At 41.3% G+C, this 144,179-nt stretch overlaps 1 protein-coding gene across 2 annotated transcripts; it reads right to left on the bottom strand.

Annotated features, from left to right (window-relative positions):
- Window positions 1-35,680: 35,680 nt before the first annotated feature.
- Window positions 35,681-112,434, bottom strand: ETV1 (ETS variant 1). 2 transcript variants are annotated; one of them, XM_024209042.2, is made up of 13 exons: window positions 112,322-112,434; window positions 111,752-111,886; window positions 110,863-110,950; window positions 108,683-108,730; window positions 98,910-98,963; window positions 75,267-75,396; window positions 73,482-73,670; window positions 68,555-68,802; window positions 53,191-53,259; window positions 52,438-52,506; window positions 47,996-48,165; window positions 45,132-45,233; window positions 35,681-38,456 (listed from the first exon to the last, which is right to left on the bottom strand). In XM_024209042.2, exons 2-13 carry the CDS (start codon window positions 111,794-111,796, stop codon window positions 38,235-38,237), a joined length of 1,434 nt encoding a protein of 477 aa, XP_024064810.1. In that variant the 5' UTR covers window positions 111,797-111,886; window positions 112,322-112,434; the 3' UTR covers window positions 35,681-38,234. The 2 variants fall into 2 exon arrangements, with proteins under 2 accessions (XP_024064810.1, XP_029766834.1); XM_029910974.1 differs by lacking the exons at window positions 53,191-53,259; window positions 112,322-112,434 and having other exon boundaries at window positions 111,752-111,824.
- Window positions 112,435-144,179: the final 31,745 nt, after the last annotated feature.

Genomic DNA, 144,179 nt, shown 5'->3' with positions numbered 1-144,179 from the left:
AATAGGGGGAACACCCTGACTAACTCAAATTTCAAAATGATGTTTTTTCAGCACATATTGGTCATGGCACCTTGTTCAGTTCTGGCCATATATCTGTTCAGAGCTCTGGGAAGGACTTATGAATCAGTATGTACTCTTTTACCAATCTATATTTAAAACCTAAGGATATTAAAGGACACTGATAGTTTACAGGTTGATTCACAGCTTCTGAACTGTGTTCCTGGAAACAACAGATTTTACAAAACTACCACGTAAGCCTGGACTGCTCAATCACTAACCTCAACTTTCAAGTAGAAATTCATTTACTTTCTCCAGTTCTGACCAGGAATATATTTATTACCACTGCAAAGCAATTTGCACATATCAGCTTTAAAGTGAGTACAGAGAGGACTGGACTTGCCAGAAAGCAGTTGGGCAATTGTCACCGGCAGGGATAGTTATTCAATCCAAGGGTGGGTTTTTTTGTATCCCTATTGTGGTGTATAAAGATGAAGCTTAAGTGGTAATAGGACCCTGATTTCCTTTAAACTAAGCTGTGTATGCAAAGGATAAGATGATTATAAAACAATAGACTATCATGTTGCCTACTTGACCCAGGTATATATCAGGTGCATCCTCTAACTGTGGTACCAGGGGATTGACTTTGTATTCGTTTACACAATTATTTCTGAAGGGACTGCTGTGTAGAGTGGCTAAAGTGGGAGCCTGTTAGGTTGATGCTGGATTGACAGTGAGAGTTCTTGAAGAATGGAGTTGGGACTAAAGAATTTTTGGCTATGGAGCTATCTCTGTTTCCTTCTTCCTGAAGTGTGTTACAGTGTGTGTGCTATAGAGTAAGGCCTTCAGGAAGTGCAGGGATGCCACACTTCCTGTGCATTCTTCATGTAGTCTTTGGTTTCCTCGGATACTTCCTGCTGGGGCAGATGCAAAGCATCCCGCGACAGGGCACCATAGGTTGCAGCTACACAAAGTATTAGTAGGTTTATTACCTCACTTCTGTACCTAGTTCCAGTTCCTAATAAAAGGTTTAACTTGACACCGCTCTGCTTGTCAATAAAACATTAGCGTGTGTGTAGAGTGCTGCACCAAAAAAACCTATACAATGATACTGAAGAATAAAGATAGCAAACATGGACACTGCATATTCCACAGAGTTTTGCAAGCAACTGTAATCTCTTTTGCCATTGGGTGATCAGGGGAGACTGACCCCACATTGTTTTGCACTAGGAGAAGAGCACTATGGAAGAGACCTCCATCTCTTTTCTCACGTTATTGGCAGACACTTGGTTTACCTGACCATCCCATCAGCCCTATTGCCACCCTCCTACCCACACCCTATCTCATCCAGGATCCCTTTGACCCTAGCACCACTCTTCATCTTCCTCTCCCCATGATAGCTGGTAGTCTGTTTATCCCCTCTAGGCCTTTGCATTATCTGACTCCTCTGTGCCCTACCGCTGACCTGCTCCTGACTTGGACATAGCTGGCTCCAAAGATTTATTATCCATCCTCTGCCCTCTCTTCAGACCCTGCACCTCAGGTCCATTTTTCTCCTCCAACTATTTGCCATTCTCCCCATCTTGCAGTGCAGAACCAGTTTCCTTCTCTAGGACCTTAGCACCTGTCCTGTGTTGCTCCCTGATCCCCTGCCCTGATCCAGACCCTCACACCTGCTACGTACCACTACCCACATCCACAGCCCAGAATGACTCACCTACTCAGGGTCCCAACCTTTATGCCGCTATACTCCCCACCCTTGTAATAGACCCAGTCAGCTCTTCCCAGGTATTAGCACTTGCCCGTACAATTCCACACTCAACCCCACGGCTCAAGCCAAGCCATATCTCAGGGCTGGTCTAAGTATGTCTCAGCTGGTATCAGCCCCAAATGGTAGTTACACCAGCTGGATGTTTCCAGAGCAAAGAGGCACTCCAGTTGTATCTCTGAAAATTCCTCTACAATGAGGGCTATACCAGCTCTGTATCAATCAAGGAGTTTCTCATGTGGTTGGAATATTCAGCTACCTAGTTAGGGCAGCTTTATGTCCTCTTTGCACTGTTGGAGCAGTGCAAAGGCAGGATCTGGCCCAATTTCTTGTACTCATGTTACTGTTGATGCAACAGCTATTGTTTTAAAGCTTCCTTTTTCATATATGCTAGCCTTGGAAAAGGGATGTCCAGTGGGGTGCAACCGTAATGCCAAATTCTAGGATCACGGACATCCACATAGGTCACAGCCCACAGGTTTTCTAGGACTAGGTCCATGTGAGAAGCATTCTAAGGTGAGGCATGGAGCATTGGGAGAATGGGCTGTGCATTTTGGTTTGAATTCTTGTTTACCTTCCTGCCTTGTTTCTCATGCAGATTACTTTCCCCCTGTCAGGAAGAAACTGCACTAATTGAAGATGGAGGAGGGAGGACACATGCCAGCAACAAACAGGCCAGTGCAGAGGGAGCCATTGGAGTAAAGCTAATGTAGCCACACTTGTGTGGATCCAGAACTCATAAACTTCACATAGGGAGTGTATGGTTGTGAGGTTGGGAGTGTGGTGGGTGAATTTTATCCATAGAGAATTCATTCCTGGGTATGTAATGACAGCAGTCAACCACATGTCTAAAGCATGGCTTCACACAATGCTCTACAAGCTAAGAGTATAAATATCCTGATCCTTTTTAGGAGTAAGGGCTTTTCAGAATCTACAGCCAGAAGCTAAGATTTATGTTCCACTTTTCTCTCCTTTTGTTATATCAATGCTCTTTGCAAGGTTGCGGTATTCAAGAATAAAATTGTTCCAGGAGAAGCTTCTGCTTCCATGAACTCCAAGACATGACACTACTGTGAGCAAGACTTGTATTCAGACTTCAGTCACTTTGAGCTACAGAGAACAGCTACTGTAACCAAAGTTTATCAGACAACTTTTTCTTGGGGATTTTCCCCCCAATTTCTTTCATCCTTTCCTTGCAAAGATTTGAAATGAAAATACCTACCATCTCTTATTCTGAAAGCCCCTGTCCTCTTGAGATTGCAGTTTAAATCTTGACTTTGCTAGTTATGTTGTCACTGTATTCTCAGAATTGAGTGGAGACTTGCCAATTTTGTTTCTTGGGGAGTAATGAAGGAAAGCAGCTGAACATCAAAAACAGAGCTCATGATGAGATGGCCATTTTAGTTTACCAGCAGGGGCCCTGAACTTGTTAATCATTACCACTCTCAAATCTACTGCATGTGCTTCAGAAGGCTGTTGGGAATATAGCTAAAAAGGCATAATAAAAATGATGATGTTGTTGGGGTTTTATTTTTTTCAAAAGGTCAGTGTATTTCTTTGATAAATGGTATTGGCCTACTAAAAGCACTATGTGCAGCTATGCTGGAATCCAAACTTTTCTCACAGCAAAATATAGTTTTTTGAGCCTACTACAAGTTTAGAAACTCATTGAAAACACTTGGCCCTTTAACCAACCAGGAAGAGTTCAAGTTATGTGCTTGGGATTTGGCTGCATGACTGCCAACACTGTTAATGAGAGCTGGTCTTGCCTCTGAAAATATAGGCCTACCTTTGTATTGAAGTAATTTCCTCCACCATTGGTTTGAATGCTTCGTGCAAATTTCTGTCCTCAGTTAAGTACATAAAAACAATGGCTATTTGGCTTTGGATCAATTTTTTTAATGAGCCCATGTCTGCAGACAAAGTTCAAAGATAAACCAGCAGAACTGGGACTAGTACTTTGGTCTTTTTTTGCTCCTAACACACACGTCTTTACTACTAGAAATCGCTATATTCTCTAAGTGAACCACTAGAGGAGGACATCACACACACACACACACACACACATACAGCATGGTAGGACTCTGAGAAATAATTTTGCTGACAAAACAGAAGTGACAAATATGGGGACTGCCAGATGACAGCACAGCAGCAGTCTGTAAGATCCAATGTTCCGGCTCTGTTCCTCAGGTATGGCTGAGCATCAGCATTTCCACCCCATGGGAAATTCTGATGTTTCCACTTGTTTTCATTTAAATTCAGGATGAAAATTTGAAATATTTTTTCACAGTTCAAAATACTCTGAAAAATTTAATTCAGAAATGTCAAAAGGAAACATTTTGACATTTCTGAAATCAAAATATTTCACTTCCATTTGTTGAGCTGACCCAAAATGTTCAATTTCAAGTCAGTTCAGCATTAAACTGCATATGGTGCTGTATTGCATCATGGGAATTGTAGTTCAGGAGGCTTTTGTCCCATTTTCCATTGTTGGCTAGGGTCCCTGGCTGAACTACATCTTCCATGATGTACCACACAGCTTAGCCAGGGAGAGTCTGCATTCCAAAAAAGGAAATGGGATCCCAGCCCACAGAAGAGAATTGGGACATGAGATGCCCAAACTACAATTCCCATGAGGCAATGCATTTCAATAGAGAAATGCAGTTTAATGTTGAACTGACTTGAAATTGAACCTTTTGGGTCAGCTAGGCAAAATAAAATATTCTGATTTGGGATGAACTGACTGGAAATGAAATATTTAATTTTGGTTTTCCTGCCAAAAATTTTGATTCTGCCAAAACTGCATTTGCCTTCAGAAAATTATTCGAGTGGAAAATTCCCATCCAACTCTAGTTGATGTGCACTAAGGGCTTGAACCTACCTGGTGCTGAGCTGGCTCCAGTCCAACAAGCACCTGAGCTTATGTTTAACTTTAAGCATACGAGGAGTCCTATTGACTTCAAATGAGTTGATCCATCATGGAATTAATTAAAAAAAAGGGGCTGGGTTTTGAGTTTGACAAGTATCTGCACAATAGCTCAAACTTTGTGGAAAATTTCATTGATATGTGTCCATTTTTTACCAGAGGAAGTAGTCAGGAAGATGATTTTGGAAATAGTGTTGGGAATGGATATAGAGGCGGGTTGGGGTTTCAAGATGGCATTTGCAAAGGCCAGAAAGAAGAAGGTTGCAATAGTCAAAAGCTATCATGACGTGGGCCTGGAAAAGAGTTATAGTGTATAATTGGAGAAGAAAGGCTAGATCTTAGCAATGTGGTACAGGAAGTCGCAGCAAGATTTAGCCAGGGCCTGGATATGTGGGTCTAGAGAGAGGGCACAGTTAAAGATGATGCCCAGGGCCTGAGTGTCCCGATCTTTATTTGTATTTTATCATTTAGGAGCCCCAGTCATGGACCAGGAGCCTATTGTACTAGGTGCTGTACAAACATAGCCCCAAAAGACTCTTCCTGCTCCAAAGAACTTGCCATCTAGTAGTGGGGTCCACAGTGAAAGAAGGGGGAATCCTACCATGTAATGTTGCTCAGCAAATTTTTTAGGTGGGAGAACAGTGATACTAAACTTGTCAAATGGGGAATCTGCATTCTGCCACTTTCTTAGCTAAAACGTGAAAATACAAGTCGAACAGGGTGTGAGCCTGGCAGCAGAGGGACCAAAATGTCCAGAGGAGGATGGTGCCTTGTACCTACTGATGAAAGATGAGATTCTTGGTCTCTGGTCTTTTTAAAGTATGTTATTTATGATTTTCTTTCATGTCAGTCCTCTTATCTCATCAGGTTTCACATGAATTATTCACAGAAGCTCTGGCTATACGATCTGATTGCTTTTCTGGAATGTATGTTGAATATAGTTGCTCTGCACTTCTCTTAGTAAAGCCTTTATTATTGAAACTCACTGGTTAGAGGGATACAGCCCTCTGCCCCTCTTTTACACAATGCCACTATGTCGGTGCCAGAGAGAGCCTTCACTTTCTAATGAAACTGCTTTTTTTTTTTATCCAGACTTCTGCATCCCTGACTGATATTATCTCTTGAAATGTGCTTCATTAAAGGGTATTTCTTGCAGGATGCTAGCTGCTTTCCTGGCATTAGGCGTAGATGTTGAGGCTAAATTATGCACTAACACTATTGCTAGCATCTTTAATGCCATCCTCATAACCCTGACCTCCAGGTTGAATTGAAAAGCATGTTGTAGATTATTCTTGTTCTGGCCTTTTTGAATACATGGTCCTTTGTCGCTGTTGATTGTATCGTGTTAGATAACTGAGCTGATAGCTGTTATTCAGAAATTTCACAACTTTGCATGCAGTGGCTTGCTGTCTTCCTTTCAGGACAATTGACATCATGAGATGTTATATATCCAAGAATTTAAAAATGAATATGATTTTAAGATCTTCTTTCTAAAGGTGAAACACAAAGACTATGTGGAAGGGCCTAGTCTACTGACTGACCAATGAGCACCCTACACTGCCAAAGTAACATGTTAGAAAGACAAGGTGGGTGAGGTAATATCTTTTATTGGACCAACTTCTGTTGGTGAGGGAGACAAGCTTTCAAGCTACACAGAGCTCTTCATCAGGTCTGGGAAAGATACTCAAAGTGTCCCAGCTGAATACAAGATCAAACAAATAGTTTAGCATAAATAGTTAGCACATATTCCAAGGGACCATTCAAGGTGAAGTGGCCCATTAACACCCCTGTACCTATAGGACAAAAAGGGGGGGTAGTGGGTTACAAGATTGTTGTAAATGCCATAAATCCAGTGGTGTCTTTATTAACACCATGATTTTGTGTCAAGCAAAGTTATGAATTTAAGCTCCCAGGCTCGTCTTTTGAAAGTGTTGTGCAGGTTTCCTTTGAGGCTGGGAACTGACAGGTCAGTTATAGAGCGATCACTTTGTGAAAAGCGTTCACTCACAGGTGATGTGGTGTTTTTATCATTTTCCTGTGTGAGTTCTTTTGAGAGTGTTGTGATTAACTGGTTTTACCCACAACGTTTTTTATTGGGGCATTTCTTTCCTGAACCCCCTCTTCTGGCTCTCAAACAACCCCCCCTCACACACACCTCTCCAAGCTCATCATCAGAAGGAAGCTCCCCACAGACCAGGACACACCAATTCAAAGCAGCACCAGACCCTGCCAGAACACCAAATGCAAAACCTGCAGACATATCTCCACTACAATGATCAACACCCCCCCCACAGCACACCTCTCAAGATCCATGGGTCCTAACACATGCTTATCATAATTGTGGTGTGTCTCATCCAGTGCACTAAATGTCCCAATAAAAATGATGTGGATGAAACCAGACAATCACTGTGCTCTGCAATGAACTCACACAGGAAAATGACAAAAGACAAAAACACCACATCACCTGTAGCATCTTCATTAAGCGCTACAGTGGCGCAGCTGCATCAGCTCCACTGTTTGTGGAGACAAGCCCTTTGACAGGAGCAATACTACACACAAGCTTAGGCCAGGTAGTGGAGATGAATGACATAGCCAAATGAAATTGCAGAGGGAATTCAGGTAGGCAGAATATAATCCACCATTGGAATTTGAACGGCTGATCAAATGATTAGCCATCAACCAAGTGCTGTCTATTGGGTTTAGGTCGGTAGAATTGCATTGCATGGATTTTCCACACCCCTGAGTGACGTAGTTATACCAACATAAACCTGTAGTGTAGATCAAGCCACAGAGGCCTGGTCTACACTAGGACTTTAATTCGGATTTAGCTGCGTTAATCCGAATTAACCCTTCACCCGTCCACACTACAGAGCCAGTTAATTCGAATTAAAGGGCACTTAAAATCGATTTCTGTACTCCACCTCGACGAGCGGAGTAGCGCCTAAATCGATTTTGTTAATTCGAATTAGGGTTAGTGTGGCCGCACACCACCGAATTACTGTGTTTAAGTTAATGGGGTAGTGTGGCCGCACACCACCGAATTAATGTGGTTAAAAACCGAATTAAGGTGCTTAGTGTGGCCGCGCACAATCGAATTTATACAACCTGTTTCCCAAATTCGAATTATCTAAATTCGGATTACTCCTGTAGTGTAGACATACCCAGAGAGTACCCTCTCGGAGACTTTGGGTGGGGGAGGGCAGCTGTGTGTGTTGGATTTATTTTCTTAAATAAAAGAAAAAATATTATGTACCGAAAGAACATTTTGCTCTTTGAGAAAAGGTAACAATTTACTGTGAAAGCCGCAAGTAGCATATCACTTGTAATTAATTGCATAAGCCTTTAACTTTATGAGCAGTGCTTGGAATACGGTATGTTGCAAGGCTGTTTCCAAGACCTCCAGACATCACTACCTATGTAGCATAATTTAAAATGAATTATTACAGATTATAACAAAACTGTTTAGCATACTGACACATTTGGGTTTTGAATGCTCACCCTGACGAAGTATAGCATTATGAAGAAGTAGATAATGCCCATCAAAAATGCCACCTGCAACTTTCTTTAGTTTAAATGATTTAATATAACTTTCTTTTGTTTATAATTCCAGTTAGAAATCATGAACATCTACAACCCCAAGCATCAATGCTCTTCAATATCTAATTTCACAGTTTTCTTAACACATATCTCATGTTATTTATTATAGTCAGTGTCATCCCAACACCTTTGTCTATTCCTGCTACATTTTAAATGATTTAGCTGGCAAACCATCAATCATAAATCATGAAACATATTTTAACTTCAAGAAAGATCAGTTTAGAAAGAAAACAAGTCCTGTATGGTCTAATTGGATACATTACTCACATCTATAAGTGATAAATGCCTGTTCTGAGAGAGAATTTTCCCCCCAGATTCTTAGTGTATAATATGGACAGAATTAAAAATCTCCAGTTCCCTTGTAACCTGGAGCTACCAAGATATTGATAAATCCAATGCCTTTAATGGGAGAAAGGATCTTCAGAACTGAGTCTCAAAGTTCAGAAGTATATTCAGTGTTTCACCAATAAAATAAAAATATTTTTGTCCCACTACATTTTCGTCACTAAGTAAACTGAGAAAGAACTTGTGAACATTTTGCCAGAAATCTGTAATATTAGTGGCTAAATAATATAATTATTATTTATAATTATTATCTATAGTGGATCAATATAATTTTCTTCTCTCTTGGTGTAAAAGGGCAAGAATGAGTTTTGTGGGGGTGGGCGGTTATGCTTATTTAGCATAAATCCCCTCCAGAAAGTTTTCATATCCAGAATATTTCTTCAGTTGGATCTGGACTAAATTTATTTCTCATACTTGACAAATTCAATTGAATACTGTTATTTAAATATGAACCCATAGGTGCATTGATCATGTGGTTTTTTTCTGCATGTTATTAAATAACAACAACAACATTACATTAATAATAAAGTCACAGCAGAAACTTGTTTTAAAAAGGCAACCAATTAAATCACACACAAAAGAAGGAACCAGAAAGTCTGCATTTAGCAAAGATGTAAATCATTTCTTTAATGTCATTTTAATTCAAAAGAAAATAGATAATTTCACATATTCCATGAGGTCAATTGCACTAACCACATTAACCAGGTGATGTTCATTTCACTTTACAGGTAATTTATTGTAGCTGCAACACTGACTCTGAGATGGTTCACACAAATAATTTACCTTAAGTAAACACCATTTGCCACTAATGATAGGGCAAAACAAACGTAAGGAGCATTTATGAAGAGTAACGTCTCTCTCTTTCAGTTCCCATTTGCAAACCGATCTCTGTTGTTTGCAGATGAATTAACCATGGCTTGAAAAATCATTAAAGCCATCTGCTTTGATGAGAAAAAGAACTGCTGTGATCATTTTATTGTACTCACAGAGGCTAGGGACCATTTTACAATATTTTTAGCATCATTTACCCTAAATTTGACATGCTGTATAAAAAATGAGCAGTATTATCAGTTCTCATTGTGCCTATTTAGAAATACATTTACAGAGAAACCAGCTTATACAGGTAACTTGAGGTAATTGTTTTGTTGGTCTCTAACGGATGGATGACCCTGTTTTTCAACCATTAAAATCTGTAGTTTATGGTTTTCAAGGAAAGCTTAATCTCCCACTGAAATATGGTCTAATAAACATAAAAATATCATCAGTGTTTCACTTTCAAATTAGTTTCTATGGTCCACTTAAATAAAAACTCAGTCTTTTTTCAGAAAGTCCTATGGTAAATAAAATGTAATAAACCATTTGGTTAATACTATTATTTGTTACTTTTAAAAGGCTACATACTGGACTCCTTTGACCAGAGAAGTCTCACTTCAGAAGCTGTAAGTCTTAATAACTTTCTGGATCATACATGTTCCCTTTGGCCCATGGTTTTCTCTTGCTTTTAAATCTCATTTGATCTTTGTTGTTTTCTGTAATTTTTACTCAAATATACAATTGAGCCTTTTACCGATATTTCAGGTACTGACCTTATCTTGAATGGCTCAAATGCACAATTGCACCATAGATATAATACAGCATTTCTCCCCCATAAATAATATATCATTATATCAAGTACTGAGCTTCATCTTAAAACTCCTCCACATACTGTACATAAAAGCAGTTACAGGATCTTGTCCATGCTTCTGTAAAGTGGGACAGAGATTTAAAATATAGCTACTGTGTTGCTGGTAATATACAAAAATTGATCAAAAGCATTGCTTAGCAATTATCTTTCATTTAATGTGTGCCACAGGCACGCATTGCAGGCACAATGAGTTGTAAAATTGCTCTAACTGGGCCATTGAGGATCCCCCTTGTCATAGGGAATCCCCCATTATTTGCTGTATATGTATATGGGACATCTCATGGATAAACCAGAGTGAGGAAGGGGAATAGCAATTGTAATAGCCTTTAGGACTGTAAACTGCTAGTACAAATCAGAGCAGCCCTGGGCCTACTGTCTCTTGTGTAGAGGGCACCATTCCAGGCATAGGGGGAGCATGAAGATGATATATAACCAACATTTCCATCCCTTGGGTTCTTTCTAGAGTGTGGCTCAGCTAGACTCCAAGTCTGGGTTCTGTTTATTGTCATGACTTTGTCATGGCAGGAGCCACCTATTGGTAACGGTATCAAGATGGCTAGTCTTGCCATTGAATAGAGTCACTATTAAATGAAGAGCAACAACCATCACAGTAGTGCACTGTTTCAACTGGAAGCTTTGGAAGAGCTGTTTAGTCACAAAGTATTTCCTTGGGAAGATCAATTAGAAGACTTTAGAGGACAATACCGAATTTACAACAAAACCAGATAATCCTTTGATTGGTTTAACACATAGCTTGTAGTTTCTATTTTAAAATATGGGAAAGGAAACTAAATAGTCAACAACAAAAAAGTTGATCTTTAGCAAGAGCACATTATTTAATAAAAAAATCTTGTCCCTCCCCCATTAAAAAATTCAGGCCTGAGAAATCCCATATTTTACACTACTCTGAAGTTTAATAATTCCATGTTGCAGATAACCACTCCCAACACAGACACATGTAGAAAGTGTCCATTTGCCATAAAGGAATATCTCCTTCATTTTGTGGGAGGGGAACGTGAGGCCCAGAGAGATTAATGACTAGCCCCCCTCAAGTCACAAAATAGGAGATCAAATCCACATACCTGACTTTCAGTCCTGTGGGTTATTCATTGGACCATGTTGTTATTTTTCCAAAAATCTCTTAAATTCTTATGGGAAATATTTTATAATACTTTTAACATTTATTTTCTCCTTATAAACATAAAACAAAAGATACCCATGCACATCAACACACATGCAGGTGAAAATATATCTTTCAGAGCTCACCTCCAGTCTCCGATATAAAAACACATACTGCACTTCAGAACCATGAGAGTTAAATTGACAAGGAACCCAATAAATCATCCATACCCACTTATGTTTCTGCAATAAGAACTGATCCCTCAATCTCATTCGCTCTAATCCTTTCTCAGATGTTTAACCTATAATTGGCATCATTCTGTCTTCCAGTCAGGAGAAAAACATCTGCTGACGCACTCACACACAATGTTTCTTGCAAGGTTTTATAACCTTTTAGCCATATCTTTATGTTTACAGAGGACAAGAAAGAGATCACTAGGGACATCTTTGGTTCTGTAACAGATCACATGAAATGGCTGATGACTACGTAACAGAGGATTTGACATTTATCCAAAAAATGCTTGTAAATAGCTGTTGAATTCTAGGCAGCACCAATTGTATTACCACAATGATTTCGCCACAATATTTATTACATACTCTGTACTAGTTCTAAGCACTAGATACCATCCTCTGTACAATAATAGTCTCACTTGATCACTCACCACAATTTTAAAAAGGCCAGATGTTAAAGGATTGCCTTTTACATTGATGTATTTTGTGCACTGATTCTCTTCTTACATGCATGTACTTTACGCTTGTCTAGCACAGCCATCTGTGACTAAAATAGTCTTCGCTGAATATCCTTTGACTGAGGAATAGTCTCACAAGAGAAATGATGGAAACACCATTCTTGGGACACTTAGAACAATACTTTGCAAAGCAGTAGAAATTGTACTGAAGGGAACACCCCGGCAGTGGGAGATGGTTGAATGACCATCTCTGGTTTTCCATCTCTGATTATATATGTTTCTAGGACCATGCTTCCACCCAGGCTGGCTTACGTAAAAAAATGTGTTTGTTCCCCAAAGATCTTAACCCAGCGGTGAAACTCTATCAACTATAATAATTAGGTGAACTACTTTGGACCTAATTGCCCCTATCCCACAGCAAGCACTGAGAGGGAGATAGTCTCACTCTTCTCTAACCTCTCAGCCTGTCTGCACTATTGTCCCATAGAGGAGGTGGTCCATGCAAAACCTGGGTCTCAAAATCTTTGCAGAAATCAGGAGATCTACAAAAAGCCAGGGCTGTGTATACGTAAGTCCTGTACGTCTGCACTACCCTGAAACATTATTCCAGGGGCAGTGGCTTGTGGGGGAGATGAGTGGTCCATGCAAAAGTTAGTCTGTTTCTCTCAATATTAACTGTGCTTCAGAACCCCTTAGGAATTTATAAGGGGAAAATGTGCCTACCACCACCACCCCCATTTGCTCCTCAACCAGTCTCTTCCTCATGAACAGATCCCACCATCCTAAGGAAGACCTCCTTCTGGGAATGGGGAAACTATGCTGCAGAGGCAACATTCCCATCATCTTGAGTCCCAGGCGAGGATCCATAGGGTTTTGTCCCATTGGTCCAGGAGGCTTTTGGCCTTTATTATGATTTAATTTTTCTTCATTAACTAAGCAGTTAATATGGCTGCTTCCTCATTCATCCATCCAGCATAATATGCAGATTCTCTCTCAAAGTTTATGTTCAAAGCCAAATTTTCTGGTCAGTAAAGAGTTTAAGACGTACTGCCAACACTTGCTGAGTCACAAAGTGATTTTAGTCGCTGCTTCTTATTTTTGTCCTTGTCATTTCCCTGAGCATTCTGTCCAGAAGCAATGGCCTTTCGCTATCCTTGCATACTCGATCTGAGAAAACGTTGCTGATGCTTTTGATAGCGACTGGAGGTTGATTTGTCTTGAAATATTTATTTAATCTTTGTTTCAGTTACAATAATTGTATTCTGTTTACTTCTTTTTCCTCATCCTGATTCCTTCCTAGGTACCTCTCAGCAACATGCAACCACATGAATGCAAGTTGGGCTGACTTTTGGGAAGGATATGTCTTAAATTTCCAAGAAGTGATGTAGCTTTTTCCATCTCCTACTCAATTACTTCAGTCATTGTTTTCATGAGAGGGATTTATGACTATTGTGAATGGAGAGCAAATGTTTATGCTACTGCTGTCATGGGCTTTGGTACCCATGAACATTTAGTGGGGCTAGCATAAAAGAGAGCAATATAACTTTTATGAGTTCATGCAATTGTGTGAGAAACGACAATGAGTAGAGCTCTGTGAACAGTAGGGGAAAAAACTGTCCATAAATATTTAATCCTAGTGGAAAGTGAGCTCTGTGAACAGCAGGGAAATACTGTCCGTAAATATTAATTCCTCTTGGAAAGTGAATGTTCCTTCAGTTATATTTGTGAACCTTTCCTATTCACTTTTCACAAACATTTGCGCAATCAAGCTTTACTGGTGTAAATACTTGTGAAAAGTTTCAAAGCCTGACCATTCTGTCATCACCAAAAGCTCATTTTGAATTGTAGATTCAGTTTTAAAATGAGCAGTTTGCAATTCCCGGCATGGTGGTGGTTGAGTTAATTTTATTACAGTAGCACCACTAAGATTAGGGCACTCCTGTGCTAAGTACTGTATGACTGCAATGTAACAGGCAGTCCCTCCGTCAGAAGTTTTACAGTTTGAACAGAACAGGGCAGTTCCAGCTCTTATGAAAGTCAATGGAAAGATTTCCATTGATTTCCGTGGCACTTGGATTGGGTACTATACATTGGAATTACAATGGCCACTGCTAAACTGCAGCCACATCTTGAGTGAAACAACGGTTCTGTTAGCAACACTAAGACAACGAGACAGATATTGAACAATATTAATCCAACTGAATTCCCAGTGGGAATTTAGGAGGGAAGAATGAAATTTCCTGTGCTGGAATCTGTCAGAGGTACTGGAGTTTACACTTCTATGTTTATGAACTGTACCATGGACTAGTTAATGGCTACAAGTGGTCCGAACCTTGGTTTCATGTGTCATCTGACATATGGAAGCTGCAGCATTACAGCCCCCTCTGCGCTTTGGTGCTGACTCTGAGACAAGAGCACCTCCTATTGAATCACCAAACACCACTTAATGCAGCACCTGCAGTGTGTGAGATCCGATGAGCTCCAAGATTGAGTCTCTATTAAGACTGATAGATTCTACGTCTATTACTGCCTTCATGATGATCAATGAGGCTTGGGATTAGGAACAAAGGAATATCCCATTCTTGACCCTTATGGAAAAGAACTTCAGAGAGGTTTGAGAACCATCCTATGGAATTCAATACAGAATTATATTCCTATTATAGAATTGTAAATGGTTTAAAAAGCCTAGTGCCAGGATTTCTTTCTTTATTACATTCTAACATTTGTATATTATATTAAGATCTCTAGAACCCTAATGGTTTATCCTGGTTAAATTCTATAAGGCTTTTGAATAAAGAAAAATGTTATCAAATTTGTCTTTGAGAAACATTTGAGATTATTACAGTAGTTTGCATGTGGCCAAATAAATAATGCATGAAAATGCAGAATGTGGTTAGTGCTTTTTCTACCTAAATTTCAAAAGGTAACTCTCTAGTCGGTAACCTCCCTGATTTCCCTTCCCCCTGCCACCCACCCCCAGCTAAATGGTAGAGGTGTGAAATTTCTGAACTAAAAACTATAACTAATTCTAGTCAAGTAATTACATTATTTTATTACAATTAAGAAAATACATAATTTCAAGTTCTCAAGTGACTATGGGTTAAATATTTTGTGCATCTTGGTTTGAACTAAATGTTACACTTAAATACACCTCTACAGTTGAGCTGATTTAATCAGCAGGTGGCTTCACTGGGGTTGCGTGACTAAAGGAGAGCAGAATTTGACCTTGCAACTTACAGAAACCACCTTCTGAGTAACTGTATTGGATGAGTTTATGAATGGATGTTTATTGAAGACTGAGGGCCTGATCATGTAAAGTTTTGTATCAGACATGTCTTGCTTGTGGGGCTTTGCAACATGACAGCAACCACAAAGACTATTAAAATCCCTTTGTATCACACACACTCACATACACACAAATCAAACCTCCTGCACAAAGAGGTGCCCTCAAGAACAATCAATACACGCTTATACAGCAGCATGTATGATGCGTGAGCTACTTTAAACCTTGTTCTGTAAAATTCACAAAGTGCTGTTGCCTTTCATTTTTGCTGGATTGTGCCAAATGAAGATGTATTTTTGAACAAATTGCCAGCGCAAACAATGCCATCAGTTACCCCTGTGCAAATTTTACGTTCAGTGAGGTTATATAGGAGAGAATTTGACTCATATACTACCAGACATTGTTGAAGAAGGTGGATTTTGTTTAGTGTGTTGAGACTTTTGTGGTAGTTTTATTATAGATCTCCGGATATTCTTGTGTTTTATTTTGATTCTAGTACCCAATCCAGAGAAAGCCTGGTGTACTGCAATGATCAGCACAATGAATTCTAGTAGGAGCTTTCACCTGTCTCTGTATTATTAATTACCAGCATTAACTCTAGCTACCTTTGACTAGTAAATGCAAACTTTTCCCAATATTAGGGATGTTTGGATCAGGCTCACCTTCTATCTTAGGTTTTCTATAGTGCCCATCACCATACTTTCAATACACATGTATTGTGCAAGAAGTTCTGCAATAATTTTCTGTTGGGTCATCAATAAATCAGCAATTGTCCCCAGTTCACTGACACTCTAGGAATTTGAAAAGTGGACCAGTCCAGCTTCTAGTTTCATCCAGATACTCTTCTTCTGCTTTATGAAAGTTCTTTCTTCTGTTTAGTGTCCCTTGAAAACAGTCCACATGAAATCTATAAGGATACAAAGCACTGCATTAACCTAAGTGGGCATCTGTGGCAGTCACTAGTAATAAGAAAAAGAGACTAAGCCAAATGCTCCACTAGACCAAAAGGGCATAATATACCTGTGCATACATTTAATACAAAAAGCCATTTGATAGGATGTTTTAGTGAAAAATTAAACAGTGTTCTCTCATTCTTGTGCTACCTTTCTTTATGCAACAGACATCAAACACTGTGACTGAAACAAAATCCAACACATTCTCATCCAAACAAGCACAGGCAAATCAAAATCCCTTTCATGGAAATTAAGCTTCCAACCAAATAGGCAGCTGCATGACACTGTAAGTGAGTGCATTAGCCTATCAACCTGAGGCGTGGAGGTTTAATTCCTGGCATTACGTAGAAAGGCAAACAAATGTTGAGGTCTTCTCCAAGTCCATATTTGTGCACACAAACAAAACACACCCTACATTTGATCATTAATGTTCAAGGGAGGGCCAGGTCGGGAACAGCAGGCTTGATGCAAGTAAGGACTGAAGTGCGTTGACAGAGCTCTGTGGGGCAGTTTGCACAATGCCTACAGCCATGCCTGTCTCACATCAATGTTCGTTAGTCCCTGATTTTGGTGAACACTAAATTCATTCACTCGTTGATTTAAAATAAGTTAAAATCAAAGGACCAGTTTGACTCCTCCTCCTTCACAAATGAAGAGCATAGAGAGCCAGCAGATCCTGTTCTAGGAGTCACTGAAGGTGTGGATCCCACCTTTTGCGGTATCATTCTGCCCTTCCTTTCCCTCTACAGAAGATCTACGTTGGGCTTTAAATGGGGGTTATGCGCCACTGGCATTGGTGCTGGAATTAGGGGGGCTGCCGCACCCCCCTGGCTTCCACTATATACAGGGTTTACAGTTTGATTCAATGGCTCTCAGCACCCCCACTAAACAAATTGTTCCAGCTCCCCTGTCTCCCACATGAATTCCACAGGACTTCGCTAAATAAGTTTACGTTGATCGTGACAGCATTAACTTGACCACGCCTCTCTGGGACCACAATTTAGGAGTAAATTTTGAGGACATGACCAACAGCCTCAGGGGACAACCTGTCAACACAGCCCTTGCAGAAAACATGCTGGCAGATCACCATAGAGGGGTTAGGATCCAGTGACAGGCCCTAGCTCTCTTCATGAATGATCTGTACTTCAACAGACCCCTGAGATACGCATGGGTCTTGCTTGAAGAATGCACTGGAGACTTTCTGAGGAGAAGTTAGGAAGGATGGCCTACTGAATAATGCACTAAACTGGGACTCGAAACCTGGATTCAACTCTTGGCTCAACCACAGACTTCCTGAGTGATCAGGATTAAGTTATTTAAACTTTGCAGTGCCTTAGTTCCCTTGCTATAAAATAGGAGAAATTATTTCCAATCCCATGGGTGTTGGGAGGAAAAAATTGTGAGGTGCACACATACTACAGTAATCAGGGTCATATATTCTGGGATAGGTAGAGAACCTCATAGAGTTTCTTCGCTTGAATGAGAGTAGCTTTCACAGTACTTTTGCATTTACTATTGCAAATCTAAGATTCCTGCTACTGTTCACAGCTATTATAGTTAGCCTACACTTACTAATTCCTCTTTTCCCATAACTCTTAGGAAAATATCATTTTCTTTGCTTTTAAAGACACACAGATAGTTGAAAAAAATGTCCCATTACTCTTCAAAATCTTGGAGCAAATAAGTGGATTGTCTCACTGAGGTAACAGGAAACTTTTAAATTATCTTCACTTTAAATGTGTTTCTCTATCCTTTTCTAATTTCCACTACCATTTTTTAACCTTTGGACAAAGGATGAAGGAAAACGTTGGATATTAGTGTGAATACATTATACATTTTACTTGTGCAGTAGTTGATCTATTCTGTTCCTGGAAAATTGATTTTTATTAGCTTATTTTTAAGTTTACCTTGATCCAGTTCCAGATCTTACATACCTACCTCACCACCAGATTAGCTTCTGATAATCTTTCTGACACTGAGATTTTATTCTTTAACTGCTCCTGAAATATGAATTATGAACAGGATTGATTTCATTTCGTCTTTTTGTCTGACCTTAATAAATGTCTTATTTTGAACAGATGAAGTTGTACCTTACCACCCCGTGAAATTACATGACTGAAATTATTAGTTACATACATTAACAGAAGCACTTTTATGTATGTGTGGCAATGTATAATATATAATGCACGTGTTTATATAAATTTGTTATTACATCCGGCAGTGTGTATCACACAGTTCTGTGATTTATCACATGGACATCACCTCCCTATAGGTAGTGTGTGTGTCTGTGTGCGTATATATGTGTGTGTGTGTGTGTGTATACACACACACTACCTATAAGAAGGTGATGTCCATGTGATAAATCATAGAGCTATGTGATAAAAACATTTATCATACATCTTTGACCTTCTCTCTCCCGCTCCACTGGAACATCTCACATTCCAAAACACTGGACAGTGACAACCTGCACAGACAACCAAGTCACTGCTCTGCAGATCTCCTGAATAAGGAGCTGAGCCAAGAACGCTGCTGACGAAGTCTGTGCCCTTGTGGAATGGGCAGTCAGGATAGCTGGTGGGGGAATACCTGCCTGTTCGTAACGTGTGCAAATGCACAATGTGATCCAGGAGGAGATCCTCTGAGTTGAGCTGGGAAGGCATTTAATCCCATGCTGCACCATGTACGTGCATGCGGCCATATAACCTAAAAGTCTGAGGCAGAAACAGGCTGTCGTAAAGGGGTGGTTCCTGACATGCGCTATTAGCGATGCCATTGTCTGAAATTGGCCCTCTGGGAAGAAGACCCTGGCCTGTGTGGAGTCAAGCACCACTCCAATTAATTCTATTCTTTGCACTAGAGTGAAAATAAACTTCTGATCGTTTAATAACAGGCCCAGAGCTTGGAAGGTAGACTGTATGAGGTGAATTTTGGATTCTACCTGAGCCATGGACTGGTCTTTGACCAACCAGTCATTCAGATACAGATAGACGTGCATATCCCGTCTTCTCAGGAAGGCTGCCACTACCACCAGGTACTTTGTAAAGATCTGCGGGGCCACCAACAGGCTGAACAGGAGAACCACGAACTGGTAGCGGGCTCTGTTCACGACAAACCTGAGAAACTTCCTGTAGCCTTGGAAAATTGAGATATGGAAATAAGCATCTTTTAAGTCCAGGGCAGCATACCAGTCCACAGGATCCAGGAAGGGGATGGAAGACAGGGAGACCATGCAGAACTTTAGGCTCCTGAAGTAGCCGTTGAGAGAGCACAGGTCTAGAATAGGTTGGAGATCACCCTTGGCTTTTGGGATTAGGAAATAGCAGGAGTAAAACCCTTTCCCTCTTAGGTCCTGTGGAACCTTTTCCATGGCCCCCACTCACACGAGGGTTTGCACTTCCTGGACTAGAAGTTGCTTATGCGAAAGGTCCTTGAAGAGGGCATAGAAATGAACTGGAGCATGTAACCCGTCTGCACCATATTCAGCACCCAGCAGTCTATGGTGATGAGAGACCACATCGAGCTGAAATGGGACAGGCAGTCTGAAAATAAAGGGGACACCGGATCCGGTAATGCGGGAACTGGTATAATGTTCTCGGGTGTACCATCAAAAGGAGTGTTTCGGGCCCCCTGAGTGCCTGGGAGGGCCTGACGAGAACACTGAGGTGGGCAGGGATGGCTGCCTATGCCTAAAACCCCTGTTGCATTTCTTATGCAGGTGTTGGTGGGACAGCAGGGCCAAAAAATGGCCAGGCTGCTGAGACCTATAATGCTTCCTCAAAATTGACAGAGTATAAGGCCCAGGGACTCAGAGGTGCTCACTTTCTAATGTCACCCCTGACTCCGCCTCAGGCCTCATCCCCATTCCACCCCTTCCCCCAAGGCTCCACCCCCCCACCCTGCCTCTTCCTGCCCTGTTCCGCCCTCACCCCCGAGCGTGCCCCATTCTCGCTCCTCCCCCTCCCTCCCAGCACCTCCTGCATGCCGTGGTACAGCTGATCACTGGCACGTGGGAGGCTCTGGGGGGAGGGGGAGGAGCTGATCAGGGGGGATGCCAGTGGGTGCTGAGCACCCACCATTTTTTTCCATCAGTGCCTATACAGGGACTTCAGGGTAGCTCTGGAGTCCTTCAGCCCATGGAGCTTTGTGTCCATCTGCTCCAAAAAGGATGATGTCCCTTCAAAGGAGAGGTCCTGAAGAGATTGCTGAACCTCAGTTGGGAGACCAGAGGACTGTAGCCACAAACTCCTACTCATGGATACCACTGAAACCAGTGCTTCACATCCTTCCTAGTGAAATAGTGTTTCCTAATATCCAACCTAGACCTCCCCCATTGCAACTTGAGACCATTGCTCCTTGTTCTGTCATCTGCCACCACTGAGAACAGCCGAGCTCCATTTCTTTGGAACCCCCCTTCTGGTAGTTGAAGGCTGCTATCAAATCCCACCTCACTCTTCTCTTCTGCAGACTAAACAAGCCCAGTTCCCTCAGCCTTTCCTCATAAGTCATGTGCCCCAACCCCCTGATCATTTTCATTGCCCTCCGCTGGACTCTCTCCAATTTGTCCACATCCTTTCTGTAGTGGTGGGCCCAAAACTGGATGCAATACTTCAGATGTGGCCTCCTCACTGCTGAATAGAGGGGAATAATCACTTCCTTTGATCTGCTGTCCAGTATGCCGTTAGCCTTCTTTGGAACAAGGGCACACTGTTGATTCATATCCAGCTTCTTGTACACTGTACACTGTAATCCCCAGGTCCTTTTCTGCAGAACTGCCGCTTAGCCAGTCGGTCCCCAGCTTGTAGCGGTGCATGGGATTCTTCCGTTTTAAGTGTAGGACTCTGCACTTGTCCTTGATGAACCTCATCAGATTTCTTTTGGCCCAATCTTCCAATTTTTTTAGGTCACTCTGGACCCTATACCTATGCTCCAGCCTATCTACCTCTCCCCCCAGCTTAGTGTCTTCCGCAAACTTGCTGAGGGTGCAATCCATCCCATCATCCAGATCATTGAACAAAAAGGGGGGTGTTGAAGGGGATGGGGAAAGCATGGGGGCCCTGGGCTGGGGGTGGGGTGAGGAGGAGTCACATGGAGGGTCATGTGGGGTGGTCATGTGCCCCCCCTTGTGTCCCTCCCATGCATGCAGTACCGGCAAGAAATGATTTTTACTTGCACCACTGGTTCTGATATTCAGGGCTGCGGGTTTTTCTTTGCAGTGTAGATATACCCTGAATATCCTGGAGGTCAGGGCCATCTCCCTGTTCTGTGGAGCTCCCAAGTACAGATACTGATGGACAACACCACCACAATGCATCATATAAACAAATGAGGCCAAACTGGGTCATTCCCCTCTCTGCCAGGAAGGCATCAGGCTGCAGAACCTTCCAGATGTGAATAGCAACCTCGCACACTTCTTAAGCAGCCATGCAATAACCAGCCACAGGTGGTCACTACTAAAAGCCATCGCTGAACCAAAATTTTGCCTCTATTTACCACAGAGGATGGCACCAACTGCCTGAATTACTGCCCCAGAGGCGGCATGAGCCAAGTCCTTATCAGAAGCCTTACTTGCTGCCAGGCTTTCTATATGCCTCTCCCCTCATTCCTAGAGTAATAGCCACGGTCTGATGGGATGGGGTGGGGGCACACAGATCCTGATAGTTCTCTATTAGTTGAAATATTTCTGGCTGACAGACCTCTTATAATAATAAATAAAGATATACCTATCTCTTATTATACCCACCACCCATGCCTGAGCATGACGGTGTGCTACTACCCCCAGACCCGCAGATGCTGTACCCAATGATTTGGTTGTTGGCTGGTTGAGCACTACTGACAGTCACTCTTCTCAATTGGTTAAAGAAAGTCTCATACAAAGCAGGAAGCCATCTACTGGGAAGCCCAACTTTTTCAAATGGCAATAGTTCTCCTTATGGGAGTCCAGCATAAGCTGGACCCAGGAGAAGCCCCAATACCAACGTTCCTTATGAAGCCTGCTGGACTAGCAGCCAGTTCAAAATCCACCTTACAGAAATACTGGTGTGTCATGCTCCAAAACAGTCATACTTAGTCGTCTCACAGCTGATGAAGTTAAGATGCAAGCTCCAAGCACTGCAGGATGGACCTCTGTACACGTCATTTCAGAGGGACCAGTCAAGACTGAGTCCACATCCATAGGCATGCGCAGCCCATTTCATTAGGGTGTGAACCCAGGGAGCCCCGCCCTAGCCCCACCCTAGCCCCGCAACCCATCCACTTCCTCCTACTTCCCACCCCCTGACTTCCCCCCTCAGAACCCCAACCCCCTCTGCTCCTTGTCCCTGATTACCCGCTCCTGGGACTCCTGCCCCTAACTGCCCCTCAGGACTCCACCCCCTACCTAAGTCTCCCTGCTCCTTGTCCCCTGACTGCCCCCCTAGGACCCTACCCCCTACCTGTCCCCTGATTGCCCCAACCCTTATCCACACCCCCGCCCCCAGACAGACCCCCCGGGACTCCCACGCCTATCCAACTGCTCCCCAACCCCTGACAGGACCCCCAGAACTCCCGACCCATACAACCCCCCCACTCCCTGCCTCCCCCAACCCCTCTCCACACCCCTGCCTCCTGACAGCCCCACCCCCAGAACTCCTGACTCATTCAACCCCCCCCAGCTCCTTGTCCCCTGACCACCCCCTCCAGAGACACCCCCCCCACTAACTTCCCCCCCGGGACCCTCCTTGCTCCCTGTCCCCTGACTGCCCTGACCCCTAGCCACCCCCCACCCCTGAAAGACCCCGGGACTCCCATGCCTCATCCAATCCCCGCTGCTCCCTGACTGCCCCCTCCAGAGACCCCAGCCCCTAACCACCACCCCCGGGATCCCACCCCCTATCCAACCCACCCTGCTTCCTGTCCCCTTACTGCCCCCACCCCTTATCCAACCCCCCTGGCCCCAGACCCCTTACTATGAGATGAGGCTCCTAGCCTCCCCGTGGAGCCAAATACTGCCCCGCAGGAGTGCGCAGCCCCAGCCCCCAGGGTGCTGTGCACGTGCCACAGCATGACTCATGGAGAGGGGGGAGCGTGGCTGACTCCCCGCGGAGCCTCGGCCCCCAGAGCGCTGCGCACGGCGGCATGGCTCCAGGGGAGGGGGGTAGCATGTCTGCCTCACCGCGGAGCCAAACGCTGCCCCGCGGGAGCGCACAGCCCTGGCCCCCAGAGCGCTGTGCGCGGTGGCATGGCTCCAGGGGAGGGGGGAAGGCGCCGGCGGCTTGCTGCGTTCAGCCGGGTGCTCCGGCCTGGGAGCGCAGACCCCGTGGCTTGCCGCACCGGGGAGTGGAGCCATTTGCCCACCCCTGCATTAGGGTGTGCCTGGGCACACCCGGCACACGCCTATGTCCACATCTTAAGGTAAAAGACAGTTACCTTTTCTGTAACTGGTGTTCTTTGAGATGTGTTGCTCATGTCTATTCAACAATAGGTGTGTGTGCTTGCCACGTGCACCGGTGTTGAAAGTTTTTCCCCTAGCAGTACCAGTAGGGGAGCGCACCAGTGACCCCTGGAGTGCCACCTCCATGGCGCAGTATAAGGGGCGCTGCATGCTTCCCCCAACCTCAGTTCCTTCTTGCCAGACAACTCCCACAGAGGGGAAGGAGTGTGGGATGTGGAACAGACATGAGCAGCACATCTCGAAGAACACCAGTTACGGAAAAGGTAACTGTCTTTTCTTCTTTGAGTGATTGCTCAGTGTATTCCACAATAGGTGATTCTAAGCTCTATCTGTTGGTGGTGGGTAGGAGTTCACAAATTCTCAGGACAGAGCACAGCCCTGCCGAACCCAGCGTCCTCCCCTGTTTGGGAGATGATCGCATAATGCGAGGAGAAAATGTGAACTGAAGACCACATGGCAGCCCTACAAATGTCCTGGATGGGGACATGGGCCAAAAAGGCAGCCGATGAGGCCTGCGTCCGAGTTGAGTGCGCCTTCACAATTGACGGCGGGAGGATTCCCACCAGATCATAACAGGTACGGATGCATGATGTGATCCAGTTGGAGAGCCGCTGAGTGGAGATCGGCCAGCCCTTCATGAGTTCAGCCGAGGCAATGAACAGCTGCGAGGACTTTCTCAACGGTTTAGTCCACTCCAGGTAAAAGGCCAGAGCCCGTCTCACATCCAGCGTGTGGCGGCGGCACTCCTCACCGGACGCATGGAGCTTGGGGCAGAGGACCGGCAAGAAAATGTCCTGATCCATGTGGTAGGCAGAGATCACCTTCGGGAGGAACGAAGGATGTGGGCAGAGCTGGACCTTATCCTTATTGAAAACCATGTACGGGGGCTCAGAGGTCAGGGCCCTGAACCTGTCCAACAGGAGGGAGGCTTTGGCAGACGTGGCGTCCAAGACCGCCCCAATAAACTCTATGCGTTGTACCGGGACTAAGGTGGACTTGGTGTCGTTTACCAACAGGCCCAAAGTGGCGCACGTGGACAGAAGGAGCGCCACGTGATCCCACACCTGCAACCAGGAGCTGCCCTTGATCAGCCACTCCTCCAGATAGGAGAAGATCTGGACCCCATGGTGCCTGAGGGAGGCTACCACCACCGACATACACTTTGTAAATACCCTGGGGGCAGTGTACAGGCCAAACGGGAGGGCCACGAATTGGTAGTGTTCCTGCCCAACCGTGAAACAGAGGACGTGTCTGTGCCCCTCGAATATATGGATGTGGAAGTACGCGTCCTGCAGATCAAGGGTGGCGTACCAGTCCCCGGGATCCAGGGAGGGGATGATGGAGGCCAGGGAGACCATGCAGAACTTGAGCTTCACCATGTACTGGTTCAGGCCTCGCAGGTCCAGGATGGGCCTGAGCCCCCTCTTTGGTCTTCAGGATAAGGAAATAGCGGGAGCAGTACCCATTGCGTCTGAACTCCACTGGCACCACTTCCACCACTCCTAGGCCAAGGAGCCGCCCCACCTCCTGCTCGAGCAGGGCCTCGTGAGAGGGGTCCCCCAGAAGGGACGAGGGCGGAGGGTGATTGGGTGGGGTGGAGGTAAACTGGAGGGTGTAACCCCAGGAGATGATGTTGAGGACCCATCAGTCCGAGGTCAGCTGCGACCATTCTGGGAGGAAAGCACACAACCGGTTGGAAAAGGGAAGCTTTATTGTGGGTGGATCCCTGATGAGAACTGGTAGGGCACCCTCGGGCGTCCCATCAAAACCGCCGTTTCCCTGACTGCTTGCCCTTGGAGGACCCAGGCTGGGGGACAGGCCGAGACTGCCTCTGCAGGCGCTTCTTATAGTCCCGTGACTTTTTATAAGGGGGCTCATATTTAGAATGGGTGGCCTGGGCGGAAGCTTGCTGCGGCTTCAACTTAGGTCTAGCTGGAGCCAGAACACAGAGACCCAGAGTCTGAAGCATCGTGCGGGAGTCTTTTAGGCCATGCAATTTATATCCATCTGTTCCGGAAACAGAGCTTTGCTGTCAAATGGGAGGTCCTGCAAGGAGGTCTGCGCCTCACTGGACAGCCCAGAGAGTAGGAGCCACGACACCCTTCTCATGGACACCGCGGCGGCCATCAACCGTGTGGCCATGTCCACCGCATCCGCCGCTGCCTGCAGAGTTGCCCTGGCAGCCGCTGTACCCTCCTCCACCAGCGCTTTGAACTCCTTCCTGTCACGCTCCTGTAGGGAGTCCTCAAACTTGGGGAAAGAGCCCAACAGAGTGAACTCATACCAGCCCAGGAGAGCCTGATGGTTCGCCACCCATAACTGGAAGCTTGAGGACAAATAAATTTTCCTTCCAAATGATTCCAGCCTCCTTGAATCTTTATTTTTTTGGAGTAGGGGCTGGTTGGCCCTCCCGCTCCCTGTGGTTGACTGACTTGACCACCAGGGAGTTAGGAGCAGGGTGGGTGTATAAGTATTCATGCCCCTTGGCGGGCACAAAACACTTGCGTTCCACTCTCTTAGAGATGTGGGCCAATGAGGACGGGTTTTGCCACAGGGCATTTGAAATTTTCACCACCCCTTCGTGGAGAGGCAAGGCCACCGTGCCCAGTACCGAGGCAGACAGGACGTTAAACAGGGAGTCCGAGGGCTCCTCCACCTCCTCTGCCTGAAGGTTAAGGCTTGATGCCACCCTTTTCAATAGCTCTTGGTGGGCTTTAGAGTCCTCCTGCGGGACGGAGAGAGGAGGGGCCGTAATCGCCTCCTCAGGGGAGGGCGAGGAGACGGGCGCAGTACTTTGCGTGTCCACCGGCACCGGAGGATCCACCACTTGGTCAGTCTCTGGGCACGGCGCTGAGGATGTATGTCCCACCGACTCCTTCCTTGGAGGCCAGGAAAGGGAGGCTGACAGTCGTTCTGAGGCCCCGGCCACCGAGCGAGCCCCAACTGGGGGCTGTGTCAGGGGCCATGGTGCCCACTGGTACCATTGTGCTGGCCACGGGGCCTGGTGCCACTGCACCTGCACCTGCTGTGGCACCAGCAGAGCAGGCTGTTTGGCCTGGCTGGCCTGACCCATCGATGGACGGCTATGAAGGGAGGCCGGGCTGATGTACGACCTGCCACTGTCCTTGGACTGGGAGGAGCGGCAGCGCTGGGAGAGATGCCGATCTCGAGACCCCGACCCCGACGTGGAGGACTGGCACCATTGGTAACAGCTGCTCGGCAATCGGCTCTAGCGAGCAGATCTGCGACAGCAAATCACCGGCCATCGACACTGGGGGCTGCAGGAGCAGTGCTGGGGTGGGGTCCTGGAGCGAGATGACGAATGGGAATGGCATCGACAGTTGGGTCGTGACCAGCTACGATAGCCCCTCCGAGACAAGGACCTACGGTGTCATCTGCCTCAGTCCTGTTGGTGTTCACTCCTCGAGGTGGAGTGGTGCCTGGAGTCTCTGTCAGATGGAACCCAGGCAGCCACGACGGCGACCCACGTGGACTACGCACGGAACGGTTGCTGTGCAGCAAACGGCGTCGGGAATGTTCCCTTGACCAAGACCGGTGCGACTGCAGAGATCCCAACGGCGGCTTGCCTCTGGACCGCGGGGCCAACATTGGCAGTGCTCCTGGTACCGGCGTGGACATAATGTCCCGGGCTGCCTGCAGGGCCTCCAGTGTGGAGGGCATCCAGAGAAGCCTGCTCTGAATGGGCCGGGCTACTCCGCTCGACTTGAGTAGGAGGCCTAGAGGCCGATGGGGATTGAGGAGTGCCCAACATGGGTGAGCCTCTGCCCCAGTTTTACTCCGGTGCCACGGCGGAGAAGGCCTCTTCTTAGCCTTCTTGTCGTGCTCCATGGACGGGGAGTAGTGCCGACTAGTAGATGGTGCTGCGGGGTCGCCGCGCACCAACACCATGATGCCTGGTACCGACTCGGAGCGGCGCACTGGAGTCGGGGTCAGCGCTGACTCCATCAGGATAGCCCGGCGCCTAACATCTCTCTCTCTCAGTCCGAGGCTTAAACGATTTGTAACTCTTGCAGCGATTGCTGAGATGGGTTTCCCCAAAACAGCGTAAACAGTCCATGTGCTGATCACTCACTGGCATAGGTCGCCTATAAGTGTCACACGACTTAAAACCCGGGAAGTAGGGCATGCCCCTGCCCGGGGGCACTAGCTAAACTAAACTAATCAAACTAACTAACTATAGGTACCATATACTGAATGAACAAGAGTTCTGAGGACGAGCTACAGCAAAACTGGAACAGAGCAGTTCCGAAGCACCTTCACTGTCGGCAAGAAGGAACTGATGGTGTGGGGTGTGTGCAGCTCCCCTTATACTGTATCATGGAGGTGCCACTCCAGAGGTCGCTGGGGCGCTCCCCTATGCGTACTGCTAAGGGAAAAACTTCTGACACGGGTGCACATGGCGAACACGCACATCTATTGTGGAATACACATGAGAGATCACTCGAAGAATAAATTAACCTGTCAGGTTTCTTTCTGAAACCTCACCCAACACTGGGAGAAAGCGACATAGGCCGGATGTTTCAACAGCTTTGATCTATTAGCCTAAAAGACTTGGTCTTTTTAAAGTAGTTCCCTGCCTCTTTGTGGGAATCTCATCACAGAGAAGCTCTTAAATGGCTTATGTAATCTACTTCCATCTGCTAGTTGATGTGAAGTTTCTCTCCCCAGATAGCAAGGCATGCTCCATGTGGGTGCAGGCAGCATCTTCAGCCTGTTTTAGAAACGTTCCAGTATGTGAGGTCCATATGGCAGCAATGCGGAACGCGCATGAGGCTCAAGTGGGATCCACACCGACTATTGCATCTTGAAGAACCACGGTTCTAATGTAGCATAAGTAACTGTTCTTTCTTAAGCACGGGTCCCATATGAGGAGAGATTAAAGAGGCTAGGACTTTTCACCTTGGAAAAGAAGAGTAAGGGGGGGATATGATAGAGGTATATAAAATCATGAGTGGTGTGCAGAAAGTGAATAAGGAAAAGTGATTTACTTGTTCCCATAATATAAGAACTAGGGACTACCAAATGAAATTAATGGGCAGCAGGTTTAAAACCAATAAAAGGAAGTTCTTCTTCACACAGCACACAGTCAACCTGTGGAACTCCTTGCCTGAGAAGGTTGTGAAGGCTAGGACTATAACAGGGTTTAAAAGAGAACTAGATAAATTCATGGAGGTTAAGTCCATTAATGGCTATTAGCCAGGATGGGTAAGGAATGGTGTCCCTAGCCTCTGTTTGTCAGAGTGTGGAGATGGATGACAGGAGAGAGAGCACTTGATCATTAGGTTCACTCCCTCTGGGGCACCTGGCATTGGCCACTGTCGGTTGACAGGATACTGGGCTAGATGGACCTTTGGTCTGACCCAGTATCGCCGTTCTTATGTACCAATATTCTACTGCTGCCTGTGAATGTGTGTCATGCTCCCCTCCAGTGGCTGGCCAGCAAAGGGACTAGCACTCACTCCTGTAGCTAAAATAGTAAGAGCCTTAGCTAGGGATCTGAATCTGAAAGTGTTCAAACCCTGCTGCTGAGCTTCATGAGGGGACTGCTATAGCTGAGTGTGATTCACTGAGTGATAGGGTGTGAATCACCAAAATTCACATTTCAGCCATTTGGCTTGTATAACCCACTGGTCAGCATGCGTTAGACATCCCTCTCTGTACCCCATCCACAGAGCATGTGTCAGCTTTCAGCGCAAGCTGTTATTGCGCATGACTTTTAGCTCTGGATGTCATTGGTTCAATCCTTGATGTTAGCCAAGATTTTTGAAGGCTGAGAGCTATGCTGCCTCCTGCCAGGGAGGGCAGAGGAACAGAAAGTCCAGTAGGCAGGCACACACACTCTTACATTCCAAAGCAAAATCTTAAGAGTGAGCTGAAGAGTATTAGGCCAGAACTTCCCAAATCCATGAACGTGTGCCAGTCAGATCTCCTGATCTGTAGAGATAATTGATGTAAAAGAGTTTGCCTTAGAGCACAAGTTTGAAGCTGGGATATGTGTTGTATTGTATACTATATGAACGTGGAACGCCATGCGAAAGTTTTTCCCCATAACTTTTTATTTTTCTGCTTCTGCATTTTTGGATGGATGGGATATGTCCTGTTGCAACTGTAGCTGCCAGTAAATTTGTGTGTGTTGTTATAAGGTGTTAGTTCAGGATTGCTGTGTTACTCTCAGTGGCTCTTGATTTTTGTGCAAAAGTCATGCATTTCCCCCATACACAAATGCGTCAGTTTCATTTCCCCTTAAAAATAAATTAAAAAAACCCAATGTCAGCAGTTTAGCAATCACGCGCAAGCTTACAATAGACCTTTGTAAGGACAGTGTTTGATATAAGGGGGATTTAGTAACGAAACAGATTCTAGTTTAAAGTTTGCAGGTCTTTACTGTGGAAACGTCCACTGTTAAAAAAACAAACAAAAACCTAAAGCTGAAATCCCGCCCCGCTCCCCCCTCCAACTTGTGCTACCTGATCCTTTTTTTGCCTGCACTTTACTCATGTATTCTCTTCTTCAGTCTTTCATAGTCCCAGCCCCCCCCCCCCCCCCCCCCAACTATAATCAGAGGGTCAGGAGAAGATCCTATGGTCCAAGAAACCATCTTCCCCATCATTTATGTTAACTGCCTGACCTAAAGCAATAATGGGCCAATGCCGAAGTAGTGGGTTTGTGACTGTGTCACTTACTGAAGGCTGAATTATAATCTTAGGGCTTGTCTACACAAACACTTAGTGTGTGGCAAGCCTGCCGCCAACTGTCTGTGTGGACCTTGCTGCCATGCACTAAAAGTTCCATAAGGAGATTTGATCTACCCCGCTTTGAAATGGAAGTAGGGAACTTTTAGTACACGGCAGAAGGGCCCGCATGGACACAGTGCACAATAAACTAATTGTGGCGGGGGGGCGCTTTATAACCCAGCTTGCTGCATACTACATGTTTGTGTAGCCAAGCCCTTAGAAGCCACCCTTTTAAAGGATTTGTGTAGCTGAAAAACAGCCTATCCTGTTGCTGTTGTTGCTTGCAGTAAGTTTCCCTTATCCTGGAGCAGCTTACTTCCTCCTGTGTATATAGGTAGCTACTCTGGCCCATGAGTGCAAAGTGGAGGGGGCAGGACTCCTCCCACTCTCTAACTCCTCCCTGCCCACCAGCTCCCAGTGGGCAGCCTGGGGTGAGCAGCCCTGCACTCCCCGCTGCAGCCAGCGTGGGGATCTGTGCAGGAGATGGGGGTGGGGGGGAGATTAGTCCCTGTGCAACTAAGCCCGCTACTCTAGCCTGGCATGGTGGAGGGAGGGTGACAATCTAGCCCTGAGTAAGTAAGTTTGTCTGAGTAAGCACCGTACAAAAATAGTGTGAACAGGACTTAGTCCACAGGTAGCAAATGAGATTTTTAATGCCATTCTTTGCTGTAATGCAGCATCTGGTCCTATGGCTTCATTTCAGCTCTTGGAGTTGTTCTGCACTACCTCTGGCGTTTGGACCCCAACGCTGACTGCTATACTCAGCTATCTGTAACCCTCCCACTGACTGCAATAGAGGTTTGTTTGAGCAAGGACTTCATGCCTGAGCCCATTAAGTCTGTTATTGTTACTGGCAATTTATTCCATACCCCAGCACCCCCCTCCCCCCCCAAGAGAAAGCAACAAACTTTTTATTTTAGCATCAGCTTAAAACGTTTGGGCTAGATCCTTAATACTCTATGCACGGAGAGAAAGGAATGCTGCTGGGCCATTGGTTAGGGAGCTGGGGGTGCGTGTGGGTTCAAGTGTCTGCTCTACCCCAGACTGCCTGTAGGATTCTTGGGCAACTCACTTAGGGCTAGATCTACAAAGGGACTCAGGCAGCTTTGTACATATTCATCTGCGAACCCTTAGGTGCCTACAGGGTTGGGTTGCAGCTGAGTGGGGGTTATGAGGATGTCAGTTACACCCAAAGTGTCAGTTAGGCTGTGGGACTTAGGTGCCTATCTGAGCACCCTAACCACTGGGTCACTGTCCATCATGGAGTGGAGGTCTCTCTGGGTATGCCTACACAGCAGGAGAAAAAGACCTGCAGCAGAAAGTCTCAGAACCCAGGTCAATTGACTCAGGCTCGTGCTGCAAGGCTAAAAATAGCAGTGTGGCTGTTCCGGCGCAGGCTGGAGACCTCCCCACCCCTCACCCCCCATACCAGGTTTCAAAGCCCAGGCTGAATACACTGACCAGAACTGCATATCATAGGCCGAAAATAGGGCCAGAACCTCAGCCAGTGGCTCTGTTGACTTCAGTAGTACTAAGCTGATTTACAGCAGCTCAGAATCTGGCCCATTGTCTTTGCTGATTTTTTTTATACTGTGTGACAATAATTTCTCTGCATTTACATCCTGTAAGTCGAGAGTTTGCAATATGCCTAATTTGCTCTTTTAACAGCTACCAACCACTGTGCAGGGAGGTAACTACATTATCGACAGTCACTCCAAAGTCAGTTCTGATCTTCCTGGCCTCGGGGATAAAGTTACTGGGCCAGACTCATCATCCCTAGTGTAACTCCGTATATCACAAGAAGTTTGGCCCACTAACCACCAAGCACATTGCTTCAAATTATCTCCTGGGGATGGGAAAGGGGGGGCTCTTATCTTGGTTTACTGCTTCAGCACTTATCTGAGTCCTTTACCTCCTTATCTAAAACACCACCATCTTCCAGACACCCCTAATGTGTGTCATGGTTTTACTGCTACTGTCACTGTCCCGTTCTGCATTTTGCTGCCTTTTGTGATTCTCTCTCATTCCCGGAGCCCTGTGGTCATTGGTGCCAGAAGTCCATTGCAGGTTCCAGGAGCCTATTGCTTGCCAGCCCTTCCACTGCTTCTCCACTTAGGAAGGAACAATCAGTTGCACACATACAAATGGGAAATGACTGCCTAGGAAGGAGTACTGTGGAAAGGGATCTGGGGATCATAGTGGGCCACAAGCTAAATATGAGTCAACAGTGTAACACTGTTGCAAAAAAAGTGAACATCATTTTGGGATGTATTAGCAGGAGTGTTGTAAGCAAGACACAAGAAATAATTCTTCCGCTCTACTGTGCACTGATTAGGCCTCAACTAGAGTATTGTGTCCTGTTCTGGGAGCCACATTTCAGGAAAGATGTGGACAAATTGGAGAAAGTCCAGAGAAGAGCAACAAAAATGATTAAAGATCTCGAAAACATGACCTATGAGGGAAGACTAAAAAAATTGGGTTTGTTTAGTCTGGAAAAGAGAAGACTGAGGCTAGGTCTACACTACAGCGGACTTCCGACCTAAGATACACAACTTCAGCTACGTGAATACCGTAGCTGAAGTTGCGTATTTTAGGTCGGCTTACCTGGCGGTGAGGACGCGGGAAAGTCGACCGCTGCCGCGCTGCCGCCGACTCCGCTACCGCCTCTTGTCGAGGTGGATTTCCGGAGTCGACGGTAGAGCCATCAGGGATCGATTTTACCGCGTCCTCACGAGACGCGGTAAGTCGATCCCCAATAAACCGATTGCTACCCGCCGGATCGGCGGGTAGTGAAGACGTAGCCTGAGAGGGGACATGATAATACATGAAAGGTTGTTACATGGAAGAGGGAGAAAAATTGTCTTTCTTAACCTCTGAGGATAGGACAAGAAGCAATGGGCTTAAATTGGACATTAGGAAAAACTTCCTAGCTGTCAGGGTTGTGGAATCTCCATCACTGGCAATTTTTAAGAGCAGGTTAGACAAACACCTGTCAGGAATGGTCTAGATAATATAGTCCTGCCAGTCCTATGATTCTATCCATGTTCCCCCTCATCCCCTGGCTGCACCATCCTTGACTAATTAGTTAGATCAGGAAAGCACATGTACACATCTATTCTCCCATCTATATTTTCTTCTATTTTCCAGCACCTTCCACTCTGGATTTCCAGCTGGTAAAGGCCAAATTATAGCTGACCCCCAGCTCGAGAAGGCAGGGAAACAACAGTTTCCCCTTTTGTCCCACCACCCCAGGACAGGGCTGAGATCAGGCCCTCTGTTTTTCTATGTGCAGGGATTGCTCTCTCCTAGATCTCCTGGGTCACAATTCACCCCCACGGGAGCAGGCGCGAGCGATGGCCCCCACCTCACCTCCCCACCAGCCTTTGGTCTTGGTTACAGTGGAGCGAATGTTGCAATTTCTGAAGTGGGTGTGCTCCCTCCGGCCTAGAGGGGAGCTTTGGGAGAGCAGTGACTCCTGGTGGTCTCACTGCGGTGGTGTGGCAATTTACGTACATGCTACTCTCAGTGGAAGGCTGTGGTTGAAAGTCACAGTGCAGTTCTTTGCAGTATGTTCAACACACTACTGAGGTGCCAACTGCTTGGAGTGCCATAAATGCCACAGCACTGGCACCGGACCACACTACTCAGTGAGAAATCATGGGAGAATGAAGAACTACCTTAACAAGACTTGAACAAATGGAGCATCATCAGTCAGAAAAATTAATGACAGAAATCCCTCAACTCTCTGCTTCTAGCATTCTTTCCCCAAGTAAAACACTTTCAGTGGCATAGCATATACTGCAGATTGCATAGAAAGCATATTCATTAGGTCCAGAGGGGAGGACTTTGAAATGTCTGTAGCCCCAGGTGTCATGCTGTTCTGCCACCTTCTCCTCAGTGTAAGGCAAGTCTGACAGTGGTCTCAACTGGCAAAGGGCACCGCCTATGGAACTAGCAAGGAAAGCAAAGAAGCAGCGACTGAGAAGCACCAGGAGAAGCAAATGCAAGCCCAGATGCTCTCAAGTACCATCACTAGATCTCTCAGTTAGCTTCCTCCTAGAACTATGGCCGGCTCCTTTCCTCTGCTATCAATGGTGTTGACTGCATCTTTCTGATTCCCACCAACAGGGCTGAGTAACAGAAGATAATACTGCCTGTAACAGCATTAGTATAAAGTGGGTTCTCACAGTAAGAGATGAGCTAGTGTTTTTTGAGGGTAGACGTACAGCATTGGTCTGAGGTGGACACCTGCCCCTTGCAACCTATGTATGTCCTCTTGGGCAACTCCGCTGTGGTCATCTGAACGCAGAGGATGGCTCAATGGGAGCATACCTTGGAGGCTTATTACAGGAATTTCCCGTAACAAGTTGTTACAAAATTCTTCTTTCCACAGCAAGGAATGGGGCATCCCATTTACTAGGGAAGTGAAATGGCCCCAGCTCATGCAGTAAGACAGGAAAATAACAATTCTTTTTAGCTACCCAACTCAAAGGCACTGGCAAGGACTGGTGGGTATGTGCAGCATTTTGAAGATAAAAACAATAAATTATATTTGGCGCATCTAATGCCGTACATTTTTAAGGTGCTGCAGTAATGAATCCTCATCACCCCCTTTCAGATAAGCACATTTGGAAACGTGCATTGTACTCCCTGAAAGTGTTGTCGGACAAGGAAGCAATGGTTGCACTTATATGAAGAACCTGGCCTAACATCCTTCATGAGAAGCAAGAGTCCACACATAGAGCCATTAACTAATTAAAGACTTGCCTGTCTCTTCCCTATAGTAGTTTATCTTTTGCACATGCCACCGAGGTGTTGTCCGCTATTACAAAAAACAAACAAGCAAAAAAGATGCACTTTACTCGCTGCAACTGTTCTTTAAGGATGGACTTGACCCCAGTGCAGTCAGGCATTTCCCCACCCCTCTTCCAAATATACTTGCTTTGGCATCAGAAATATTGGTTAAATTTCATGATATAATCACATACATACTGCCTGATCGCCTTTTTTTGCTTTAACGTTTGGTGAGAAGCAATGCTAACCACTGAAACAGACCCGTCGGTTCCTTTCTTCCAAAAGGAGAACTTTATACCACATTGAAACAAGCTCCTCTCCAATTAAAATACACAAGAATCTTGCAGAAATCAGCTGCCAGATTTATTAATCTACCTGAAAACAAAACAAAAAAATGGAATAAAACCAGAACTTTAAACAAGCCTTTTAGGTACAATTTCAAAAGGGTTAATCAGTTCAATGAAAGCCTTTCTTCTTTTGCTGGGAGATCATGTAATGTTGGGCTGCTTGCTTGTTTTGTTCAGTGAGTCACTACCATACACCGTGTATATATAAATATATATATATACACACATATATATTCTCTTTAAATATTACACATTTGATGCAATGTTCTCTTTTTTTTGGAGACCCACCCCCTCCCACCAATGCCCTGCTCCAGACAGGAAGTGCTCCACAATGACATTAATGGAATCAAAACAGATCAAAGGACTTTTAATCAAAACGTGTTTCCTTCAAATCTTATTTCAATGGAAGCCACAATGTTCAAAGTTCTGACTTTTCCCCTTCTTGGTGAAACTGCTACATCTTCAGTGGTCTTGCTTTGATTTTGGGTTGATCATTGAAATTTTAAGTGCCATTGAGACCTATAAATTATTGACAGAACAAGATGGCATATTAAGGCATATATACACCCATAAAATATGTTGCCCTATGGGATTTAGGTGCATTAGATGCATGCCCAGAGAGTTCTTCTGCACCTTTGGTCTCTAGTAGTCACTGCTTTTTAATTTTGAATGAATTGCATACGAAATCATTTATAGCGTACTGGTTTCTTGATTGACATTGAGTGGAAAATTAAGCCACCACCAAGGGGTGTCTTTGAAATCACATCTATTACAATTACAATTATTGTTGTTTTATGTTTATGAGTTCATCTTTCCTTCCTCCCCTAGATTTGTTATAGAATTGGAAAGTGAGGCACTCCTGTGAAGTAATACTGTAGCTTTTTAAATTTCACTGGGCTCTTCAAATCCCATTTTTTACCCTCTTCAAACTCAGAAACGTTACATTTCAGAAAAGGTGCTCATAAATATTTAAAACATATTTTTTTCTTTTTGTTTTACATGTAGAATAATGTGTCTTGCTTTTTCAAGATTACCCCCTCTCAAAAATAAAATGATTTAAAACAAAACAAAAAACAAACCTCAAAACTTTAAATTGTCTTCCAAACATATCTGATCACATTTACATTTCGTGTCCAAAACAAGTTGGTTGATAACATCAGTGCCAGCACTACAACGTCATACAGCGACTTCATTGTGTTCTTTGACAGTTCGCATAAGTCTCCGTTCCACCGAAAGTTACAAAAGGTTCCGCAGAGCTTCCCTTAGCAAGCTGAAGCTTACTATTCATTTGTCGATGCGCATAAAAGCTGCTTATAGCACAGCTATGGCGTAAGCTATTTTCTAAGCAATAAATGGTTCAAGTCATCTATTTTGTCCTGAAATGCTATCTGTAGTTACAGCATTGCTTATAAATGGTCATAGTAAATTCAGCATCAAAGAGAATATTACAGAAAAAGACAGCAGCAGAAGCATTAGCGTTATCTAGTATTTATATATGTTATCAACATAACACAGCAGTAAAAGGTTTAAATGCATATTAATGGGTACCGTGTCTAAAAATTACTAAAGTACCTATTTAGTGTATTGGATATTTCTCTCAAGGAGTGCTTGCTGTGTCTAAACAGCATAATTAGATATGTGACTTAGTACAGTTAATTCCTATTGATTAAATAACTTATTTATGTTGCAAAGGAAATGGAAGGAAAGAAAATGTTTTTCCCCTGATCATGATCCTGCATTTAACGCTGACATGATAATGAGAAAAGCCCACCATATGTAATTAGTACTCTCAACTGGACTTTGAAAGGTCGAAAATAATAGGATGGACTGTATTTGCATAGCAAGGTGGCACTAGATCAACATGCTATGCTACGAGTTTGCAACTTGCAGTTTGAAGTCAGGAATTGTGCTCCTTGGACACCAGTAATGGTGTGTGCTCTGCCTAACATCCAAGTAAATGGGCATCTTCTGTAAGGTAGGGAAAACAAAAATATAAAATGCTAACAGAATGACAAAAAGATGTTCAAATGTGTACATGAAAGGTGGGCAGTCTGTCATATCTAGCTTCTACATTAAATCCTGCGATCTATGCTTTGATCCTCTTTATAACAGAAAGACAATTAGGAATGACCAGAGACAAATGCCCAAGTCATGGTACTCTGATAATAATATCCAAACAGTTAATTTACACAATAAGAATTAACTGTACTATGGATACCCAGAGAAAATGTACAATATCTTATGCCGATATGAAACAAAACAGACGATATAGCTTCATTGTACTTAAAACCTGTATGTTCCCTTCCCAAACTTAAGTAAAAAGTAAACCCACCCTTTTCCTCCTGTTGCACAGAATAAATGTTTAGATTCCAACCCTCTCCTTTCAAATAAAGTGCGCTGTCCATGGCAGAACATAGGAGTAATGCAACAGGAAAAGCCCCTTTTAGTGTACTATTTAAAAAACAAACTGAAGTGGATTCTGCTCTCCTCTGGATCTTGAGATAGAGGAGAAGCACAGGGGAGGATGCCCCCTTTTCTGTCATTGCTATTAATACACATAGCCTTCATTATAGGGGTGGGTGTTACAGCAGCCGCCCTCCTGCATGTAGACCATGCTCTCGTCAAAGTGGGACAGTGGCACGGTATCCTCCTCGTTGATGTGCCGCTCCATGTCCGTCTTCAGCAAGGGGCGCTGGTTGTCTGGAAAGGCCATGGAGAAAAGCGCTTCGGGATCACAAACAAACTTGTAGACATATCTCTCTCCGGCAACCTTAACACAAGAGTAAAAAGGAGAAGGAACGAAAAAAGAATTGTGTAAGTTTTAGCACTTTAACAACTTGTAGTTACAGATTTCTGAGGAATCTGCTTTCACTAGACAATGAAATAATGTGCCATGGGAGTTCTCGGGCACCAACATTAGGAGTGAAATCCTGGTCCCATCGCGGCTAGTGGGAGTTGTGCAAAAGCAGACTACATAAAACACTTTTTACCACAGTAGAACGATAAAACCACAAAGTTACGCACCATGTTGTGTCAACTAAAATATAGATAATCCATGATAGAACAGAACTGAATTTAGTTTGATATAAATCAAGTCATACTCAAGTTATCTCAAATATACATCTCTAATAGCTATATTGGCAGAGAGAAAGGAGGGTCAGGACAAAACCGGGAGGAAAGATCAAACCAGTATCTTAGATGCCTATATACAAATGCGAGAAGTATGGGTAATAAGCAGGAAGAACTGGAAGTGCTAATAAATACATACAACTATGACATTGTTGGCATCACTGAAACTTGGTGGGATAATACACATGATTGGAATGTTGGTGTGGATGGATACAGCTTGCTCAGGAAGGATAGACAGGGGAAAAAGGGAGGAGGTGTTGCCTTATATATTAAAAATGTACACACTTGGACTGAGGTAGAGATGGACATAGGAGACGGAAGTGTTGAGAGTCTCTGGGTTAGGCTAAAAGGGGTAAAAAACAAGGGTGATGTCATGCTAGGAGTCTACTACAGGCCACCTAACCAGGTGGAAGAGGTGGATGAGGCTTTTTTTAAACAACTAACAAAATCATCCAAAGCCCAAGATTTGGTGGTGATGGGGGACTTCAACTATCCAGATATATGTTGGGAAAATAACACAGCGGGGCACAGACTATCCAACAAATTCTTGGACTGCATTGAAGACAACTTTTTATTTCAGAAGGTTGAAAAAGCTACTAGGGGTGAAGCTGTTCTAGACTTGATTTTAACAAATAGGGAGGAACTAGTTGAGAATTTGAAAGTAGAAGGCAGCTTGGGTGAAAGTGATCATGAAATCATAGAGTTTGCAATTCTAAGGAAGGGTAGAAGGGAGAACAGCAAAATAGAGACAATGGATTTCAGGAAGGCGGATTTTGGTAAGCTCAGAGAGCTGATAGGTAAGGTCCCATGGGAACCAAGACTGAGGGGAAAAACAACTGAGGAGAGTTGGCAGTTTTTCAAAGGGACACTATTAAGGGCCCAAAAGCAAGCTATTCCGCTGGTTAGGAAAGATAGAAAATGTGGCAAAAGACCACCTTGGCTTAACCACGAGATCTTGCATGATCTAAAAAATAAAAAGGAGTCATATAAAAAATGGAAACTAGGACAGATTACAAAGGATGAATATAGGCAAACAACACAGGAATGCAGGGGCAAGATTAGAAAGGCAAAGGCACAAAATGAGCTCAAACTAGCTAAGGGAATAAAGGGGAACAAGAAGACTTTTTATCAATACATTAGAACCAAGAGGAAGACCAAAGACAGGGTAGGCCCACTGCTTAGTGAAGAGGGAGAAACAGTAACAGGAAACTTGGAAATGGCAGAGATGCTTAATGACTTCTTTGTTTCGGTCTTCACCGAGAAGTCTGAAGGAATGCCTAACCTAGTGAATGCTAATGGGAAGGGGGTAGGTTTAGCAGATAAAATAAAAAAAGAACAAGTTAAAAATCACTTATAAAAGTTAGATGCCTGCAAGTCACCAGGGCCTGATGAAATGCATCCTAGAATACTCAAGGAGCTAATAGAGGAGGTATCTGAGCCTCTAGCTATTATCTTTGGAAAATCATGGGAGACAGGAGAGATTCCAGAAGACTGGAAAAGGGCAAATATAGTGCCCATCTATAAAAAGGGAAATAAAAACAACCCAGGAAACTACAGACCAGTTAGTTTAACTTCTGTGCCAGGGAAGATAATGGAGCAAGTAATTAAGGAAATCATCTGCAAACGCTTGGAAGGTGGTAAGGTGATAGGGAACAGCCAGCATGGATTTGTAAAGAACAAATCATGTCAAACCAATCTGATAGCTTTCTTCGATAGGATAACGAGTCTTGTGGATAAGGGAGAAGCTGTGGATGTGGTATACCTAGACTTTAGTAAGGCATTTGATACGGTCTCGCATGATATTCTTATCGACAAACTAGGCAAATACAATTTAGATGGGGCTACTATAAGGTGGGTGCATAACTGGCTGGATAACCGTACTCAGAGAGTTGTTATTAATGGTTCCCAATCCTGCTGGAAAGGCATAACGAGTGGGGTTCCGCAGGGGTCTGTTTTGGGACCGGCTCTGTTCAATATCTTCATTAACGACTTAGATATTGGTATAGAAAGTACGATTATTAAGTTTGCGGATGATACCAAACTGGGAGGGATTGCAACTGCTTTGGAGGACAAGGTCATAATTCAAAATGATCTGGACAAATTGGAGAAATGGTCTGAGTTAAACAGGATGAAGTTTAACAAAGATAAATGCAAAGTGCTCCACTTAGGAAGAAAAAATCAGTTTCACACATACAGAATGGGAAGAGACTGTCTAGGAAGGAGTACGGCAGAAAGGGATCTAGGGGTTATAGTGGACCACAAGCTAAATATGAGTCAACAGTGTGATGCTGTTGCAAAAAAAGCAAACGTGATTCTGGGATGTATTAACAGGTGTGTTGTGAGCAAGACACGAGAAGTCATTCTTCCGCTCTACTCTGCTCTGGTTAGGCCTCAGCTGGAGTATTGTGTCCAGTTCTGGGCACCGCATTTCAAGAAAGATGTGGAGAAATTGGAAAGGGTCCAGAGAAGAGCAACAAGAATAATTAAAGGTCTGGAGAACATGACCTATGAAGGAAGGCTGAAAGAATTGGGTTTGTTTAGTTTGGAAAAGAGAAGACTGAGAGGGGACATGATAGCAGTTTTCAGGTATCTAAAAGGGTGTCATAAGGAGGAGGGAGAAAACTTGTTCACCTTAGCCTCTGAGGATAGAACAAGAAGCAATGGGCTTAAACTGCAGCAAGGGAGGTCTAGGTTGGACATTAGGAAAAAGTTCCTAACTGTCAGGGTGGTTAAACATTGGAATAAATTGCCTAGGGAGGTTGTGGAATCTCCATCTCTGGAGATATTTAAGAGTAGGTTAGATAAATGTCTATCAGGGATGGTCTAGACAGTATTTGGTCCTGCCATGCGGGCAGGGGACTGGACTCGATGACCTCTCGAGGTCCCTTCCAGTCCTAGAATCTATGAATCTATGAATACACAGCACATGCTGGTAGTGCAGGGACTGCACGCAAACAAGGATGCCTTCATGTATTAAGCAGTAGTTCCTGCAAAGGCTAAGGCATTTGGATTTGTTTACTGAGTGAAAGCCTGTTGGCCTAAGACACTTGGGTCATCCCTTACTCTTTTCCAAAAGGCGTTGGGGGGCCTCTGACTTCTATCTGCATAGCAATCAAATATGAGCAAAAATGTGCTAGATTTAACATCTTACTTGAAAAGTGGGCTTACCTCAATCCCTATCAAGTTTACAGAGCACTATTTAAAAGTTCCTTTAGAATTTAAAATATATATTTCCCTTTAAAAATGTAATGTTTTTGAAAGTGAACGGGAACATAATACTCATTACATCCGTCTTTGCTTGGTTTGGAACAAACAGTTTTAATTTAACAGAGATGCATATTGAGCATGGAAAACAGAACACTGTCTTAAATCTGCAAGTACCCACTACAATTTAGGGCTTATCTTCCCTGGTTTTACCTCAAATTAGTTGATTATCTGGGGTGATAAATATTTTTACCCTACAACAAACAAGCATCCATCCTTTACAAACATTGTTAAGTACTGTCCAAAAAAACTCTAGTGGAGGCATACCTGTGGCACTGTATGGAATTTGGGGGACACTTGAGGATATTATGAATACCAATATTGTAAAATTGCAAGGAGTTATGCCAGATATGCCACGTAAGATATCTGCAAAAATGTTATAATTTGCCAGATATGATCATCTCATTTATGTGTTTGTATCACCCTTGTATTTTGGGTTATAGATATGTATGTATGTCTGTATTTCAAAACTTGTGCTATGCTTCTGGGTGACATACCCCAGACAGTTTGGCAGCAGTACTGCCTAGCCTGCTTGATGGCCCATTAAGGACCATCAGCTATACAACTGACCCATTGAGAGAAGGCAAGGGATACACCTTATGACTCAGCAAGGCATGCACGGGCATGCCTATGGACAGAACTCTAAGGTTTTCAAGCCATGTGCTGGGCAGCTTGTGTTTGAAACAAAGTAAGCACAGGCCGCATGGCAAAAGACTATAAAAGGCAGCTGCATCTTCTACATTTTGTCTTCAATCCTGCTTCCTACCTCTGGAGGAACTTTGCTACAAACTGAAGCTCTGAACAAAGGATCAAATGACCCATTCAAGCTGTGGATGTACTCCAGAGGGATTTTCAAGCCAGCAAACTCACCAATACTGCTTGGAACCTGATATATGGAATTTGGAGTCTTTGCATGTATGTGACTGTTTTACTATTTAACATTTCTCTTCTTTTTCCTTTATAAAAAACCTTTAGTTTTAGACACTGAAGGATTGGCTGACAGCGTGGTATTTTGGGAAAGATCCAAACTTATACTGACCGGGTAACATGGCTGACCCTTTGGGGTTAGAAGAACATTTTGTATAGTGAACAGAGTTTTTTAAATAACTTCTCACTGTACAGGACTTAGGTGCTGATTGGGAGCCAGAGAACTGGAATGCAATAAGGGGGCTGTGTGATTTCTTGCTTCTTGATAACCAGTGTAGGGGATCAGAAGCACAGTTTGTGACTGGCTGGGGAGTTTAACTTCAGTGTTACCCACCAGTCTTGGGAGTATCTGCTCTCCCTTTCGCAGCCTGCCCTGACCTTGGCATTTCCAGTGAGGGCTGCCCCAGGCACCACCTTAAAAGCACAATGCACATATGTGCAGTTATGGCAAGTAGCTAGCTAGCCACTTACCTAAGGGCTTGTAAACTGTGCTAAGTGGACCAATAGCAGATGAGGAAGAAACTAATATGCTCCACTGGCCGAGCCATTAAAGTGCACAGTCTAAGCTAGGACTATACAAGCTTTGCTGGGAAAGCAAGTTTATAAATTGTTTGGGCCAACTGCCTTTTCTTCTCTTCCCCTGGAAAAAAAACAGAAACACCTAGAAAAGTAAATGCTAAAAGCTAGCACAAATTAATGGAGTGAGCTCAAAGGGTCAGAAGTCTGGAAATTCCACAAGTAACGTTTGTTCAATTATGTTATCTTCTGTGCAACATCGCTAAGTAAAGTGTCCTATTCATCTTTACTTGTAAAATATGAAAGTTAGCTGTGGTTATTAATGGATACTTTAAAACAGGATGTGCAATGCAGGCGAGTTAACACTGCTGCAGCAGCTTATGGGCCCACTCTGGGGAAGCAGGTGCTGAGCACCTCCTGTGAGGTGCTGAATTGAATTAACTGGAAGCTGAGGGCTCTCGACACTTCACAAGAGGCACTTATGGTCAGATATTTGAAGGTATTTAGGCACCTAAATATATAGAGAGTCACCTACTGGGATTTTTAAAGATGCCTATGCACAATCCTCAGTTACTTAGGCATCAAACTGCCATTGGAATCAATGGAAGTTAGATGCCTAAACACATCAGAGGATCTAGGCCAAAATTTAGGCACCTAAACACCTTTAAAAACCTGGACCTTAGTACTTCGCAGAATCAGTTCCTGACTTTGAAACTTCCCAACTTTGGAAAGCTTGATCTCACAAGCTTAAGGCTGAAATAACACAAGTGTTGTACTTTATAGTTGTAAAAACACGCTCAGATCACTGGATTGCACAGTGCCAATTCCAGGTGTAAACTTATTAGTTGTGTGGATTCACAAAGTTAATGTGAATAATAGATAAGGAAGCAAGTAATGCAAGGAGATAATTAGAATCTCTGGTAACATCAAGGAACACAAGAGCTTGATTCGGCAGCTGCTGCAAGCAGGAAACTCCTATTGACTTCTGAGTTGAATGCCCGCAACAACTTCAAATACAATCAAGTCCACAGGAATATGGGAGTGGTTTGTCACTGGGACCACACCTATTGCATATCAGTTATTTTAAATATTAAGTGTTTGTCAGTATGGTTTTTATATTACATTCCAGAATCCATTAAAAATCACTATCACTGTGATACCGAACCAATAATATTGTAACTATCGATGATTCTTCTATTTTGCAGTTACTAAAGAATCTATTTGCTGGACAGGTAATTTAGATCTGCAAAGCACTATCCATAGTGGATTCTGTACTTTGCCTCTCTCAGGTCCCACAGGTGTCCCTTCACCTATTTTTTGGATGCTAGTTTTTGTCCTTGCATCATGATCAGCTCAATGTGAATGATCAGAAAACATACGTACACACGACACATTAACACAGTGTAATAATTATATGTGTACACACGCACACACACACACACATACTAGACACAGACCTGTAGCATGTAAAATACAAAACTTCAGCATATGTCCAAAAGAGTGAAAAACCTGCTTGAGCAATGCAATTACCAGTGTTTCTTCTTATAGCATGACTTATGGATTAATGTGCAACATTCCAGTGAAATTTAATGCTGCATTAGCTGCTCACCTTTTGCATGATTCCCTTCTCATAATAATAGCGAAGTGAACGGCTAAGTTTATCATAGTTCATAGCTGGTCTATTTTTCTGAATCCCCCAGCGACGGGCCACCTGCCACAGAAATGGATTAGCAGTGATCTGTTAAATGCATTTAACAAGCAGACCTTAGAATCAGATTATTTTTTTATAAAAAAACACCCACTGCAGGGGGGAGAAAAAAAAAAAAAAAGAGAAAAGGTTGGTGTGATATCTGAATTTCCTGTGTCCTAATATGATTTTTAAACCATGCATGCAATCTTTTTACTATAACACGACAACAGGCCTCTTTATTTGTCAATATGGTGGCTTAATTAAAAAAAAATTAAAAGAAATAAAGATAAACACATTTAAAGAGTGGGTAGACTGAGGGTACGTCTATACTTACCTCCGGGTTCGGCGGTAACAATCGATCTTCTGGGATCAATTTATCGCGTCTTGTCTAGACGTGATAAATCGATCCCGGAAGTGCTCGCCGTCGACACCGGTACTCCTGCTCCGCGAGAGGAGTACGCGGAGTCGACGGGGGAGCCTGCCTGCCACGTGTGGACCCGGGGTAAGTACCTTGTAGTTCGAACTAAGATACTTCGACTTCAGCACGTTATTCACGTAGCTGAAGTTGCGTATCTTAGTTCGAACTGGGGGGTTAGTGTGGACCAGCCCTAAGCCTCCCAAAGACAAGAAGAAAACTCTTCTTTCATGCTACTTTGTAGACGAGCTTCCTGCTTTTCCTGTATCCTTTTTGTTACTGGAGCACTGTCTATCACACAAAACCTTTCCACTTCAGTTCAGGAAGTCATAGAGATTGCAGCTGTAATAGTCACAGTAGTGAGGCTATTAGAAGATACAAGATAAAAGAAAACCACCTTTCCCCATGTACATGCTACTATAGGTGAAGAAGGCAGAGAAACTAAAAAACCCTATTCTGATACTAGAGCTTGTTGGATAACCAGGATGGCGAAAAAGACTAGATAGCAAACATAGGCAGCACCGATCACACCTTAGAACCTGCCTGTTTATTTATTTATTTTTAGATGAATTGCAGACAACTCATGGAAAACTACGAAAGTTACTCAATGGAGAGTGATATGTCTGCTGCTGTCATCTTTATTTTTTGTCTGTCTTTATGCCTCTTGTTTTATTACCAGATATACTTCCATGAAAGCAGGCTTTTTCTTACTCATTCTGTACCTAAAGTCATAATCCACTGTTTGTGAAATCACAATTACTTGCTGGAATGTTACTCCACATGAGGCATAAGCAGCAGGAGCTTGTGAACTCTAAAGGAAGTTGATGAAAATACATTTCATGGGCCTGTTATGACATCCAATGAAATCAAAGGGAGTCTTTCCATTGACTTCTGTAGGTTTTGGATCAGGCCACAAAAGAAATAGAAATTAATGGTCATCTAACTTTCTTAACACCAATGCACACACGTAGTGTGCTGTAGGGCTTGAAAACTTTCACCATCAAATCAACTGACACAGTTAAAAGAACCAATTTCCATGATGCAACACAGCCACTTTCAATGACCAGCTAAACTGGAGCTAGAATCTGTTGGCAGTTGAGTGTGAAGCTCATCCCAGTGTAGAGGGACACTTGAATGGAGCAGAGCCAGCATAGAAGCTCCTATGAAAACCCCTCCTTACTGCTACCGTAGGGGCCATAGCTGGAGGATGGAGGACATAGCTGCAACCTGCTGATCCTTGACTGCTCTAACTGCCCGCTGGGAAGCTGGTATAATTGAGGGCCAAATGTAAACCATCTTAAATTACGCCTGGCAACAGCAGGCCTAGATGAGTGTGTGTGTGTGTGTGTGTGTGTGTGTGTGTGTGTGTGTGTGTGTGTGTGTGTGTGTGTGTGTAAACAACTTTGCACCCTCTCCTGAGCTGCACTGTGTGCCTTAGCCGCAGCTGGGAATGAGTCCTAATCCCCACCCACCTCCACATACCTCATCCCCATGTGTAGTATTCAACCAATCACATCACTTTGTGATTGCACTGATCAAAATATCAGCACAGGTATTTTACTGAACTCGCACAACCAGATTTTCGGGCAGGGAAGATGTAGGATGGTTCATACTCTAGCTAGTGAAAAGAAAGTTTATTTATAAAACAGCCTATTAATTATTCCTATTCCTTTTGTTCCACACTTGATTTAAGCCCCCATTCAGCAAATATTTATGCATGTGAGTAATGTCATATCCCTGACCAATCCTGATTTCAATGGAACTAGGCATGTGTAGAAGCGTTTGCAGGATTGGCGCCTGGGCTGGTGGCACATGGGTGAGGATTTTCAAAGGCGTCTAACTCCTACTGAAATTGAATGTAAGCTTGGTGCCCATCTCCCTTAAGCTTGTTTGAAAATTCTAGCCATAGACTTTGGACCTCCCATGCTAAGGCCCGAGCCCTTTAAAGTTACCTTAGCATTCTTCAATTCGAAGATACAGGGTTAATAACCTTGCATTTCATAGACACACGGGGCAGGGGAGCACATTTTCAAGAGAGCTCAGCACCCAGTAGCTCCCACTATTTTCCATGTAACTCATCTGAAAATCTGGCCTCCAACTGTGGAGTGCTGAGTATTTTGAAATATGGCACTTAAGCTTCCATTTGTTTTAGTGATTGTCTGTGCATGATTAGTTGAATCAAGACACTTAAAATAATGTGCACCTATTCTAAACCTACCAGCACGTACCTGTCCTCCCTATATTCCCTAAGTAAAGTTTCAGAAGGAGAGGAATGCATCTCTCCAGAAAAGGAATACAATTAATTTGTAGGATGCATAAATCTATTTTGAGATGTGTTGTCCTTCAAACAGCAAACTTCCACACCCACCTCTTCTGGCTCAATTAGTTTGAATTCCATGCCTCGGCCGGTCCAAGCAATGAAGTGAGAGTTTGATGGGTCATCAAGAAGGGCTACCAAAAACTGCCAGAGCTGAAGTGAGCCCCGCCGCTGATATGTGGGTCCCTCACGGTACATCCCTGGCTCTTGTTTGATGTCACCTTCACACACACAAAATAATGTCAAATATTCATCAGTGATCAGTTAGTTAGATGAAATGCCAAACCAAAATAAAAATCCTTATCACCTTACAAGCCTGCATATACTACCTTTCCTTCTTCTTGCTGATTATATATAATACACTCATACAGGTAATTTACTAGCAAATTAAGACAAAAAAGTAGAGTACCTAAACTCAGTCACACTTCATGTCAGTCTTTGTTGTTTTTCATCTAACTCTGATATATGCAAATCTCACTTGCAAACAACATTTTGCAATACCCTATATCTGAAAGAGCATGAACTGTTTTTGTAAACAACTCTGATGCCTGAAGAATTTCATTTGTATACAATACTTTGCACAACCCCCATTTTGAAACTGTAATGTATGCTTCCTATAGCTGCAAAACCCTATTGACTAAAACTTCTTTTGCATGCAAATACTTCTAAGGGAAATTTGACAGCGCATTTGACTTGGACTTAAACAGCATTGGCTTTATGTATAGGCATGCAAATCCTGCAGATATGTGAGTTCCTCTGTGGCATATTGGACTTGCATACAAGATGGTTCATTTTTAGCACGCTTTATAATTTACTCATACCTGCATATGAGATTAGCATTTCCCCTTAAAGAGCAGTAAGTTATTTTTGCTTAAATTTCAGACCCAGGGAAATCTATCAAATAAACAACATTTTGCTAACTGCTCTGCACAAATTGCTAATGAAACACTGTTACATCCATACTGTGTGTTTGCTTGTTTTTAAATTGTATGTCTACTGAACAGCTCAGGGAAACAACATTAGCTAAAAGGTCTGGGGCTAGAACAGAGATTTTGTTTCTGCTAATGATGACAGCAATCCTCGGTCTACTTGTAAAACTCTATTCCCCACTTCACCACCAGAACAGCAACTTTTGCCAAGCAGCCTGACCTGTATGCAGCATTGTTGTAGCCGTGTCTGTTCCAGGATATTGGGAGAGACAAGGTGGGTGAAGTAATACCTTTTATTGGACCACCGTCTGTTGGTGACAGAGACAAGCTCTTCAGTTACACAGAGCTCTTCTTCAGGTCTTCTTCTTGGGGAGGGATAGCTCAGTGGTTTGAGCATTGGCCTACTAAACCCAGGTTTGTGAGTTCAATCCTTGAGGGAGCCACTTAGAGATCTGGGGCAAAATCAGTACTTGGTCCTGCTAGTGAAGGCAGGGGGCTGGACTCGATGACCTTTCAGGGTCCCTTCCAGTTCTAGGAGATAGGATATCTCCATATATTATTATTATTAGGTCTGGGAAAGGTACTAAAGGTGTCACAGCTAAATACAAGATGGAACACTTTAGCGTAAGTAGTTAGCACATATTCTAAGGGAACATTTAGGACACTGAATTTATGGTTTATTACAACAATCTGTAACCTACTAATCCCCCTTTTTGTTCTATGACTACAGTGGCATTAATGGGCTACTTCCTGTCGAATGGTCCCTTAGAATATGGGCTAACTACTTATGCCAAACTATCTTTTTGATCTTGTATTTAGCTGTGACACTCTTAGTACCTTTCTCAGACCTGAAGAAGAGCTTTGTGTAGCTCAAAAGCTTTTCTCCCTCAGCAACAGAAATTGGTCCAATAAAAGATATTACCTCACCCACCTTGTCTGGCTAGTGATGGAAGTCAGGATTTTACATAAATCAAAAGCATAAGGATAGCCTCATTGCCATTATAGAAGGGCTCAATGTATCAAAAGAATAAGAGCATTACAAATAGAATACAGCCTTTTATAAAAAGGAGAGAAAACTACGGCAATAGTTGGCAAAAAAACAAATAAATCAACACCTGGCTCTTTGATTTATGTTAAATCCTGATCCTGCAACAACTTATTTTTCAAGGACAAGATTTTTCTTCTAACTATAGTTGAGTAACATGTAAACAGCAAGTGCAGTATTACCGAGGACCCAATTCTTAGTTAGTGTAAGCTGGCAGAGAGAGGTCTATTGATTTCAACAGAAACAGCAGAGAATCTAGCCCCAAAATGTTAGGCACATTGCTGGATATATCCCACTTTTACCCTATGGGCCACATGCAATGAAGAGTCAATACCATTTTTAGAACAATGGGTGATTGTGCTCGTTTTCTCTGCTCCCCCCACATTAGACGTACGTACAAACACACAGATTCTTATTACACCTGAGCCTGATCTTGTGAAGAGCACTGCACTGTCCACTTACAGCAGCTTCAAGTCAGCTGTTCCCCTTGGAAGAGCATACCTATTTCCAAAGATTTATTTTCTGAAGCAATCTGCTCCACCTTTCGATTCTTATTTTTTTTTTTTTAAAATAAAACGTGCAGCTGTTCAGGAATGAAATAGATGGATATTGCTCCTACAGATAAAGTTAAAATTATGAAGTAAAGAAACAGAGGGCCCAATCCTGCTCCCAGTGATGTAAACAGGAATTTGTCACCGGTGCCCATGGAAGTAGGACCAGATACATAATGTTTCTTGTTTAGAAATAAAGATCTGAGTTGATGTGCTAAATAAAAACACAACTAGCTTATGTTCCATCACCCAGAGTACAAGAGTGACTGAGTAAAACCATTCCTTCTGTGAAAGCGTCAACCCCATGACAATACAGTGCTGGATTTAGCACTCATCAGAGCTTAGGTCTAATAGCATTCAGAATCCTCCATTTGCTTCTTGCTATTCCACATCAGCTCTGATATGCTGGTGGCACCTCAGTTTCAAGAGTATGTAATTCTCCAGGTTGATTTTAATTTGAGCCCTCCCATTCATAAGCAGATGCAGCCAGTGTGTTAGACATGCAAAGGTTTGATAACACGCACAAATGTCCTAGGGAAAAATTGGAGCTCTCCAAACTCCGTGAAGCAACGTTCAGAGAGCTTTTCACAGTCACTTATCAGAAGGACATCCACTCAATCCTGTTAAACAAGCAAAGGTGGATGTACAGAGACTAAGGTCTGGTCTATACTACCCGCCTGAATCGGCGGGTAGAAATCGACCTCTCGGGGATCGATTTATCGATCCCCGAATCGGCGCTCTAACTCCACCAGAAGTCGATTTTGCCGCCGTCCTCACAACGGGGTAAGTCGGCTGTGATACGTCGAATTCAGCTACGCTATTCACGTAGCTGAATTTGCGTATCTTAAATCGACTCCCCCCTGTAGTGTAGATGTAGCCTAAGCCAAAGCAGCAACTACAATAGAATCTCAGAGTTCCGAACACCTCGGGAATGGAGGCTGTTCGTAACTCTGAAATGTTCGTAACTCTGAACAAAACGTTATGGTTGGTCTGTCAAAAGTTTACAACTGAATATTGACTTAATATAGATTTGAAACTTTACTATGAAGAAAAAAAATGCTGCTTCCCCTTTATTTTTGCAGTACTTTACGTTTAACACAGTATCCTACTGTATTATTATTATTTTTTTTTTTGGTCCCTGATGGTGTACTTCTGGCTCCAAATGTGTGGTTGACTGGTCATTTCATAACTCTGAGGTTCTCCTGTAAATCAATTAGTTGTTCAGTCTGCAAATCACTTACCCAAAGTTGCAGACTATCACATACTGGGCCTAATTATGCCTTTGGTTACAATGGTACAGAACTATAGTAAATCAGAGTTGCACCAGGTAATCCATACACTGAGATGACTTTGGGCTATTTTATCTGACGTGACCCCATTACTTATCTTTGGAAAATGTTTGTTATAATGGCCAGTGCTATGAAAAGGTAATTCTTTTGGTACGAACCCCTTTCAACAATTACCAAGTAGCACAAGGTTTAATACAGACATCTCTCTAGAAAAAAAAATACATCAAACCCCGAATTGCTCTGTTGCACTTATGTTCAATAATTCAATTCTTCATGGACAATGAGACACAACAGGCTGCATTAGTCATCAGTAAATCCAGAGGAGCTGCTTTCTGTTCTGCTTTGTTAATTACAGGATCAGCTTTCAATAAATCTCTAATAACAAGCTGTATGTGATCATCAGTGCAATGGAAATCCTCCTATTACTTCTCAGCACAGCCAGAACTGTGCTCCTCTAACATATCTCTGGATACAGAATCTCTCACTAGCAAAAATAGACTGACATCCTATTGAAAAGGAGACTTTGGTTTCAAGAGGCAGAGGTCAGCTTTGGTTGGATGCACAGCAAATGGTGTGTTAAGGAATCTTAAATTGGAATGTTACTGACCTTTTTGATCAACAACTCCCTTTCCAACTCCCCACACCAGGAAAAAAAAGAACAGAAATATGGAATACATACCATCAAATTTCTCTGGAACAACACAAGTGTCATCATAAAACTGTCTAGGTCCCTTTTCATACATACAACCTGTAAATTGAAGAGAAAAGTTTATTTGCTAGATGTATGAGTAATGAAGGGAGAAAACACATTGCATATTGTCTTAAAATATGTGTTAAAGCAGAAGACTGGGAAGCAAAATATCTGTCTTTTACTGGTAATTTCTTCTAGTTCTGGACTACTTTCATTAAATGTATAAAATGCCTTTACTGTGCGCTAACAAACTTCATTTTGACAAAGCTCCCCAAAGATGCACCTGCTGAAGTCAGAGGACTGCCACTTTTAAATGGGTGCAGGATCAGGCCCAAAGAGAACCCAAAGAGATTTTTAAAACAGCACTCCAAACTTTAACATGTTAGCTAGAGTCCTTAACAGGTGACTGAGATTGTCAAACCAACAGACTGGGGAGCAGCATTTTAGCAGGATGGGCTCAGGGGGGCAAATGTATGAGAAGGGCCCATTCAATAGCTAGTGCCACTGGAAAGAATATTGAGTAAGTCCACATTTCAGCTGCTTGTATCCTATCTAACCTTTGGTACTAGTATAGGTTGCAATGATTTGGCACATCAAAAACACAGGGATAGAGCAGGCGGCAGCAGAGGATGGAGTTTTCTAAGCAGCACAATAATTCGTGTGATCTCCAAATTTCTCCACTAAAAAAAAATCCCAAAAGTTTATCTTGTACAAAAGTGACATAAAAAATAGAAAACTTAACTTCTGTTCTATTTGGGTGAGCCAGGAAGCCTTCTTGCCTCATGTAAATGGAATGGCAGCTAGGCACTTCTGAAAGGAGAAGAAGACAACGCTAGTCAAAAGACTGTCTGGAATTGAAAGTGTGCAGGTTATCAATGAGACAGGCTACAGATAGAAGAGTAACAGAAAGGGACATAAGTCACAGCGAGGGGGAACCTGTCAACACATAGTTAGCATTTCAGAGCAGCATGCACAAAGCATGGCAAAAAAGAAAACCATAATGTGTGAAACATTGATCTTGTCTAACACAGGCACTTGAACTCAAATTTTTATCATAATTAACCTTGTTAAAGGTCAACTCCCATGACAATCAGACTTCAGTGTGATTACAGACCAAAATACACAAGTCAGAATTAATTTTCTAAACCCCACACTTATGCATTTAGGTCTTTTGGTAACCAAACTGACATAGCAATGATTTTGAAATCAATAGCTCGCCAATCATAGCAGAGACTAATAAACCACAAAATATGGCATAATTACCACAGGGAATGCCAGGCTTCTGAGCCTGGGTTCCAAGTTCTGAAAGTTTAAAGGCATTTTCTCTAACTGTTAAGACACTTTAAAACACTTAAACATTTAAAGGAATTCAGTGGTATTGATTACCATTTAAGGCAATACAAATGCATATAGAGTTTATCATTTCTACTATCTACGTTGCCAATGTTTCTTTAAGCATGGAAGAAGAATGAGAAAACCAAACAATACTAATTAATATGGTATGCTCTGTGCAGACACCCATCTTTGTCTTTTCCCTTCACCTGACTCTATCCCTAGTTATACCCCATGCAAACAAACCGGACCACAAATGGTTGCCCTTCTAGTCCATTTTTTTAACCTGCCTATTGAATACCAAAAGTCTTGCTTAAGAGAGTCTACTTGATCTTGTGATAAACCCCTACCCTAAGCCATGCAATCTTATAACACATGACTCTGGAAGAGATGCAAAGAGAGGTCAGGAGAAACAAACATTATTCTTCTAACATTGTCTACAACCCCTTTTCAGAACGCAATTCTAAATTTCACTGTTCACTGACTGGTGATGAGTATCAAGGGCTTGGTAGGATAAGAAAATGAGGTTTTACAGTGAATTCCCACAGCAAGCACAGCACAGGATAGTAATAACTTTCCTCTAAGTGTCTGAAAGCCCCGTCCCTCTTTTATTTCTTGTTTTCCCTATTAAGCATTCAGTACTTGTCTCCTTGGGCTCTAGTATTTCAAGCATCTTTTACAACTATTCTAAGTAATCACAGGAATCAGTGATTCAATGTTCAGACAGGTCAAGTGTAATTTTGTACACCAGAAGTCAAAGCTGCAAGCAGTGGTTCACAAGCAAAGAACCACTCAGGTTACCAAACAGATTAGATTTTAAGAGAACGGAAAAAGATTCTATGTAGAAGGAGGAAGCTTGAGAATTGAAACAGATGTTATTTTCTATTTTAGGTAAAAATTCACTAATATTGGCAACAAAACCTATTTGCAACTCATGATGCTGGCTCTTGCAAAATGATCTAACTGACAGCACAAGGGAGCTATGCATGTATCTATCAATACAGTTGTGTTTTTAGCCAACTTTGGTAATATCTCTTGTGCGCCAAAATCAATTATAATTAACATCTGGAGACTTTTTTTTTTTTTTAAGACAACTCTTGTTTGTACCAACATTGTTTAAATGCAACCGAACTCTAAGATTAAATACTACATAGAGGACTAAAAAATATAGCAGAGAAGAATCTATTCCTCATAAAGTAACTAAAGTCTTGTTATTCTAAAGTGCTATCAGTTAATTTATGACTATCAGAGTGGGTCAGACTCTAATCAAATTGTAGAAACATTTCCAAAGTGATTATTCAATCAAATGACTAACATGGTTAATTAGGAGCCATAAACATTGCTCTGAAGTTCATCAAAGTAATGACTTGCCCAGAAAAATTACTCCTAATTAAATTGCCTGCTGCTTTCATTTCAACCTTATCTAATAAAAACTCCAACCAATGAAATTTAACATTGCAGTTTTAAATTGTACTAAATGCTTAACTAAGACCCAGAAGTATTTTAACTAGCTAAGCGGAGTTACTTCAAAAGCAAACATTTTAGAGCAGAAATTGCAGAGCAATTGTGTATTTTCTTCTTGTTAAATTATGGTCTCAAGAAGATAAACGCAATAGCGCAAAGGCATGGAGCTACTTTCAGGGCACACTGCAAGTAGTTGAGGTGAACTGATTGTATCACCTTCAGATCTTTTAGCAGCTTACAGAAATTAAATAAATATGCCTGGCTTTTGGATATGCAACCCACATATGGCACATTTTTAGCTCATATTATAAAGTTATATCACCTTACGAAGGGCAGAGTCCAGTGAAAAAGTAAGGATGCATAAGGAGTGCTATTAATGTGGAACACTCTGAGGTTATGAAGGTCTCCCTTAACCTTAAGAGCAATAGAGCAGTCGTCTTAAAATAGTGAAATTAGCCTTATTTTGTATTGTCCTGACACCATTCCCCCCTCCGCCCCCCAGTAAGTGTTATTTTAAAATATATAATCTTGAGACTGCAGCAACACCTGCTCTTCGGGGAATGCCAAGGAGGAACTTGATGAACTACGCTGTGCCTTCATCAAGAAGTACAAAGTAAGAACCCATTCTTCCTCCCACTGAAAACAGGGAAATCAACTACTAACTCCAGTGCGAGCAAGGTCAGGTCCTAACTGAGCAGCTCATACTGGATTCTTTACTCAAATAGGGAATAAGATTAGACCCTTCTTGTTTAGCACACTTTCCTATTAATATACTGCAACCTGAGGGACTGTCACAGACACAAGAGGAGTGACTCAGCGCTCTTGAAGTCCACTTCTCAGACCATGACTCTGACTGAGATGAGGAGAGCAAGGGCTACTTGCCCCCAATACTCCCTGTTGTGAAGAAGTAGGTAGAGTGGGAAGCATTCTAGCTCCACCCTCTCCCGCAGAGTAGTTGGCCTGCTGCATGGGGAAAGTAGGTTTGCCACGAGAAAGGGTGAAGTAACTTCTTCCTCCCTCAGAGCAAGGGAGAAGAAGAGGAGGAACTGGGAATTTGAATCACAATTCATTCTCAGGTCTCCTCCTGGCACAGTGCAGCTCCACAGCACCCTAAAAAAATAAACACATAAAACTAAATTAATGGAGATGTCCTATCTCCTAGAACTGGAAGGGACCTTGAAAAGCCATCGAATCCAGCCCCCTGCCTTCACTAGCAGGACCAAGTACTGATTTTGCCCCAGATCCCTAAGTGGCCCCCTCAAGGATTGAGCTCACAACCCTGGGTTTAACAGGCCAATCCTCAAACCACTGAGCTATCCCTCCCTCCAGGGCAGGCTGCAAAATTGCAATCTAGCCCTGAATGATTTAGTACCTATCCCAGAATAAATGGATTTCTGGGACAAAACGATAGTTCTATTAGAAACCTGAAGTTCTAGCTTTCCTGGAAGAAATACTCTACCACTGAGCTCCATTGCTCTAAAAGGGGCAGACCTCCTAGTTCACACCTCTTTACAACCCATAGCAGATAAGGGCCTGGTGACAACGATAACACAGCAAGGATTAAATTCTGTACAAAAAACACAAAGCAAGGAAGCACAGATGTGATTCTGCCCCCAGTGGCAGTCACTTATATTGAGCCTGCAAACAAGTCTCTCGCTTTGATCAATAGACCCCATCCACAGACAAAACCTGTTTTCTTCCTTAAAGACAGAAAATAAAATGATAGTATTGGCACTGGGACCATGCTCTTGTCTTCCTGTTTACTTTCCTAGTTCTTCTCTCACTTACCCTCTGGGACTGGATAGGATACTATTATAAGAATGGAAGCTAATCACTAAAACTTCAAGAGGTTTGGCTAGAGAAACAGCCAATCGTTTAACTTGACCTGACAGCATTTCCTTCTGAACTGTTCTTTTGGTCCTTAAAATAAATATAAATCCATCAGCCCCTCAAAAGAAGGGCTATGATGTAGGTCAAATCCCAGGCTTCCATGACTGTGGCTCAAATCCGTAGCTGTATTTGGTTTCACAAGTAGACACACACATTCTGTCCCTCTGCTCTGCCTGCTGTTGTTATAAGTGGGCAAGACAGAAAAAAATCAGTAGAATCCTGTTCACCTTTTCTTTTCTAGGCTCAAGAGGCAATTTTAGTTTTTAAAGAAAATGTTAAAGTTAGGACAGGTTATATTTTAGGACTCCCAACCTCAATGGTGTCTCATTTTAATAAAATAATAATGTATATGCACATCATATTTATCATCTCTACTGAACCAGGAGCACTTCAAATTTAAATTAATATATTGCCTATGTACCAGGGTCATTACATGTACCACTAAAATGCAGCCAGCTCCAGGATGGAAAGTAACATCTGTTTAATACAGCAACTTAACCCCAACAGTTTAGAGTGTGAGGCGAAGAAGAATACAGTAATCAGCTGAAACCACAAGGGGAATTTTTAGGTAGGCAGCAGGATGGATTTGATTTAAATCATGATTTAAAGCACGATTTAAATCACTAGTCAGGAAGACTCGATTTAATCATGGATTTCTACATACAAGTGCATTCTTGTTGGTTGTTATAACCTTAATACATATTCTTCACAACTCAGAGATAGACATAGATTTCGTTTTTAGAAGGTACACACTATACATTTTTAAACAGTGATTTATTTTGAAAAAACCTTTTCACATTTGTTTTACAGCTATATCAGAAAATGAATGAGTGTTTGGTTATTTCATTTACCAAAGATAATTGAAGCAGATATTTATGAAGTCATTGGGAGGTGAGCTACACCTCTACCCCTATATAACGCGACCCGATATAACACGACCTCTACCCCTATATAACGCGACCCGCTATAACACGAATTCGGATATAACGCAGTAAAGCAGCGCTCCGGAGGGGGGGGGGGCTGCGCGCTCCGGCGGATCAAAGCAAGTTCAATATAACGCGGTTTCACCTATAACGCAGTAAGATTTTTTTGGCTCCCGAGGACAGCGTTATATCGGGGTAGAGGTGTATCTCCGATTCAACAGGTTAATCATTAATATTTGGAGGATTTTCTTGCCATGCTGTATTAGGAGGAGAACATCACCAGACAGACATTTAAATTGTTTTATTTAACTAAAACAACAACGTTAAGTATTCTGGATTTTTTTCTTCAAACAGCAAACATATAATATTTTAACAAAACAAGCATATGTCCCTCGCTTCCCACATTTATCTCCAGACTTCTTCTCCTTGTCCAGATCTATTACGCCCCCAACAAACTTCTATTGATTGAACTTTTTGAAACCTTGTACTTTTAGAGAGAGGTAAGGGATTGACTCTGTGTACACAATTTTGCAGAGGGACAATAGAGTTGAGGTCTGTTATTTCTCACCTCTCTATATTATTTATTTATTTTAAAACATTTTTGCTGTTAACAAGCATGTTACCTTTGGAGACATAGGTTGAGAACTGCAAAACTAAGCATCTCTGATGGTATCTTCTAGACTGAGCACTGAGTCCCATTGGGTAGATAGAAAGATTAACCTAAATAATCTATAAGAACATAAGAATGATCATACTGGGTCAGACCAAAGGTCCATCTAGCCCAGTATCCTGTCTGCCAACAGTGGCCAATGCCAGGTGCCCCACAGGGAGTGAACCTAACAGGTAATGATCAAGTGATCTCTCTCCTGCCATCCATCTCCACCCTCTGATAAACAGAGGCTAAGGACACCATTCCTTACCCACCCTGGCTAATAGCCATTAATGGACTTAACCTCCATGAATTTATCTAGTTCTCTTTTAAATCCTGTTATAGTCCTTGCCTTCACAACCTCCTCAGGCAAGGAGTTCCACAGGTTGACTGTGAGCTGTGTGAAGAAGAATTTCCTTTTATTTGTTTTAAACCTGCTGCCGATTAATTTCATTTGGTGGCCCCTAGTTCTTATATTATGGGAACAAGTAAATAACTTTTCCTTATTCACTTTCTCCACACCACTCATGATTTTATATATCTCTATCATGTCCCCCCTTAGTCTCCTCTTTTCCAAGCTGAAAAGTCCTAGCCTCTTTAATCTATACAGAAGCCTGTGGAACCCCATAAAATTGGGTCCCTAATCCATGAACTATTAGAACTCATTTACAAAACTTTTCATAAACATTACATGAATATATTGTCTCATACTATAGAATTAAAATTTATAATCCCTATGCCATGATGAGATATCTTTGAGCTATAATGTATCTTAATTAAAACTATCTTTAGATAGGTTTTTTCCTCAAAAAGCATTTTATCAAAAAAAATCAGATTTTTTATATTTTAAAAAAAAAATTATTGATTTTTATCCACCCTGCTAGGCAGAATGCAATGATTCCAGCTGCAATACAGCTAGATCACCTCTTGCTTTTTGGGACCGTCACATACCACAAATGTGTAGGGCTTCGGTGTTACATCTCATCAGATGGACAGCACTTCCACATTGCTGTTTAAGGGACAGATTTTGCAAACAGATATACACCTGTGGACCCCTACTCCTGCTGCCCAGCAGTAAAGATCCTTGCACACAGATCTGTTGGAGGATCAGTCACTAACACCATAATGTGGGATTTGGTACAGTCTTGAATGGGGCCAGGATTCAACCCAAAATGTAGACATGTTGCAGTTCAGACAAATGCCTAATGTTCTTTCTAAAATCTTCATTTAAAACGACATAGATTGCTTTCATCTGACAATTCTACTACAGCACTTCAACCCAATATTGTTTGGCTTGGGCAAAAATATTGCACAAGAGAACAAAGTAATTTTGTTAAATGAGAGCCTCTGTATTTTAGGAGCATTGTTATATATCAAATAAGTAGTGTATTTGCTCCACCAAAAAAAAAAATCTAATTTTAGAATTTATGGTGACTCACTCATTTAGTTTTCTGGAAAATGAAGACACACCAAGTGGAAAACATAATGAATAATTTTTTCATTCTTCATTAGACAGGTGGTAACGGCGGAGTAAGCTCTTCCTCCCTGCTCCAGTCTGTAGCTTGTCTGTCCAGGGATCTCACTTATATCCTGATCCTGCAAACACCTGCGCAGAACCCCATAACATTCAATGGGACTACTCTCCTGCATAAAGCTAAGCACACAGGCAAGTCTTTGCAGGGTGCCACCATGATGCTATGAATAGGAGCAGTGGTAGCAAGATTTAAATCTGCGTGCAGAGCTCACAGGATCCTGTTTGAGGAAGGCTCAAGGAAAGACTCATTTCCCAAGGCTCTACATTTGAATTATTCATTATTTTCCACCTGCATGCGAGTATTACAGAAACACTCTTATGACACACACAAAAATCTTCCTAAAAGGTAACCATGGCAAGATTAATTCTTACCTATAACACCTAACATAAACCTATCAGCTAGAATCAGATTTAGTCCAAGCAGTTTACACCTAAGTGAAAATAGTTAAAAAAACAAACTCTAAATAAACATCTTCCTTTCCCCTCTGAAATGCACCAACTTTGGTTTCTATAGTGAAATGAGGCTTCAGTATGACAACATCATGACATCTGGTCTCTGAAAATATATTTTTAAGACAACAGTCTGGGCAACATGTAACTTTATACCTAAGAACAGAAAACAAAGGCTCCGATATTAAAATCAGAAATTAAATTCCACATAGATCTGGTCTTTGAAGGATATTTTAAAAGCAGATATTCATTTCCATCACTTTCATTAACTTTAAAATTTGTTTTGAGTTTAAGCATAACTTTCCCTTTAAATTCAACAAAAAAGCAAAACGGACTTTTTCTCTACTTCCTTCCTTTTTTTTTTTTTTTTTTTTTTTGTGAGCTTACTGCAAAAAATGTCTGTGTTGCTTTTTCTCCCCCGCCTGGTTCCCTGCCTGTAAAATCTAAGTTGGACAAACACTGCATGGCTGAAGTGACATATTTGAATGGAATTCAGACCAACCAGTTCCTGTTTATGTTTCTGATTTGAGAATGTAGCCTTCTCATTCACTATACATTAGAAACACACCAAGGCCATAAATGGTGTCAAGTTACATGCAGGCAGGGCCAATGAGCATTAATCATTACTTCAAGTCAACTGGCAAAAGCAGCAGCTGATGGAACACTACACTCTTTAGTTCTATATAAATGGACATTCCAGGGTTAGTTTTTTTTCCCCCTTCAGCATCCATTTTATGAATGAAACTTCAGGCTGTACAGAGTCCATTCATATAAAAGCTGCGCTCACAGGGTTCAGCCCCTAGGGATCAATCGGTCTTGGGTAAGGCTGATGTGATTGGTTTAAGACAGGCTTCAGCCTTCCATTACTGATTTAAAATGCAGCCTGTGTCCATCTGACCTGCGTTAATGCACAAAGAGTAAATCCAGACTGTACTCTCAATTCTCAAATCAAATCATTAGCCAGTGCCACTTACTGTAACTGTAGATTTAGAGAATATTTATCCATTTCTTTGAAAAACAGCAGCCAGAGGACAACTTTTTAGTTTTTTGTTGTCTGCTTTGAAATGAAAAAATACACAATAGATATTTTGCTGTACACAGAAGAGAAATATGTTGCTGAGATTTACCTTATGTTATAAAGAAAGAGTAGGAATAGCTTAGTAAGATTAGGTCCTAGCTTTTTAAGGACAGAAATAGCAAATATTTAGAGGAAAATAGCTACCCAGAAATCAAGTGAGACAGTAAATCTGCTGCTTTAACAACGACCTCCCAACAAGTCCAAGTATTTCCTGCACCTCACTTAGGTCACCACATTGTTTTCCACTGTTGTACACATCCGACTGAGGATATGTGCACTCGTTGTTTTAGGGGCAAGTTCTACACAGAGCATTTAAGCAAGAGAATGAAATCCAAGCTCATTTACTTAAGCAACGCGGCGAAGACAAGTTCCTGAAGTAAGAGTGTCAGGTATTTTAACCATGCTCATCTATTCCAGGAAGACACTGGGGAAAAAAGAAGCAATGCTGGAAAATATATAGGGTGAAATACTGGGTGGCAAAACTCCAATGGGGCCAGCGTTTCACCCGTAGCCATGATAGTGAACTGAAAATTATATATGTTGTTGCACAACAGTATGGTGATAAAAAGGACGTAATTTTGAGCTGCACATTCAGAAGCATTAGGAAAGCGTTAGTTTCACTTTATGGAACACTGGTGAGACTATGGAGAAAATACAGCACAGAGTTGCGAGCAGCATAACAACAGAAGGAGGGAAATCACAGCAAATTTGAGGAAAAGCAGGATTAAGAGCTAGCGGATTTATAAAGCAAGATTTCAACAACTAGACACACAGACAGACAAGGAGAATACATGCAAACAAAGATTTAGAGGTGGTATGTTAATACCAAGGAATTGTTTAGTACGATTCAAGGAGGTATAACTTGGTATAACTTGGACCAATGGAATGAAATTGATCAAAGGAAAATTTAAGCCCATTATTAAGAAATATTTATTAACTGTGAAGTCTGTTAGAGTATGGAATAATCTTCTAAGGGAATAAAAACAACAACAGGAGTAGTAATAATATTTAACACATATACTTAGGCTTGGCAGAATTCAATTTTTATTTTTTTATAATTTTGATGGATAATATCAATATTTATTTTTAAACATTTCCCCCGATTTTTATCAAATTAATTGTTCACAGTGGTGGGAAAATATGAAGGTGGGGTGTGGCAATGGAGATGGGGAGGGGGGGTCAGACAATTATTATTTCTACCTCAAAAAAATAAAAAAAAAAAAACTAGGCAAATAAAATAAGTCCCCAACAAATACATTTTAAAATAGTTTTGCTTCAAAATTGAATTCAGCCTCTCTACCAGTGTGGCACAGCAGGCCTCCAGTGACAATGTCACCAGCCCTCTCCCCTCCCCCAGTGGTGGCCACAAATGCTGAACAAAGCATGGGAAGGAATCTTTTTAGTTTCACTCACATTGACCTAAGTCTTTTAAAAATGACAATGACACTTAAACACTATTTGGGGGGGAGGGTGGGGGAGAATGGGGCCGGGGGGGGGGGGGGGGCTAAAACGTTTTTTTTTGTTCCCGTTCTATCACACACATATATCATTGTAGCCTTGCACAAAAAACTAAGTTAAAAGAACATTAAGGCTGTAAAGTCAAGCACTCAAAAAGTTAGGACATGTCAGAATTAAGGCTGCCCCTTCTGCCCTGCTACCTGCACCCTGTCCCTATCCCACTCCTATCTCTGACCAACCACTGGATCTTTGTCTCAATCCCATTCTCCTCACCCAGCCAGTCCCAGCCTCCAATCCTCAAATTTCTAATCCCAGGCCCATTCCCTCCCTTCCCCGGACACTCATCCAATCCGTCTCTCTCCCTTACAATGGCTTCCAGTCCCCCGCAACCCACAACCCCACTTCCTGTCCCCATTGGCTCCCAGTCCCAATCTCCCTCTCCGGGATACTCATTCAATCTCTGCCTCTCTATGGCTCCTTGTCCCAGTTCTTTGCCCAACCAGTCCCAGTTCTCCCCCTACAGTCTCATCAGATCTGTCTCCCCTACTCCTCTCACCTCTTTGCCTCAACCCATTGGTTCTCAGTCCCCATCTCTTTGCTCAGCCAGTCCCAGTCTCCCTCAGGCTTCCAGACCCAGTCACTGCCCCTGACTAGGACATCTAGTCCCAGGTCCCTTGCCCACCCAATCCATCCCCTCTCCACATCCCAGTCCCCATCTCTTACTGCTTCCCTATCCCAATCATCTCCCTGTCCTATCCTCCCCCCACCAACGTCACACACACTTTGCAGGTCCATCCCCTCTGTGTATGAATCAGACAGCTTCATTCTGGGCCCAAAGGAGTCATTGAGAGCACATGAGAGATAGGTTCCCTGCTCTCAGTTCCAGTACTTGGACCCAGCCTGGCCAACAGCAGCCAAGAGCTGCAAGTGTAGGGAAAGCTTCCCAGCTGCTGCTGCATGCCCAGTGCTAACAAAATCTTTGGGGAATTTAGGTGCTAAAATCTAAGACGTCTCCATTGAGATATAAACTGTGATTTTTCAAAAGCTTATAACTTGGCCAACTTTGGGCATATTTTCACATGGATGGCAAAGGCACATCTGTGACTCAAAGGCCACCCCTGTCAAACAAACTCCCTGCTCCACAGCATGGAAGCGCTAGAGCTTTTCAAATAAAAGTTTGCCAGATTTTCTTAACGTGGCCAAAACAATGTATTTTTCACTAGCTTTCTCTCTCAGAAATGGTGGAACTGTTTTAGCTGAAAATTTCAGCTGTTTTAGCTGAAACATTCAGCCTGAGGAAGACACCTGGTATTGAAAATTGCAACCCAAACAGTTAATGTTTGGCGAAGCTATGAAGAAATAAAAACACTGTCTTATAAGGGTAAGTGACAGGCAACCTTAATAATAATACATTTTGTATGGCATCAGCATAGCAAGCAGCATGACAGAATGAACAGTGCTCATACTTATTTGTTTTCTTTGAATAATTCACGGGTCGTAGAAGGTGAAACTTATATTATTCTAGAATTGTAAAAGGAGTCATTTTAAAAGCAGATATTTAATATTGCACACATACATAGGCACAATTGCGGTCATATTCAGTGTACCTCCTGGTATATCACTTAGGCTGTGCTGTTGTCATATTTCATAAGATAAGAATAGGGTCAGGCCCTGATGGAAACTACCCAGAAAAAATTAGGCCAAGATTTTCAAAAATGGACATCGGCAGCTAGACTCCTCCATCTATACTTATCTACATGCTTGGTTTTAAAAAGTTACAAGCACACAGAAGAACCATTGAGGTGCCCATATATATATATATATATATATATATATATACACACACACAGCGTCTAGAGCACATTGGGGCAGAGTCTCAGCAGATGTAAATTGTCATAGCGAAATTGTCACAGCTCCTTTGACTTCAACGGAGCCGTGACAACTTATACCAGCGAAGGGTCTTACCCTCTGAGTTAAAAGGTGCTGTATAAAATGTACAATATTATATACATCCATTAAGTGACAGCCAGAAGATTTAGACTTAATTTTCTGTTGCAATTCAACATATATGAGAAACTGTATTTTCCAAGAGGAGGAGGAGCGGGGGGGTAGGAGGGAGGAAAGAGCTTCTGCTCTGTTGACATTTTTCTTTTTTTTTTCCTCTTTCCATTATCTCAAACATTCTGCAATAGAAATTGCATACCTGCAATTATAATTACAACTAATTGATCTGCCATTTCCCATGTCATAATTAATGTCATGTTTTAATAGAGTTATAATCATTCCATAATAATGCTTTTCATTCACCAGATTTCCACAACGTATAAAAGTATAGTGCACAAAAGCAATGAACTTTTATGAGGCTCCTTTAAAAACATCCCAAAAGGAACATCTTCAGTGAATTGCAATGAACTTTTTAAATATGTTTCAGTATTCTTATTTGAGCTGCAAGGAAATATCATGCAAAAAAGATTTTCCACTCTGGCATTTGTCCCCCCTCAACATCCATAGGTGAAAAATGAAATCAATGATTCAGTGACAAATACATTATGTTTCCTAAGGGGTTATTTAATGTACTCTTAGCAAAGATGGAAAAATGATGGTTTCTAGAGAACAGATGGCAGCAAGACAAAATATCAACAGACCACAGTTGTTGACTGCAATTTATGGAGTGTACAGATGTGTCAACTTAAATGCAGTGATTCTAAGGCCAATAAAAATACTTTCTGATACCAAGAGATTAATTTTTCATGACCACTGGTTACACAGCTATTACATTTTTAAAAACTCTAATTATTCATCTACAAACGAAACAACAACTTTGCTTGAATGTCATTACTCTAAAATGGAACATTTCTGTCACTGGCAGTGAAAAAAAGAGAGAGGTAAAAGATTGCACATCTTTCTTTCAGATTAAATTTCCCTTTTCAGCTCTAAAAAGAAAATTTGGAACAGAAATGAAAATTAACACTGCCTCAGATTTAAAGTAACAGTATGCAATAAGGAGATACCTTTCCCTTGCCAAGTATGAAGCATGCATACAAAAGAGCCTTTCTTTAACCCTTTAATTTAGTAGGATGAATAACAGTGCTTTTGAAGATTGTAAGGGACTTGTGAAGTCCTCTATTATCCATGACCATGTTAACTGTGCTGATAGTCTCTCTCGTGCTGCTCTGTGAAGAACAGAGGTACATGAAAACCAAAACCAGGGATCTCAGCAACCCCCCAATTATGGAAAAGTTCAGCTCTGGATCTGATCCTTTGCAGTTCAAGCCCATTTCTACATTGTACTTCAGCTTCAAGAGGAACCCCCAAGAGCCCCCCAAAAATAAATTAACCAAAAAAAAAAGATTAGATGGCGTTCAGCTTCTCTTTCCACTTAATCTGCTATCTGTCACACAACAAAGGAGAAGACAGCCCTACATTGTAAATTCTTGTGTTCTAACATCAGCTAATTAAAAACAAGCACACTATAATGATTTGCCTATGAAAACACGCTCACAAAGGTCAGTCAGCTGAGTGGATCCATGGAGAAGACATTAAAAATTAGTTCTCATTTGCAGTGGAAATACAAGATAATTTATTATGGACTGAACTTTCAAAGGGGCTTCAACTCAGCCTCCATGTGGCCTTTAGGACAGAAACTGAAGCTGGCAGGAGAAGCTGTAGAAACTGTTTAAGCAAGTACGGATGCACTGGGGGAAGAAGGAAGTAATATGAGCCCCAGACAGAGCCATCCTTCACCCCACTCCCCAGAGTGTCCCAACGAAGAACTGTGCAGGAGACACACCCCTCCCCCCACTACCACTTCAGGATGCACTGGGACCCACATGGTGCCTGCCCTCACAGCACTGTGGTCTTTGGGGAAAAATGCAAGGAGGAACCAGTCAGAGACCAGAGCCAGCAGAAGCACCTTAAATGGGATGGAGGGACACTGAGAATATTTTCTAGTTTTGAATGGAGCGTCTCTACCTTGTGGTAGTAGACTGTTTGCTCTAGCCCCCAGCTGCCTCATCTCACAGTTTCTCCACACCTGTCCCTCAAACCTTCCTCCCCATCTCCTCTTTGTACCTGCTCTGTCCTCCTCACCAGTCCCTTCTCTTGTCTTTCAGGTCAGCTAATCCCTTCCTAAATAGACCCCATCCCCACCCACCCCTCAAAAACCAAAATAATCCTGGCGCTGACATGATGTCTGCACATTATTCACTTTGCTTGTGTTTTCTGCCCCTTCCCCCACGCAGTGTCAGTCTTGTCTAAATTTTAGACCAGTGGTTCCCAAACTGTGGGGTGCACTCCCTTGGGGGAGGGGGCGCATCAGGGCCCAGGCCAGCCCTACAGAGGGGTGGGAAGGGAGCACCACCCAGCCCCGCTCTGCCCCCAGTTTCATTCCATTCTGGCCCCGCCTGCGACTCCGCTCCCAACAGCAGCCTCAGCTCCACTCCTGGCCATGGCCCCGCTCCTGACCCCAGCTCCCAACCCTGGCCCGGGCTGTGGTTCAGCTCCAGGCCACAGCTCCTGACCGCAGCTCTCAGGGTGGGCACAGACAGGTTCCATTACAGGTAAGGGGGAGGCGTGACAGAAAAAGTTTGGGAACCACTGATTTCAATGGGACAGGGACTGTTTGCTACTCTATCCCGTGCCTGGCACAATGGGGCCCCATTTGTGGTTGATCCCTAGGCACTACTGGAATACACATGATTAATAACAATTTATCTTCTACATCAGCAAACTGGCATCCACAGGTTATTTGCTTCCAGAAAACACACAAATCAGCACTGATTTGCCTAATTCGTATCCCTCACTGGTTTTACAGCAGTGTAAACCCCATTGGACTTCAATGGAGTTACTCCTGATATAACAGAGCATAAGCAGCAGGAGAATCAGGCCCCTATTTTTGACAGACATAAATGAATGTACTCATAAAATTGTGAGCACAAATTTAGAGGCCATTTTTGAAAGTGTCATTACCTATAGCATATCACAAACAAAACCCATCAGAAGTAGCCAATCTAAGTATAAACACATCAGTTTCTCCTCTCTGTCTTTCATATTTAATTTCTAGATAGCTCTATAAACTGAAGTCCTCTACAGACCAAACATGAGAAGACAATTGCAGTGCAAGGTTCCCCACATTGCTTTACCAGCATTATTATCTAAAGAGGCTGCTTTGCCAAGCCTAAATGAACGAAAGGGGTTTAAAAGCCTTCAGAAAGAAAGTCTGCATTCAGATGCATCTACACATCACTGAGAATAAAGACCAGTTGGCCTAACCCTGGTTAGGCTTTATTATTTTATCCCACAGAACTAAAGAAAAAAGTCTTACCTACCTGAATCATATGCAAAATCTCTAGGTTCCTGTTTAATCATCAGAGGAGGGGGGAAATTTTGACTGGCTGCATTGCCAACCATGGCGTTGTGTTCATAGACTGGATCATGGTACTCCTGCTTAAAACCTTGAGGCGGGAAAGGGATGTTTGGCTCAGACATCTGGCGTTGGTATATTGGGCGTCCTTCCCTTGACATTGCAGGCAAAGGCGGGAAAGAATTGCAAGGTTCGGAGAGCTGGCGGCGAAATCTATGACACAAGTGAGAAAAGTCACTCAAAAGTACAATGGCAGAGTTACTTGGTAACTCAAGAACCAAGATGGTATATAAAAAACAAACCAAAACCAGGTATAATTTTTAAACTGCTCTCTTTTATCCTTAATCAGCAAAAGATGGAATTAAGAAAAATAAATTAAAAAAGAGTCCACATTTTCTGGGCCCAATTCTCAGTTACTCTGTCCCTAAAAATGGGACAGGAATTCAGAGGGAGAAAGATGGCTTTCAACTGCCTTTACATTTCCCATACGCTGGGGCTGTTTATGGTCCTGCCTATTTTCAGCATAAATTAGAGCAGCTCTCAGATACACTCTAATTCCCAAGGCCCCCTATGGGACATGGGAAGCAGAGAAGAGCCCTATTATTTTATTAGTAGTAAATATTTATATTATGGTACTTCCCAAATGTCCCAGTCAGGATCTGAGCTCCATTGTGCTGGGCACTGTATGAAAAGACTACACACAATCCCTGTCCCAGAAGGTTTACAGTCTAAAAAGACACACACTTCCTCTGCTATTTCAACAGGGGCAGTGAGCAGGATTGTGCCTTACACCAGCTCTCCACATGGGGCAGGCCTGCACAGAAGACACTCTCATGGGGGTGGCCCCTGTATGCTGCAAGCGTGGCATAAAGGCACCTTAGTGAATCAGGTCTGTGTGTTTATGGAAGAACAGAGGGCTGTATCTGTTTGCTTACAGATGCCATCTCCAAACAAATAAAGATGTCAATGGTAAGATCTGGGCATCATTCCACAAAGTTAAAAAGCCTCAATTGTCTCCTCATGGTGATAAAACCATGGGAGCTTCGCCTTTCAGACTTGGTGTCACATTCCTGTCTCAGTGGGGAGGACTTTTCACCCCTCTGGAAAAAGGAGGCGTGCACCTTGAAAATCCCACAGACCCAACAGATCTACAAGGAGACTAAAAAAAAGAACACAGCCCCAAGGATGGCCTTCCTACTCATACTGCTGCCATGGAAATAAGGGTCTCATAAGAGTTCACTGCTCCCCCAACCATTTGTACACAATCTTGTGTGGAAGCTGTGGAGGGGAGTTAGTGCTCCATGTAATGCACCAGAATGGAAAGGAGCATGTTCCATGCTCCCCCCTCCCCCGGCTCTGGCATGTTTCCCCCCACAAAACCTCAGAGCCCCAACTATGTGTGCTGAATTTGAGCAATTGGGCTTCTGCAGGTTTAGAGCTATGAGGAAAGAGGTTCAGTGGCATGCTTCCCCGGTGAATTATACATTTTCACGCGGCTTCCCCACCCTCCCATAAAGGGAAGAGATCAGCCAGCCCCAGGTGGCTTGGTTTTGAACAACCGTGGTGGAGATGGGACCTATTGCCTCTGTGCTGATCCACAGAACAGCAACTGGGATATTTTTGAAGTAAACTGTTTGTTTGTCCTGCCATCCCTCAACCAAAGGTATGTCTACACTTGGAAATGGGGGTGTGATTTCCAGCTCAAGGAGACATATTCACCACTGCTCTGACTGAGTTAGAGCGCTAAAAATAAAATGTAGTCACAGCAGCACAAGCTGGGGAGGGACTAGCTGCCCCAAGTCCCTGCCCATCAAACACCCTAGGTATGTACATGGCGTAGCTAGCCCCTACTGCTGCTCACACTGTTGTGGCCACACTATTGTTAGCACACTAGCTTGATCACAGTGAACACACAATTGTCTTCCTGAGCTGAGAATCACACCCACACCTAACTGTGAACACACCCTAAAAGAGTAAGACAAGAAGTTATTTAACACAACCGTCTTCAAGAGAGAGATGGAAGTTTCCCTCTGTCAAAATATATACGACCAGGAACCAATGATTTTTCAGTTTCTTTTACTTTGGGACTGAACTAACTCGGTTCATGCAAGTAAAATCAGATGCTCGCGTTGAGAAAATTGGCTGGAGAAGGAGAGTAGGATTTGATCGTTAGGTCAATAAATTCTTTAATATAAATCTTATGCAGTATACATTTCAAACGCAAATTAAATCTATTAAACTTTCATCAAAACACTGCCATGAACCCAAATATTTACTGTCATGCGTAGAAACAACTGAAGAATAAGGTAGCAATGGAGACTGAACTTTAATTAGTCTAAAAACATTAAGAATATTCCACTCTGCAGTGGTACACTGTAACATTAGGTTTTGCAATTCCACCTACACCTGCACAAAATAAACTTAGAAACTCAAACGTATTATGAAATAGTTAGGCTGGCTGGCACTGCATTCATTTCCCCTCTCTTCCTTTTTTCATTAGCCAAAAAAAGAAACAGAAATTATCATTAAGAACTGTCAAGGAGTGAATCAGAAAATTGCAACTTGAAGTTAAAATAAGAAACAGGCTCACTTGCAAAGCCTCAAAGGAAGTTAATAATACTTGTTGTACTGGAAGCTTTGTATGGAATCAAGCCATTTGTTTATACAAGTGAATTTGATTCCTTTTGGTACTTGTTAGGACCATTTGTCCCCCATACACTCATGCCTTGTATGAAGCTGCATGTTCTTGAGGCTGCTGTTATCCTAAGCCACAGACTCTGTGGTCCAGAGAAATGTACACCCATTTTATATAGATACATACAATCATATTCAACCATAGAACTGATTTTTTTTTTAAACGACAGTATTTTTTGAATACACTAATAAAGGAAGCCTGCCTCTCTCCTACCAGACCTGTGCAGAATGCAATAGATCATCCTGCAATCCAGACCTTTCCATATGCTCCTCACAAAACTATTTACAAGATCTGCATACACATCACTGAGTTCAGTAAGGGAAGTGAGGAATGGTGGGAGCAGAACATGAAACAAATTCAGGATTAAAAACAGAAAGGAAAATTACCTTCCACAGCAAAATGTACCATTCTTTGGAAATAAAGAAGAGTGAAATTTTTAACCACAAAACATTAGCCTTACTCTTTGAGTTTATTACTTGGGGCTTTGCTAAAAGGTTGTGCACTAGTTATTTCTTCACTGAAGGGAAGCATAATGCAAAATGTCCTTAGGAGGGTGTGCATCAAATCATATGGTAATACAATTAAGACATCATGTGACAAACCTATTATAAAGCTGAGTGTCATGAGAAACTATACACACTGCAGAAAAGGTATATGTGAGCCTCTCCAAATGTATATGTTAAGGCTGAAATGCAGCTTCCGCTATAACCTTCCTTTTCAGTTGCTCCCAAACAAAAGCCTGTTAATCTGAAATAGTCCATCTTGCTCTCTGAATAGAGAGCAATTTAACGTTTAGAGAATTTCAGCCAAACCTGCTCAGCCCTCCGAGTTTGGTGTACTTACAGAAATACACTTGTCCAATGTCCTGCAATCAAAACCACAATCTGCCCTCTGTTGAGGGCCTGCACAGTTCCAAGCAGCCCAAGAAGGATGGGGCAGGACCCTGGTTAAGGCAACTGAATGTGTTGATTCATTGCCTCCTTATTCCATCTCCTGCCAGTGGGGCTCATATAGTCTCAGACAGAACTTAAAGTTGCCCCAGCAGAACCCAAAATAGGCAGCAAGAATGGAAATGCCACCAGCCCTCCCTGGAAATGAGGCGAGGGACCCCTGCAAATAGCAGTGCTTGCTGGTGCAGGAGCTTACAAACTGCATCTCCTGGCATAGCAGGGGTGAATCTGACCCATATGCTCTATGGAGTAAGATCTTAATTTTATTTGAACATGGGTTGGGGTTTTTTTTATATTTCTGAAGCGCTAGTGTGTCACTCTGAACATGTGTGTATTTATGGGTATACACACTATTTAACAAACAAAACCATGTTCAAATAATAAGGTTAAAATCTTACTGATACTCGCATACAAGCAGGTAAAGTGACAATTGCAAAAATAAGAAACTTCCATCCTGAGCATATGTGTTGCAAAACTTAGGCACAGGGGAGTGAGCTAAGAAAGACCATCCATTATCGGGAGACCTCTAAAATAGCAAAACAGAACAGGGTGACTTAAGGGCACAGTTTCAGCTTTAATTCTGGATTTTTTTTAGCTTTTGTGGGTTTTACTCAGTCTAATATTGTTTGAACATGGTTTATTTTGGCAGCATAATTTCCTTTTTATAAGCTGTTGTATTTCAAAAAACTCTCAAAAAATACTACTCACCCTTTCAGGGAAGAGTATGCAAAGTGACACTACACTCTGTAATAGCAACTCCAGAAGATATCCACATATCTGAATAGATGTATATTAGACAATCTTATATACTTATTTGTTAGCAAGGGGCCAGATTCTGAGACCCTGGTTCATGCCAGGTAGTACCTCACTCCTCAGGTAGTTCTATTGGCTTCGATGAAATTACTTGAGGAGTACGGTACCACTCATGCTAAGTAAAGGTGGCAGAAACAGGCCCCTGATACACTGTAGTTTCCACTCTGAGCTTCCGCTGCTGAAATCTCAGGCTGACAGTCCCCTGTAAGGGAGTTATAGAAATGCAATTACTGAGGATGCTTCTGCCACCTTTAGCCATTACTGACTAGTATCTTGGTCCCACTGATTTCAACGGGAAGAGCTACCGAGTCAAGTACTACTCAACCCGAGGAAGGGTAGCAGAATCAGCCCACAGCCTTAACTATCAATGCCAAGGGACCAACCCAATGCCTTTTATTGTGGTCATTAGGATATTGGTTTTCTGTTTTTTTTACCTGTGATCCATAGGGAAGCTGTTCTCTTGAATGGACTGGGATGGAGGGAGGTGAGTAGGGAAAGCCCGGTCGGATTTAGGAGTCTGAGCTGAGTTTGGGGATGCATGGTGCAGTGGTGACACTGGAGTGCTGGATGGCGTTGGTGGGTTAGAGGGCCTCATTCCAACTTGTGTCTTCTGGTCATAGGCACTAACAGCAGAGTGGGGGGGAAAGGTGAAAAGTTAATTTCTCTGCAAATAAAATGAAGTACCACAGAAACATTATCCTATTCATCTTCCTTTTATTCTGAGGGCACCTGGTGGAGTTCTCTTTTCTGTACATGGAAAAGTACAGAGAAAAATTAGTCAGCAGTTACACATGGTGGTCATGTTCTTTGCCTCTTTGCCTTTTTAAAAAGGATTTGGTGTTACAGAGAGATACTAACTGGAGACAAGCATAAAGAAAGTTTCAAAGCACAGGCAGCTGGACCAGACTAGAAAGAGCCTGCCCTGCTTTCCAGTGGTCTGCAGAGACCTCAGAGTGCGACAATGAAGAATGCAACCAGAGAAAAGGAATCTGACCCAGAAAAATACAGCTCTGTTAGTTTATCTACCCACACGCAGATGTCAGCGGCCTCCACTGATGGACTTTTTCCTCTCTCAAAACTGAAACACTGATCCTGCAAACACTTATGCGTGTGCTTAACATTATTCACGTTTCCTGATTCTGGAAAACACTAAAGCACATACGTAAGTCCACTCCTATTCAAGAAAGGACTAACGGAGGTGCTTAGAGTTAAGCACATGCTTAAGTGTTTTCCTGAATCAAGACCATGGGTAGTCCCGCTGAAGTCAGTGGAATTACTTGCGTGCTCAAAGTTTCAGCATCTGTGGGGGCTAAAACAATAAGGGGTCTAAAAGGGCACCTAATAGGTGACACGGGTCACCGTGGTAAGTAAAGCAGAAATCCCCAAGATCATTCCTCTGTGACTGAGTTTCATCACGTTTGCAACAGGGGTGACCTGTCTGTCACATGAAGAGGTAGATGTAGGTGGTTTTGCTGATACCTATAATGGTAGTGTACTTATGTGAACAAAAATTCTGTGCTGACTGGGTTGAAGATTCCCAAATAGACTAAAACATCAATAAGACACCCAGCAACTGCTAACATTTGAGGAGAAAAGGAAGACAGAAATGTGAACCAAAATAACATCCATAAAGAATGCAATGATATTAAACTACATTTTTTATCTCCTAAAATAATTAAAACATTTCCTATCTATACGGATTATCAGAGGGAGACTACTTCCTTCTGAAAAAATAAAAGTATCTGCAACGCCTAATAAAATACTATTTTTATACTGTAATTGTCCATGAATGCACACGTATATCATCTGCAAAACTCGTCAAATACCTAATGTGTTGCTCAGACCTGCCAATCTCTCGCCGGTTACCAGGAGCTCTCTCTCAGCCTAAAGTGCATAATGCATTTTAAAAGTACTTTCAACACAGCTCGCAGTAAATAAGACTCCCTCCCGCATTTTTTAAACTGTGGCTATATCTAGTGGAGGAGTGCAGCCATGAGTATTTCAATGAAAATTATTGCTTTGAAATGATTAAGTGCTTGATAGGACTGTAAACAGTTCCATCAGTGTTCAGCTAAATGCATTATCTCATGAGTCTGTTATCTGCTGAAGAGGTAACTTTTATAAGATCTCTATTTTGGTTTTATTTCTCTTTAATCGGTCCTCATTTAAATCTGCAGTCCTCACTGAAGCTACTATAAAAGTAATCCTGGCTATTTTACCTGACATTGTACAGGCACTTTTCCCCATAACTGAACTTGAATGGCTGTTCTTGACTACAAGCAGAGCCAAGTTCCGAACATGGACTATGGGGTTCTTTCTTGATTTTCACTGGGAGACCATGAAAAGCCACTGGAAAGAAGAAAAAACAACAACAAAAACATGGAGTTAGAAACCAAGCATGGTATTAAACAGTGTGCATTATCAAGCAAGTTAGATGCTGCTAATGAAACACAATTAATTAAACCACTGTAATAATAGACACAGTTTAAGAAATGAACATTTCAGGCATTTCTTTGGGTGTCAAATTGAGAAATAGACACCAGAGATCCTTTGCATTGGCTATTAGCACTTTTATTGTTTAATAGAATGATGGCCAGGCTCCCATCTCACTAGCAGGAAAATAACAGCCCACTTATATTTGGCTTAGCTACTGTAAATGTTGTCAGAGGCAAAATACTTCCCAGGCACAAAATGCTTCTAAGTAATATTAGCGTGGTAGCTTTCAGCTGTAAAGGCACAGTAGTTCACTTTAAAGAGTAACACACCTATTACTGCATAATTGATTGCTCATATATGAGCCTCAAATACAGCACCACTAATTTTTTTGGTCTCACAAAATACATGAAAATTTGTAATAAAATTTATGAAATTAGCAGATTACAGGCTTAACAGTTGATGTTATAATAACAAAGTAATGTCAGAAAAGTACACAATAAAAGCCTTATGTATTTCACTAAAAGATTTATCAGCTGAAATCCTCGCTCAGCTGAAGACAATGGGAAGGAAGAGGAAGGAATGGGACAGAAATGGGCTATGAATGAGAAGCACCGGGTTTATCTAGGTTGGGCAAAGAGGTCAAAGTCAGGTTAGGGCTAGCTAGCTAACCTCAACCTTTTCTGTAGTTCAAGGTCCACCTTTGCCAAAACAAAGGTAAAAGATGCTAATCTGCATCTACAGGAACACCTTGGGATTACCTCAACCCCTTTTGCTAATCCACTAAGGGGGAAAAGAATAGGGGCATGGGAGCATAAAAATGTTAGAGAAGAGCAGTCCTAAAAGACAATTTAAAAATACATAATTTTTTTAAAATACAGTCCAATACACAATGAGGCTACAATTCCATCTCTGGACTCTGTTAGCATGCCTAAAACCTTTCATCTTAACTCTTGTGGTCGATGATATCACCAGAACATCCTGTTGAAATATCAGCTTTCGACACCTGTATTACACTGGGATCCTTCTACAACCCTGTACCTCTGGGGAGTTTTAGTGACTTCTGTGGGACTCCACACACATGCAGGGCTCCACGTTAGCGAATCTCAGTGCAGCATCAGAGCATTATTATGTACCCTTAGGCTTCACATCTTTCCTTCACTTGCATGTAATATTAAAAGTGACAGTTTGACAACATGTGCTACCTTCAAAATGTGTGTGGGGGGGGGAGGGGGCGGAGGGAGTTGAGCATGTGCACACTCATATACATTTTCCTAAGGTAATATATATTGCAACAGATCGTGCAGTCTTCTTAAAAGTGAACGTGCACTAGAGGAAAACCAAGGGAAAGTCTGAATTAAGGGCGCCAAAATTTCAATCAGAGGTCAAAATGTGGTCCATGGTCAGGCTTTTCCTCTCACTGAAGGGTAGAACAATGCTGATATGCTACAGGATTTTATTGCTGGTGTACTTCAGCCACAATTTCTATGATGCAAGTACAACAGTTGTGTACATTTACCTTTAATCAAAGGATCTGGGGCCAAATCTAGCTCTCACTAATCAGGTAATGAGTTGGAAGAAATGCAACTCCATGTATGATTACAATGAGCAAGATCTAGTCCTTTCTGTAAACGTATATGCAAATTAGTTGTGGCCCTAGAGCTCCTGATTAGTTGCCAATTCTCTCCACTCTATCACAGAGTTTGGGTAAATCTGTCTTAAATTAAAAAAATAGTAAGAAGAAACTCAATATTTCTTTAAATACAACTTTCTCCCCCTCTTAAGGCTTGACTGTTCTCTCAGTTATTTACACAGGAAGAAATTGGTGTAATTCCATTCACTTCAACAGAATTACATCTGAATTCACACCCATGTGAGAGCAGGATCAGGTCTTCATCTGCGTGCTAACTCCTACACCCACCTATCCACCCAATAGGAGTCAGCATGTAGGTCCAGACTCCACGTATGTCTCCACCACAAAAAAAGGTGTTCGCAACTCGGGTTAGCTAGCCCATGTTAGCTAATTCGGGTTAAAATAGCAGGGAAGACACAGCAACTTGGCTTTTAACTCAAGTTAGCAGCTTGAGTTCAACCCCAGGCTTCCCTATATAACTCTAGCTGCTAACCCAAGTTAAAAGCTGAGTTGCTGTGTCTTTACCACTATTTTAACCCGTGTTAGCTAACCCAAGTTAAGGATAGGGTGCAAATTATACTGCAATTAAAACCCCTGGCTAAACCATGCCAGCTGACTGTGGCTCACGGGACTTGGGCTGTGGGGCAGTTTAACTGTGGTATAGATGTTCGGGCTTTTGCTGGAGCCCAGGCTCTAGGACCCTGCAAGCTGGGAGGGGCCCAGAGCTCAGGCTGTGGCCCAGTTTGCCCAAACATCTATTCTGCAAGCCTGAGTCAGCTGGCACGGACCAGCCACAGGTGTCTAATTGCAATGTAGACATATCCTGTGTGTCCTGGCCACGGAGACTGTGTTCCACCTCTGACATGCCCAGTATCTCTGACTCTTACCTTAAGTCTGTGAATTGTTTTGATTTGAATCTATTGCGAGTTAACCTATGAATGCAACAGGTTTTTTATTTTAAAAGCCAACAATTGCATATTCACACAAAGGCCACATGCTGCTCTATTTTCTCTTTTTGACTTTACTGCTTCCTCAGAGTTAATCTGTTATGAAAAATGACTTCCCTTATTTATTTTTAAATAACGGGAGTACAGAGACTCCCACACCGCAGCCCTGCATGCAGAACTGGTTGGGTATTTCATCACAGTGCTGAGAGCCTGAACGTCTGCTAACAGGCAGTTTTCCAGCTCACTGGCACAGGCACAAGTGAAAGCAGCACATTCATTTTGTGCAATTTGCTTTACCTTCCCACATGGAGTTGGTGCACGTAAAAGGCTGTTAAGTACTAAATTATTCCTTATCAAATCACCATCATCTGGAGTCATGATCAACACTAATTAAATTACTTTCACTGAATACGGCTCCAGCCTGCTGCCTCGGCTGAGAGGTACATTTTATTTTGCTTACTGTACAGTCCTAGCTAGGTCCAGGGCAGAGAGCTAGAAGACATCTGTGCTATAGTTTTAATTAAAGTTTACCCCACCTTCTTCCAAGTTATGAGCGAGGGTGAAGTGTATCAAATGAAACAGGTTAACTCCTTCATTTCATTTAGGGAAAGCAGTTCAGTCCAAAGCGATTTTATATTAGATCCATATCTTAACTATGGCCAGGACAGATAACATAGCCGTAAAATTTAAAGTCCTCCTCAGGCACACCCCTTGTCATGCAAAACTCTATCCACCATTCCTTAAATGGGCACTTTTAGGGGAAGGAGAGGACAAGAGAGTCTGAGAATATACTTGTTACATTTTTTCTTTGATGGCTACTTGACCTTTCAAATCACACCTTGAGGCTGGCTGATGAGGACTGAGTTACCCCAATAGACAAATTTTAAGCATTCAAAATGCCAATACCTATTTACCTTCACTGCCATCCACCTCCCCCCCCCCCATACATTCATTACAGTTCATTGTAGGTTGCAACATTTTCTTGTAACTATTTTTTAATATTATTTGTTGTTTTGCAACACTGAATTTAAGTTTTTTTAAACCATGAAATACTTTTGGGGAAAGTGGGGTTGCTTGTTTTTATATCTGTATTCTTACTGGAAAAGAGCAAGCTACCCATACATCCAAGTTAAAAAATAATGGTATTTAAAACAACCAAGGCCTTTCCTCCCCCAAACACACTAGCTGAAATCCAGAAATCCTGACTCTATTGAAATAACTGGAAATTTTGCCAGTGACTTCAATAGGGCCAGGATTTCCCCCCAAATACTTAATTACTGATAGATGGCCACCTCCAAACTAAAAAAATAATAATAAAAATGCCCCTTTAAAAAACAAGGGCCCAATCCTACAAACTTTACTTGGATGAGTTGCCGGGATTCTTTGTGAGTAAGGTTAGTCCGGATTAATCCTGCTCAATGCACTGCTCATGTTAGTAGTGGTGGTCCCTTTGAAGTTACCATGACTGCTTGCATAAGACAAGCATTATCTGGCTCATTGCATTTAGCAGTGAATGGATCACTGTGTAAGTCTGGTGTGCCTTTACGTGCCTTATAAAATGATGCACATTTTTGATATGTAATGTGCTAATTTGTATTCTCTTTATATTTGCATTCTATAATGTATCATTGGGGTGGAGTGTGTGTATGTTAAAAAGTGTTTTTTGGTGAGGAAAAGGTAATAAAGCAAACAACTCCACTGTGCTATAAACTCATAAATGGCATGCACATATATACGCACACATACACACTACAGGCCGTTGCCACTAGGTCTGAAGTGTTGTCTTCCTTTGACTATTGTTACCAATCAACACCCTGATCACGACTACCTTACACATGTAGACTCGCCATTCAAGTCAATGGGGCTTGTCCCGAGTGAAGTCTTCGTGTTAGGACCCAGTGGAGAGCAATTTTATTAAAAGGGTCTGTAAGTGATTAGAAATCACCTTGCTTTGACTAAGACTTATATGTTGGTACAGGTCTGTCTCATCTTACGCTGGGGTTACGTTCCGTGGTCAGGGTGTAAAGCGAAAACCGCATATAGTCAAAATTACATTGAGTTGAATGGCGGGCGGAATCGCCCGCACTACAAGTACAGTATTAAAATCATTATTTCTTTCTCTTTTTTTTTTTTGCCGACCGCGTAAAGCTGAAATTGAGCATGTTAAATGCGCGTAAGATGCGACAGACCTGTATCTTTAGTGCCCTGCTGCCTGCGATAAATAGGGCAGTAAGTTTCTCTGCACATGGTCAAACTGTAACTCATTTGGGCCAATTTGGTGCAATAGGTTATCTTTTTTTGGGAAAGCCCTAGGAAGGACCTGTGTCAGATAGCAAGCACTGGCTACACAGACAGTGCACATTAAGCTGGAGTGTGGACCCTGCTACCATGCTTGAAAGGTTCTGTATTGTACAGTAGCAAGGTCCACGTGGCCAGTTAGTGCATGGCAGGCTAGTGCACTGTAGGTTTATAACCCAGTTTACTGTCCACTCCATATAGACAAGCCCTTAATTATTTCTATACTACATGAAACCATTGATTCAAGTCAATCGTGAGTTGAATACTTGAGAATACTTGGGAAAAAAGTATGAAACTGGCTGCAAGTCTTTCACCTTTGAATGCAAAGCTAATTTTCAGTTTGCAGAGCTGAGACTCCTGCTGCGATCCCAAGGACAAAATAAGTACGCTTTTCAGAAAAGTTGTGTGTTGAAAAAAACCCACATAAAGCGGGTAAGTGTAGTGGTCTTTGCTTTCAGCTTAGTTTCTAAGTGTTCACTTTCACTCTATAGACCAAAGGTTATCTCTTTATTATCAGCATATGTATGGAGACATGCATGTACTAGCTGGTGTAAAATGGTGTCAGGATCAAATCACTGACACCTGCAAACTCGCATGCTTTAGAGAACTTCCAGTCATTTAGTAATGCTATACCCATATGTATAGGTTAGAGGATTTTGTGCACTACCAGAAAGAGATAGTAATGGAGAAGTCACAATGAGTCACGTTCCGGACATATCTGAACACATTTTTGGGTTGCTTCTCACCTTTATGGCATACAATCATCTCTAAGTGTATGTCTACACTTGGAGCTGGACGGTGTAATTTCCAGCTCCAGGAAACACATCCATACTACCTCTGATCGAGCTCGTACACTAAATGTAGAAGTGTAGCCACAGCAGTGCGAGCAACAGGAGAAGCTAACTGTTCCAAGTATGATCCCGTCTGAGGCCCCAGATATGTTCTTGGGGCAATCCGCCTGTCCCGCTGCTAGCATCACTGCAGCTACGCTTCTATTTTTCACGTTAGCTCTATCAGGCCTCGCATGGGTATGTCTCTTTGAGCTAGAAATTATGCTTTCCAACTCCAGTGTAAATATACCTTCAATAAGATTTTGTATGTGATCTCATTCACTTTTAGGACCAATGATACACATGTATAAATACGTGGCACGGGGTTTTTTCACACCAGCTAGAAGATGAAAACCCATTCACTTTAAGTTAAGGTCACTTCAATTCCAGGTGATAAACTGATTGAGATGACCTCAGTTAGTAGTCAGTCAAATGCCAGAAGCAAAGGGGAAGGCCTGTGTACTGATAAAGCCAACAGTGTCACAGACTCTTTAAATTCATCTTCCCATACACAAAGAGAAAAGTAGCAAGCACTTCAGATACAGCAGAGCCTCTCAAGGATTCTTTTCCAGTACATTTACCTCTGCCAAGCCCTTCCCCTCCCCCAACACACAAGAATCCATTACTAAAGGGTCTAATCTCAGCTATCAGCACAGAATGGCTTTTATGGAGCCATTAAACCATTTCTCTTGTTTACAGTGCCTGAAGAAAGATGTGAATTATGCCTGTGACAAAACAGGCGATAACATTTCTAAACTGGTATCAAAATGCAACCTGAAATAAATTTAAGGGTAGGGACCCTACTTTGTGTTTTTTGTGATTTCCCTCACCTCCTATTGGGGGGGGGGAGGAGCACTCACCTGATTATTCTAAGTAGGGACTAATTCTGTCACAACGGGTAGACTTTTTTGAGCCAAAAAGATTTAAGTATACTAATTACATAATGGTGCATTCAAAAAAAGGCAAAATGTTGGTTACTTCTCCGCTGATAAGATGTTCTACAATGGCTCTTACTGGCAGACATTAAAAACAAATACTGGGTTCTCATGAGGACTGTAACACTATGATGCTCCAACAGCTACTTACTGTTTAAATGCACAGCCGGTAAATTCAGTATTCATAGTCCTGTATCAAGTACAACAGAACACAAAACTGAAAACTCATTGGATAGCATTCTAGGTAGGAATGCCAATCTTTATAAATATTCCTTTAGTATCTGTGAAGATATGAGCTTCACCCTCAGAACTGTAAGTGCCAGCATTCTGGATGGGTGAAGGTCACATGGCAAGTCAGAGATAGAGATCTTTTTGGATAACTTTGGTCTAGGCCACTAGACCTTTTGTAGATAGTGGCCCAGTAGCTGACGGGGATAGAGTGCAGACAGCAGATCCTACTTGTGGTATGCTCTTATCCCACTCTGCACTAGCTGAAAGGGTTTACAGTTAGTCTAGTCTAAAAGGTGTAGATGACAGAGGCAAGATCTTCATCTGAGAGGACTGGGTGCAATCTCTTGGAAAGATAGAGATGAAAAAAGGTGTTTCTGACCACTGATACAACTGGAGAAAGCAGAGGAAAAGACAGAGATGAGCCAGGTCCCAAGATTGTGGATTGCTCTGAAAATGGTTGAGCAGATAAGCTAAATATATATTTCACCAGGTTCTCAAAGTGCCTGCCCATCAGAATCATCTCTATCTGATCTCATCTGAGCTCCAGTCAACTGGACTTCATTTAGGTCCCAATCTCTACCAGATAACAGGAGAACATAGTCACAGACTGGCTATCTAACATACTGATGAGTTACATCAGCATAATCTCATGAGCTATCCCAGCAGCTTCATATAAAAATTGAACAGAAGAGATGAAGGACTGAGCCGTGTGGAACTCCACAGTTTAGGAAAGGAGTTTTCTAAAGCTACTTTGTTGATGGTACTTAAGTAAATTTGTAGAACTCCATAAGGTAATTCTTTCCACCCTGTGGCTGTATCTGCAAAGCAGCAGCAGCAAAAGCCACTGAAAAAAGTAAAGCAACAGTACTCAGGACATATGGCCTCTGTCCATTCCCCTAGGGTGGTTACTGGCCACCATGATTAGCTCTATTTCTATGCAGTTATCCAGTTTTAAGATTAACTGGAAGGGAACTTGAGGATATCCAATGTCATTGGAGTTGACCTACTACCCCCTTCTCAATGATCTGTCCCAGAAATGGGACCTTCAAGAACTGGGAATTGCTTGGCATACATATTAGATATTATAGCATCTGATTCAGTTTTGCTTTGGCTTCAAATCCAATCCCTCCAGCCCTCACCAGTCCAGTGGATAGAAACAGCATGGGACGTCATTTTTGGAAGCTAATTCTGTATGATGAGCCCAAGCACCAGATTTCAGAGCCAACTGGCAATAAGGGAATATGTGGGCAAGATGGAGCTATTAGAGAACCTCATCAAACAAAAGGAAAATAACCAGCTTTGAAGTGAGCTGCCACCTTTATGCAAATCACAAATGCACTTTAGTAACATTTAAAAATTCAGTCTATATGACAAAGCACATGACTATTCTGTCTCCCTGCCTATAACACATAGTGTAATGCACATTGATTCATGGTCCAGTGGAATACGCAAAAACGTTTTAAACACTGCATTGCATAAATGCTACATAACACAGCATGAAGCAGACTAAAGCAGTCATTAAAGTCCTCTTTGGACAAAAAAAAATGTCAGAATACATGGGCGTCTCTCTTCCATCTCTACCCTAATTGCTCTCACCATGACAAGGTATGACAGGAGAAAAAATGTTGACTATAAATCTCACCTAGATTTATAACAGAGTAGCAGATCAAGATAAAATTGCATTGTAAGTTAATTTCTGTTCCACTGAAAGACTTAGGAGAGGAGAAAAAATAGAAAGGTAATTTCCTCCAGTTCTGATACCTATGAAAATACTGAATGCTTATGGCCCTCACTAAAATCTGTATTACTGGAGGAGTTTACATTAGCAAACATTGCCACATTAGAATCATTTTCTCTAGCTGCACGGGTGACATTTAAAAAAAAGAATTGCAAAGAAACAGGAGATTAATGACTAAGAAAGGTATCAGTAAGCACTTATTTAAATTAGCTAATTAATTACACTGACCTTTCACCTCTAGGACATTATAGTTCTAAATTTCCACCACAGTTATTCCAAATGTTTCAGCATGAACTGTCATGAACAAATAGCCTTTGAGTAACACAGGTTCAAGACTAAAAAGAGGTTTGCTGTGCAGTGGCTAAAGAACAGAGTGGGGTTCAGTGGAGCTGGGCACCACAGTTGTGCTGGATGCTTTGTTGAACGTTATGGCTCATCACCACCTTATGTACTGAAAAGAAATGTCACATTACCTTCCATAGAGCTGGTATATACTACGGCTTATCTACATGAGGAAATTGACTGGCACAGCTATAACGGCAGTATAATTATATTGCTATAGCAATGCTGGTGGAACTCCCCATATGAACACTCTATTCCGGAATAAAACTGACTTTATTCCAGTACAATTAAAGCAAACCTGTTATACTGGAATAAAGTCAATTTTATTCCAGAATAGAGAGAGTCTCTACATGGGGAGTTATATTGACATTGCTATAATGGTATAATTATGCTGCTGCTATAGTTGTGCTGGTCCCCGTGTAGACAAGTTCTTATTCACCAATTTCCCTGCCTATCAGGCTGCTGAAAACAGCCCTCCTGAATCCTTTTAGCAAATAGGATCTTCTCTGCATTTATCTATTCATGGGAATAATATAACTGATTCATTAGTTACTGTGTTGCTTCTAAAGCATGGATGTGAAGGGGATACTTGGAAAGTTTTGCTGGCTTAACTATACTGGTATAGTTAAACCAGCAAAACCCTCCTCCTGTGGATGCTGTTATATCAGTTTCTGGCATAAGCTATACTGGTATAAAGCAGTTACATCAGAATAATTTTGTCCACACTAGAGCTTACATTAGCATCACTTAATAGATTTTTTTTAAATTGAAACATTAATAGACTAGTTGTAATCTTTCTAGTGTAGACAAGCCCTTATTTGCATGACCATGCAGTCACTATAGTTCAAAATGCTACATTCAGAATTAGAGGAGTACACCTGCAATGTTCTGATGATGTAATTCTACTGAAGGCACAACTGAGATCAATCCAGATATTATTAGCCACATAGCTTCTTGTTCAAAAAAAAAAAACAACAACCCACCAGTAGACAATCAAAGTTGCAAATATTTTCTAAATATCAAAACTAGGTAAGCTTGCCCAAAGGGGAAGCCAGCTGGCTGGGGCATGGGGGAAGCTTTCAGTAAATGCCAATGAAAGTTAACCTGTTTCTAAAATAACAAAGACTAAGCAATTACAAAGCAAACTTTTCAATGGCCTGCCAGTAAACACCTTGTTAGGACACTATTAGTCATTTGGTCTAAATTGTTTTAGCTACAAATAGACTGAAAATCCACATTATTTAGGGAAGATTCTGTCAACACTGTAAAAAAAGGAAATTATTAATTTGGCACGTGGTTTCAGTTAGTTCACATACCCCTATCCTCCCACCCCCATAAAGTTTCAACCAGTAGTCCAGAAACGCATTGAGATATTTTATTCGGTATGCGTTACAGCTGTTGACACAGTTTGCTAGTCTCTGAACGCAGCAATCTTGCAGAAATGCTGTCACAGGCAGTATTTTACACTGATTTATGTTCCCCCTTCATGTTTCATTCGAGACATTTACCTGTCTGAGTTTATGAGACTCGCAATTACAAGCGATGGAGGGGAGAGCGCTGGTACTAGTGGCAGATGCCCTGAATTCAGTACAATAATTACTCCAAAGCAAACATCTTTGGAAAAAGTTAACTTGTTGCTAAATGCCAGACTGCTAGATAACTATGGGGCTAATGCAGGAAATTTTTCAGACTGCTGATGGGAAGGAAGGGATAGAGTATGAAGCAATTAGCGCCAAATTCAGGCCTTTGTATAAATAGGCGCTCCACTGATGGATCCCCTTATGGAAAAGTCCTATCTTAACTGGGATGAAACCAATTGGGTTCTACATAAATTACTCTAAAGACCTATGGAATTTAACAGATAATGGAATTATTCTTTAGAATGATTAATTCAATGGTACCAGGATGGCAGCCCCCAAAACTGTATAGAAATGCAAAAGACTCTTCTTTTGCATCACACTAGACCCAGGTTCCAAAATCATACATTAAGATTTAGCATAATTACCTCTGACAGTCATGCTATTATGTGGGTTAACTGAATCCAGACAGGGAATGGGAGTGTCTCTTTGGGACTTAGGAAATGAAAAGAATGTCCTGGAGGAAAACCTTCGAAACAGCCAAGTTTGAGGAGGAAGTTTAAGCTCTTGTGTTCCTGTTTGTGAGTTATCAATAAAGCCATTTATTGGCATTTGGGCACTAAATCAGGGCCTGTGTACTCTGCTGAGAACAAGATATGTACCCAGCCATTCACACTAAGCTAGAGAATGTAGTAGGCACTCAGATATTATGATGATGGGAGCCATAAGTACATCTATACAATAAAGAGTCCAGAATTCTCACCTGGAAGCCTAGAATGTCTGTTGAGTCAGTGTGAAACAATGGAAACAGCTACAAGCATGGTTGAGAGCGCTCTGGCCCCACTCCAAAAAGGCACTTGGCCAGGTTTACTCCATTCAGGTCCACAAAACTCCTGCCAAACCCTGTAGCCCCTAAACTCACCTGCTGCCTAAGTGTTCAGGGTAAGAGTTACCTAGGCACCTATGTTTCTGTCTCTGAGAATGCCTACCGCTGCCTCACTGTAGGCATCTAGATGCCTATCTCCAGCCTAAGCCCATTCGTAAAGTGGGAGAAGATAGGCCTTTGCTTGCCTGTTTCACATGAGTAGATAGATAATATCCCTGCTGCAGTTTTCAGTAAGTAGGTTTGTCATTTCTGTATTTAGTGCTATAGAATTCTTCCAGAAGAGCTTTAGGGGCAAACTTGGCAACTTATTATTTTTTTCTAGGGACAACTGGTGTCTGAAGGAAACTTTGGGAAACTTGGTTGAGACTTTCACTTGAGCTCCTGAACTAACCAGAATTTTGCCTATATTTTTCTTTTTAGCACATCATTTAATGAATAGATCACTTAAACGCAAAACCTATAAAAATTATTATTGTAAAGAGAAACTTCCCTTCCTCCCCACCCTCAAAAGAAAAAGAACAAACAGTAGTTAGCAGGACATACAGCAGAACCTACTCAGGTCTGCCAATTCTGGGGACAAGTATCAGAGGGGTAGCCGTGTTAGTCTGAATCTGTAAAAAGCAACAGAGGGTCCTGTGGCACCTTTAAGACTAACAGAAGTATTGGGAGCGTAAGCTTTCGTGGGTAAGAACCTCACTTCTTCAGATGCAAGTCTGAATACTTCTGTTAGTCTTAAAGGTGCCACAGGACCCTCTGTTGCTTTTTACAATTCTGGGGAGTTTCCACTCACATTTTTCTAGTTTTTTAAAGAAATGTTTTCTCACTTCCCAGTAGCTTAGTGACAAATCCACATAAAGAACAGAGCAAACAGGAGAGGGAGGCTAATCTTGTGTGTAAGGAAGTGGACTGGGAGTCAGGAAACTAGATTCAGTTCCTGGTTTTTGTGTGAACCTGAGCAAGACACTTGGGCCTACATTTTCAAAAGATGGTCTCTGATTTTGGGTACCTCTGTTTTGGTAGCCCAACTTGAGAAATCTTAATCATTGTATGTTAGTTCCCTCACCTGTAAAATCGAAATAACGATATTTCCATACCTCACAATGAAGTTGTGAGGATAAACACATTCATATCTGTCAGGTGCTTAGACACTATGAAGGGAAATGCCATAGAGAAACCTATAAACAATAACATTGACTACACAAAGTGCTGTCCCATGCACAAAGTAAACAAACTGAAAACAGTCTTATTTTAGCCTCTTTCAGTTGTAGAGAAGTATTAAAAATAACAAGAGTAAGTACATTTTCAAAGTATTATTTTTAAATTGACCGTGCCTTTTTAATAGCAAGAGAAAATAAAATATGCGTCAACAAAACATGCTATAGCTTAGCTCTACATTCTACAAACAGCACACATAGGGTTGCCAGGTGTCCAGTTTTCAACCAGAAAGTTTGATGGAAAGGGGACCTATACAGTGTCTGGTCTTATGTACTGACCAGACACCAAAAGTCCAGTTACCACAGGTGGGGGGGCCAAGGGAGGAGGCGCTGGGTCATCAACTCACGCCAGCCCCTACTCAGCTGGGGCTGCCTCCTACCTGCATTTTGTGGGCAGGCAGGCTCCTGGAGCAAAGGGAGCCCAGCTGGTAGGGGGGAGGGAGGTAGACAGTACTGAGCGAGGAGGAAGAGGGAGGGGGAAGAGCAGTGAGTGACAGGGGTGGGGCCTCAGAGAGAAGAGGCAGAGCACGGATGGGGCCTCGGGAAAAGGAGGAGGTTCCAGCTCTCCTGCTGTGGCGTCCAGTTTTCAGAAATTAAAAAGCTGGCAACCCTATGCACAGAATGCACATCAAGTTTTATAAGCAAACATAAAAGTAATTAATCAGATTCCAACCCTGTTAACCTTGCTCAATCATATACTGTAGTTCCAAGAAAGAGAACAAGAATCCCTGAACTTGGTATGCATCTTTTTTTCAAAATTTGCCAAATCACTGAGGCCTGAATGCAACACAGCAGTGTAAATTTTGTTTGCTGACTTCGAGTGTTTAACTATTACTCTCTAAGGATAAGCTACACCCAGGTAAAGCCCAGGCAGAAAGTGGCTGCTCTCTTTGTACTCCAACAACACATGATGCCCCTCCCCTTTGCACTGGCCAGCAGAGCTGACCAGATAAGTAAGATACAGTCCGGTGTGCTGCCTTTGCATACCTAGGAACTCAGGGGTATGTCTTCCCTACACAGTTAAGCCAGCAATTGGCACCAAGGTTAGCCTCGCCCAGATATGAGCATTTTCTCCTGCAATGCTACATTCTCATAACTGTGTCGCCACTCACCCATAGGTATCTGGGACATATCCCTTGTTTTTTTGTGATGAGTAACAGTCATTTGTATCAACTGCAGGAGACCTCTGGGAAGGGCTATTCGGACCAGTGATTTTGCCTACATCTTCACTGCAATGTGTATGAGTTCCAGCCCGAGATAAAGTTGAGCTCACGCTCTAACCCCCACCTCCAACCCCCAGACAGGTAAGCTAACCTGGGCTTAAAGCACCTCGGTTTTTCTATGTGAATGGAGGGAAGAGTTGAGCTAATTATGCCATGAAGACATATCAGAGAGACTAACCTCCTGTGAGCTGTGCATGCAAGGCGGTGTCGGGCTTTTGGTGGTTAGACTAGCCTACCATTTTATTGACATCCTGGAGGGTTGCTGATCCCACCTACAAGAAATTGGGGACCCTAGTGGGAAGTTTATATACAGTATTAGGATTGATTATATGACAGTTTACTTCCTCCAAAACAAAACAAAAAAACCAACACCACAGCACTATGGTACAGAACCATAACATATGTATCAAGTCATCATTAATCCTTGCACTGCTCCATAATAGCATTGTTGCACATCTGAAGCCTGTGCACTCTTCCAGGAGACTAGGAAGTTGTCAAGTAGATTTTCCCCTGAAATCAGTCTCAGCCTTAAATCAATGGGAGATCTATTTAGAGACCTTACTTGGGGAAATGTGCAAACATTGTAGACACATTATAAATGACACATTAGCAAAAATACCATTTAGGCAATAACTCAGCTTAAACAACGCCAGATAGTAAAAAGGAAGACTGAAGCTCAAATCTAAGTCTCTAGTCCATTCTATATTCAAGTCTGTTCTGATAGACTGTAAAAGTCTAGCTATTGCAAAAACAATCTATTCAGTCTCCACTGGACAAAACGTAGGTCACTGCAGTGACTCAGGAGAACTTATCGCCAGCTGATTATTACTATAATTCTATAAGCAGCTAAAGAAAGAAGCCATTATGCAAGTTTTCAGAGATACCTAAAATTAGACATTTTAATAAGTGTACTGATGTTCAGAGGTGCTGAGCAGTGAGATCCCATTGAAGTCAATAGACTTGCGGCTACCTACAATAATAGAGGCCTAATTCTTATTTAACGGAGGTCACTTAAGACTCCTTTACAAGGCCAGAATAGTGTAAAGTGAGCTTAGTGTAAATGAGATTCAGGTCTGAATTTACACTTATATTTCAACATGTGCCTGAATGCAGTTGCTCCTTAAGCTGCATGTTAAACCTTTGCAATGCAAACTCACAATGCACACAACCACATCAGGTATGTACTGCATACATCTAACAGTCCCAAATAGTTTCAGCTGTGAAACTTACTGAGGTAGTTAACACCTTAGCTTCTGCTAGTGGTTTGGCTGGATGAAATGTTCTTCAAGGCTGGATTAATAAGAAAACATCACATCAATTTCCATTCTGAAGATTTTCTTTACAGTGGGATAAAAGTCAGAAACATTTTATTTTTAAGCCAAAAGTTAGTCTGTAGAAAAGCAGCAACATTTGCATAAAGACCCTAAAATTTGCAAAATTGGCAAGTTTCTTGCACATGCACATTTCCAGAATCCTTGATCATGACCCATAATGCTTAAAGTTAAAATCAAATAAGACAAACCCAGCCAGTAAGCAACCTGCCTGTTCAGTGACTCCATGACTTGGCAGTAAATGCTATTACTCTCAAAATATTTCACCACATTAACTTACCAGTAACTACATTTCCTGAATAAGTTCAAAAACAGCAAAAAGGAGTAAGATGACCAGAAATAAAGTTGCTAATGGTTCACTCATTTCTAACATGGATAGCCCTAAGCATAGAGAACTGGTTGATACACAAGAATGAAAATGTTCGACACTGCTCTAATTTACTCCTGTCTTCACCTTCATTCAAGGTCAATCTAATAGCAGATAATGGTAAGAGGTGATGTGCGAAAGACACAAAGCATGAGATGGGCTAGGAAAAATTGACCCAATTCTTTCTCAGGCAAAGCTTCCATTCACCAAATATAAACTACGAGTTCAGAGTCTATACCTTTAAATAGACTCCAGTATTCTGTCCACAAGTTTTAAGACACATTTTATTTCTACAGCTGTAGACTGTTAGTAAACAAGTATTCAGGACTGATGAGGTTGACCACCACTTAATTATACTTCCTTCATAATATATGTTCATTTGTTAAATACCAGTGCCATTTGATTGATCAGTCCAGTAAGACTACTTCCCAATAACGTGAAGCAAAGAGATCTTAAATGAAGGGACACGGATCCTTGACATCAGGGACATTGTGTGTATTTCATCGGCTTTAAGGGTTGTCCTTAGAGGACGTGGATGCATTGTGCATCACAGCCTCCTCAAGCTGTCAATACTTAATGTATCTGGGACAGTCATTCTTTCCTTTTCCCTTTCCCTCCTCCACTTCCCCATGAAAAACTCAGATTTGACTGCTGGGGACTGTGACATTTGTCTTAAGTTGCTGATGCAGCAAACAGAAGGAAGAACAAATGAAATACATTTTAAATATATATCTATTTTATCCATGGAAACAAACACAGTAGTAGAGGTGGGCCCGAGTTCCAAAATTGGATCTGGGTTTCAAACACCCCAAAAGGTTAATGACGTTCACATTTAGGGGTTTAGTTTGGGCCCCTTCTCCAGTACAAAATATGTTCTCCAATGAGACTGTATGGGAAGTAGTTAACTTTAAGGAGCATAAATGTGTGTGTCAAAATAGGTTGACAGAGTCCCTTTAATTTGCATTTTTGCTTTGCTTGTGAAAAAGATAGGAAAACAAATCAGCCACTTTTCTATTTACATTCATTAACACAAACAAGATCATAACAGATACTTTATACGTTTGATCCTATACACAAATGACTGTCCTTTTAGACATCAAAATAATTGTAACTGTCAGAAGGACTCTGGCAGGGGCCTAGAAGTTGCACTGTGTGGATGGCTTGTGTATTTCCCGGACTGGAAGATCCATAGAATTCTAGATGGAACTTCCTCAGAGAGAGGGAATGGGAGTTTTTTGCAAAACTGAAAATTCCCCATTTTGAATAAAGTATGTTTAAATTTTGTTTTTATGTAAACAACCTTCAGGAAGTTATTTGATGGCCTTAAGAAATTACCATTTCAGAGGGGGAAAGGTTATATGCTTCATCTTTGACCTAGGAGACAGCTTTATCATAGGATGGGATGACTGAAGTTTATTCATTAGCCGATAACCTCCTCGTGCACCCCAAGCCATTAATCTGCACTAAAACCATGAATGAGAATGGGGCTTTGAGGAAGAAAAACTGGGTTGGACTGGCCTGGAAGGGACGGAAAAGTGCCTGGAGGACTCTAGAGAAAACCAAGACAACATAGCAATGCTGTCCATTTACTTGGATTGTGCTACAGTCTCTAGCTCGCTGGACTATCAGGTCACTTCACATCTGGGCCCCACTGCCAAGTACTACACAGTCAAAGCACATCAACATAATAGGACTGCAGTCTCCACTGGGATGGTGAAAGGCAACCTTACTCAGCAGTAAATGTTCACTTCACCACACGAAGGCCATTTCAAAAGCAACAGCTCAGACTTAAGGGATTTGACTGCAGCAAAGTCCATCTCTGGATAAGAGCTAGCTACTTGTTTCACAGGACTATTGCCCCAATTGTACTAACCTAATTTATTATCAATATCACTGCAAGAAAACATAACAAGGCTTCAGAGCTAGAAATATAGTATAAAAATACAATGAGGAGAGAAAACAAAATCTGCTTACTAAAATCAAAACAAATCCATAAGCTTTCAAGATATTATTAGGACCACAGATGAAAAGCATTATGGACTCAGAAAAGCCTCCTGGTAAAACTTTTCCAAGAATTAAATTTAGCAAAAGCGAGAACAGGCTGAGCTGGGGTAGGTTTGAATAGTCCCAAAAATCCCCTAGAGGAAGGAAAAAACCCTGCTTAGCACAGGCTAATGCCCAAGGCTGAACCACAAATGAGCCCACAGAGTTCTCTAAAAGGCACCATTCACAAATGAATTTATTTTAAATAATTAAAAAAAAACACACACACAAACACAGCAGCTAAAATGTAATGTTAGTGAGTTCTGGAAGGAAGTCATTGTGAGGGAGAGACTGAAAGAGGTGAGGACATGTGAGGAGGCAGGAGGTAAGGGCCAGTCAATAACTGTTAACCTGACTCTGTAATAGAAATAAAGTAAATAAATAATAATAATAGTAACAAATGCTTTCTACTACGTAAAGCCTTTTATCCAGGGATCTCAAATCATTTTACAAGAGATGATTAAGGGAGCTGTCCCACCTCGCTGTGAGGGATTCATGCATTTTTGTATCCACTTCAAACTGAGGTAACAGCAGTTAAGCAACTTGTCTGAGGTCAGAGAGAGTCAGAGGCAGGAATAGAACCAAGGAGTCCTGTTTCCCTGACCCTTGTTCTGATCACCTAAAAATATCCCTCAGAGTTAGGTTCAAGCTAAACAAATAAATTCCATCAGTGTTTTGACAAAAAAAATCTGACCTAATAGAGGAAGTCGTTTATAGCAAAGCACCAAAAAACAAAGCAAAATTGCTGCAGAAAGCACTATTAGTAAGAGTTATCTGAGAAATCTGGGCTAAGACTGAAAAACTCTTAAAGCCCCACCATCTAGGGTATTTGTCAAAGTGTTCCAGTACTGTGCCTGCAGAACTATATTAAAAGAAAAGGCATTTCTAGCAAGATTGATTTATCACAGGAAAATTGTGCACTGGTGTTAGCTATCTAGTCACTGCACCTTGAAAAACCAAAACACTAGCAACTGCACTTTCTAGGACATCTTGTTCTAGTAATACATAGTTACCAGCTGCCTAGGCAATGAATCACCACTTAAAATCAGGGGACATAATGTTGAACTTAAAAAATTGGATTTTTTTTTCAGGCCACTAATGACTTTCTTGGGGATGCAAACTTACATGCCAATAAACTACACAGCATCATAAATACAGACAAAAATGAACGCAGTATATAGTTGCTCCGTACAAAGCTCTTATTGACTTTGATGGGAGCTGGATCGGGCCTAACATTGGAACTTACACTATACTGATATTTCCAATTCTGATTTAAAAATATCTTTCGCATCAAATAGCCAGGAATGAAATGATAATTAAACATCCAGGAACTGCGCTCACAAGATATACGAGGGTAGATAGGAAAGTGTTACAGTTGTGTAAATTGTACTTTGTGTAATTTGCTTTTAATATTTAATTCACCAAAAGAACAAGAAGAAAAAAATAGTTCTCATTTCATGGTGCAGAAAAAAACTAACCATGATTTTGTGTATTACAAACATGGATGCAAATATTTTAATACTTCTCCTACTTACATAGGAGATAGAATACACTGTGCCTTTACTTAAAATGACAGAAGAACACAGCTACCTGAAGCCTATGTAAAAGATCTCTCTTTAACAGGCTTTTAAAGACTGCAAGCTGGAGAATCTAAAAAGCACAGCCCCTGAATAATTTAAGGATCCTGGCATCAGCAATGAAAGAACTTCTTTGCTAAACCTGAGGAAAAAAAGGTCTTGAAAGATCACATGCAAAATCATTACTAAAGAGTATTTTTCTTATCTTAAAGTTTAATCGGACACTGAGTAGAGAGAATTTTATAGCCAGCCTTACCGATTTACTGTCAACAGCTGAGGTCTAATATTAACATTTACCCCTTGGCAGAATTAAGTGAAAGCACTGAACAGTCAGGGAAAAAATACATAATCAAAAACAAAATAAAAAGAGAGCCTGGTCCACTTGGTAAAGCACAGCACAAATTCTCATTAGAAGAAAATTCAGTAATAGACAAAAGAAAAGTTTATCATGAATCTACATTTTAAGGGATGGAGAAACACCAAAAAGCAATGTAAATAAAAATTCTGAAACAAAACGCCAAACACACAATTATGCCATTGAGGGACCAGACTTCCTGGTTTGGTGCAGGGGTAATCCCTGTTTATAATCAAATGTACCAGGTTACTTTACAAATCAGTATGTTGCTGACAGTATGAGTTTTCACTGCCAGCTACATCCTTTAGCCATCTGACAATTTTATCAAAGCCTGCCCACCTCCTCTTGTGTCTTTCATAGATACCATCAAACAATGGGAGGAGGCAGGTAAAGTTTTAAAATCTCCACTCAAAGTAAACAAGATTTCAACCAAACTCATCATTAAATACAATTTTAGCTCCTACAATGGCAAGTCTGGGGCCCACTCTCCCTCGGCCTCGCATCTCTGAGATCTTTACCATTAATTAAAAGGGTTGAAGGATCTGGCCCCCGTCATCAGTATGTGTCAATGGACTTTAAACAATAGGAAATCTTATCCCAGAGAGATAACACAGACCACTTTTTCCTGGCATGTAATTACACATTGGAGGTCAACACCAAAATATGTTTATTGAACTTTGAGGAGAGCACTAGTCAAAAATATAGACAACATTTACAGAACACAGGATGGAATTTTTTTCATTTTTGGAGTATTTTTTATACTTATGATATATGCTACTTCTCATACACTTACCTTAAATCAAGCCACTGTTCCTCAAATATAGAATAAGCAGAAGAGCTCTGCAAAATACCAACTAGGAATTTCTCTGCTGCTGTATGAAGCAACAAAGCCGGACACTCAAGCTTAGCTGTAGACATAGTAGCAAAGCAAATAATTATCAACTAATTTTCTTTATGAAATTTGCCTGTTTCACCCTGTTTTTTGTGAACAGATAGTGACATTCTAATGTGCTTCGCCATGGCATGTAGACATGCACTTGTTCAGGAAAGGTGGGTTGTGTATCTACAGTAGGATATTTTTGATAAAGTTTCCCACTGTCATAAATACCAGTTCAGTTTCAGCAGCGGTAGCCCTAACAAATAGAGGGATGCAGGCACCCAGTGTATTTTAAGTGCCATGTCATCTAACCCTGCTTAGTACTGGTCAAAAGATATGGTTCTTAAAAGCGCCAGCAAATGCCAACATCTCTTCTACATTAGCGCTTCCATCATTGCCAACACTGATGTTTTCAGCACTAGAAAAGTTTTGTCATCATTGCAACTACCTTGGGGTGTGGCTGGGAATAGTTTCCCCATCTTGCTTACGGCTGCTATTTGATTAGCAAGAGTTTCCTTCATGATGGGGTTAACACCACAAATTTACACCATATCTGAGGGCTATCTTTGAGTGGAAAGAGCTAGAAAGAAAATGTCACTACTTCTTGCACCTAATTTGTTCTCCCTTCTACTATTTGTAGATTATAATTCTGCAGGGCAGAACCTTGGGGTTTTTTTGTTTTGTTTTGTTTTTTTTAATATGTTTTGTAAGCATCTTGGATGAAATTCTGTCTCTCTCACACACCCTTCGGTACAAAGCCCAACTAAAGAGGCTTTGTTCAAGGAACCTCACTGAAGTCAGGCCTATAAAATCCAGACAAGCATGGGGCAGCTGCCTCTGGGATGGCACAGTGGCCAGGACCTCCATTCCACTGGGCACATCTCTGTCCTTCATCTCCCCTCTTAGCTCACCTATATACCTAGCACAGAACCTACGGCTGACTCTACCTCTCGCACACAGTGAAACTTGTGTGCTCCTGCCATGCTGGGGGGTTCATTACAGAGCTATAAACAACAGAATAAATTATAATACATTGTAAAGGCAAGTTCTGAACTGAGAGGAAGTAGTCAAAATTGTGTGGGAGTGATGTTTCCCATTGGTACTTTTCTTCTGACTTTGTTTATGCTGTTCCCCATTTCTGTTCTGAAGAGCTCATAGCTATGTACATTATATTCGAGTCTATGTTTGAAACTCTGTAACCTTTGCTAGAGTACTCTCCAGGAAGCTCGCCTGACCTTTACTTAAGATAAAGAAAACAACTGAAATGAGGAAATAAATGCTCCTTTGATAATCCTGTGTAAACTGTGGCTAAAGAACTCTAAAATACAACAGCATTAATGAAGTATCCATGTTAGGTGAATTTCTTTATCACCAGAAGCAGTGACAAACTTTGATGGGGTTTTTCATTCACAGTTCACAAATTATTCTCCAGGAATCATTGACTTATTTTGGAACAATAATTGTGGGTTAATAGAAGCCCTGGCAGAACTTTGCACTCTTATATAAGAGATCTGTGCCGTGCAAATTTTATTTGGACACAACAGTGTATGTAGGATGAAATTTATAGACAAATTTTGCATGGGTATTATACTAGGCAAACTTGCTATACGAAGAGAGGGGAAAAACTTCATACAAATAGTAATTTCAAAATGACTATTATCCATATTCATTTGTGTGTCTTTAGGAATTAGTGCGAGGAATTATTTGAGGCAACTTATTACAAAAATAAAAGCAATTTCAGTGTTGGAATAAAATCAGTCTAGGAAAAGAAATCTTGTTTTGCCAAATATGTATGTTATGTGCACGTGATGGAAACTATGATAAGGAAATGTATCTAAGTATCTTGAACAATCTCAAGATGTGCAGGGAAATTAAGCAACTTTGAAACTATGTTAGCTTTATTGTTTTTTTTAATTCTAATTTGTTTGACATCTCTATTATAAAATTGTTCATGCCTTCATTTTTTACTACTGTATTTTTATGATACATGAATGCTAGTTTTAACAGGTATTCAGTTTAGCTGATTGCAGCAATTTTCTCTAGTAGGATCAATAATAGAAGTTACTTAGCTCAGTGGAAAAGCAGCCATGAACTCTACTGCCATAAGCAGACAAGTGTCTAGAAGTGACCTTTGATGGAGACCAGACTTGCTATAGGGGAGTGACATGTGTATGGTGGGGGCGGAGGGAGGATGCAAGACAGTATTGGCCTCACCAGGCAACGTCTCTCATGCCACTGCCTTCATGTATCCTCTGCCAGTCAAACCTCAGAGCAGCACTAGTGGAAGGGACTTCAAAAAGGGAAGTAGAACTGCAGCAAGGGAAGAGTTGGGCGTGCATGTGTTAAAAAATAAATAAAAAGTTTCTGGCATGAATAAGATGAGTGGCAAACCAGACAGACTGTCCAGCTGATTCATACACAAAAAGGCTCAGAAAAAGCAGGTGGATTAACACAACATAGGGCTAATTCCTGTTTTTCTAACTCAGGTAAAACTCCTGCTAACTCCAACGGAAATTTCACTTGAGATAGGAATGCAACATATGGTTCATGGAGCCATGCTGTATATAGTCTATTAAGTTATATTACTATGTTGACAGAGACTGGCTGTATTTGGTAAATACAAAACAAGAGGGCTGTTTAGAAAACCCACCAAGACTCTCAAGTAATTTTTATGCAAGGGACTAGCGGCTTATGTTTTACACTACTTGGATCCATACAGCGCGTACCATCCTTCTCCCTCTATTCAAGAGACACAGAAAGCTCTGCTATCTTACTGAGCTCAATGAGAGAGAATTTCTCTGCTTCAGTGACAAATGGAAAAATGGGACCACCTGCTAAAGGTTACACCTTCAGCAAAAACAACCTTTACTGGCTGCAGTTCAGAGCCCTACTTGCTTATCTATTCTTAGTGTTGATGTCACTGACAGGCAAATAGAACGACCACATGACTGTCACATGACCATGAATACTAGAAATTGAGACAAAATATATATTTTAAGAAAGCGATGAATCAGACTATACTTACAACTTTCAGCCTGATAGTCTGGCACAAACTGCTCGTCATTGTCAGGTACCTGAGCTGAAGAAAGGGGGAAAAAAGGGGGGATAAATTAAGAGAAGCCACTAAAGCATAGTGAAGATTATTGTCCTAACCTTGAAGCACAGCCAAGGTCAAAACTAGGATTTTGTTGGCTCAACCATTATTAGGACTGAAATAAGGCATGAGAACAACCTCAACCATGACTAAAACCCGTTAGCATGAATTTTCAAAGGGGACTTCTGCACAAAAATAAATCCGTGTTTAAACCATCTTTCTACATTTAAACCCCTCGTGTTCCCTCACCAGGAGAAACTGGACTCATTTAGGGGTAACGCAGCCAAAATAGCAGAAAACATTTTTTATTTTGTGTTTTAAAGGGTCAAAAGAGTCTTTGGCCGGACCATAGAATTTTCATTTCAATCTTTATCTTCAGATGGGCCCAAAATATGTACCTAGCATGAGAACCATAACCAGAGTCCCTCTGCCTTCTGTAATATCTTTACTTTTAGGAAACTTTATGAAACAACTAACACTATAACTCCAACTGCATCTGACACATCATGGTTGTCCCCTGGTGATAATACAATGCCATTTTGTTGCATAGTCAAGCCATTAACAGTTTCCCCAAATTGTCTTAATGCCTTGTAAACATCCAAGGCTTTAACACAGTTTAGACATATAGCTGTAACACTGTTTAGTTTAATTGTGTAAGGTGGAAACTAGCAAAAACCAGGTCATGGGACAGCCATGGTGTAACCTTTCTAGATAATTCCATAGTTAGCAAAAACTCAGCTTGCCATAGTTTGACAAAAGAGTAGTATTTTTAAATTATCTCATCTAGAACTTCCATGGCAAAGTGACATGAAATGAACTGTTTGAAAGTATGTGACAATTCTTGTCCAAAGAGAAGTAAATCGAGAGTAACCCAACATGCTTCATGAAAAAGTAAACAGTGGTTATATACCCATTTATTAGAACACTGAATATCAAACTATTAAAAGCAATAAAGAAAAATATGTTGTTTGATCATTTCAGAAAGCTTTCCAAGTTAGGAAATATTAAGGGCTTGGTTCACTTTTATACATATACCTAACACCTGCTAATATCAATGGGAATTATACATGCGAGTCAAGAGGTAAGAATATTTCTTTAGACTTAGCCACTCTTGATCCTTTAGTGCAAGATATTCTGTGGACCTGATCCTAAACTCCTTAATTCAAAAAAAAAATTTCCACTGACTTCACTGGAAGTTTTTCTTGAGTAAGTATTTCAGGATCAGGCCCATAATGCAGTAAAATAGTACTCTCATGATTCCAAAGAATATGTTTATAATCCTACCTAATGTATTGAAGCAAATATACCTTAAAAACAAAATAATTGTGGATAAACTATAAACAAGGATGTAGCTCAAGTGTTAAGACAAATATGTGAATGGCAATTAACGTTAATCTGAGGAAAACACAGATGTTGAAGCTTTTTCTAGCATTTATATTACACTAAAACTAGCCCTTTAAGAAAAAACTGTATATCTGAAGACATGTTTAATTAAATAATAAACAAGAATTAAAGTTCTACAGAATGCACATCAAATTTACTAAATCAAATACTCCAAGTAATTTGTTAATGCATTAAACTTCTCTTCCCTCCAAAGAAACCTCAGCATTCTGACCAGTGATGAACTCAAGGGCAATGCAAAGCCCAAGAGAGGTAAAGTCAACCAAAAATTAACACTCTGTAAATTTCAGTTGGTTCATTCAGATCAGTGCATGTAAGAAGTTTAAAATTTTCCCTTCAATATGCCAAATATTTGACTGCTACAGGAAACTCCAATCCTGAAGTCAAGCTCTCCCAGGTAACAAACTTTACCGTAGGGATCTTTTACATTCCTAATTTTTTTTTAAATTTTGGGGCACATATAAATGTGTAGCATTTATATTCATTAACTTTATTGTTTATAAATAGGATATATCCATACAATACCCCTTGTCCATGAAATATAAATAATAAAATATATATATATATATAATTTTATGTCATTTTTAAATGCAGCTAGCAGGGGGTTAAATATCCGTCTAGTTATGAAATAAATGGGCTCTCCACATGTGAATATCTCCACTTAAGATTGATTTGTGGTAGTTGCAGAAATGGGTCCACCATATTTTACATTCTTCGCAGCAAATTACCAACTCCAGCCTCTGGGCCTGATTCACCACTGCTTTATGCCAGTTTGATTGATTTCAGTGGAGTCACCAGCATAAAACTGGAGTAATACAGTGGTGAATCAGACTCTTTGTTTTCCTATCCAGAGGATGAGAACTGTAGGGCCAAAAACCTCTTCTAAGGTCCAGTTCCAGTCTCTACCTGTAAACCAGCATAATTCCACTGACTTCAATGGTTTTATCCCCCCTAATTTGCACTGGGGTGAATGAGAGAAGGATTGGGTCTGACTACTGAAAGGTACTACTGAACACCTAATAGTTAAAAAAACCTAGTTAAAAAACCCAAACACACCGCTTTATACAAGAACAGTAAAAATAGGAGATGACTAATGTAGTCAAAACTATAATAGTTTTAAATACATTTGCCGGTATGTGCTTCTCTAAAAGCTACGGGGTGGGGGAGAACATAGCAAAGCTGGCAATTCCTTTTTACATTAAAGAAAATGCACAAAATGTCAGGCATATAGTTCCATACATTTTCTCTTGGGATGCTTAAAAAAAACCACATAGCACCAAAATAAAACAAATTTTGTAGGAAGTAAATCTGTGAGCCCATCCTGAAAACTACACAAATAAGAGTCACCAATCCACTAGCCATAAGACACATGGCAATCAGAACTGTCAATTTATTCCCCCTTCTCAACTATGTTTTTTTAAAAAACTGAACAGAATTGAAATTCATACATGATCATATTACAGAAATTCAAGCAACTGTCCACCCAATACACAGACTTTTTACAACAGTAGCTAGCTGTGAAAAGGGAAATGGATTGAGTGCACCATCACATTACTCAAACAGAAGAGGGCTTTTGTACCCCAAGTTTTGATAATTAAAGGGAGTCTTTGTAATAAGTTAAACCAGCAAGTACACAGTTAACTTCATCTTAACTTGGATCTCTGAAAGGAAAATGTGACTTGGGAGTGTTGCAACTTCATGCACATTTATATATGGATATATCATTCGTTTCCTCTTTTCTTTAGTCATAGACACTGCAATTCGGCAAAGCTCTCATAACAGCTACAGCGGTCTTCTATCACCACATTTAGACAAGACACAAGTCAACAAAACTTTTTCCCTCTCCATTTAGCAGACTATTAGAAAACATGTCTGAAATGACCACCCAGAGAATGAGACTATTTCCCCACACTACTTAATTAAGGGATCTAGAGGAAAGGAGGAGGGGAAAAGCCCAATAAAAGGCTTTCAAGGAGATTAAGCATGTAGATTTTATTGGTAATAGCAGAAGCAGCTCTATCAGGTCATTCCACATTAATAGACAAGCTGCCATCAAGTCTCAGACTCTCATACTTGAAGTGGGCAACATCTGTACTATCAGCCAGTCGCCTTAGCAGAGAAAAACTATTACCAAAAGTTTTTTTTTCTTTCTGACTACAGCACTATGTCCCACGGGTGTGTGGGAAATGCACAATAATGTTAATTATAATCCTAGTTTTACAGGGGATGTATCAGTTTGGATTTTATAGTCTCATCACCTACTCAATTAAAATCAACTTGCCAATAGCAACTGTTCAAAGCAAAGAAATACTTAATACCTGTTTTTGATTTTCAGAGACAATATTAACACATTACTTTACAAAGCTAAACTTAGAATATATCTTGCAAATGGAAAGCAACTTGGAAAAGCAATTTAACCTGACATTGGGGGGGTCAATTTCCTTTCTTTCATTGCAAACAAACAATTTTTAAAAAGTCACCATCAACAAATATCTAGTACAAAAGGAGTTAATATTTAATTAAAACCAGCTCTAGCCACTGTAACAATGACCTGGAGCCAAACAAGGAAGAAGATGTATGAGTCATTCTTTCTGCCAGTGAATGAGACAGCTGATCTCCTAAGCAATTCCTCAAGACAAGCAGTCAGAACTGGAGTTCTGCCTCCATTCACAAAAACACAGTCCACATTGAACCATGTGGCCTAAACCACAATCTTTTCATGTCACACCCTTCCAGAACGCAACAGCAAAGTAAACTTGAACTTTCTGCATAAACACACCAATTTCATTGCTTTGTCTCAGAGGTAGCACAGACCCGCTAAAGAACATATTTAATAAACGAAAAGGCAATAAAATTTAACCCTTCCTTTCCCAACCACAAACTTCTGCCAGAAATTCAGCACCATATGCATGTAAGGTTGCAGGACAAGCAGAGAGTTTGCCATTTCTTCTTGCTTCACTTAAGAACTTTATTATAGAAAATGTTAGAATATCTAAACTACTCCCCTCTCAGAACTTGAGGCTCACTTTTTGACCTAGACATAATTTGTTTCAAAACAACAAAGATGTACTCAGTGTGGCAAAAGAATCTGAAAATGACAGGAAGACATCTGAGTAGCACTATTTCCAGCTTACCCTAAAATAAAGTTTTAGGCCACAAAACAAAGTAATGAGGCCCCTAAGCTTTGTTTCATTCAATATCTGTTTCGAACATTTAAAAGGTTATATGAAGTACAGGCATTAATACAAAAAACATATTTTTAATAAAAAAGATGAAAAAGGGTCAACAGTTGATAATATAGAAGTACTCATAAGGCATGACAATGACCATTTATTGAATACGAAAAGGAAAATATCATTACCACGTGAACACCGAATGTGCTATCAAAGCAACCAAACTTTTTTTTTTCTCAAGTGACCTGCTCTGACATATAAACTTATGTGTAGCTTAAAAACTAGGGGCCAGATCCTGCAAATCATTCTTGGTGTGAATGATCTATACTAAGATGAAGAGGGTTTGCGAGATCTGGCCTTAGTTTTTGACTTTAACTTTTATGCAGAATAATACAGAAGTTGGTTTAAAATCCACACTCACATTTTACATCTGCTACGTCCCTCATAGTCAATAAGTAACTATGCAATGGGACAAAATTACTAATCTGTTTTTTTCCATCAAAGAAGAAACCCCCAGATTAGTACTGTGTACACTTTCAGGACCAACAATTTTACAAAAGGTTAGCACCATTTTGCCAAATCCAATTTTTCTCCACTTTTTGTGCAGAGCTATTTAAAATCAAGCGTATTTAAAATCAAGTATTTAAAAGTCAAATCCACTAACTGTCCAGAACTCCAAAAAAGGGAAGTGATTCACTGTGCTACAAGTCTCATCTTTAACATGTTTATTCCCTTTTAGAACATTCCCTACTAGGCAAACTTCAACCAAGATGTGAAGCGGTCTTTGTTTGACCATGTTTGTTCACTAAATACATATATATTCAGATACAAAAATACTTAATGGTTGTATACCCGACATTCAGATTAGTGTTCTTACCAAATGTGGGGTTCATTATAGGGCAGCAGAAAGCTAAGAAGCCAGATCCACAGCTGGTGCAAATCAGCATAGCTCCACTGAAGTCAATGGAGCGACTATGATTTATACCGGCTGAGGGTCAAGCCCTAAAGTTTTAGATTCTGTTAAAAATGGGAATTTGAGCATTACTGAACAATGTAAATTAAGTGATCACTTTCATATATACGCATTTAGGGATAATCCATTGGGTAACACCGAATCATGTGTATACAAACGTGACAATGGTAGCAGAGATCACGGAAACCATTTCTTGGAGTTCATCCCAAACTTAACCATTAATTGGTAGCAGAAATATAAACGTTTTACAGAAATCAGTACGGGTGCCTTCTTCAGTTTGGAAAACTTGGGAGAGCCACCCTCGCTGTGCCTGTCTAGCTACAAACTGTGGTGGGAGAACAAACCCGTTACCTGCGCCTTTTATTGTAAAGCGATTGCCTTGCACTAGAACAGAGCAAAAAATACAATAAATATTAATGAGTTTTATGTGATAAATTCTCATTGTTACTACCAAAGAAGGAACTCCATCATACAGATCAATAGATTAACTTTTTAAAACAATAGAATAGCTCAGTTACCTATATTCATTTTGGAAGCCTTTTACTCATCTCTATCAAGTTTCGGCCAGGAATAGTGACAGAAATACTAGAATAGCCATTTTTAATAAATAATGTGCTTTTCTGTTGTCTATTATTCTCCCACCCCAAATGCTTCCACAACGCATAGTAGGCTTTCCGTGGCAGAGAGTTTGTTTTCTCTCCTCTGTTTGTTCCACAATATGTAGAAGCAACCATGATGAGATAGCATTAGATTAATATTTGAACCAATTTATCTCAAGACACTGAATAATTGCTATCTGCCAACTGCAATATAATTCCAAATATACAGAATCAATACAGGCATTATACAATATTATCATGACAAAATGTAGCTGCCACAATACTTAAATAAAAAAACAAAGACATTATCTGAACAATATTTGTCTTTGTTGGCGATAAGCAATTTTAACTCTTTGTTTCCAAGTTTAATAGTGGAGACAATTATTAAAATCCTTCCACTTTCAAATTATGGCATCAGGAAATCGTTCAAAATTATTTTCCGTCCCCCATCTACTGATTTTAGGAAACCACATTTAGTTTAAATTTTACCTCAAAATAATGTGGGTGTTCTTCCTGATACATTTAATAGAACATGAAGAAAAAGCTACTTATTTCATAGAATTCAAGTACTGCAGAAGCAAGTATAACACATCATAACTTTTCTACAAGTGGCATTCAGTTTCTGAGGTTGGAGGTGGTAATAAATATATTAGATAAACAAACTAATACAATAATCTGTTTATATTTTGTACTTTGGATTACTTTTGTCCTTTAATATACATGTGCAAATCCTATTATTTACAATGGAAGTTGTGTACAAGTACTGAGAAGAGAATAAATCCCTTTGTGTTTAGTTGTTTATTACTAAGATTCTTCACAGAAAACAACAAATCACCCTGTTCCGTAAAAACATGCTGGCTAAAATGTCCCAAGTACGAAAGGCGCCTTGATAATTTTTTGCAACATTCTTCACGTGTGATACATTGTAACTCCCTTGACTCTCTTGTTTAATAAGCAGATTTTCTGACCTGGTTACTCCCCAGTGGGGTTTTGAACTTGTGGGAGAAACCTGGTCAGTTGCCATTGCTCTTAAAATTTCATGGTCACTTTCCTGGCTACAGCGCATCATGAAAATAAATATGTAAACATTACTGATGTTGCCAAATTGGCAGATTTCTAGTTTATGAAAGTCCAGGAGGACATAAATGGACAAATCTAGCAATGGGTAAACAAGTCATCCATGCAGTCATTTCAGCAGAGCTAAAATATAGCATTCTTAACACCAGTATATTGTAAATACTAGTGCAAGTTTACAAACTTTTATTTACAAAGATTTTTTAAAAACATCATAATTACAAGAGGTGTCAGAGGTAATAAATAGGACCAGAAACAGGATCTTGATTGTTTTTCTTTAGTTCTGATAGATTCTCTGCAAAGCCTGTAAAAGCTGGGGCGGGGGGGAGGCAGATTGTCTGTTTTAAATAAGAACTAAAATGGTAGTGGTCTGAAATTTATAGTTTGCTAAAATATTTTCATAATAGCGGGATACATATAATATTTAAGTTTAATACTCTGCAGAAATATATAATTAAATATAAATGTAAAACTCAGTAGTTTGGGTATTTCTTTCCAGATAAAAAGTAACTTTTTATACTTACCATATGATATTAACAATATTTACAAGCTTTCCTCAGCCTAACTTACAAAGGGCTAGACACATTACTTTGACAGATCAAAGCTGTCTCTGCTTAAACACATAAGGAAAAACTTAGAGCACTGAAAAAAATTCATTTACTCTTAAGAAACAAAAGGAGTTCAAAAGTAAAAATCTCCACTACAATCCTTTGTATACCTATAGAAATGACGTACGTCAATCTTGATTTCCATATTTTTTCTATTTACTAAACTGCTCTGCACATACATTACCAACCTGCCAAGAATCTTTTTGATTTAGAATAAAAATTTTTTAATCATTTCCAGGAACAAAAAGAAGATGCATGCCACTAAAAATAAAACTAAAAGTTGTTTTATCATAAAAAAAAATAATCATACCTTTTAATTAGTGTTTTGACAACCTTCTAGTTTGTTAAAACGATCAGATTAGACACAATAACAGATCCTTGCTAAAATTACCATAAGATAGACAGTCACTGTTTTATCTGATGATTATAGTATAAGACTATCTTGTTGCAATACACCCTATATTCAGTGATTTAAAAAATATACTAATACTTATATTCCAACTCCATTCCATAACTTCATTAAAGAATTTTTGATTATATCTTGACAAAGACATATACTAAAGACAAAAATTCATGCTAAGCGAATTAAAACATCAGTAAAACAAACAAACTTACAGGCTAACAGCTTGACCAACTACATGCATGGTTATCAAAAAATCAGCCTGAAGCCAAGTAGCCACCAGCAATATTTCCTTCTTTCCATGGTAAGCAGTCGCATGCAAGTCTCCCCACTCCCAGAGAAACAAAACATCTATTCAGTAAACAACAATAGTGTATAATTCAGTATAATATGCTAAAAATAAAACACATTAATACCCACAGTGCCTAAATCAGGGTAAATTCACAGAAATTATGTTAGTTTAAATCAAAATCATGTTCAAATTGACTATAAAAGTTTTCCATTTAAAGTTCAACCAAAAAAAAAAAATCTTTACTCTGATGTAATATGAGGCAGACAATGCATAAGAATCTTCATGCTCAAAATAAACATTATTAAATAATAAACATAAATTACTGAAGTGCACAAATACACCTTGAGCAGCAGAAAGCTCCTCTAAATTTTGTTGAAGTTCTCTTGTAGCAGTATCTCCTCCTTTTTATTACCCATATCTCAATAGCTAATCTAAATTCAGATTCAATATTACTGTTTTTAAAAGCATCAACCTCAATATCATGAGCCTTGAAGGGTTACTTGAAATATCAAAAAAATGTAAAATGACAAATGTCAGATTTCCAATTAGTTCCCAATATACAGTCCTATAAAAAGTAAGACATGAAGAAAAAAAATTAACTTATACACAATATCAAAAAGCTTATGAAAAAAGAAATCTCCTTCCTTATTAAGTATTTGATACACACCTAATGTTCTGTGTTGTGAACAAGGTGGAAAGAAGACACTTGCACTTAAATCTTGAAGCATCCCGTCCCGATGAACCCAGAGAAACTAATTTCTGCCATCAGAAAAGTACTCCACCAGAACACCAAATAATTATATGTGCTGCTGTAAAGGAAACAGCAAGCCCAGTTCTGGCTGTATGCAGTCTCTCGAGGTACAATAATATAAACCTGATCAATTGCAATTAAAATCTGAACAGAGGCTTAGAACTTGAAGTCTTGGTGCATTAGTTCTTGCCAAAAGCAGATGTGATTGTGAGCTGGAAGCAATTTCTCCTGGTAATTTGTGATGACACTGGGTAGAGCAGCCCCAGAGTCCCCAAAGACAAACTCATCAGAGGCTCTAATGTATGCATGACACATGAGGTGGCTCTTTTAGAGCTCAATTAATTGGGCTGAACATTAAGACAGCAAGTTCAGGACTTATTTTTTTTCCTCCAGAGTTGTTTTTCCTCTTTTTACAAGCAGTTTTCCCCCTTACCTTCTGCAAGCCATGTCTCCTGTAATTGGCTCAGATCTTGAAAGAGTTCTGAAGAAAGAGAAAGACACATATAAAAGATGCACACCTTTAATCTTCCCATAAGATGAAACTACACTAGAAGAAATATTTTCCTGAAGAACAAGGCATGTGAATTTTACTTTGGCAACCTTACATACTGATAAAAAACAACAGCTAGACCCTGGTTGCAATTAATGATTATTCTACTCTTTTTTCCATAAGAGGTATACACGCTACAGTAATATTTAATTGACTCCTGAAATAATAATCACCATCTTTTAAGTTTGCGTTTATAGCAAATAATGCCTATTCAGTAACTCAGAGAGAAGTCAAGACGTTAACCTCTCATTCAAATGATCTATTTCTCCTTACACAATACAGGCCTCTTCCTGCAATCTTTGCTCCAGCAAAACTCTTATTGACTTCTATGGGAATTTTGCCTAAGTAGGGGTTTGATTTTTTTAAAACACTATATCCAACGTAAGTAAAGGGCAGAACTTAGCAAACGAAATGTAAAAGGAAAGACACTCAGAGGCTCTGTTAGACATAGAAGTAAAGTAAGGTGTTACTCTTTTATGTTTTAGTAACAATTCTGCTTTGATACATATTGATTCCACTTTATTAGCATCATACATAGATTTGAAATTAAAGTGGCACTGCCACGGCCATGGACAAAATTTTACACTGCTTTACTGACATGCATGGGCTCGTACCGGGTGTAAGTCAGGTCAGAATTTGATCCCATTTGTGGTCCCTATTTTCAGAGATTGAGCAACTCAGTATGAAAATTTGCTCTGAGCTAAAACTTAGCATGATGTCTGAACTGATGAACAAATGTTTTTAAAGGTTATTAACTTTTGGAAAGATACTTCCTTTTTCTATGATATTGGCAGATATATCTAATATGTGTTTAAATGTTACAGGCTATTAGTCCATATGAGGGGATGATGCCCTCTGTTTATATTGGCACTAAGTAAAAACAGCAAATGGTTTTGCTTTAGATGTGTGCTGTGAATAGGCATTTTTGCAGGGATTTTAAGCACACATTAGTCCAGGAGTAGGCAACCTATGGCACGCGTGCCAAAGGTGGCACGCGAGCTGATTTTCAGTGGCTCTCACACTTCCCAGGTCCTGGGGGGCTCTGCATTTTAATTTAATTTTAAACAAAGCTTCTTAAACATTTTAAAAACCTTATTTACTTTACATACAACAAGTTTAGTTATATATTATAGACTTATAGAAAGAGACCTTCTAAAAATGTTAAAATGTATTACTGGCACGCGAAACCTTAAATTAGAGTGAATAAATGAAGACTCGGCACACCACTTCTGAAAGGTTGCCGACCCCTGCGTTAGTCTCTAAGATGCCACAAGGACTCCTCGTTGTTTTTACAGATTCAGGGGTCTCTGCTCATCTTACCGTTAGAACGGTTACATGGGTGTACACAGTGTTTGGCGAGTACGTGTAGAAACTGCACTGACCCTTGTCAAGTAGGAGTAAATCTTGCTCACCTTACTCACGCAAATATTCCCACTGACTTTAACATGGCTATTATATGAGTGTGGTCGACAATGGTTGGGCCCTCCCAAGTCTGGTCCAAACTAGACTTTCTTGCTTAAATTTCCCATGGATGGAAGGAACTACCAGCACAACTCCACTGGAGGTAACAATAGTGCAAATGCTAGTGTAGATGATAGGCCAGAAGAACCTGCTGGTGTTCTGTCTTGCCCTTCAGCCCTGCACTAGCACAGTGGTTAGAATAGCAGCCGCTGGTCTACACTAGCACTGGCACTCTTGCTATCACTAATGGAGTTGCACCAGTGGTAGCAATAGTGGAAAATGTTAAAAAGAAAGAAGTCGAGTGTAGGCAAGGCCTGAAGGTGAAGATGCTGGGTTGTAGCGTATCCTTAACTTGTGGCACTGTGTCAGATACTGCAAAATTCTCACCTCAGTGAGTGACATTTATGAGCCATATGTGCAGCAATATCTAAAACAGAACAGGGTGAGTCAGGAAGGAATAGCAACTTTAACAGTTAATTGCCTTTGCCAGTTTGTGTCACAAACTTAAATGCAATTTTCTTGTCTTATTTAGCTCTTATGAAGCTTCTCTGCGTTATTAAATAAAACATGGGGGGGGAGGGAAGAGGGGAGTGAGCCCTCACCTTCTGAATCATGAGCCAGGTCTCTGTTAATGAATTTTCTTTTCCTGACATTTGTTGGTCTCTCATTGCAGTTTCTCCCACGCGGATTCTATAAACAGGAAAGATCAGTTACTTTAAAAACACACACACACACACACACACATATATATATACACATATACATACAACCCTCTGATTTCCACATTTAAACAAAGCCTACATGGATTCTTTACATATTCCACAGAGAAAATGACTATCCTACAGTTTCTATTCTTAATTTCTACATACAAATTTACAGCAGAGAATTATGCTGAGTACCTAACATCCTTCATACTTGTGCCTAGATGCAACACATTCCTATTTATCCATGTATCTCTCTATCTGTATAGATACATATGCAATATGCTCCAGCTGCAGCACAGTACTAACACATATATTTAGCAATCTGGCACACAATAGCATAAAAATCCCCTTTGCTTAAACTCTTCAGGAGAATTCGAATAAGGACATTCTAGCAGGCTGCTTTGTTTCAAAATGTTATTTGTAAAATTGCTTGCAAAAATCCTGAAAACAAGAAGTGTTAACGTTTGCCTCAACTTCATTCTTCTCGGTGTTGAAGGCAAACACAGCCAGAAACTTTGCATGCAGCTGCTGCTGGTGCCCTCCTCTTCCACTAATCGTGTGCATGGTTTTACTTTTTTGGGGAAAAAAAAGGATCCAAAAATTGTCTTTAAAGAAAACTATGCGTTATTCAAATAACTAGAAGATAAGCCCATCTTGCAGGCACGACTCCTAGATGAACAGTCGTCCCTACAGCGGTAACAAAGCAGATACTATGGTCGCAAAAGTCCCCCAGAGAAATAAGTCGGCGTCAAGTTAATAAACACCAACTTTTGAACTGATCACTCACGTTGGTGACCATGTAAGGCACTTGCTGGTCATAAAATCCATCCATTCTGCAGCTCTTCCACAAGTCTTAGCTCAGTGTTTTTATTTTCTGAGCATTTGACCTGAAGATTTCCTCAGGATCTGGTCTCCAATCAGCCTAGAGGGGAATACAAGATGGCTTTTAGATTTAAAAAAAAAAACATGAATGAACTGCTTGAATTTGCATAGCTAATTAACCTCAAAGAGTCCCATTCATAAAAACAACCCTCCCTTCCCTGCTTTCACCTGGGTTCTAAGCAAGTGCCAGGTTAAAACACAGAGCAAAACCCACTTTTTACAGCAGCGGAAAGCAAAACAAGAGGCGAGGTATTTATTTACACTCCTGCTGTATCCCCAGAGCGATCTGTGTAACTGGCAGCTCTGATTCGCAAACGTGTGCAGAACTAGTAATGGCGAACAACATGACTCGCTTTGCACCTAACGGGAGTAGCGAGCGAGCGAGACGCAGCTATCTTGTTTTAAAGGATCGTTTTTGCAACCCACAACCATGCAATTATCTGGAGCTACGTAAAAAGTTGCTGGAAAGACCCACCTGAAGGTAACACAAGGCGATCGGCTGCAAAAAATTCCCTCCAAATTTAATAAAAACATTAATTATTTCCCAGCACTTCCCCCTTGGAAGCAGTAAGCGCCACTGACAGAGCTCAATTCGGTGGTTTTTCCTCTGGTTCTCCTCCAGGGGCCTCCAGTCCAAACTGATGGATCTCTGCCTCCCATTGGCTCTCTGTGTCTTTCACAGGATCAGATTTCTGCCTGTCAGTCAGGCTGCCTCTCTCCCTCAGGGAAAAAGGTAAAAGCTGGATCCTGCCGGATTCTGGTGGGTCCAGCCAATTTTTGGTCCTTGCTCCGTTAAAGCTACTGCATAAGTAAAGAACAAATGTAGCTGCTTGTTTTACACTCAGAAGGAATCCAGATCCTGAAGCATCCCAGTGCAATAGTGCCACAAATACCCATATCTAGCACCTGGTTCCAGACTGTTTTTTGGCCCCCAACCTGCAAATGCTGCTGCTTCAATAGAGAACCAATTTGGCTCTCTCCTATTCCAGGAACAACAAAGAACATTAGATACACAGCAGTGCCACAAAAACTCATGACCAGCATCTGGATCCTGCCAAGACTTGGCCTCAAACCCCTGAATTCTACTGCCTAAATACAGAACATGTTTGTCCATTTCTATAGCACACAAAAATCCAAACACCAACGCCTTCCAGTACAACAGCAGCACAACAAGCATCGGATCCTGCCAAATTTTGGCCACAAACCCAGAAACTGTACCATCAAATTCATACATAGGGATCTGGATTTTTTGATGGATTAGGAGAAACTGCATGTGTACTAAATTTAGACTATAACCAGGGTATGCAGCCAAAAATTAGCTGGATACAGCAAGATAGCAGTGCCAAATTCGAGTTTTTGCATCTTTCCTGTATCAGGATTTATCCAGGTCCAGATTTTTCAGTTGATTAGTAGAAGCAACACTTGCTTTTTATTTTGATTACACCATTTCTAGGATTTGTAGCCAAAATTTAGCAGGATCCAGGTGCCAGAACTGGGTTTTTGTGGTGCTGTTGTGCTGGCATTTCTGAAGTGTTGTAATAAAGACTAAACTCTCTTTAGGCAATGGAATTTGGAAGGTTGGAGTCAAAAGCTGGCCAGATCTGTATTTTTGCTGTACCAAGATGCATTGGCATTCTGAGAGCATCAACACTTGTTCTGTATTAAGGCAGTTACATTTGCAGAGTGGGGGCTCAACATTTTCTGGGTATGGCAGGAACCAGGTGCTGAATCCGGTTATCTGTGGCACTGCTGTAGTGGGATGCATCCTGACTCAGACTTTTAAGGTTCAGACAGAGCAGCTAAATGTATTCTCTATTTAATTAATGGAGCCAAAATCTGGAAGGATCCAATATTTACCCTCACTCCTGTCTCAGGTTATTCTAGTCAGAGATGCTCTGGTCTTCCTGCAATTGGTGTAAATGCAACCAGTGAAAATGGGTTTGCACAAATAGTCTGCAGTTATTAATGATTTGTACGTTACTTCTTCCATCTTAGTATAGTTTGTTTTGAAAGTTACTGTAGTTTTATTACACTACTTTGGGATCAAGAAAATTTGTCTCACTTTTCTCCACAACTCTTTCCCTCTTTCTTCCTTTTTGCCTTTCTTTGGGATTCTCTTTGGCCTTCTCTCTCCCTTTCTGCTAACTTGCCATTTCCTCTCTCTAGTACTCAGATGGGAGGAAAGCATCAAATTCCTGCTAATCTTATCACTCTTCTACTTGCTTCTGAGAGAAAATATTCTATCACCAGCAGATTCTACTTCCAGATTTTTGCTGCTTTGGAGTTTTTGTTTATTTTTTGTTGTTGTTGTTTTAAACAGGCCTGGGTTATAGGAAAGTACTTTATGATACTGTAAACAGCTTATTAGTGTATTGTAAGAGGATAGTCTTGTGCAAGTGCTCAACTTGTTGCTGCCAGTTTAAACCGCTCCAGTGACATAGTTGTGGAACTGATCACTGGAGAATAATCTGGTATAAGTGGGATTCCCTGGTGAGTGTAAAATCAGGAGAATGGTTCCACCATCCTCCTCTGCAGCCACCATGCAACAGCCAATAGATTAGGGGATCATACTGGAGGTGTGGCCAGGGTGGGGATATGGCTAAGATACTCCAGGTGTTGGACTTTGTCTGTAGAACAGCCCCGTGGAGGCCATTTCAGCTAAGCATAAATTAGAGGAGCTCTAGGCAGGGCCTCAGCATGATTGAGGAGATGGGGAAATGCAGATTTGACTTAAAGCCACATTCCCCCTCACCATGTCTTAATTCCTTATCAAGTGGGGCTCACTGCAATTTCATTAACTATTAAGAGATAGATACTTGCAGGCAAGAAACCAACTTTCCTTTGTTAACACACACAAACATCCATCAGGTTTCAGAGTGGTAGCCGAGTTAGTCTGTATCAGCAAAAACAACGAGGAGTCCTTGTGGCACCTTAGAGACTAACAAATTTATTTGGGCATAAGCTTTCGTGGCCTGGAGTCCACTTCATCAGATGCATGAAGTGAAAAATACAGGAGCAGGTATAAATACATGAAAGGATGGGAGTTGCTTTACCAAGTGTGAGGTCAGTCTAACGAGATAAATCAATTAACAGCAGGATACCAAGGGAGGAAAAATAATTTTTGAAGTGGTAAGAGAGTGGCTCATTACAGACAGTTGACAAGAAGGTGTGAGTAATAGTAGGGAGAAATTAATATTGGGGAAATTAAGTTTAGGTTTTGAAATGACCCAACCACTCCCAGTCTTTATTCAGGCCTAATCTGATGGTATCCAGTTTGCAAACTAATTCCAGTTCTGCAGCTTCACGCTGGAGTATGTTTTTGAAGTTTTGTTGTTGAAGAATTGCCAATTTTAGGTCTGTTATTGAATGACCAGAGAGATTGAAGTGTTCTCCTACTGGTTTTTGAATGTTATGATTCCTGATGTCCGATTTGTGTCCATTTATTCTTTTGCGTAGAGACTGTCCGGTTTGGCCAATGTACATGGCAGAGGGGCATTGCTGGCACATGATGGTATATATCACATTGGTAGATGTGCAGGTGAATGAGCCCCAGATGGTGTGGCTGATGTGGTTAGGTCCTATGATGGTGTCCCTTGAATAGATATGTGGACAGAGTTGGCACCAGGGTTTGTAGCAGGGTTTGGTTCCTGGGTTGGTGTTTTTGTTGTGTGGTGTGTAATTGCTGGTGAGTATTTGCTTCAGGTTGGGGGGCTGTCTGTAAGCGAGGACTGGCCTGTATCTCAAGGTCTGTGAGAGTGAGGGATCGTCCTTCAGGATAGGTTGTAGATTCCTGATGATGCGCTGGAGAGGTTTTAGTTGGGGGCTGTAGGTGACGTCTAGTGGCATTCTGTTACTTTCTTTGTTGGGCCTGTCTTGTAGTAGGTGACTTCTCAGTACCCTTCTGGCTCTGTCAGTCTGTTTTGTCATTTCACCAGGTGGGTATTGCTGTTTTAAGAATGCTTGATAGAGATTCTGTAAGTGTTTGTCTCTGTCTAAGGGATCGGAGCAAATGTGATTGTATCGTAGAGCTTGGCTGTAGACAATGGATCATGTGATGTGGCCTGGATGAAAGCTGGAGGCATGTAGGTAAGTATAGTGGTCAGTAGGTTTCCGGTATAGGGTGGTGTTTATGTGACCATCGCTTATTAGCACTGTGGTGTCTAGGAAGTGGCCCTCTTGTGTAGACTGGTCCAGGCTGACATTGATGGCAGGGTGGAAATTGGTGAAATCTTCATCACTTGGACCCATGGGAAGAAGGCCCTTGAGGAATTTCACCAAGATTTCAACGATTTCCACCCTACCATCAACGTCAGCCTGGACCAGGATGCGCAGGACTGTGAGCTACTTGTTTATTATAACACACTGTGAAAGCACAAATCAGTACTCTAACATAAAAAGTCCCAATACAGTTAGAGCAAGGAATTTGATAAACACCAGTTTCTCCTGGCTATTTTGAAAAAAATTTAAACACATTTTAAAAGAAGAAACAAACCACAGCAATACTGAATGACAAAATCTGTATAGAACATGGCAAAATAATCCAAATTGTCTTGAAAACAAAAACAGACAATTATATTTGAGGACATCATTAAAACTACCACCCTCCTGGACACCCTTATTACAATTCTGAAACTAAAGAAAATCCTTCAGAAACAAACACAGAAAACTATGGCTTAGATAGGATATCAAAAAAGATTTTGAAACAACACTGAATACAGTACATTCAGTTGCCCTTCTGAAGTTATTTAACCTAAACTCTCCAATCCAGACACTTACCTGATATATGGGCGGAGGGACTAATTAACCCAGCACACGAAAGCATAGATACCCAGAACCCAAACAATGATAGAACTATCTGTGTTAGCAGCAACATCAGAAAACTATTCTGTAGCAGCCTCAATAAACTAGTAATACAATGTCTGACTGACTGTAGTATAATCCATGAAAACCAAATTCAATTTCTCCCTGAGAAATGAACTACCCACCACATTTTTAACCTACCAATGCTTGTGTCTTCTTGTGTGGACAGTGCTTAGCACATTGTGATGCTATCAGAATACAATAGATAGATAGATAGAAACAAAAACTCAGGGAAGATATTTGCCTGCTTTGTAAATTTGTATAAAGCTTCTGATTCAACGTGACACCCAGGATTGAACCTTAAATTGCTACATAGTACACCTCTACCCCAATATAACGTGACCCGATATAACACGAATTCAGATATAACGCGGTAAAGCAGCGCTCCGGGGGGGCGGGGCTGCGCACTCCGGTGGATCAAAGCAAGGTCGATATAACACGGTTTCACCTATAACACGGGAAGATTTTTTGGCTCCCGAGGACAGCGTTATATTGGGGTAGAGGTGTAGTATTGGTGAGAAAAATATATGACAATTATATCCACATGATAAATATCAAATGTAGGTTTAAAAATAAACAACATGCAAACAGGGGTCTTCAAGAAAATAAGGAGAGAAAACAGGGATATAATTGGACTATTTTCATATATCAATGATCTAATAACCCTGCTGGAACAATCCCCAAACATGGGACTCCCACTAAATGATTGCTATGTACTGATTACCTGGTCACACTAATACCCATGCAACATAGCCTTCAGGGAAACTTAGATGTACTGGAAACGTATAGCAATATATGCTAACCAGGAAAAAAAATCAAAACACTTCAGAAAGAATCCAGAAAACAACCAGCACAACCTAATATTTTACTACAGAAAGGTGGAAATTGAACACACTTGAAATTATATATATCCAGTCCTTATAATAAAGATTAGAAAACCTAGAATGACTCTAAAAGTATAAATAGAAAAAAGGTGTGGCAGCCCTGGAATAGTGTGGTCTAGTGAGAAAAATCACTGGACTGGAGCTCAGGAAATATACCACTGGCCTCCTGGGAGATCTTGGGCAAGTCATGTCACTTCTCTGTGCCTCAGTTTCCCCAACAGTAAAATAATACTGAGCTCCTTTGTAAAGCACTTTGAGATCTATCGATGGAATCACCTATATAAGATAGCTAGGTGTGGTTATTATTAGTTGTTCAGAGTGAACAGGCTTGGACCACAGCCATTCTTCAGACAGCCCAGAAAAACAGGAGCCTGACCTCTGGGACTCCCGGCAAGCCTCAGATTCCCTCCTATCTATCTATCTTTCTACCTATCTATTTATATGGCTCTCATCCTCATGATATCTGAGCTAGGGCTGGTCATGATATCTGAGCTAGGGTGGGGAGGGGGGTGGCTGGGATGGGTTGTTTGTTTTGTTTTGCTTCCCCCCTTGTGGAAAATTTAGACAACAAACAAACAAAAATATAACTTTTGTCAAAAATTTCCACAGAAAAATGGAAAGCTGAAATATGAAATATATAGATTCTGAAATGAGGGTACAATATGGAAGTTATAATTCAGATGTCTCATTCTCCCATTCTTGTCTAAAGGATGGGCTCCCTGACAGACTACATCTCCCATGATGCATCCCGGTCTTCCCTCTTGGTCCTCCCTCTCAACCAGAGAAGCAAACATTTCCTCCACCGCAAAATACTAGAGAATAATTCAAATGACAGCGTGTTCCACTCCTACATGTAATTATTTCCCAGGCTCAACAACACAAACTTCCTGACCCAAGAGCAAAATGTAAGCAAAAGTGAGAAACTGCTCAAGACACTAGACTAACATCTAAAACAGGGGTAGGCAACCTATGGCACACGTGCTAAACGCAGCACGTGAGCTGATTTTCAGTGGCATTCACACTGCCCGGGTCCTGGCCTCCGGTCCGGGGGGCTCTGCATTTTCATTTAATTTTAAATGAAGCTTCTTAAACATTTTAAAAAACTTATTTACTTTACATACAACAATAGTTCAGTTATATATTATAGACTTATAGAAAGAGACCTTCTAAAAATGTTAAAATGTATTACTGGCACGTGAAACCTTAAATCAGAGTGAATAAATGAAGACTCGGCACACCACTCCTGAAAGGTTGCCGACCCCTGGTCTAAAACAATAATACGTGAGTCACTGGGAAGAACAAATGGAAATGAGACAAACCCTTGCCCAGGCAACAGAGGGGAAGCAGGTTCCTTGCTTTCTTTCCTCTCCCACTCACAAGCCTGCGGCTGTCACCAACCAAAAGCTGATGCAGCAACCTAGGGTTACTTTGGACACCAGGCCATTCAGTGAGACCATGTGCCTTACTCTGGACAATGGTTAAGTGTCAGAGACAAGGTGGATGAGGTAATATCTTTATTGGACCAACTTCTGTTGGTGAGAGAGACAAGCTTTCAAGCTTCACCTTGTCTCTCTAACATCCTGGGACCAATCCAGCTACACCACCACTGCCTACAACAATGGTTAAATGTTACAATTTGGCCCATATTGTTTAATTAAGGTTTTGTCTACACTGGCAAGTGAAAGACAAAACTTTTGTCATTCAGAGGTGTTAAAAAACACCCCCCTGAAAGACAAAAGTTTTGCTGACGACAAGCGCCGGTGTGAACAACACTAATGCCACTCATTGGGGATGGAGGTTTTTAGTCGGCGGGAGAGCTCTCTCTTGCTGACAAACAGCGGCTACACTGTGCATCTTTTAGCGGCATGGCTATAACGGCACAGCCGTGTTGCTAAAAGCTACATCGTGTAGACATAGCCTAACACTAGGAGATTTATGGAGAGAAGTGCACGAGCATTTAGATGGGATTTCTTCATGGTTCTATAAACTTCTCGGTTGAGATTGTCAAACCTGCTACACCTTACAGGGGATGTAGAAGCCCCACAGACAGCTGAGGGAGGATTCTTCTGTCATAGGCACTGCATAAAACAGCCTAAGATGCCCTGTGCAGCCCCTACTCAAGCCCTGGTGTAGAAAGTGTGATGTGGGGGACAGGGGGCTTTTCTGTAGCTCTAGGTGCCACTGGGATTGTGGGTCACACTGCTACTCATAAGCATCCGAGCATACATTGTATAAATGATGCCCTCTGAGCAGCCTGTAATCCAGAGAGCATAAAAATGATTCATACAGGTTTCCCTCGGAGGCGCAATACAGAATCTCACCCCTTGTCCACACTAGGCATACTCAGAGGTTTAAGACAACTATTAATAAATACCACCCACACTAATAACATGCAAACTATCCTTATAGTCTCACCTCCTCTCCCCCCCATCCATCCCACTTAGCCACCTACCCCTCCACACATGACCTTAGCCTCCCAAACACAACCAGCCATCCCTTCCCCCACATACCCACCACCCTTTATGCATATGGGAACACAATGTCATGCTACACCAAGAAAAATATAATACTGTAGCTCAGAACAGGGCACAGAAGTTCTAGTCCTCAGAACGTAAAACATCAGTACACAGACAAGTAATTATTATAGTTTTGTTTAAAAAAACCAGTATCACTTAATATCTTTCCAATTAGCTATTAAATTAGTTTTAAACATGTTTGGTGTAAATGCCACAGCAGATGAAAAAAATTCTGTGGATGAATGTGTGGAGACATTGCTCTTGTGGCAGGTGTGGACCTGAACAGAGAGGAAGGGGTGGCTGGATATAATTAAATGGGGAACGCATTATATGTCTGCATATGGCAGAGATGGTGACGGTTGTTTGGGTTGCTACTGTGGGAGAGGAAGTAGTTGAGTCTTTATAGGGGAGGTGAGATCTCACAAGTTGTATTCCGAGTTCTGCCACACACTATGTAGTCTTAATGCATTGCATTTAATATTATTACTTATTTGTATTGCAGTAATGCCCAGGAATCCTGATGGTGGATCAGGGCTCCCCTGTGTGAGGTACTGTGCAGACATGGAACAAAGAAGACAGTCTGTGTCCCAGAGAGCTTACATTCTGTTTGTCAGACAGGATGCATGCAACATGTCAACAAAACAGAAAACAGACAGTTGGGGTGGGAGGATGAACTAACAAAATAGAAGTCTCAGCTTGCCACTTGTCTAACCAATTCCAGACAGAAAAGAATGTGTAGGCATCACAACAGAGATGAGTTTTAAGGAGGTATTGACAAAGAGGACAATGAGTCCGTTTTCCGAATATTTACAGGGTGTTGATCCCCATACATAAGAGGCAACAAGAAAAAAAGTGGAATGGTGATTGAGTAAGAAGCATTCTAATGGGCAATTAAGGCTGCAATCATTGGCAATGTGATGGCCGGGTTTACAGTCAGATAAACTAGAAGATCTAACAGATTGGGAGGAACACAATCATGAAGTAGCTTGTGATTGCTGTGGTGGAGGTGGAGAGCCAGCAGAGGGATGCAAAGAGAGAAGTGACTTGGTCGGAATGATGAGCCAGCAGCATTTGTAATTGACTTTTCTATGAGCTGGGGATATGGTGATTGGTGTCAAGTCTAGAGAAAAGGAAGAGATTTCACAAACTGAGGTTTGACATGAGGGCTGAACAAGAGACTGGACAGACAGAAAAGGCCAAGTCTTTGATATGTTATGTAAGTAGAAGTGGCAAGACTTGGATATAGGTCTGAAAGGTGGCTGCATTGAAGATGACACAAAGATTATGGGCCCAAGTGACTGTCCAGAGTGACAAAGAAATGGGAGATAGAGAAAGGCTTGCTAGAGAGGCTTAACAGCTGTCTTGGTCACGTTAAGCTTAAATTGCTTACTGGACTTCTACGAGGAGATATGAAAGACAGGAATAACTGTGGGTTTAGATGGAGGGAGAAAGTTCTTTAACAAAGGTAGATTGGTGAGTCATCTACATCAAGATGGTGTTTGAAGCCATGCTTATGGATAAGAGCACATAGAGCCAGGATATAAAGAAAGACAAGCAGGAGGCCAAAAACCTTAGGGGACTCCTACTGGAAAAGGAGGACCCACCAAACCAATAATCAGAGAAGTAAGAGGAGAACTGTGAGAGTCATAAGACAGTATCGGATTTTAAAAGCAGGGGTGATCTTTTTCATCCAAGAATCTTAATGTGCTTATAAAATCATAAATTATGCCTCACAAAATTCCACTGCAAAGTAGGTAAGCAAAATGGGTCACCGTCCAGAAATGAACATCGACTCAAGGTACACCCAGCCCAGAATTATTAACAGAGGCAAATTTTGTAGTGCTGAAAGGATTGCAGTCAAGTTCCATGACTTCCCTGCTTCCTGGACTCTGTTGTGATGGGGTCACCAGACTCAGCTGTAATTCTAGATGAGCCTTTCTATTGAAAGTGCACAAGGCAGTGGGGTTAGGTGAGCCAAGCTAAGGTTCTTTGGAACACTGTGTTCCATGATGCTCCAATGTTTCCAGGAGGAGGGAAGACAGGTGGGAAAGTATAGTCTTACCTTTCCATTTCAGGTGTGTTTTTTAATAAGACGGTTTTATTGAGGTATTTTTCTTTTAAATTTTTGATACATAATTCTGTCTTAATGGACCCAAATTCCACCCTAATGATATTTAGCTTTTAGTCTGGGAATAATCACATTTTAAAATATCCTGCATTCAGTCAGTAGTCTTTCCCCCACCGCTGTGTAAAAAAGGAACAACAAGTAGACCCTGGGAACTGGAGGGAACTGGGATGGTTGGGAGGGAGGGAGATTTTTTAGGTCTGCACAGTTACCGAATTAATTAACTGGGGATTCACTTTTCTTCATTATACAGAAAAATCACAGCCACGTATAATATAGTGCAGATTCTTCCAAAACGCTGCTGCTTTTCACCAGCTAACAGTGTATGCTGTAGCCACAAACACTGATGGGGATTCCCCAACCCAGTACATCGCCACCTTGCCCCTCTTCAAATCAATGTAACAAACTTCAGGCTGGAGAGAATGCTTTTTACAGTTAACATCATAGGCTTCTTTTACATAAGGAATTTCCCATAAGCAATTCTGCTCCAACAGACACTTTCCGTGTGCATATTATTCTAACTATTCATTTTAATCATAAAAAAAGTGAAAACGGTGATCTCATATATTAGTAAAAGCAGAGAGATGAAGCCAAAGTCTGCACAATCTCTTGTTTTTATTTCAAAAGAAAAGGGGACTGGAGTGGAGGAGGGGGGATAAGATTTTAACAAACTTGCCAGTGATCTTACTGACTCTGTTGATTATAAGTTTCTCTTTTCTTGGCTTGGCATGGGAGTAAATTGGCTGGTACTGGCTTTTTATGCATGTTTGGCACCTTTAGAGCCAAGACTAACAAGTGGTTCCAAAGTTTTTTTGTGGGGGTTTTCAGAGTATCCATAGGAGAAAATGTACCATTGTGAAAAAGATCCACAGAGGCAGCTGCTCTTAAAATTCCATGCATAAAAACAGCAAGAGTTGCACAAAGTTTCCACTATTTTTGAAAATGAGTGTTAAAGAAAAAAATCAGTTCAGCAAATGCCAGTCAGACTGAATGGAAATTTTCAGTTTGGCAGAATTTCAGACATGGAATGGCAGAACAGAGGCAGAAAGGATTTGACATTTATTTGCTTGTGTTTCAAAATCACATCTTGGTTGGGAAAGAGGAAGCGAGGAAAGAAATAAACATCTCTAACAAAAATACAATATAAAGCTGCTGTTCCTATTAGGAAACATTTAGATAATGTACTTGCATTATGCCATTCCTGTCACGGTCCCTTTCATTTTATTTTTTTAGAGATGGACCCAGGTAACAAGAGAATCAAATGCGGGTTTTCATCACCTCAATGTTTAGGGGTGTTCACATTTTGGATTTTGGTTTGGGTCCATCTCTAATTATTTTTATTTTCAAATGCCTTCTTTTAGTTTATCTTGCTGTATTTATTTAACTTTTTCATTTGAGAGGTTTGTGGTATAAAATGCAAAATTTTTAATGCAAAACTCCATTCAATTTGGGCCAAAGAATTCTGTTTAAATTGAGTTCCTAGTAAATCTGATTCTAACATGGTATGTCTGGCCCTTGTGAATGAGGCCAAATTGCATTTAGAAACCATATTTCAGCTGAGCCGGAATGCAGGCTTTCTGCTTCAGCAGCAACAGACATTTAGCCAACATGGAAATACTTGGTTTATCATGGATTATAGACTTGCCTAGGGTAAATCATAAACATTATTTTTAGCCAATGAGGATTCTAAAGGTAGAAAATCTTCCAGTGTCCCCTGTCATCTCTAGCCCTTTAGAGATGACCCCTTTAGGGCTACTCTCCTCAGGAGGTACCTGATCCAAAGCCCACTGAAGTCACTGAGAATCTTTCTATTGTCTTCAATGAGTATTGGATGAGGCTCTGCTGAAGGAAGCTGACTTCTCCTTGCCTCATCTGTCTCCTATGTTGGGACATCTGAATCTTCCAGGGATATACCCCAGAACCTCCACTGATATATTCTTTCCACAAAAGAGGTACAAAAGTATTCCTACTTTAAAATGTTTTTTTTTTAAATGGACTCTTTGAAGTATTACTTTTTTCTATGTATTTAAGAATTGCTTTTTTGGTAACATGGAATCATAGAATTGTAGGACTGGAAGGGACCTTGGAAGGTCATCTAGTCCAGTCCCCTGAACTCATGGCAGGACTAAGTATTATCTAGATCATCTCTGACAGGTATTTGTCTAACCTGCTCTTAAAAATCTCCAATGATGGAGATTCCACAACCTTCCTAGGCAATTTATTCCAGTGCTTAACCACCCTAACAGGAGTTTTTCCTAATGTCCAACCTAAACCGCCCTTATTGCAATTTAGGCCCATTGCTTCATGTCCTATCATCAGAGGTTAACGAGAACAATTTACCTCTCTCCTCCTTGTAACAACCTTTTATGTACTTGAAAACTGTTATTATGTCCCTTCTCAGTCTTCTTCAGTCTAAACAAAACCAATTTTTTTAATCTTACCTGAAAGGTCATGTTTTCTAGTCCTTTAATCATTTTTGTTGCTCGTCTCTGGACTTTCTCCAATTTGTCCACATCGTTCCTGAAATGTGGTGCCCAGAATGGAACACAATACTCGAGTTGAGGCCTAATCAGTGCATTGGCAAATGCATTAATGGATTTCACATATTGCATGTTGCAGCCTGAGTTTTGTCCCCGAACTATGTAGCAATGACAATTCCCACTCTCTACACTGGCTTCATCGAATTTTGAATCGAGTTCAAGGCCTCTGTCATTGTATTCTTGGGGCTCAATGACCTGGGCCCAAGGTTAACTAAGGCTTCAGGATAAAGACCATTACTGACAACTCCACTGCTCTGGCACAATGGAACTCTCTATATTAAGAAAAAAGCTAATTTGTGCATGAGACAGAACTACCTTATGGGCCAGTCTGAGGCTGTGGAACAAACTCCCCCAGAAACTAAAAAATATCACAAACCTTCCACTGTAAGTGCAAGGCATATTTCTTTGATCTTGCCTTCTCTAACATAAACACATGGCAACACACACACACATATCTCTCTACCAGAAAAACCAAAACACTACACCCACGCACAACTCTCCCATTGTGGAGAGGGTAAGAGAACAAACCACAAATGACAGATGTGAGGCATGTTGCTTAATGCACTACTAGAAGGCATGCAGATGCTACAGTGATGTGAGTGGTGTAAGAACCTATATAGACTAGAAATCAATGGGAGTTTTGCTGTTGACTTCAATGAGGTCACGATTTCACTCACAGAAGCCAGATTATTTTGAGAAGACGTCAAAAACTGTATAGCAGAAAATACTGAAATATCTAAGAATTTCCTCTTAACAGCATCTAAACCACAAAAGAAAAATATCAGCCACCAAGCAAGATCATATACTATTCAGAGGTAAATACTGGAGGCACAATTGTAGAAATAAAACCAGACAGCATACCAAGAGTTCTGGCAGGCCTGCATCCTGGAACCAAAGGATGCATCTCTGGCATGGAAGTTGGTCTATCTTACACACCTGGAGACAAATGAGTATAGAGGGAGGACAAAATGTTTTTTCCTGGAACTCACATCCCTCCCACATTTCTTCACATAGTCTCCCATATCAACACGTTTTTCAAACATCAAACAGAGCTGAAATTCTCCCATACAATCCTCCTAGGAGCACTAGAATAAGTATGTCCACAATAAACGTTTTCTGACTTATACTGTTTATTCTTAATAGACTAAAAGAAGGGAGGGATAAGAGCAGTCTAGGAGCTTATCTACATGAACATTTAGTTCGTGGCAAGCTAGGGAGTGAGTCTATCCTTTGCTAGCCTGCTGCGGCCCAACTGTCCGCTGCTGATGCACATTAACAGTTTGTTAAAACTAATGTTAAAACATTATATAGTACACAGGTTAAGAAAAGAGTGCCTGTACATCTAGGTATAGTGCTTAGGTTATCCACAAATACAAAGTTTGTTTTAAAAGTCATAAGATACATATAGTGCATAATCAGCAATAACCCAAATTTAGGTGAATAAATTTAAGAATACAGTTTAGATATTAGCATCCAAGCATCACTCATGAAAAGTTGTACAGAGAGTTGGTTATGGAAAGCAAAATATATCGATGAGTGAAGCTTGTCCCTCAGTAATTGAGACATTAGGGTAAGTTGTCCATTTGGAAAATACAATCCATCAGGGGTGTATTTCAGTTACTTTGATCTAGTCCCATTTCACCGGCCACCGACAGTACCAGGAGGCATGAGCCAGAGAGACATCGTTCTTCGACTACAAGAAAGGGACCAAGAGACTTTCTCTGTTGGATCATATGAACTGGAACCTTAAACTCCCTGAACATTAAATCTCACCAAATGAGGGTCAATCCATCCTCTTCATCATATCCACTCATTATACTCCACACCCAAACATAGCCACTTTATGAACTTCATACTCTCATGTCTCAATGCCTGTACTTTGACCCATCAACCTTTTACCCCCAATCAAGAATATTGCAGATTATGTATTCCTTATGCCACCCGATTTTAAACCAAACTTTGCATCCTCGATAATCTGTACGTTATTCCCTGATAACCAGAAACTTCTATGCTTAAACTTTGTACCGTTCATTTTTTTTAACATCATCTTAACAAACTGCTAATGCATGTCAGGAGGGTCCTCTCAGATAGTTAGTGAGCAGCAGGCTAGTGCAGGGTAGATTCACATCCCAGCTTGCTGTAAACCAATTGTTTGCGTAGGCAAGCCCTTAGTCAACAAACAGATGAAGATATGGAAATTTAGGATAGAAGGTGGGATTTTTCAACAGTGCTTAACTGAGTTAGCTTGTAGGATATTAGAGAGACAAGGTGGGTGAGGTCCAATAAAATATATTACCTCAACCACCTTGTGTCTCTAAGTGAGTTAGGAGCACATGGGTACATCTTTCAAAGGCACAAGAAGGAGTTTGGTGCCTTTGAAAAATTCTTCCACAAGTCCTATTGATTTGTGCCTCTAAATCATTTGGTTACCTTTGAAAATCTCACCAGGAATCTTAGCTTCCCTCTTAACTGATGTATGTATGTAAGACATTTACTAATATGGTTAGATGTTGCAGAAGCATAGCTACATATAACAATTTTCCTGTGCCACCATCACTTTCTAAGGTTTTTGTATGGAAATCATCAATACAAGAACTTTCTATTTGAATTGTCACCAGTCCCAAGGATCTTAACCCAAATATTATAGCAGTCTTCATCAGGTTAAGGTAAAAGAAAATTCATATTCATCCCTTTCTCTATAAGATTCTGATCTACGCATTCTCTCTTCCCAATTTGCAAGAGCACTCTGTCTTCTACAAATACCCTGGAATCATGCTAGATTTCCAGAGCACGTAAAGCTTTCCAAATAATAACCCATCTCGGGGCAGAGATCACTCTCAAAGCATTGCTTGCAAAGCAAATTCCTGTACTCATAAAAAAGAAATTTGAGCTACAGGCATACATTTCACAAATAAATAGAAATCAAGTATTGTTCATTCATCTTCACTCATAAATCTTAGGCGCCAGAGACTCCTGCATCAGAATAACTTCTTGTGTTCATCTTCATATGAGACAAACAGAAAGATTCCTTCTTAAAACTTGGAGCCATTTGTAACAGTGATGTACAACCTATTCAGAGTTCCCCAGGCAGTCAATGGTGGACCAGGAAGTGAGATAGTCTCTAAATATTCTGGATTACAAAACAATCACAACAGATTACTAGTTTCTTTGGCTGGGGACCTCTCTTAGAATTCCCTGTGTGAACTCAATGTTAAGTTTGATTTCTGCATAGTGACCCCAGATTTCCTGAATTGCAGCCTAGTGCTTTACCTGCAAACCCTTCATTCCTCACCAAATAAAATTTAGGATTAAAAGTGAAATTTAAACCTGAAAACGAACCCAGAATAAAATTAAGATTAAACACCGAAAGCCTCAAAAGCAGAGATGCTACAGCACAGCTCCTAACTCATCCTTTTGAGTTTAGCTGTGGGACACTGAACCCACTTTCCTCTAGAGCCAAACACCTACTGGTTTGTCAACTGATCATTTCTTTTGCCTTTCATTCTTTTCTTAGAATTGTGCGAATACACACTGAGTATTAGAACATAATGTACCAACAAAGCAGGAGCACAGTCTACATTTCAAACACTGCTGTAGTCCCAGGATAGGAATTGTACATAAGGCTCCTGCAGCTGCCAAGCCACTGGTTCACATCCATGCTAAATCATCACCCCCTGCAAGCAGCACCTGTGGTCCACCACCATGAGTGACTGATGATGATTTAGCACAGCATGGGTGTTTTAGTCCAGTGGCAGCAAGGTAGGAAGGTTTAAAATACGTATATGAAAAAAGTCATAGTGCACTAAAGAGAAAGGGGAAACATAAGAGGAGAAAAAAAGCAACATTAATATGCCCTTTCTCTCTCATTTGGCCCTTTCTGATTTTTCCTTCCTCTCATTTATTAAAAAAAAATTCAGTGGTGGTGAACTGACAGTGCTAGAGAGTAAACTCAGCTGTTAATCCACTTTGCAAGATTCCCCACATTATCCTCCAGTGCTGGCCTGCTTTGACCCACAGGGGTCATAGCTTGGGACAAAGGTAACTCATTCTCCTAAATTCATCCAAGCCTTGCTTCTCTGCTGAACCTGTCAAATGATTTCCCTTTGCTGATGGGTTTCTTAATACAGAACCTGTCCACTAGGAGCTAGATTGAGTGCCTCAGATAATTTTCTTTAGAACCTGGCCCCTCAGTCAAAGAGCTGGTGTTGATTTCTCAGTCTCTAGTAGGTGATCTAGAAAAGGAATGCCTCCATATCTCAAATGTTTTAACAGTGGAACCGTGAAAGCCCTTCCTGAGACATTTAGTACGTATTGTCTGAATTTATTTTCCTTGACATTATTCATTGCATCAAATGAGAACTCTGTTCCACCATTTTCATGTAGAATACATGGTCAATATTACCAAAAACAGCTGAATGAGGTGGTCTGCTGCAATGCTTTGACATCAAAGGCTAGATTTAGAGCCGTTGAATGTCTCTAACTCTGAATTCCCTTGTCCTGTCCATTTGTGACTGCTCTTAAACCAGACGTTAGAACTTAGCCCATTCACAGTATTTATTCTATATATTCTCTCAAGCAATTATATTGTTTCTCTGTATTCTCTACAATATTCTAGGGTCCTGTGCTCATTAAGGGGCAAATACTGCCTCTGCTTCCATGGTAGCAGAAGCTCTCTTAGCAAAGGAAACGGGACAGCTCTGCTACATAAGCAAAGGGGCAGAATGGCACAGAAGGTGGTAGGGGTCACCAGTGCATCATTGTATGGGGTAGACGGGATTATTACTGGGCAGGTCCTGAGATTTGCTTAGTGATCCTCCTGTCCTCTCCCTTCTCTGTATTAAGGGATCCTAGCCATTCCACAGCCACTCAACAGCATGATTGGTATATAAATTCCTCCACCAGCCCTCCTGGAACAGTACTCTTGACTCTGTGTTGTTGCCCAGGATTTGTGCCTAGAAGAGGATTGCATGGATTGGCTTGGTGCATCCCTTTTAAATGCAACAGATTAGAACAGGGGTAGGCAACCTATGGCATGCATGCCAAAGGCGGCACGCGAGCTGATTTTCAGTGGCTCTCACACTGCCCGGGTCCTGGCCACCGGTCCAGGGGGCTCTGCATTTGAATTTAATTTTAAATGAAGTTTCTTAAACATTTTAAAAACCTTATTTACTTTACATACAACAATAGTTTAGTTATATATTATAAACTTATAGAAAGAGACCTTCTAAAAATGTTAAAATGTATTACTGGCACGCGAAACCTTAAATTAGAGTGAATAAATGAAGACTTGGCACGCCACTTCTGAAAGGTTGCCGACCCCGGGTTAGAATGTTCACACAGCAACACCAAGATGGATAGGAACACTTCTGGTGCCTCCTACACTCGGCACATCTTATATCTGTTCTCTTGCCAGTGAATTCCAAGATGTCTGAAGCATCTACCCCTAGTGAGCAGTTGCTGGAATCAGGGATTTTAGGATAATTTCCAAATACAAGAAACAGCAATGCAGGGTGGAATTAGGAGGATTGGTTGAACTGGTGCAGCTGCAAGTGTTTTGGATTCTGTATACACTGGAGAGAAACCACTGTTTCATTCAGACCTGAATAAAAGACTTGTTTGCAGGTGTTGTAGAAAACCAGTATAGCCAATGCCTGTAAAATGCCTGGAACTACTGTTGCAATGGCACGGTACTGTACAAGTGATCTGAACTCACCATATTCCAGCCAATGGTTTCTTCCAATGGTTTATTATAGCACAGCAATAATTTTTGTATATATCAGTTGAGCTTTTGTCCCTGCAATAGCCCGTCTCTGCCACCTTGTCTGCAGTAACATGGTAGGCCAAGAACTTTACAGATAATCTGTTATAACTCCCAGATATTTGCTCCTTTACACTGTGCCATGATTTAGCTCCCCTGAGCATGAATGCAACACATCCATCTTCACTTTTAAGATCAATAAGTAAATATCAAAATAAAGACTAAAAAGTTTGAATAGATCAGGGGTCAGCAACCTCTGGCATGTGGCTCGCCAGGGTTGGTTACCTGCCGCGTCGGCAGGTTCGGCCGATCGCGGCTCCCACTGGCCGCGGTTTGCCACTCCAGGCCAATGGGGGCGGTGGGAAGCCGCAGCCAGCACATCCCTCGGCCGCTTCCCGCTGCCCCCATTGGCCTGGGACGGCGAACCGCGGCCAGTGGGAGCCGCGATCAGCCGAACCTGCCGACGCGGCAGGTAAACAAAGTGGCCCGGCCCGCCAGCGTGCTTACCCTGCTAGCCGCGTGCCAGAGGTTGCCAACCCCTGGAATAGATACTTATAGTGTTATTGACTGAGGTCAGTGTTGCATGTAATATGATGTTTGATAATAGAGTATAGTAATTGTTGTACCAAATAGTGTAAATCAAATCAGTCATCTCAAGCAATTGTAAGGGAGTCAAGGCGTTTACTAGTTTCACTCCATATCCATGCAGATGGACATTGGTTGGGTCTGATCAGAACTAATTCTGTCCACTCCTCTCTATTTGGGAGGTGGGACAGGCTCAGAGAAAGGCATTTATTTCCACTGTGGTTCCACTGGCCACATCCACAATCTCACCTTGAGAATATGGTATGCTAGCAGATGGAAATCCTGCTCTTTAATTTATGTTTTGAAATACAAGGTCAGTGGCTAGTAAAGTACAGTAGTTATCATCCATGTTTTAATGGTAAGTTATTTAATTAGTGCTCAATAGCAATTTTTAAGCCACCAAGACTAATTGTCCTGTTGTGGCTTTAATTGCCACGTGGATGACAATTCCTGTGAATCACCTCAAGCTCTCTGGGCTAGCATGACAACCATGGGATTATCCCAGGTGATTTCTGGCCTAACTCGTATTGTTGGGGCACTCTAGCTCCTGATGCGGGATTAGAGGTAAGAGGAATGGAAAATGTGCCCTTTGCATGGATAAACCATTACCAAGTCTGTATGGAGGCCAACGGTCACCTTTCCTGTGGGGATGACAGTCCCAGGCCAGAGCTGGGCCTTTACTGTAGCCTTTTTGTGCCACTGATGCATGGAAGAGGGACCATAAGCTGTCCTAAAAGAGAAAAATGGAACAACAGAACCTCTCTCCCCCCACACACAGTTCTTTTCCCTGAGCAGAAGAATGAAGCAAGAGCTACCTGTGGCAGATGCTAATCACATTTTCTCATGCATTGTCAGGAAGTGCTCAGACATGGTGCTGATATGGTATAAGAACCTGAATGGAGCAAGAACTGTTTGAAAAGTTTCAAATTTGGAAATTTCACTGAACATTTTCATGTCAACTTTGAAATGTCAATGAAAAAAATGAGGGAAATATTTTAATGAAAAATTATAGAGGAACATTTTCAGCCAACAATAGAAAAGCACTTGGATAAATTTTCAAATTTGACAGAAAAGAACTCTGAAAATTTTACATATTTCTATCTTTATAAAATGCAATTCTGATTAGAGAAGAGAATAACGTGGTGGCAGTGTCTGGAGCGGGGGTGAAATTTTAGAGTTCTGTTTTTCTTTTTACATTCTGCATCATCTACTGGGATAAGTATGTACTTTAGCTTGCTTAATATTCCCAAAGATTGGGATAGGTAGACATGTAATATCAAACTGAATACATTCGTAAAATAAATTTAAGGATTATATGTAATATGGTAGGTTATGCTCCTACCATATACTATTGCTGAAAGGAGTTTAGCAACTTTGAGAAATAAGCAGGCCTAAAGCAATAGTATTTATTTGACTGCCTGTTGATCATTTCAAACTGAGCATACTCCCAGGATTTTAACACCATTCCTAGACGCATCCTAGAAGTAGTACCCTGGGATAAGGCTTTGCTAGGGCCTAACATTTAAAGGCTGTGGTGGTGTTGTCATTAAGGGCTATTCAACAGTCAAGCCATTTTTAGGACACTGCATATGCTAAGGCAGTGTCTGACAAGAGATAACCCAGGCACGCATTCTTAGATGTAAATTTATTTACCTGCATTTATGGGGCTTAGTTATAAATTTGAAATTGTGAATGTGTCTGGCTGATGGGCAATTTTCAGGCCTAAGTCATATCAGTAACTTGAAAAACTGTAACCCACAAAACAGCCACTTTAAATGCTAATATGTCATATGGTGACTAGATCTTAGTAACCCTGCTGAGTGTTTTAGATGAAAATTGGGTGCCAACAGTTGCTGAACTTCCACTGACAGTTTCAGATGCTCAGCACCTCTGAAAAGCCATCATTTGTGCCTAAGTATGGATTTCAGTTGTCTAATTTTTAACATTTTTGCTTAAGTAACTATTTAGGGTCATTAAAGTCTATTCATCTGACAAAGCAGGAAGGTCTGAAGTGAAACTGCCATAAGATAGAGAAGTTGGATCCAGGGTAGTTGTTGTAGCTGTGTTGGTCCCAGGAAGAACAACTCTGTTGGTCCAATAAAAGGTATTACCCCAACCACCTTGTCTCTCTCATAAGACAGAGAAAGCATTTGAATGACAATCCAGACATATGATATTGTTCCTATTTCTATCCCTGGAGAAATAAAAGGGAACACACTAGCAGAGAGGCACAACTGCAAGGTCTGGGGGAACACAATTCCCATTTTGGGGCAGAGAGAGAACAGAAGGAGTTGTAGGGCCAGAGACCCCATCTGCCATGGAAATGGATCAGAAGTGACCATGTTCTCAGTCAAGTGTAATTCCTAAATAAGGCTAGTAAGGGGCAGATCTGTAAAGATATTTAGACATCTAAAGATGCAGAAGGACACTGAGTGGTATTTTTAAAAGTGTCTAGTCCCATTGGAAGTTAGACGCCTAGACACTTTTGACAAATCCCACTAGATGTCTATCTGCATCTGTAGGTACCTAAATACTTTTAACTATCTGGCCCTAACTGCCTTTATGTAGGTTTCTTTTCTGTAACTTAAGGGCACACTTTCACAAACCATTATTGGAAGGAATAAGTGGTATGTTAAAAAAATCTATGCTATTCTATTTGTTTCCTGTAATCTCTAAATAAATAATTCTTTATTTTTATATACATTAAATTGAATCAGACTGTTATATCTGGGACACAGAGCCATATTCTCTAATGCTAGTCTATTCCCTTTGTGGCACCTGAACACAATGTACAAACCCATTCTCTGCTGAAAATAATCAATGCAAAAATCAATTGTATGCTGCGATATTCATCAAATATTACTACAACAAATTATTTTGACTAAAAATTATTACAGACCACAGCATAAAGAGAAATGGTTATGGCTCAGTATTCAAAAACCTGCACATTAATAAACTTTAAAAGTAAGCCCACGGCTTGGATTTTGGAATAATCTACAAGTGACATCAAAAATTGTGTCAACAACTCAGTCATCAAAGGTATTTAGTAACAAACATTGCCTCAGATCGCACATTAAGTGGAGGTTTCTGCTAGAGGGATCATCCATAAAATAGTTAATAGTATTTCTGTTTAAATGGTCATCTTTAAGTTTTTGAGCCAATTGCTACATTGAGATGAATGGGCCAATTCACTGATGTCAGAGCTCCCTTTCACCGTAACTGGAGATCCAGTAAACAACACTGCAGAGGTTTACATGTAGTTCACTTTTGCAAGGTTTTCTTCACAATGATGAGAAAAATTGTATAAATTAAAGCTTATACTAATAATCTTATGTTTGATGGTTAATATTTTTATCACTGAATATTTTTACCTACGATCACTGTGAGGAAGATAGAAATGGGTATGAACATTTATATTAATAAAAAACACTGCTGCACTTAAAGGCATGTTTGAATTTGGTTATTTCTCAACTGTGACAAAATCTGTCTTAAAAAAATCTGGATTCCATATCTGGGCCTTAATTCTTATAAACCAGTTAAGTTTTATTTACAAATTTTCAGAAAAGTCATTCTGTACTTAGTGTATGGGCCAGATTTTTCAAGGTATTTAGGTGCCTAAAGATATACATAGGCATGTACTGGGATCTTCAAACATACTGCAGTGAATAAATCTTACAATGCCTATTTGTATCTTTAGATGCCTAAATATCTTTGAAAATCTGGCCCTAAATTCTGTAAATTCAGGAAGATGCACAATGCATGACAAAGAGGTTTAATCTCTCCTTTAGAGGCTTGATCCAAATCCACTAAGTAAGTAGAAAGACCCCCATTGACTTCAGTGGGAGTTGGATCAGATCCCAAGTACAAACCTTAATTCATCTTAAACTGTAGCACTTTTACAGTGCCATCATCATTGTGTGACTGCTTGTAAATGCCTTTAATACTATCACAGCACTGTGAGGGCACTGCATTAGAGGAGAAACCTTTGACAAAAACCTTCAAAATCTGCAAAAAAATTGCCAATTTGGGGGGAAATGAAGCTGCTAAAGGAGAGGAAATATTATTTGCGCTTCAAATTGTCACAGTGGTTGGGCTATAAAAACTGAAGAGCCGCTTTGAAAGTTATATTTCAGTATTAATTACTTTTAGAATGTTCCTCCCTTTGCTTGAGACTGCTTTTCCAATGGGGGAATGACTCTTTGGAAGGTCACTATATGTAACATACAACTGTAAATACTTGGCAAACATTCCAGGGAATTTGATGTGGTGCGCCTCCTGAACTATGCAGGCATATAAACTGCCTCGTGATGATTTTAAAGGTTCTTAAAATCAATACCTGAGTTTTTGTATGAGCATTATTATCTCACTTGTGGTGGATTATAAGGACTTTAAGAGAAGGACATTGTGTGCCATCCATTTTTAAAACAAATAGAGTTACATAATAATTCAAACACAAGGTAAGTGATTTATGTCCCAAAATAGAGAAAACTATCAAATAATAGGGTGGACAAGGGTTCATTATGGCTGAATGATATAGATGTCATGCGTGGGTGAATCATTTTTAGCTGTGACATTAGGGATGGTCTGGGAATTGCATAATCTCTGCACGTTTAGAGCCTGATCCAAAGCCCAGGAAAGTCTATGAGAGTTTTTCCACTGACTTCACTGGATTTCAGATCAGTTCCTTAACATACCGTGACTCCAAGATATGCAGGAAAAATCCTTATTTCTCATTTTTAAAATTATTTCTAGTACCGTGTCATTTTTTTCCAATGGCACATTTATTCAAGGTCATATATAGTGAAGTGCATACATGTTATCTGCTGTTTTCATGATAGTGCACTGTCTTGTTTATATGTAGACTCTAAGCAGGTGGTCCCAAACTGCGATACATGTACCACTGGTCATACGTAAACTTGTTGTGAAGTGAATTAATAGAACATCATTTTTTTTAAAGTAGTGATACATAGACCAATAAAGTTTGAAACTACTGATTTAGACTGTATCTTGTATTCATAGTTTTTTTTTTTTTTAATTTAAAATTATCCAGCAGTGGCAGTGGGTGGGCGGGGTTGCTTGTTTAAAACTAAATTGGAACAGAAAATATATTCTTTATGAGAATCTTAAAATGTTATGGTAGATTAATAATTAGTTATAAAGGACTCAACAGTGCTTTTTTACGTTTCATGCTGTGCTTAATTCATGCTGCAATTTTTTATTTTCATAAAAACATGAGTTAAAGATGGGAGGCTCAGCCTTAGCTTTGCTAATTGTTGTTTAATTGTTATGGTCCATTAGCCATAATGATATGAAGTGTGTTGTATTATTATTCCAAAACTTTGCCCCTTTGGAACAGACATTATGACATACACAGATTCTCACATTCAGAAAGCAGTTCAAGAATGTTCTGCTGCATTGGGGGTGAGGTGAAAGGGCTAAAATGGGCCCAGCTGGGACCAGTGGACACTGATTCTTCTTCTTGTCATGGCCTCATACTGCTTGCCCGATCATTGCACTCCACCAGGTCCTGTAAGAACATTCCCGCTCAAGCAGCTGGCATCGCAGGAGATTCTTCATATTTTGAGGCTTTCTGCTGCAGTCACAAGTACAGTGATGTAGCCCCACTTGACCATTGCATCTCTAGACCAGCCAACTCCAGTGTAGAGTTGATTAAGGCAATACTATGTAGTCCAGGGCTGCTCTGCACCAAGTGGTAGGTCGGGGTAGGCAACCTATGGCACGCGTGCCAAAGGCGGCCCGTGAGCTGATTTTCAGTGGCACTCACACTGCCCGGGTCCTGGGCACCAGTCCGGGGGGCTCTGCATTTTAATTTAATTTTAAATGAAGCTTCTTAAACATTTTAAAAACCTTATTTACTTTACATACAACAAAAGTTTAGTTATATATTATAGACTTATAGAAAGAGACCTTCTAAAAAACATTAAAATGTATTACTGGCACCCGAAACCTTAAATTAGAGTGAATAAATGAAGACTCAGCACACCACTTCTGAAAGGTTGCCAACCCCTGTGGTAGGTGCTCAGTTGGTGGGAACTGGCATGCACAGGCTTCAGGGTCATTCTCTACTTTTGTTTGTCATAACTGAACCCTTGTCTGATGGAGTGACCATGTTAGGGGTTTAACGGTGTCAGGAAAACTGTGTTGTGATGTCAGTCAACTTAGCATCAGTGTTATATGATATAACGGATGTCTTGGATCTAGGCATTGCCTTGTGCTCTCAACTCTACTAGCAACTTCCTGGTGTATATCAGGAGCAGCATTACCTGGTGGGATGTAGAGGGTGTTGATGTGGTAGCCTTAAAGCATCCTGCAATATAGTGGTAGGCGATGTTAATGTTAGTATAGGGCCTAGCTTCTTTGTATAAAGGGATTGTTTCCACACTGCACAGTATTCAGCTGAGGTGTAGCAAAGTGCCAGTCTTGCTGATTGCAGAGTGAACAGGATGTAACCAGCTCGCTGAGACTGTGGTTTTGTATGCTAACCTTGGCTTTAGTTTTTGCGATGTGGACTTGTAGCGGGCCCTGAAAGGGTTAAAAGCCAGCCCTTGGAGAGGGCAGGGGCTGAGAGCCAATAAGGGCGGGCTTGAGGCAGCCAGTCAGGGCCCAGCTGGGTCAGTATAAGAAGGGCTCTGGGGAGACGACAGGGAGTCTCTCTCTCTCTCTGGAAAGAGAAGGACTTGGCTGCCTGGGAGCTCAGGGTACTGGCAGTAGAGCAGGGCTAGGGAAAGGCAAGAGGCACTGGGGAGCTCCAGCCTGGCAAATCCCCAGGCAGTGGGCCTTGTTAAAGGCCAAAGGTGGTACAGGCATTGCAGAGGGGCAGCCTGGGGTTAGGCAGAGGCAGCTGGTCCGACCCCCTTGCCAATGATGAGTGGCCTTTACAGACTACAATATACCCCAGTGCAGAGGTGAAAGTAAGCCAGTACGGCGTACCGGCAAGAGCCTGTACACCGTGTCGGACCGCACCGGCTTCCATGGCGGGGATTTAAAGGGCTCAGAGCTCCCCGCCGTGGCGGGGAGCCCTGAGCTCTTTAAATCCTGGCCCCAGCCCGGCAAGGCTCAGGGCTCCCCACAGCCGCGGGATCTCTGGGCCTTTTAAATCCACACCCGAGCCTGGCTGCCGGGCCCTTTAATTTGCCCCGGGGGCTCCCAGCCACCTCTGCAACTGGGAGCCCCGGGTTGATTTAAAGGCCCTGGGGCTCCCAGCCACAGCCGGTGCCCCAGGGCCTTTAAATCTTGAGAGACCCCGCCTCTTCCGGTTGAGGCCACACCTCTTCTGGATGAGGTCACGCCCCCTCAGGACTCCCTGTAAGTTACTTTCACCCCTGCCCCAGTGAGAGGGGGCTAGATGATGACTGGCAGTAGCCACTGAGGCAAGGTGGGTGAGAGGGTTGGAGGTTCTCCTGGGAGGAGAGACCCAGTGTGTGGGGGTACTGCAGTGGGCAGAACCCCAAGGTAAGGGGCACCAGAGTCCGGGAGGTAAGGCAGGCAAGATACCAGCCTGCACACGGCACTCTGGGCTGGACAAGAGCTAATTCCCAAGACGACCAGCAGGAGGCGCCCCGCCGGTGAGTCTCTGTGGTTCGCTACAGGACTCTAAAGGAGAGTGTGGGGTTGAGAGCAAGACCAATGTACATAGGATCGATGGAGTGAGTTTCGTCCCGAGCCAGCTGATGTTGGGTTTGCATTTGGCCTCTCAGTTTTTGAGATGGAATGCATCGACTTGCATCTTTGCTGGGTTTGCATGCAGTTGTTTGGCTGCATAGTCTAGGGTGTTAAGTGCATTCACCAGAGTACTTTCTAATATGCCAAACTCCTTGTTCTATTTGGTGATGCACAGATCATCTGCACCTTGTGCTTGGCTGGTCATTTGTGTAAATGGGCACTGATGATGTCATCAGATTGCATTCTACCATTTTCACCCTGAACTCTCTCCTTCCCTGGCCCCATGCTGATGGGCTGTTTGCTCTATTCCCTCCTGCTTCTCCCTCATGGTCTCCAATCCCCACCCTTCCTTTGTCTTTCTGACTAGCTAATCCCCTCCCAAAATAACCCCCACTGAAAGATTTCAATAACAAGAGAAAAAACAAAATAACTGCAGAACATGATATTTACAGCTATCACATTGTACATTCTGCTTCTATGTTCTATCCCTTTCCCCTACCCTGTGTCTGTCCTATCCATGTAGATTGGAAGCATCTGGGGGGAGGAGATGGGCTCTTATTCTATGTTTGTACAGTGCCTAACACAATGGGGTCCTGCTCCTAGCTGGTCCCTAAACACTATTAAAATATACATGATTAATGATAAAAAGAAATCAGTGACCCATCAGCTGCACCAAGCGCTTCTTGGGTTTTTATAATGGTTTCATTTATATTCCCTTACCCCATGGCCCATTCAACCACTGGGCTTGCCACCCATATAAATTAGAGCAGCTTTAAAGCTGGACTTCTTTATTTCCCATTGAAACTCCCAGCTCCTTTCATGAGAAATAACACAGAAAAAAGAGAGTGAACTCTAGAGTGAATTTAAGTTTATTTCTTCAGTAATTCACAGGTATAACCGTTTCAGACTGGTACACTACCATGCAAACCAACAGATCCTGGCAGTTATATTATAGTCGGTATATTTTAATCCCCTTTATGCTCTATTATGCTTAAATTTCTTTTCTGTATTGACTGAACAATAGAAAATCTTTCCATAATAATATTCTCTAATGTAAATGGCACACAGATAAAAACAGCACAATTGATTTTTATACAGATTTAGTATACAGAAATGAATGGTTCTACACACACAGATTAACGCAACAGTTTTAAAGTAGCGCTTCCTGAGTAACCAACATATGAACCATAGCTAACCTGATTGCAGAATAACACGTTTACATAAGTATTATTTTTGGATTAGAACAATAGAACGCCTACAGAATAACTGGTCTGGTTTAAGTGGACTTGCTATGATTCATGCCAAATGTGCAGGAGTAGAGCTGGACAAATAACTGATTTGTTGTCTCACTGGTAGTTCCAAACTTTTTTTTTTAATTTTTTTTTAAAGACATCAGTTAGGGTTAATCTGAATTTTCTCATAATTTTTGAGGAATCAAAGAAATTTGCTTTAGGTGTGTTCCAGAGCAGGGATTTGAACCTGGATCTCTCATATGCCAGGTGCATACTGTAACCACGGGCTTAATGGCTTGGGGAGGGCTGGTTAGGGAAAGATGTCTGTGGCACTACCACCATCTCCTTTTTCTTGTCCTCTGGCTATTTTGTGAATGATCAAAACTATTCAAGTCAAATTTGTGAATAGTTTCGGATTGACTGAAACTACATTTTTCATTGAATAAACTATTTGTCCAAAAAATTTAATCCAGCTCTACAGGAAGCCAATAGCCTGTTGTCAGGAAGCCAGGTGCCTGCCTAAAGTCCTTCTATTTGGAATAGGATGCATAAAAAGGAACCATAGGTTTACAGTTGTGTGCCTGGCTGATGGCATCTTGAGAAAGCTACATCCAATAGCCCAGTGTCCTGCGAGGAAACTACAATCTACCAACAGGGGTGTATATACTTGTGCAAAGTAGGTGGAAAACCTCACCCAATGAGAATGTAAGGTAAAGTGTGTCTAATGAGGTGAAAGGCAGATGAGAATCTGTCCTTAACACTGTAATGGGCTATGAAGAAACTTAAGAAGCTGGGGATTGGAATAAAATAAGCCACATTGTGTTTTAATTTGGCTTCAGGGGTTTAAGAATGGGTCTTTTCCTGAAACTCAGAGACTGGCATTGACAGAAGCATGTATGTTTCAGCTAGAGAAGGATGAGGTTATCTACATAAGCCCTGGCACATACCAAACCAAAATAACTTGTAATGCAATTCTGATTTTTTTCTTTCAATTATTTTTGCTAATGAATGTTCTTGTTTAAAGTGCAGGACTCCTTGTGGACACTTGCTTTTGTCCACAAAAAGGTACACCACTCACCCAATAGCCTTAGTATAGGAAAAATAGATGCAAGTTGGATCCTTAAAAGATGCTCTCCATATTCTGGTTCGTTAAACAAGAAGCAGATTTGAATTGGGGGACATTTCTCCTTTTGCGTTTGTGTTAATATTTTTGTACATCAAGCCAAGACAATTTGTTCTTGGCGTTTTTTCCCCCCGTTAGCTTTGGGATGGCTGCCATGCAATGCAACACTTCCATTTCTTGGAGGACACCAACAAAGAAACTCATCTCTACGCATTACAGATAGCGCCCATTCAATTGTAGGACCAACTCCTACTCCCTTCTCTGCAGTTGCAGAGGGCCACAGATGCAGTCAAACTAGTGCATGCCATGGAGTGCTGCTCCATAGGGACTCCTCAGCCTTCCACACTGTGACCAGGAAAGAAACAACAACAATAGGGCTTTGGAATCACTTCATGCATCCCCAGGCAACTGCTCCCAGTGTAAGAAATGTAAGAAATGAACAGGAGTAGAAGGGTCTATAGCAGAGGCATGGCTCACCTTCACTGCTGTTCTGTGATTTGAGTGTGAAGAAGATTCCTTATCCCTCCTGCTAGGTCAAATATAAAGTAATAAAGAGATCAATAGGGAAACTCCTAGGAAAGAAACACATTGTGAGTGATCAGTGACAAGAGTTAACAATAAAAAAGCCATCAAGCCACAGCCACAAGAAAGCCCTCTGAAAATATTCTAGGTTTTTTAAAAGATGAGCAAAAGTGGTGGGGTTTTATAGGTGGCCAAAGAGAATGTAGTGAGCTCCCTAGACTTTAGCAAGGGTTTTCATACAAACTAGTTTAGCAACTTTACAGGGAAATTGGAAAGCTCCTGTTTGGTTAAAGATTGGCCGAGTATAAACAGAGTAATTTTGAAGCTTACATCATCAAATGAGGGAGAGATGTGAGGTGGATTACCACAGGGATCAATATTGGGACCAGTATTATTTAGTATTCATAAACATAAAATCAGCTTTATCTTTCAGAGCATTGTGTTCAGATTTGCAGATGAGAGAGCAACCTAGAAGGGACTGCAGCACCCCCTCTGAACTACAGAGATCTTGAAAATAGTTCAGAGAAAGTGACAAAAAAAGAAGGAAGGGGTAAGCATTTCCATGGATCCCATCGCTGAATTGTGTGAGGGCCTTGTAAGCCTCAACATCCCTGTGGCTTAAGGAAGTATTGTTATCCCCATTGTACAGAGAGGGAAGTTGAGACACAGGGAGGGCAACACCAACACTTTCATTATTCCATGCTGCCCAAAGATAGCCAGCACAATCCATACTTAGGGAGCTGGATAAAAGTGACCTGACTTTCAAAGGTGCTGAGCACACAAAATTGCCAATGATGTCACTTTAGGCACCCAAGGTTAACTATTTTTGGTCTGGACGATGTCCTCAAACATTAGAGTGATCTAGTGCAATGCGGGGAATGAGCCCAGATCACTTGCCTTAACCATAAGGCAAGTTCACGCTTCCACTGAGGATGCTTCCATTGCTGGATGCAGTGCCACTGAAATGACAATGGGTCAGTGTCTCCTACACTTCCTTTGATTTCCAAGGCATTATGTCGTCAATGGAAAGGTCTTATATCTCCTACTTGAAAAGAAAAGAAAAGAAAAAAGGACATTATTTTTAACAGCATATTTTATATGTAATGTTACCTGTCCATGTAATGGAAAAAAGCCAGGATTTATGATCCATGATAAGGAGTTAAAGAAGCTTAATGTACTGCTTAGACAAAAGTTGACCTCGCAAACATTTTTAGGACAAAATATTTCAGATGTAAAAATATAATGGAGGCACAGAGGTTATTTACAGCAGTTGAGAACTGCATAACTGGGAACTACAGTTCGAAACTATAAAAAAATAGGTTAGTCATTAGAAAACATTGCTTAACAGCAGGGGCAATTAGAAAATGGAATGACCTGCCCAGGGAGATCATTGGGGTACCACCTGTAGGCTCATCTGATTCCGCGGAAGGTAAAATACATAGTATACTCTTTAATATTATAGCTGCTTTAAATCAGAGTGAGTTGAAATTTGACATGTAAGTTATCAGTCACAATGGATTTTTTTCTAATGTTATCATTTGGATAATTTTGCTTAATTGTGGAGCAGCCAAAAGTAGTTTTAGATTTAGTTTTACGACTAGCTCCAACTAAAAAACTGTTGGATGTTACTCTTAACTATCCCCCCCACCACCACAGCCTCTCTTCCTCTTTTCTTTCTAATTTTCTAATCACATAATTTGATTGATGTCCCCACAGGGTCCAGTAGTGCAACCACCAGTGAATGTGAATAGCTTTATTCATGTGAGTAGTCCAATTAAGTTCAATGGGAATACTCATGAAAATAGTTGCTTATATAAATGTTTGAAGGATCAGTCCTTGAGTAATTAAACAAAAAAATGTTATGAAAGCCACCCTATCACAATGACACATGCACTTTAGACACTTTTTATAACTCTTTTATAGGTTATGTTATTTCGTTACCATCAAAGATATAGACTAACAATAAAAAAATGACATTGAATCTGGTACACCCATAGAAGTAGCCCATGGATGTCAATGAACAAATCTCGCAGTCGTATAAAGTGACTTCTAAACGTCCACTGAAGATGCCAATTGCAGTGTTTCATACACTTCCACTGATATTACAATGGATTAGTGTCTCCTGCACTTCCTTTGACATCTGAGCCACTAGGATGTCAATGGAAAAGTCTTATACATATTCTCCTGCTGGGGGGAAAAAACCCAAAGGACATTATTTTTAAGATCTTATATTATATTTAAATATTACTGGCCTGCCTAAATGGCAACAAGCCATGAAATTCAGTGTTGCTGCTTGTTTTATATTTTTCACTTATTCTGCTGTACTGAGGTATAGAACACTAATACCATTTCGAGTGTTTTTTGGGGGGAGGGGGCCTGAAGAGTACAAACAAGTGAATTTCCACATCCTGGAACACTAGGGCATGGATTGTGATTTGGGCTACATGCTCACGCAGAAAAAAAGTAAGAATCCTCCACTAGTCTGGGCTCCCAGACCTTGGGGCT

Source organism: Terrapene carolina, unplaced genomic scaffold, assembly GCF_002925995.2.
Source record: "Terrapene carolina triunguis isolate 2854851 unplaced genomic scaffold, T_m_triunguis-2.0 Scaffold84, whole genome shotgun sequence".
Lineage (NCBI taxonomy): Eukaryota > Metazoa > Chordata > Testudines > Emydidae > Terrapene > Terrapene triunguis.
The sequence above is the reverse complement of the archived record's forward strand: the minus strand, read 5'-3'. Positions and strand labels throughout refer to the sequence as shown.

Bases quoted from the DNA above. Each gene is read 5' to 3' on its own strand.
- ETV1 (XM_024209042.2), bottom strand. From the start codon at position 111,796: ATGGATGGATTTTATGACCAGCAAGTGCCTTACATGGTCACCAAC. The intron at 108,731-110,862 runs GTGAGGGCTCAC...CTCTTTCTTCAG, and splicing joins CCTGGCTCATGATTCAGAAG to AACTCTTTCAAGATCTGAGC. The intron at 53,260-68,554 runs GTAGGTAAGACT...TTCTCCTTTCAG, and splicing joins AGATTTTGCATATGATTCAG to AAGTGCCTAGCTGCCATTCC.